Source organism: Anopheles marshallii, chromosome 2, assembly GCF_943734725.1.
Source record: "Anopheles marshallii chromosome 2, idAnoMarsDA_429_01, whole genome shotgun sequence".
Taxonomy (NCBI): domain Eukaryota; kingdom Metazoa; phylum Arthropoda; class Insecta; order Diptera; family Culicidae; genus Anopheles; species Anopheles marshallii.
Genome location: NC_071326.1, coordinates 88847378 through 88970549, shown reverse-complemented (window position 1 = coordinate 88970549; position 123172 = coordinate 88847378). Strand labels below are relative to the sequence as shown.

At 43.4% G+C, this 123172-nt stretch overlaps 5 protein-coding genes across 5 annotated transcripts; 2 read left to right on the top strand and 3 right to left on the bottom strand.

Annotated features, from left to right (window-relative positions):
• Window positions 1–3712: 3712 nt before the first annotated feature.
• LOC128707267 (protein yippee-like) lies at window positions 3713–5005 on the bottom strand. The gene is made up of 4 exons (XM_053802219.1): window positions 4970–5005; window positions 4156–4373; window positions 3963–4071; window positions 3713–3894 (listed from the first exon to the last, which is right to left on the bottom strand). Exons 1-4 carry the CDS (start codon window positions 5003–5005, stop codon window positions 3805–3807), a joined length of 453 nt encoding a protein of 150 aa, XP_053658194.1. The 3' UTR covers window positions 3713–3804.
• Window positions 5006–20908: 15903 nt separating this feature from the next.
• On the top strand, window positions 20909–22599 carry LOC128707001 (UDP-glycosyltransferase UGT5-like). The gene is made up of 3 exons (XM_053801944.1): window positions 20909–21161; window positions 21226–21643; window positions 21717–22599. The coding sequence occupies exons 1-3, from the start codon at window positions 20909–20911 to the stop codon at window positions 22597–22599; spliced, it is 1554 nt and encodes a 517-aa protein (XP_053657919.1).
• Window positions 22600–32975: 10376 nt separating this feature from the next.
• On the bottom strand, window positions 32976–33647 carry LOC128719331 (ras-related protein Rab-23). The gene has a single exon (XM_053812955.1). It carries the CDS (start codon window positions 33645–33647, stop codon window positions 32976–32978), a length of 672 nt encoding a protein of 223 aa, XP_053668930.1.
• Window positions 33648–37820: 4173 nt separating this feature from the next.
• LOC128718782 (zinc finger protein 665) lies at window positions 37821–107430 on the bottom strand. Its single transcript, XM_053812398.1, has 17 exons — window positions 107281–107430; window positions 97978–98028; window positions 89684–89808; window positions 89541–89608; window positions 89039–89230; window positions 88736–88860; window positions 88518–88638; window positions 87955–88444; window positions 87628–87859; window positions 87357–87588; window positions 86511–86596; window positions 86081–86426; window positions 85953–86005; window positions 85650–85895; window positions 85083–85162; window positions 84751–84980; window positions 37821–37927 (listed from the first exon to the last, which is right to left on the bottom strand). Exons 1-17 carry the CDS (start codon window positions 107410–107412, stop codon window positions 37821–37823), a joined length of 2916 nt encoding a protein of 971 aa, XP_053668373.1. The 5' UTR covers window positions 107413–107430.
• A 7284-nt stretch (window positions 107431–114714) lies between these two features.
• LOC128707144 (ADP-ribosylation factor-binding protein GGA1) lies at window positions 114715–117854 on the top strand. Its single transcript, XM_053802090.1, has 6 exons — window positions 114715–114748; window positions 114821–114981; window positions 115052–115189; window positions 115277–115763; window positions 116067–116129; window positions 116593–117854. The coding sequence occupies exons 1-6, from the start codon at window positions 114715–114717 to the stop codon at window positions 117852–117854; spliced, it is 2145 nt and encodes a 714-aa protein (XP_053658065.1).
• Window positions 117855–123172: the final 5318 nt, after the last annotated feature.

Genomic DNA, 123172 nt, shown 5'->3' with positions numbered 1-123172 from the left:
AAAAGACAAAATGGAAGAGCCCACCAAGCAACCAAACAAAAGTAGACTAAAAGAATAGAAAACTTAAAGGACGACATTTACTGAAACATTTAAGTGTTTTATTTGATAGTTTTTTTGTTTTAAAGATTTTTTTTCTTTGCATTTTTCGTTTGCATTTTCCGTGCTTTCTATACTACTTCTCACACACTTTCACTATCTCGCTTTCTCTTCCTGGCGCACTTGTTTTTTTTTTCTTTTTTACTTTCCGTATTTTCTGTTTTCTATCGATCTATTCGGGTTCCGCTTATCGCAGCCTATCAACATATTATTCTAGTAATTTTACCTCGTTTGTATATATCTCTTACAGCCTACAATGTGTATAAAGTAATTATTCTGTAGTTGTTTCTGTTTCTCTCTTTCTTATTTTCTTCCCATGTATGTGTGTGTGTGTATGTGTTTTGTGAACTTTTTTGCGATTTTCTTTTCGTATTTTTAACGCATCTTATTCACTTGCTCACTGTTATCTCTTTCGTTTGTTTATCTTTTTTCTTCTTTAACGTATAGTTTCGATCACCTTTCCATTCTACCGTCCGGCTTCCTTTGCACTCATACCGAAAACCAGGCAGGATATTAGAACAAAGTTGAAACCGATGCAAGTATTTTTTTTTCACCAGCTCTCTCTTTCTCTCTCTTTCTTTTCGTATCTTTCGCACTATCTTATGCCTCTAAACGGCAGCGGTGGTGTGTGGTGGGGGAATCGAAAAGGAATCCTATTTTATCCTGCATTTAAAAGTGCAAAATATTTGCCCTTGCACACAGAGCAAGAACAAGAAGGGAAGAAAACCACACAGGATCACAACAAGTGCAATCGTTATTAAGTGCGAAATTAATGAACGTTCTGTTACAGGCTTATCCATTCATTTTGTTTTTTAACTTGTCCGACTGAGCTTAACTGATAAAGTACTTTTATGTATTGTACACAGTAACATATTTCTACGTATAAAATCTGGGCCTAATACAAAGAAAAACATTTAGGAATTGCATTGAGTTTTGCTGCTCGTTTCCATTCCGTACACTTCACTCAACATCGTCATGTTTTCACTCGCATACAGCCACCATTCACCATCACACACCGATTCACGCGTATCGCTCACATCACATTATTCAAATCACTTATCGAAAAAGAGCGAAAAATTATATTGATTCTACATAAAATTTTCTCTTCACGTTCTAAAGTTGTCACAAAGTGGAAGATAAGAAAAGAAAATACAAAACAAACGTAAACCAATGCTAAATAGCGTTGTGCTGAGGAGAAACAAAAGAAAGTAAAACAAAGAGAGGGACAAAAAAGAGGAAAAGAAAATATGTTTGAATAAAAGAGAAAAAGATGTTAAAAAATAAGAAAAAGTTGTTAGCAGGATAAGAGATCATGATGGGGCGGGAGAGAGGGAATAACTTTGCTATAAAAATAAACAAGTTTTCATTTCGCTTCAAGAAGAAAAGTACCACCGACAAAGCTACACGGGACGATTTTCTTAACAGCGAGCGTCGCATCACGCCGGGGTTTGATCATATCGATTGATCATTCGGTAGGACGATACCGATGTGTCTTATTGTTTAGGCGATTATGTTCGTTTATGCTGTTTACATCCGATTAGCAAGTGTTTTCTGTTTCTGTGTTTGCTTTGGAGCTTCACATCTTCCCGTATATTGAATTGGTTCTATTGGCAGTAGTTGTTTGTTTGTTTCCTCTTCTATTTTATGTGTCTTGCTCCAGCCATGCCATATTGTTATTTTGCATTTTGGTTTTGCGTTTTTTGCATTAGAATTATTTCACTGTTATACTACTGTTCTTTGATATTGTAGAACCTATGGTTGATGATGTGATGGATCTCCACACCGGGCAGTATCACCTCTTTCAACAACATGCTACAGCTGCTCTTGTGGACAGATTCTGTGGCATTGTTTAGTTTAGTGTCACCTCGTATGGTTCGCTGCTTCACTGTTCTATTGTTATTCGCGATATTCTACCATGCACGTACGATGCAATTTTACGTTTGTTTTGTTTTCTATTCATAAACCTTACACTTGTGTTCACTTTCGATTGATTTCTCTGCGTTTGACGTGTTAACACCTACGCAGAAAACAAACAAATCCTATTACTATTTGGATCACATTCACAGTTTTAAGGATGTTTAAAAGGGGGAATATTTGAAAGGGGGGTGGGGGAGCGGTTTAGGTTTTAAAGATTGCACACAAGCCGAAAAACTACGCCGGAACGGTGGTTAATTGGATCACTCACACATTTCACACATATCCCTTTCACACCCTGAAGCACTTTCACTCAAAGTGTTTTCACTTTTCTTGTCCAGTTCTATGGAGTTGTGTTGGTTTTGGTTGTAGATTTTGTGTTATCTTGTTTTTACATCATTCCGACTCCTAATTTCTACCAGTGCACACTCGTTAACTATTGAGTAACAAGTTTTTTTTTTGTAGGGGGAAGTGTTGGTTTGGTTTGTTTTTTTCTGTTTTTTTCTTGTTATGATGTTTTTGATTTTCCTCATTCCCTTTACGTCTACGACCAAATGTCACAGTATTTGAGTCCTTATTATCTATCACGATCATACGCTCTTGCATTCCTGGCCAACCAGTCGCATTTATTGCACACAACTTATCCCGCTTGCCGGTTGTTGTGTCGCATAAAAGGAGTTTTACCTGTTCTTAGCCCTAACCATTAAATCGCGTGTTGATTAGATTTTGTTTTGTTTGTTTTTGTTGTATATTTGGACTAACATACGAAGGATGCTTTAATCCCAACCCCCTCTACTTGCCATTGTAGGAGGGAGGAACGGGGGTTGTGATTGCGATTACGAAGGATCTACGCATATCTTATGAGTTTTTGTTCAATGGATTTAAATGTTTAATGATTTCTTTTTCTCCCCGGCCTGGCTTCTCTCCCCAGCTTCTTCGTGTCGTGTTAGCTAAACCTAATATCACTCTCGCTTCCGTTCATTTGCTCCTCATATCTCAGACATACCATGCATACGCACATTTCTTAACACGATCTCCTCAAAAGCTCACTTTATCTTTCCCCGTTTTGCTCTATATCTCGCTGTATGGTTTGTTCGTCTGTTAATCAATTTCAAACCTTATCCTAGTAGTTAAAAGGAAATCCGCTCCCTTACCGGGGGCTCATCAGCATCGCAATACGATCCGGGCGCACATGCACATACACGCACGAAACGGAACTAAAATTTATTTCCGTAAGACAAAAAAAAAGGCAGGAGTTGTATTGGTTATCACGGGGGTTATATCCGACCTTCCAAAAAACGCAAGGGCAGTATTGACAGAAATTTTCTGGGAACCACTTTTTTTTAATCCTACCGAACTTTCCAATGTTCCCTGCCCACGTTCAGGGCAACTTGATGAAAAATGTCGATGGGATAAAACGAGAAAGTGTTCCACTTTCGCGCATCCTGTTTACAAAACTAGCTTAATTAAACTTCTAGTCGGGGACATTCGAAGGGAATTTAACTAAACGCTATAAATCTAGCGAACAATCCGGCATCGCTCGTCTCTCCTACCAGCCGAATCCAGCCAGCTGTAATGGCGGTATTTGAGCACAGTTGGGGACAAAACAAAAATCAAAGAAAACCTCGAGCAAACGGAAAACACAAGACGATCTGGTCTTCCAGATATTCCGCTAGTGGTGATCTGCGCCATCTGCGCGGGGTTGGATTGTTCGGGTTAGTTTATCGCCGATGAGCTGCCACCGCTGCTGCTGCTGTTGCTGCTGGTACGGGTGCGCCGCACCGGCGACGCAAATCAATCCCAACCATTCTCCTTGATCATGTGCGCCAGTTCGATGATGTATTTGCCCTCCTTGTACTTCTGGCTCGATTCGAACGCATGCTCCTAAAACAAGATGAAATATGATTAGTATGATCGCTCTTTCCCGCCGCCACCATTATGACAGCGCTTACATATTTCCATCCGAGCGGTGTTCGGCAGCATTCACAGTAAATGTCGGCCACGGCATGTAGGCCTGTCAATAGGACACGTTCTTCGGCTTGGCCACAGGCAACATTAACCCTGCAACGGCGTAACAAATATGTTGTTAACTCGCCTGATCATCAAAATTTGCTAAATAGCTGGTTTGGTACAGGAGATACTTACACTGAATTGAACAGATACGCTCGTCCCTGGCTGCCCTGGAACGATTTCGATATAAGCTCATCGTGACTAGCTAGGTGTGCCCGGCAGTGGACACAGGAGTACGTTCGATTCGTCGGCGGCAGGTAGGCTTGGAACGTTTTCACCATTGTGCCACTTCCCGACGACGAAGAGGACGCCGATGATGATTGCCCGTTCGCGTGCCCTCCGTTGGCCGCCTCCTGTAACGCAGAAGCGAAGCAGAAATTACGTTAAGTTGCAACGTCTACTATTAGTATACCTTCTACAAGACTACAACTACGTATAAAAATGGAATGTATCATGCGGCATTACAACTACCTATAGAAAAGAACAACTCAAGCCTCGCTAAAACTATATGGCAGAGAACACTGTGATAACGAGCACATAAGGAACTGCTTGTACCTGGGTAGGACCGTTTTCTTGATTGGATTCCAGGCCGGAAACGGTAGGGGACACCGGTGCGAACACAAAACTGGGACCAATCGAAAAGGGGACGCTTGGCGCACCCGACGACAATTGTCGATTTTGGGTAGCAGATCGATGTTTTGTTCCACCACCACCAATACCACCAACCCAACAACCACCAACTGCCCCGATGATCCTCCTTGGATGTCCGATGGAGTGATTGTAATGGTGGATAAGAATTTAGTCGCGTGTCGTGAAGTAGAATGAAGCAGATGTTAGCAGATGCGTATCCCGATGTTTTGGGTGGTAGGATTAGGAGGAGTTCTGCATGGTGTTGGGAATGGTCACACTGGATTTGATATTTGAAGATAAGTACTTAAAATATCCGTACCTGAAATAGTAGATCGAACAGGAACGTTATTCGCATTCGTCTCCTGCCGTTCAGCTGCTGGCAGGGTTAGAACAGGATTGGTGAAGGAGTCGTACCGAACACGATGCGACCGGTGATCTTCGTCCGTCTTAGGGACGGTATGCTTGCTTGAGCCTGACGGTTAAGATGTCCACTTAAAACAGTCTCCAATAAGATTGCACCACCAGGCGAATAACACTCGCAGTGCTAGCTGATATACGTTGTGGTTTTAAATCCGTCTCTAGGCAACACTCGGTCAGCGCACACTACGATCGACATGCAGATCATACAGACATCCTAGTGCGCACACAACGCTCCAAAGCCACCTACGTACAATTGTTTTACGCTTAGCAGCATTTACTACGGCTTTTCCCTGGGTAATTCTTTACTATTTCCACCTGTTTGCTCCTGAAGCCCCGAATACGCACAGATGACTGTAGATGGTAGTAAATTGAGCGCAATGTAAACTAGTGGCGGTAGCTTTTTTTCTGTCGCTTAATTCACTTCGATCGTCGGCTGTTGTATGGCTGCTGTTGCTGTTTGCGCTAGTTCATACACGGAAAACTCGCAAGCTTCTTCTCTGCTGTCTTTGTCCGTGCTATTGTGCAGTTTGGAAATCTACAAGGAAGAAATAAAGCAAACAGCATTGTTTAGAATGGATTATAAGTGACGCACATGGCTGGAATTATTACATCACATTTCGAGAACCTCACAATATTGCCGTTTATATACAAACAAACAATTTCCTTACTAAAAACATCGATTGCTTCGAAACATGGTAAACATTCTTCCTTTTTCATTCCAGCAATCAATACACCATCAGCACTCAATGATAAGGCATAAACTGCAACACATTATAATGGGCAGCTCTCTTCATTAAGCTTCAATTACTGCAACACAAAAAACTCGCCACAAATCGTACATTCATCGACTGTCACTGGTGTTCAATGTTCGTCAAGGACACGGTAGAGCTTTAATCCTTTTTTTTTTCTTTGCACTCCCCTTAGCCTGTGCTATTCAATTCATCTGCCTTTCAGCCCATAAAGAACCACACCAACAACAAAAAGCACCCAATTCCTTCAGCGAAAGCTGTGGGAAAGTTTTCGTCCTACACTGGCCCAACCAACTGGACGACAGGGATTTATGTAGGACACTTCGCCGCGTGTGCTCAATTGTGCTGTGTGTCAAGGTTTTATTTACTTGCAGACTTTCGTACGTTAAATCACGTTACATAATAAGGAGATAGGTGACGACTGGCCGAGAAGAGTGAACGTCACAGGGATAGGTGTGAGCAGGCAATCGAAAACTATCTTGAACGGTTGGTGAAAGAATTTGCTGGAACCGATTAAAACGACTTATCATGCTGAGAGGAATAGTGTTTTTCGAGTGGTAATGAAAGTGCTTCCTTGGCCAAGGTGTGTCGCCACAACGGTAATTCAGTGTGGAATTCAATTGATGAGCCAAATATACTTAACAGTTCAGTAACACTGGCAAGTGATCTCTAATGTGTTAATGTCGATTCCAATCAAGATGAAAAGGCATGATCTCTTTATCATAATCAAAATCATCTTATTCTTTAAAAAAATTGCTTATCTCCAGACGTTCAAGCTCAGATACAAGCTTGTGGAAGCAAAGGTTGAAACCCAGCACGACTTATCAAATGAATATATGAAACATACATAATAATATCGAAGCACAGCTGATGAACTGGACATAAAGAAAAATGCGAAGAAAATCATTTAACCACAAGACAAGGTTGGAAGAATGACTTCTTCTAAGTGACGAACTTCTTCTTGAAGTTCATGACTTGTTGTCCAGCGGAGGAACTTAAGTAGACATTTTGTTAAAACAGACTAGCTTTATCACACCTCCTTCATGGCATTTGTTTAGATTGTGAGATAACCTTATGAGATAATACGGTATGTAGAAACGCAGATATATCTATAGAAGCTATAGCATTATACCCATCAATTCGCAGCATTAAAATACTAACGAAAAGGGTATTTAATATCTTTAAACTCGTTATTGCAAAATAAAAGTAACCCTCTCTACAGTTTCCAGTTTTGTCGCTTGGTGTTTTATTTTCCTCGGACGCACTCCACGACGCAGAAGAGAATGAATTTCTAATTCTTCCCACCGATTGGAACGATGGCACAAGAATCGAGAGAACCGGGTTCATCAAACTCGGCATGAGACGTATTCGCACTACATAACTGTTCTGCAAGCGTTGGCTTGCGTTCAGCACTTCGTGGGGAGTTCTTCGGTAGCTGCATGTCTACACCAACAGTAACTTCTGGCAGCCAGTGGGAAGCCTGGCCCTGATCGACCGGTCGCACGAATTGCTACGCAGTAAATCAGTAACAATGTAACAAAGTAATAGGGTCTTGTTGTGTTGTTTTTGTTCCCTCACACCAAGTACCTGACAAACAATCGTTAAAGAAACGTCATTGATGGGCGGTACAAGTCAACAAAAACATGGATCAATTCTTAATCGTACGAGCTCAAGAGGAAGCCACCCGGACCGGAAGAGATATCCCATCATCGGCGTATGTAGAAAATGAGGTTATTTAAGACGTCGTCGTACGACGCAACATTGACGCCGTACGGAGCTAGAAGGGTTATCCTCAGGGCGCCGTGTGATCTACTTCGCGATCTTTACGACACAATATCAGGCAGCGATAATCAGCAACACAACACGCTCTCCGCACCCATCGTCACCCTACACCAGCGGCCACAATGTGTAACTTTCACCGCGATGGGAGCGAAGAAAAAAAAACACCGCATCACAACAAACAACAACAAACACACACCGCGACGCAACACGACGGAACACCACTATCGTCATCATCATCAACTGCCATCAGCTGCGCCATCGTGTATAATGTTCCCATACAGCTGCCTATCGCGAACTCTCACACACAGAGCGCGGTCGCCGTCTCCCCATTACCAACCCCCTCGACCTCTGGCTTATTGCGAGCCCTCACGCTCACAAAACCGCTACGAAATTACGTATTAAGCACAAAACCGAGCCTCGCGCAGAAAGCCTGACACAATTTTCCTATACCCACCGGACGACCTACCACGGACCGCAAACCCACTGCACTACCAACCCTCTCTAAGCTGTCGGATGCAACAAGTCCAGCACACACAGCAACAAAAAACTTGCTCCCCTAACTTGTACCCCAATCGAGATCTAACCGGAGTCTGCGGAGGACTCGTTTACCTCCGATTCGCCGATTCGAAATAAAATCGAGTGGTTTTGGATGGCAAACACTCACGGACCGGGAAAAAAAAACTTGGACACCTCTTCGCTAAGACAAGACCGTTCGCTTGCTGTACGTCTAATGCCACCGAATGATGCGTTGGCCCCCGGGCTTAAGGTGATCGAACAGCACTAGATCAATTTTTCGACTGCGCCACACGACCAGCAGTGAAGAGGACCTAAGAATGGTAGCGAACCTAAACTTCTCGCTCGTAGCAACCCTACCAGCAACTCCAGTTCGACTCCAACGGAACTTCTTTTCGCACAGAAAAAAAAATCGGACACCAACGGAGGAGATCCATGTGGGGATCATCCCCACCGTGTGGTTTTCCTGGTGCACGATCCCAACACACCCGGTGGGACAGGGTAGTGAACACTACTTCGTTAGGAGGCAAAGAACTTACTCGTACAGTTTCTCTCCAGCTCTCCGTTTCGGTACCGTTTCGCTCTTTCGTTATGCTCGAGAATATCCAGCAATGTCTATCGGAGGCTTTGCCAAGCACACTACCACCGCTGGCGAACGATCTTCAGCGGACGAACTCTGCAGCCAACCGGCACCGGATATTGACCCCGAAAAAAAAAGCAGCAAATTAAGGGCACTCAACTTCCCGCACACGAGTTCTGGACGCACTTTTCACGCAGAAACGCACCTTCGATCAGGAACGTTTGCAATTTGCACAGTGGCTTGTAACGCCACGCTACGGCAGTTGACGTTGCTAGGCAACACTGAACACCATCGACGATGCAGACAACTCCGGTGGATTCGCGTTTTGCGCAACACTGTAACACCATCGTCCACCGTTCGGAGCGGAAATTCTCGCGAGGTTGGTTTCGTTGGGAGCCTGTAGGTTAATACCTGCCCGCAATTGCTTCCACCGTGCACTGGCGGGGGGAGTGATCTTCACTGCAAGCTTCAAACTTTGATAGCACGAAAACACGCACTCACGTACTCCATCGGCGATGGCAGCGGAAGTTCAGCCGACCGCAACGCAATAAAAGACGCGAAACAGCTGTCTCTCGGCTGTAGCTGTAGAAGACACGGAATACGGACGGACGGACACACACACACACTCACGCTCACGCTCGAGGCTAAAGAAAAGCTCCACCAAGAAATGCGACCACGTCGTGGTGGACAAGAACTTCAGCGCGGAACTAAAACGGAAACGGATACTTTTCGCCTCTCCTAACGTAGCCCTTAGGGTTTTGTCGTGTCGGTCCACGCAAAAGGAACGCTTTCCGTACGGTGTTGCGCACTGCATACGGCAACGGTTGTAACTGATATGGTAGCAGAACGGTACGCTTCAACCGTCGGAACCCCACCATACGTGCGTACGGCTCGCCGTTTCTGTGTTTGCGCGTCGCCAGTCTCTCGAACCGTTCGGTGTGTCTCGTATGTCTCGCCGCCGCCGCTACTGCTGCAAACAAAAACATCACCAATACAGCAGCACCGGCCATCAACCACGACCACGATCAACAATGGCGCAGAAGGGTCTAGACAAGGGGGTGGGTTCAACTAGATGCGCAGCATCAAGCTGGCTTTTATTGGGGGGGTGAATGGTGAGCTGGATCGGCAACGGTGAGCACACAAACTTCTCGCCACACTGTGAAATGACCGCAACCATATCGGCATATGGGTGTGTTGGTGCGTCGGTGGGGTGCATATTCACACACCACGCAGCGCAACACCATCCGTGCGAGTCGCGGTTTTTGTTTGTATTCCGCGATGTTCGCGGCGCTTGATCCATCGGTCGGCACAGTGGGAACATGCGAAGAATGGATAACATTTTCAACATATTACAGCTTACACGATCTTAATGCTAATAGTTAGCACAACCGTATTTAGAACATACAACCCGACTCGTGTGGTCAAGATTTGAACCCAGTCCCGTTTTCAGTTTTGTTTTTCGTTTTTACCAAACAACTTCCTATAGTGCAGGGTCGGTCGCCCATTCTGCGTCTGCCTTTTAACCAAAACAACTACACAACACCCCTAAAGCGTACTGGCTCTGTTGGTATAGAGCCAGAGCGTACACGAGAAAAAGATTGGTTGTTTGGGTTCGACCCTCTTACCCCATCTACCGGTCCGGAAAGGGTGGTCGCCTCCATCACACACAAACTACCCACTCCACGCGATCCTCCGTGCGATGCCACACAAAGAGACACAAGCGCTAGCGTTCTACCCCACTGTTCAACCTGGCGCCTTGCGTCCTGCCCGAAGCACACCCTCCCCCCCCTTGGGCACTAGTCGCACATTAGTCTCCCCCGTTTTTTTTTCCGTCTTCAACAAAGCTTCTCCTTGGGGCGTTCTGCGCCAACAGTAAAACCCGAGCAAAGTTTAACGGCGAATTAAACACACAGCAAAGGGCAGAGATCCCGACGATGGTTAATGCTTAAGAGAGTACTTAAGGGTAGTTGTTAGTACAGCTCCAGCATTGTTTACTTAACATGTGTACGATGCAAGATCATTTACCTACGTGTATGTCCTTGCTATAGACCCGATGCAGTGTGATCGTCAGAATCCTTTTTCCACTGACTGCGTGAGAGAGAGATGTGGCGACGGATGCCGATAGAACAGGTGTTTCGTTCAACAAAACTTCCTGAACGAAAGTGGGACAACCCCAGTGCATCACCATATGCACTAAGGAGTGTATCAACAAAGCGGGCCTCCCTCTATCGGACAGACATGTCGACATTGGTTTGACGTTTCACCGGTCTGCCCTTGTTATCATCTGTGGCCCCACTAGGTCCGATTATTTACGCTTCCCTGCTGCTGCTGCTCGTGCTCGTTTGCCATTTTGCGCCGCAAAAAAAAGAGCATGATGAAGCAAACAGGAAGAAGTATCTCCCTTCTCCATCTCCTCTGCCCGCAACATCCTTATCATTCTACCTTAAACCGATTACGAACACAAAAGTCGACTAACTTTGCTGCGTATCTCAGCAGCTAAGCAGCCGGGCTTTGTTTGACTTTGTAATGTTCTCGACCCCCTCCTCCCTCCTCCCCCTCGCCACCCGGGGACAGACAACTTTTCCTGGAAGAGGACGCTCGTTTGGGGTCATCTGTCGCAGGTTTGTTTACATCCGACGCTGGAAGACGACAGACGACCCACGCGTAATGTCGCGCACATGCAGCTGATAACGGCCTCGTGGGGGGAGGAATACCCAGCGCAACATCGCGTGTACACGTTATTTGACCAACACAACCACCAGCACACACACACGCCACACGCTGGACGGGTCAATGACGATTGCGTTCGGAAACCCTGGTGAGTTGTTGCCCACTTCTTTTTTTTTACCAACGGTGGTAACCAGCGGCGTGTCGCGATCTGCCGGGGTCCGTATGGCCCTGTTCCGCAACATATGTTTGCGTTTGGCGCGTTGTCTTGTTATGGTTTTTTTTTTTCGTCTGTTGACTCTCTTTTCCACCGCTTTCCCACCTTCGTCTAGCGTCTGCGCACCCATCGGGGATGATTGAAGACGCGTTGGCCTTGACTTGATAGCGTGAATGAACACGAACGAAGGAGGCTGCAACATGTTCGTGCGTGCTGGTGATCTTGTACTGAAGCGAAGCCCACAGCACAGCAAAGCTACAGCCATTTATGCTGAAATGAGGACGATCGCTTTGGGACATGTGTTTTACCAGGCTGCGTAAAATACACAATAATCGTTTTTTTTTTTACGTATTTTTTTCGTTATTTGCACAAATGCTACATATTAATCGTTCCAACGTAAACAAACAACGCACACCGCTAGGTGCGTCACTCAATTTGCATTACAAAACCAAATAACCCTCAATTAAAGTTTCATCCCTTTCGCCCTTGTAAATCGGTCATGCGCTTGGTACGATTGTACGTATCTGTCACCGTTTCGTATTTGTTTGCTTTGAAAATGAGGTGATTTCCATTTTTGAGTACGCACAACAACAAAATGGCGCATCATTGAAGAAAAAACGCAATGGATTAATTAAAGGAGGGCTCGTCTACGAGAGTGGCTTTATGCTGTCGAGTGAAAACAATAATGACTTAAAGTTTTGCATGTACAAAACTTCAACGATTCATAACACAAACATGCTCTTTGTCAGATAAGTAGAATGACAAATTTACTAGAAGAAACAAAAAACAACAAAAAAAGGAAAAGGAAAAGGAAATGGAAAAGGAAAAGGAAAAGGAAAAGGAAAAGCAAAAGGAAAAGGAAAAGGAAAAGGAAAAGGAAAAGGAAAAGGAAAAGGAAAAGGAAAAGGAAAAGGAAAAGGAAAAGGAAAAGGAAAAGGAAAAGGAAAAGGAAAAGGAAAAGGACCTAAAACAGATAAAAAGTATGATATAAAATGTGGATTAAGTCTTAAATGTTATCTTTTTAATTCATTTTGTATATGTCATTTCTATCATTTCAAATAATGTCATGAAAACAAGAACATAACACACCGCAACCACGACAGACGCGTCAGTCAGTCTCTTCTCGCTTGTCAAGCAAATTTTCACACTTCCCCAAGGTGAGAACTTTGTAAAGAAGAAAAAAACAACAAATTGCGCCATCCCCCAACCGTGGCGGATAGGGACGGGGTCGTGTCGCCGGTTTATGCGCTATACCCCCAACAGCAAAATAAAAAAAAAGCGAAGAAAAAAACAACAACGCTACACGAGAGTGTATTTTCGTACCATTTTGTTTACCAAACAAAACGCTTGTACGGTTTCGCGATTTGTGTGTTATTTTGGTATACACAGTGCCAATAAAGGTTGAGCGTTACTTGGTTATGTGTGGCCCCCCGTTTGTTGGTATTGCCCATAGTCCCCCGGTACGCTTTGCCAGTTTGTTTGCCGATGTTTTGGTATACATTTTTTTCCATGCTGTTAGTTTTGTCCTTAATTCGCTTATGTGCGTTTACACAGCGATGATCCGTTTTGGAAGTCAACTGCTCCAGTTCTTGGCCATCCTTGAAAGGTTTCACTGTTCAGCTCACGCTCGCACAGATCGATTTGTGGTATTCAATAAATCTAATCCAATCTGAGACATCTAAGTAACGAGGCAAACATTCTTTACATATTTATTTTTTCCACCCGAAATTTAATTTTCATTGCATTCGGCACTTGCTCAGCCAAAACAGTTTCATGACGTCCGTTGCGAAAGTGAATCGATGGTAGAATTTTAGTCTATTTCTGGTCACATTAGGACATCGTGAATCTTCCCTTTCTACCCGGCTCGCGCGGCCATGCTGCCCAGACACGCGATGGGCGATTGAAATGAACCGCAAACGCCACCATCACCAAAAACGAACGAATCGGTGCTGATCTTGGCAGCGAAAAATTATAAATACATGGTATGGACACACGAAGCAACCGGGAACGGGAACGAAGCGTATGTAAATAGTTATGTAATGACATGTAATTCCGCCTAACAGAACAACAGCGAAGGTGTTGGTGAGCGAACTGTACTCCTTTTTCCAGCTGCAAAACATTAAACTATTCTTAATATAATATTAGAAATTGTAACATTCATACTTTTTGCGTGAATATAGAGAGCAAATCTTAATAAATATCGTACTTCGTTGAAGAAAAATTTGTGTCGTACCTCAATGTTCCAAAATTGTAAATGTCCATATATTTGTTATTTTGAATGTTAAATGTGTTGTAACAGCTTCCCAAGTTCTCGTTATGAATTAAAACACATTATTTTTACCAAAACTAACAAACAATAAAGTGCGATACTTATTATATTGGGTTCAATTTGAAGGTCTCAAGCGAAACACACCAAAAAAAAAACACCTTCCACCTAAAAGAAACAACCAAACCACATTTCATCGGCCCAGTTTGTAACGCTGATCGTCCTACATTTTACAACATTTTCGCGCCCGTACACACCTTAGCAAATCTTCCGTGCAAGTCAATAATTAGATCCACCCTTTTGGTTGGCGTTTGTAAACTTCAACAACCCCATCCGCTTTCGGTACTAAACGCAGTAATTAAACCCATCACTTCGCGGTACTCCCACGGGTTCGGTTGAGATTCACACGAAAACGTAAAATTAACACTTCATCTTCATCCCCTTCCCGGGTTGGGGAAAGCTGAGAGTGGATGGCGAAACTCTAGGGGGGGCGAATTTGGTTTAGAAATGTTGTGCTCCATGTCAAGGTTTTTGGTCGGGTTACATGCAACATTTTCCAGCCACACGACCTAACCCGACCTCAATTCCAGTGGGTATGCTAAATTCGTAGACAAATTTGGGCACTTTGTGACATACGCGATGTCAATCACACGCCCACAACTAGTTGAGCGGGACCTTCCAACAGAATGCCGCTTTCGAAGAAGGTACTGAAGAGTTGCACACTTAAGGGTAGCTTTATTGAAATCAAAATACATTGTTTAGATTGATAATTTTGTACCCAAAACAATGTTTGGGTAGCATTGTAAATACGAAACCAAATTCAGCCTCAACGTTCGACTGTTTCATGTGTTTTGACCCACACGTTGACCATTCAAATTTGTAGTTTTACCCATCGCAAACAGTTATGCTATTTCGAGCATGAACGTGCGGGAAAGCAACGCTACAAAATGCCACATAAATGCCACAACTGCACTCTTTACTGCCCTTCGATCGTTCAGTCCACACGGGTGTGATGTGTGTTATTGCATGGCTGCATGCTGGCAGCAGTGTTGTAAAGTAATAAAAACAAACCCAAACCACCGCACAGTAACGCGGTTTGCAACTGGAGCACCGCGCACGGATAACAATTCTGACATTTAATGTTCAATTCCACCCGGGCTGGGGTGATAATTGTTTAATGGACAGTAAGGCAAGCCCTTGCACAATGTCCCGTCAGAAGACGGTCACACAAATACACAGCAAAGTGAACAAAACAAACAGACCAGTGACAATATAAAATTTAATTAAAAACATTTCCAGTAATTTTATTCTTGGAGTTCTGAGTTTCACAATGTTTTTAAAAGATGCTTTACCTAAACGCTTAAAACTAGTTTCCGGTTTTGTACAACCGTTGACCATTACATTCCATTTATTCCTGGATATCCACACCAACGCTCCATACCCATGGAAAAAAATCACACACGACCAACTGCATTACGGAACGGTGGCCACAAGCAACACCGAAAAAAAGCATATCTTCCTGCTCGCTAATGGTGCCCCGACGCATCCGTAAATTGGGCAACATACGCGCTCGTAAATGAGCTAATTTTAGAAAACACCGCTTATGCTAGGCGGTGGCGAAAACATACACGACCACCGTCCACCACGGAAACACACCTTAGGAAAGGTTCTGTCTTCGTCGAGCGGTCCGTCCGACCGGGAATGGGGCGCCTTTGCGCAACGTTTGATACCCTGCGCGTGGTAAGGGCTTCGGTCCGGTTTGTTCACCAAACTGACCGGGAGCATGTTTATTTTATGATGCAACAGCCCTCTAAACGCCCTCTCACTAACAGGGCCTCCGTTACCACATCGGATCCAGACCATGGTCGGAGCAGAAATGGCTGGTAAAAGGGGGAAAGAATGGCGGGGAGCTGCGGAACGGGGGTGTACAGAGCACATGTGAAGGGCAAACTCGGTTCTGACACAGTTCTGGTTTTTGAAGGGCCGCGGTTATGGAGCTAATGCTTAGGTCTACACCACAAACGTGTAGGTTGAGATGAACGTTCTGTCGTAACGATGTTTAAAATTCATTCCTATACTCTTGTACATATATAGAAAAATTAGTTAGGAAAAATAAACGTAAAACAGTTGCTTTAACACGTTCATTTATAAAGTAAAGTTCAAGTTAAACATACCGTGCTAAAAAAGATAAAAGTTAATAAGCAAGCAAAAATAAGGATAAAGAATAGAAAAGCTGAAACAGCTTAATAGATATAGTAATATAGTAAACAAACGTACAAAAAAACGTTGAAATAAATTATAAAACACAAGAGCAACAAAATTAGAAGAAATAAATTTAAACATTACAGGCACAAATTGAAAAATCAAACAAATAATCGAATCAACTCAACATAGTTGAAAGCGAATAAAAATGCAAAAAAAAACATGAAAATATAAATTAAAATACACTAGACAACAATGGTCAAACATTTGCTAAACTAAACGTGGTAAATATTGTATGTTGTTTGGTTAATACAAATTATTCAGCTTTCAGTTTCGCTAGCTTTCGGCAGCCTTCGCGACAACAATTTCGACACTTTTATGCAAATAGTAAGCTCGCTGCCACACTAATCCGACCTACCAAACGCATTTCGTGGCTGTGGCCGTGTCTGCAGCTGCCAACCGTAGCAAAATACCAACACTCTCCATACGGTTAGGTTAAAGAAATGCAAATGCACTCTCACCCGCCGGTTCGGTTGTTGATTGGACCTGATCATAAAAACCGAATCACCCACCTACGAGTGGGTAGTAAAGCTTCTCGAAGAAACTCGTTTTTATCCGTACTAAACACCGAGCACCGAATAATGGGAATTATGGGACGGGGTACAGGTACGGGGCGGGGACTTGCCCTTTCGTTTGGTTCATGCGACTAGACGACCCAAGACAGCCCACGAGCGTGATCGATGCGAAAGGCTTATAGGATTTGGGAACCGGTCTGTGGCAGGCGCGTTTTGCAATATTCAACATCCAACATAAATTCGCTTCCAACGTCAACCAAGGTGAGGAGGACCTGGCCACGGTAGCAGTAGCTGCTAGATTAGAGTATAATAAATAAACTAAAAGCTGCTGTTGATCATTTCGGTTGGCGCAACAGCTTTTTTGACGTAGTTTAATCCGTTCTTGGTTTTTTTTTGGTGTCGTCTATTGAATTACTAACAAACCATTCCGCTAACGATTACAACGCACAAATCACCTCCACAATAGTTGTACAGCGTCATTATCGCTTTGCATCTAATACGCAAATCACCGAATTCTCCCAAATCCACGTGCCAACGGCGGATCGAGTTTACCATTCAATTTACGATACGAAATAACGCGTTCTGCTCACGTAAAAAAAAGGTTTCGCACAGCAAAACACTCTAAGGGTTATAAAATTAATGTTCCGCGAAGCAGGACGTGCGCATAATTGCGCCTCGTTTGGGTGATGGTGACCGACCGTACGCAGTGGGTGCGATTACTGGGCCTTCGATCAACAACCCACCCAGTGAAGTACTACAGCCTTTAAATCCGTTCCGTATAAAGTGAAATTAAAGCATATTAATGGCAAAACAAAATTAAAAAAAGAGCAACCCCCAACGTAAACTTCCTACAGTGCTCGTTTTGATTGATGATGTTCCAGGGGGTTTTCTTACATTTAGGGTAACAGTATGTCGAGGCGAATAAATGTAACAATGAAGTGAGGGCGACTGTTTTAAACGTGTTTTGAAGATTTAATTTAGAAAACAATGTTTGAAAACTAACACAAACCAATACTTTACATTTCAAGATAAAAACAAACTTTACTTTCAGACATTGTGGATAATATTTGGATTAAAACATTACAAGGTGAGTACAAAGTATGACATTTTTATGACACTCACTGTAGCCCCAGATGACGTACGATATTGAAAAACTCATCTCCACAATGTTCATTGACTCCTTCGATGTCTGATGCTGGATATGATTAATGAACGTTGAGAAAATCATGTGTGCAATTACTGATCGTAACAGGTGACAGAGAATAGAAGTTGGTAGAAATCAGCTCGTGAGCGGACTGACAATTTTAAACATTTTATTTGCCTTTTTGCAAAACATAAGAATCAATTATAACTCACCAGGAAATTAGTTGCAAACGGTCAGCACGCTCACTAATTGAACCACCCGGAACTGTGTGCTGCACACAAATGATATCGCCACAAAGCGGTTTCCCTTTTCCCGGGAGGCTTTTCATCTTATGCTTTAAGCCACTCTTACACCACAAGGTGTCATTCAACCACCTTTCGGGGTTTAACGAGAGATAGTGCAACCCAACCAGCCGCCGCGGTACTTGTGGCGTTCCAAAAATAAACCATTACTTCCGTGGCGAAGATGATGGACACAGCCGACACTAGCCTGACAGCGGCGGGTTGACACAAACGGTGACAGAAACCGTGTCAGACTATCACTTGTGACGAGGGAACTCAACAGTACCTACACGAATCTTGCCGGAGAATGGCCGGGGGTCGGTGTTGCTAATCTACTTTCCGCTTGGAATGAGATCAACGAACCGTCGGGGCACTCGCTCATTAACGGGACAACTTCCCAAAAGGTTCTGAACTCCGACAAAACCGAAAAGCTTTTATGTGTGTGTGTGTGTGTGTGTGTGCGTTCATTGTGTTTATTGTTCGGAAATTGATTGGAATTTTTAATTTTCATTCTCCCTTTACAGAATTCAACTTGGAAGCAAAAAGAACGCAAGAAACCTAAAGCGCAAAGCCATGTGCGGTAGGTTTTTGCCTATCCAAATTCTTTATGCTACGGACGATGGTTTGGCGGTGTGAAAGATAAGTGAAAAAGGAAGGGCTTTAAGACGGCCGGATATATTTTGGACCAAATCCGTTAGAACCGCTATGAGCTTTGAAGAGCGAACGGAGAAACCGACAGACAAGAATGATCTGCTATCGATATGGAGAGTCAAGCTCAAGTCTAGCAACACCCAAAAATTCAAGACATTGGACATTACTGTAATGGTGAAACTGTTCTTACGTCAAAAACTATACATTAATTAGAATAATAAATCAATTCAACGCAGACACTTCCTTCCCTCAAAGCCACACAAACATCAGCTATTAATAGTACCCGCTGTTGGGTAGTAAAAATAGGCCAACTTCCCCCCTCCCCAAAACGCTATAATATTCAGTTACCACATCGTCTGGTCATTTATAGTGTCCGCGACGCAATAGAAGAAGCCAACCGACTCGTCTAATTTTATCAGTACAACAGTGACTGTACGCCGTGGCGAAAGCGATCCTGCGCTTCTAGTGCCTCCAATGGACGCCATTGCTGGGGTGGTCCCTTTGGTGACTCCCCAAAAGTGCATCACGTAATCCAATTAACGTGTTCGACCAGCCAGGTCGTCATAGCTCACCAGAACTCACTGGCACAAGTTTCGTTTTCATTGCTACCAGAACCGCACACGGGGAGCTTTTGCTAGGACTCGCCAGGTTGCTCGGGAAGCCTGGCAGTGCAATGCTGACGTTGATTGACACAGCCCACTTTGGTTCTTTAGACCAACCAACGGAACGACACGCTGATTGAAATCGAAACCAAGCACCATGCGCCAGGTCAGGGACAACGGCAACACAAAAAAAGAACCCATTTCGGGACACACAAATTTAACGCAAGGTTTCGTGATTTGGAGTTCAATTGTCGGGGTCGAGTCCATCGGGAATATCCCTCGCCACGGGGCGTTATGCTTATTGTAATTAAGCGCACGATTTCATGCTTCGCACACAATTTTGATCGACATCGGTAACCTTTGCCGACAAAGTGTCACGCGATTTTTTGGAATAATTATTGTTTCTGATGTGCGAAAGGATATCTGAAGACTGATTTACTATGGCCCCTATGGCTATTTCACTGTTCGGCCAAAAATGCTCACCGATCATCCCTGTTCAAGTGTGCCAAACGTGATGCGAATCAGAGCGGTAATTATATCACGTACTTACTTTCAATTCCCTGGCTAGGGAGGAGAGTTTCAGGATACATATTCATTATGTTTTATCCTGGTGTTGTGTGTGGCCGTACGCTACGGGTTTTTGTGACATTGTGGTAGACCACTCTGACAGCCCATTGTCAGAAAGGAAAACATCGAATATTCCAGAATCTCTTAAGCATGTAAATTTCACCCAAATACCTACAGACAACCGCTCCCCTCGCTCACCACACCGTCCCCTTCCCAGGATCAAACACCAGGACACGAGTAAAGTGAAATCGATACTGCATGATGGCTGAAACTAGTGCTATTTATGCAGCAAGCATTACTCTCCCAGCATACGTGTATGGGGGAGGTTATTCTGCTTCTCGACTTACATGCCGACGGATCGATGAAATCTTTCCGCCGGCGACAGGATGGCGCGATGAATACAGTGGGCCGCCTCCTGCCACAGAGCAGCGCTAAGGTAGAATAAGAAAATTTGACACCACCAGCAGGATGGTGATACGTAACGGTGGCAGGCATCCGCTTCCAAAGGCATAGCATTGCGTTGTACACGTGAAGTACGTCCTCAAACTTCACATCGTGCTGGCATGAGTGGACCGATTTTTTGTTTTGTTTTGGAAGCCTTGCGCATATATTTGTTTCAAGCTCACAAAACCCCTGTGTCATCCACTGTTCACAGGCGATCAGCTGTTCTGGCGGGAAGAATGATCAATCTGTTAACCCCCGAGACACTGCCGATAAGATAACGCACACAGCAAAGCACAGAGGCGCCGATAACATTCAGCCGGGCAAGGAAACGACCTGCAAGTCATCGTGCAGCACAGTCAGTCCTAGGTAGTCCCACTGTTGAACTGTACTGATTTTAGCTTGTGTGACGAATTGAATAAATTACGCTTACATAAAATACACCTTGCTCTGCGGTAACGGTGAAGTGCAGTTTTACTTCGAGCAATCAGTAATACTGATAAAGCGTATCGAGAAGCTGCCACGCTATAAAGTATAGCATTCAAGCAACCATGCGCGTTAGTTTCGTGTGAACGGCTCGTATGTGGAGGAGTTAACCAAGATGGTGTCGAGTGAACGAATAGCAACACTAGTGACCTTGTGCTTGTTTGTGACCCTCTGCCCTCAAGCTACCAGTTACAGGATATTGGGCATCAACACCAGCCCCAGCCAATCGCATGTGATCGTACAGGATGCATTGATGAAGGAGCTAGCGCGTCGCGGCCATCACGTCACGATGGTTAGCCCGTATAAGGAGTCGGAACAGGTTCCAAACTATCGCAAGATTACGGTCCCTATGGATCCGTGGGCAACAGGTATGACACCCTCCCAAACACACCCAAAAGTGATGGAAACTAATCGCACAGTTCTCACATAAAGATTTCACCAAAACCGTCTTTGGATCCTCGAACTCCCGATGGGCGGTAATGATGCTTATGCCTGAGATGCTTCGGTTAAGCGCCGTTCCAGTGAATAAAACGCTACGTTCGCAAGAGTTCCAAAGCCTGATGAAGGAACCGGAAGGGTACGATCTGCTGATAACGGGCATCATGAGTGACGCTGTGTTTGGTGTCAGCCACATACTAAACTGTCCCACCATTGTCGTCTGTCCGAACGCACCCATGGCGGTTGTGAACTCGTTGGTCGGAAATCCAACACCGGTCTCCACCATCCCGAACATGATGCTGGGTCTAACAAACCCGATGTCGTTCGGACAACGGATAGCAAATATTGCTGGATTTGTGTTTGAAGAAATGTTTTCTACTATGTGGAAATATTATCAGCGGAAATCTTACGAGTAAGTGACAGCAGTGATTATGCGAACACAAACATCAGCACTGATAAGAGTCTGATGTGAATTTTTTTTACAGAGAGCTATTCCCTCCGGGTCAGTACCCTGCGTACGATGCGGTCCGAAACAATGTTTCGCTCGTGTTCTTGAATCATCATTTCACTAAAGGATCTCCCCGTCCGTATGTACCAGCGATGGTCGAGGTGGGTGGTCTACAGATTAAAGACAAACCTTCTCCACTCCCCGAAGACATACGCCAGTGGATCGAAGGAGCAGAGCAGGGAGTCATCCTGTTTAGTCTTGGAACGAATCTGCTTAGCTCCTCCATACCGCCGGAAATGTTGAGTGCCATCGTGGAAACGTTTCGTAACATCAAGCAACGCATTATCTGGAAGTGGGACACACAGGACATGCCGAACAAACCGGCGAACGTGATGCTTACAGAGTGGCTACCGCAGGACGACATCCTTGCGCATCCAAACGTCCGGCTGTTCATTACGCACGGTGGATTGGGCGGTATTGCTGAGGCATTGTTCCACGGGGTGCCACTGGTTGGCATTCCAATGTTTGGCGATCAACCCGTAAACCTGGCGAAGGTGGAAGAGGAAGGCTGGGCATACGTGTTACAGTACACCGAACTCACAAGGGACAAATTTGCGAAAGCAGTCCATGAGGTATTGCATGATCCGCGCTATCGGGACAATGTGCAACGGTTGTCACTGTTGTTCCGGGATCGGCCGCAAAGTGCCATGGATACGGCCGTTTACTGGACAGAGTATGTCGTACGGCACAAGGGAGCGCGCCACCTGAGATATCCCGGTGCGGACATGAACTTCTTCGAGCGTCACTCGCTGGATGTGGTGGGATTCTTGGTGTTGCTGACGGTAGTGATCTTCAAGCTGATTTCCCTCAGTTGCCGATGGTGTTGCAGAAGAAGGGTAACCAAATTGAAAAAGCAATAGTCTCCAAATGACTGCTATTTTTGTGTGTTTAGCAGCCCAAATAAGTATTTTGCCATAGATCGTGAAGGAGAAGTAGTTATTAAACGGAAACATTTAGCCCGTCTCATACCGGAACTCAATGTTTTGAATGTTTCACATGTCTTTCAAAACCCAATAATCGTGATAAACTAAGCAGTCAGATTTACTAGCACAAGCACAGCGCGCCATCAATCGTGAAATGAAATCTTAATTTTATTCTTTGACAAAACGGTGTCGTATGCAGTCTTATATCTTATAACTCAATTAAGCATTCACTGCCGGTAGAAGCCTCCCGGACGTGCGATTCCCGCATTCACGCTAATCCGATAACCAAACCAAAACGGCAATGTGCGTTTCGTTTTTTTTCCAATTCGAAACTGGGTATGAAGCTATACAGAAGAGTTTGTGAAAAATAAATCCACCTGTTTGCGAACCGGTTTGCAAAGTGGCACTTATTAGAACTTCTGCAGCGAGGAACAGAAACGAATGAAGTGGAATCTATTAATTCTTCACGAGGAATTATGCTTGCCTTCATGTTTGTTGACAGGGATGTCAAACTCTCATTACTCGATGATCGATAATAAATGAAATCAATTAATGATATTTTCCTAATGATATCCTAACAAAGCTGTGTTGCATCTTTCGTAGACAGATTTATTCCGGTGCTGTCCTAGTATGCCTTATAAAAACTTCACTCAACCGTCGCCATATTCGGGAAGTAATCAGTCTATCGGATTTTGGCGAATATCATGAGAGGATGGTCTACGACTCGGACAACTCGAATTGAAGTATAATTCTGCTCCTCTTTGTGGGGCGAATCTAAATAAAGGTTTCGGTGACATAAAAAAATCCCGTCGAACCGTATTATGATGAATCCGTCTGACGCCTCTGACTAAATAAATGTCCAGCAAACGGAGTTCCGATAAATAAAACATAATAACCGCTAGACTTTGTCAGGTTTTGAGGGAAGAAATGAGGTAAGAAGTATCACCCCTACCGACCACCTACCCGGAACGTAACGAACCATTCGGTCCATCAAACAATTCATTTGTCATGTCGCGCGATTGTTGAATCCAGAAGAGTTATTAATCGCGCGGCGTCGTCAATTTAACAGTTGTGCGTATCGCCATACGTATATTTGAGCGTGGGTTTCAAGTTAGCATACAGAATCAGGGTTGTCCACCGATATCAACTGGTGCCATTTGAAAACGGTTTGTACGGGAAAAGGGTGGCTGTTGATTTGCAATTGACGTGACACATGCAAGCCTTAATCCGGTTTGTGGTGGGGCGTGAGTACAAAACAAAAAAACAACATCTCAAGCCGAACCGTTTCGGGAGTGTATTGGAAACCTGCTGGACACACCGCTGGCCGCCAGAACAAATAGAAACGTATCGATTGACACATATGGGTGAATGCCCTTTTGCACTTCTGTTGTGAAGAAAATAGTCCAGTGTGGTGAAGTTTCCGAACGCGTTGTTTAAATACCGATGGCGATGGTGATAAGTAAACAATGTCAACGACCTATTAATGTCAGACGGTTATTATTGAACTTTCTTTCCACTTAGTGACACACAGGCATCAACTATGCATGTTTAACCGTAAGAAAATTACTATCGCATCGAAGGTATGTCCACTTTAGTCCATATCTCTTGCTGGAAATCGTCTGCTCTCTTATGTACTCATCAGTTGGGGGTGCATAATTAACATAACAACCAGTTTAGCCTGCGTCATCGTCGAAAATGTTTCTTTTTAATCTTACTCTCGGTGGTGAAATTGGTGAAATCATTCTAACGGTACAGATACGATCTCGATATCCCTACTTAACGGTGAAATAAACCTGTGAAGTGCAAAATATTTCGACCCAAATATTGAGTGTCAAATTTACATTTCACTTCAAGAGGTCATAACACCCTCAAACTAAGCTGTCATTACAGTAGTGACCTAACCGTCCGTGATCTCGATTCCTCCGATTACTAAAAGCAATCTCCATTGTGCAGGTAATCGAAAACCAAGATAGCGTTTAGATAACATCGAATCAAAACCCAGACTAATTAAAAGCTTGGACCAAATGACTAAACTTCAGCGAGACCCAAACACCCTAAAGTGTTTCACTTACCGCTTGCCGTCAGGTTTAATTATTCCAGCTGTCTGACCAACAAGAATCGGTTAAACTCGAGACACTTTCTACCGCTGACGTACCTGTGAAGAAAGGAAAGGAAAATAGATCTTACTTTAGGCAATGACGACACATGAGCTAAAAACGATTTATTGAACGATCTTAATTGGGGGATTGTGATATGCAGAAGAATAGAATAACCTGATTGCATTCCCGACACGATCTTCAGTGACACACGATTTCTGTGATTCTCCCTACTTCTTAAAAAAATGAATATATATGCACTGCCCATAAAACAATCAACCATCATCTCGCTTTCGTACAGGGTATCTGTTTTTCAAATAAACGCACTAATAAAAACGGTTAGCCAATCAAACCAATCTCGAGGGAAGCATTAAGCATCACGCGTTCGGTTCAACGGACCAATCCAAAGAAAAACATGTAATGCAACTCATTTAACGACATTTGTACCTTTGCTTCCATTCGAACTGAACTTTTACGCATCAAGCTACCCTGTTGCTTCTTAATTTTCCTTTTGCTCCAGCAGCGTTACGATCGTTAATTTCGGGTCCCAAAAGTTATTTCCAAGGAAAGGTTGGGGCAGATAAAGAATAGTGATCGGGTCCATCATCTAGTGGACGTGGTACTATCTCGGTAGAATGTCTGAAGAGTAAAAGCTTTGCCGAGAAATAAAAGCCACTGAACTCTTTGACGTGGAAGATGTGCACCACTAAGCGTCCACAGTTAAAGCCTTGCAGCTTACGTTTAAAGATGGGCTTTGCTCAGTGGAGTGGAAAATATAACGAAACTACCACCTCCAAAAAGAGTTCAGAAACGGTGTGGCGTAACACAGAACACGATTTTTAAAACAACCACCTCTACAGCCACTAGGGGGCGGTCAGGAGTTCCTTTCCATTTCCCAGATCGTTCGTCGTTTTTCACTGCTGGCATCATACTGCGTGTTAATGGGCGATTTATATGATGAGTTCTTTATGCCTCATGACCGCAAATTTTAACACTGCAGGCAGTGAGCGGGATTTGTGTTACGTTTTGTTACACGTTTTCTTTACTTCCAAGGTATCATCGACGGACATCCACGAAGAGAAGCGAGTTTAAGTCAAAAGCCCACTTTAGATGATGGGTTAAGATAATTTTATTCGCGATGGAAAGCATCTACAATGGCGAAAAGCTGCCATGGAAGTTTCGGAAAAGAATTAAAGAATTCTGCCATTTCCAGCGCGTAATACCCCTGATGCACTGGTGCAACAGGTTTGACGAAGTGGCTCTAAAACGGCGCTCGAGAATTGCAGGAAATCGCACCTTTTAACGGTCTTCCCGCGCAACGGGTAGGAGGCAGCATTAATTTCCTGCATCCAGAGCAGTTTCGTGGTATATAATCTGGTTCTGTAGATGCGTGAAGTAACACGATTTCTTTATAACCTCACATTATGGCTACAGGCGCATGACGGCCAGATCGTGAGCTTTCTTCTGCGTTTGCTTTTGATGCCAACCCCGGGCAGGCAGAGTAAACGTGTCCAAGCGAAACGATTTGTAAACCTGGTTGGAAAGAATTTCAAAACCATAACTAACCCGACACGTCCGCATGAAGGTCGTCGGCATTGAAAGAGCGCCGATCGGTGAAGAGCGAACCACTCGAGATGTGCAGTGCGGAGAGCGATCATCATCATGAGGACTCCTTAAGCACAGCACTAATGGTCATGAATGCTGCATTTCACCGATTAAAAGAGCATATCGTAAAGTGGATTATAGTGTGGGATATTCTTACTAGTCAGCATCTAGCATTACTGTCCAGAGTTAATCCCTCATCAATTGCGAACGGTGCTTAAGTGCTCTAGGGAAACCATTGCCGATAACCTGTCCATAGGAGGATTTCAACCCTCAATTAGCACGAATGGTCGATGAAAAGATCACCGATCAATAAAACTCAACGCTTTATCGGTTGTTTATACAAGTATAAAAAATAATTATAATATACTATTGCTTTCAAACGATCGCGAGTGCATAATATCAATTAAAATCGCGTTAATAAGCTATCTCCCATAGACTTGGCGAATAGAAGAAAACATAAAACAATGATATTATCATGACAACTACTTGGGTGTGCAGTTCTTTATGACAAATCGTCCGTAGCGTCGTGATCCGTACAACAATGTCCATAATTCAAGAATATATCAACCGATAGATTATTAATCTTTGTTCTACCATCCGATCAACAAGGCAATCTTGACAATCATTCATAGACCTAACCTGCGAGATCAATTCCCCAACAATCTATGGTACTTTTTTATATCCAAGAGCGCCTACAGATATGCAATACGTATCAAAAATCGTCAATTAATTTTGAATAGTTTGGTTGTATTTGCATATTTTCAGGCGTTTACCGTCACGAATTTTCAACGCACGTCAATTATCGGTGAATTATTGTAATTAAATAATTTGCAATGGAGTTCCAATTTAATGAATACATAATAAAGATTTTTTATTTTTCAACAACAATTCTTAGAATGCTTCAACTAAACTTGTCCCAAATCTTACACAGTTACACTCCTGTTGGATTATTCAACCTAACTGCTTACCGTCATTTTCTTCAACCTTCGTTACACGAACATTACAACTGCTTAGGAGTATGATTCAATTTTCTCCCAAAGAACCAATTGCCTGCTACATAAAATATGAAACTTTTTATTTATATATTTCTTTCCTCATTCAACCAAACCGAACAACACACTAATTCGAAGGGCAATTGAACCTTTAGCAGTTTTCCTCCCTCTCTCTCCCTCTTTTTTCTGTAACGCAGAAGAAAAATTGAATGAAGGTAGTGGTCGATTGCACACAACATACACTCCTTCACCGCTAAATGACCCAACAGAAGACTCTTGGGTTGCGTGTGCCTGAGCTGGTGAGAAAAAACATTACCAAACCAACCTCCCTGCCTCATTTCATTTCTGGCCCCAAAGCCAAAACATGAACACACACCCAAACCAAACGGATTCGATAAAATGAAATTTTCAGACCAATTTAAACGAGAACCTTCCTTTTGCATACACAAACCCCCCAACGAAGTGGCTACCTACGAAGGTCACCAGTTACAGTGAGTGTATGCAACGTAGGTTGAAACCTCTCCCGACTCCAGGGGTGGTGGTAAGTTTTTTGCGTGGACTCTGGCGGTGTTATTCATGTGCGAAATAGGAGAAGATGCGAAAAACAAACGTTTGCTACCATGCTACCTTCACGAGCAGATTCAGTTCAAACGCACACATGTGGTGTGCTTTTATTTTACATTTATTTTTTGTAGTTAACCGGCACAACTATTCGACAGAACCGATCAGCCAAGCATCTTGAGATCATGGTGGTTGGCACTTGGAAACTTTAATGACAAAGAATTCGAACTGGTTCAAAAAACGAGCTTATTATTCTACCATACCATACAAAACCATTATTCCAAAGGGAACATATGTTTTGGTTTGTTTTTATTAAACACAGTTGCGGTTTATGGAGGTGTATTGTATGAAAATTCCCAACAGATAATGATACGGGTTAAGATAATTGCACGAGAGTAGGAAGAGTACACATATGGCGACGTGCGTAACAGCTTGACCACGAAAAACGATGATGGTAATTACCAAAACTTCTCTTAACAAGCACCATTCTACAACTATGTACCGTGGGTTACGCAACATTGCTCAAAACAACACTCAACACAATCCCAAAGGCAAAGAGGTTTGTTCACTTAAAATGAATATGTAACAGGCAGAAAAGAATCCACTCCATGCCCTCCAAAGATCACAAACGTCACAAGCGCACAGACTCACGACAAAACGGACAATTTCATTCAATTATGCATTCGTAATTAACGAAAACTGGCTACAGACACAAAGCTCATCCCTCGTTTTGGTGGGTGATTATGTTGCATGCACCATTTACCGGTGATCGTGTTACCGCGGGAACAAATACGCCCGACGATCCGATTCAAATCAAACAAACGATAAAGAGTCAGCGTGGGGTGTGTGCCGGTTGTGATTTAAAGCAATGGTGTTGAACCGCACACGAGTTGAGTGTGGTCATTGCAAACCGGCAACGAACACGAAACCGGGGAAAGCAATATCGTTTTCAAACCGTTTTTGAAACGACTGCACTGGGAATGTTATTAGATCGCTGTTCGGGGTTTTTCTTCATCAGATACAAAGTGAAGACGAAATTAAATGGTTGCACCGTACGCATTGTGCTTTCTATTGGGTGTTACAAAAAGTTGGACTAATGCTTTTATCTGAGTATTAAACCGATTTACTTTTAAACGAACAGATAAATTTCCAGAGCTTAGAAATTATTAAAGCCTGAATCTTCATTATTTACAAACAATTTCTATTGAGTTATCCATTTAGTAGCCATTTAGTAGAATGATTTCGATACAATGATTCGATCACTTTAATCAGTAATTGTAAAATCTTTTATCCTTTCCTCTCCGTATCTGAGTACAGTATCAGTTCGTCTGCCTTTCTATAGCTGAAACTTCATCCACCAGAATAGTTATCAGGGTATCGATAGTTTTCAAAAAAAAAAAAAGACCAAAAATATTCTGATAAATCGTTAATGACTTTAGACTGAATCTCAAGACGTGCAAGATGGTGAAAGATAGCAAATAACAGAAAGGATGACTAGAAAGGTTGTAGTCATCGTTGTTACCACCTAAGCGATGTTATGTGAATTCTTCAATATCTTTAAAAAATGTTCCTTTACTTCAACTTTGTTCTGAATCTGTTGTGCACAATAAGTTCCATTGCAAGTTATCAAACTCCACAGAATTACCCAATATACTCCAAATCGTATGTTTTGTGCATAAAACTTCTACAAAACACACACTCATGAAGCTTTACACGAGCCATCCTTCACTGCTTCTTTCTCCAGGGATTGCCCGAGACGTACATTGGAAACTGACGTCTCACAAATCACAACGAAACTTCAAACTCAGACAGAAACCCGGCATGAAACCAATTCGCCATAAAACATGTTTATGATTGACGTCCGTTGCCACGGATGCGAGTCTGCTGCGAGTGAATGGCAAAGGTGGTGATAGTGCGGGATAAAAACAACAACAAATTTTATCCCCACCCTCCCCCCACTCCCACCACGACCACATTCGGCCTCCAATGCCAACCCATCATGCTGCTTCGTGCAGTTTCCACATTCAATAAGTGGAAAATCGAACCCAATTCGCAGCGCACTCCGGGGTGGCCTTCATGAAATGAAACTTCAGCGTGATGCGTCCCCAAACGAAAGGGAGGGAGGGTTCCCATGAGGGGATCGAAACATTCAGACAATGGGGCAAGATTGAATCTTCACCACCAGCCCACCCATTTTGCCACCAGACGTGCGGTATCCATCTGATCGGTTCTGGTGGCAGTGAAATAAATGGGACGAAAAGGAAAAACCGAAACAAACCAACAAAACAGTGTGGGAAGAAAGAAAGAATCCATTTTCACCTGCCAATGGGCCACCCTGGCTCCGTCGTTGGACGGGCATTTCCGTTTCGTTGTTCTGCGCCACGTTCGGGAATGATGATCCGATCCGATTCCACCGCACTACCACGTGTACCGGCCCTCCCTGTGCCGGTTAAGCAATAAGCTTGCCGAGTAATCAGCGATCCTCCCTGTCGCTTTCCAACCCTAATGCAAGGGGTGTTCATCGGACGGTGCGAAAAGCCTTTGGGCGATATTCATTTTCTTACTTTCATCTTCACTACTATTCCCAGCAGCAAAACCGCTGATTCCCTTTCAACACCTGCGACCCGGAGACGTGGAAACTATAGCACACGGCGAAAAGCGAAACAAATCGTGCGAATTCCCAAACCACGACCGCAAACACGCTTCATCGATAGTTTTCCTCATGGTGCTATAAGCTGTAGCTGCCTGGGAACGGGATGCTGAAAGAAACAAGCGTCCTCCCTCCCGTTGGGAAATGAATTTGCCTAACAATTGAAAAGGGTTTTATGAGTAAAACAGAAAGAAAAACATAAAAAAAAACCATCCCCCTAAACATTTACCCCTGATTTTTTTTTCTTTTCGTCGGAATAAAGTTGGAATTTGTGATCGCTTTTCCAATCAGCATGCCCCCGAGCGCCAGAAGGTAAATTGGGAAGGAAAATGCTTTCGATTCGTGACGTGCCGAGGGTGCCCAGTACAAGGTGAAAGTGTTGAAACTTTGCCTCCAATGATCAAGTTTTCATGCCGGCGATCAAGTAAAACAGATCGAGAAAAGTGAAGGTTGTACGTGTGTGAGAAAATGACTGATGTTAACGTTAAGGTGTAAAACTCACACCTCTTGCACTGTTTTGGATGGAGACTGCTTTAGTTACTGCTGCTTTATTATCTATTTTAAGCGAATAAAAGGGAAATTTGAAGTGAGTATTGAAAAATAAGAAAACAAAACCAAAAAATAATGAACCGAAGAAAAACAAAACAAGACGTGACAAAAGCGCATACATTAAATCCAAAAATTATAAAAAAAGTCTGCCAAATGCAAATCTTTTAACAACAAAAAATAAGAAATGAAAAGTTATAAAAAAAACATTGAAAACAAACAAAAACCATATAAACAAACCACTTGAGAAACGAATCCTTCCAGCTAAATCATTTCGAAAACAATAAAGAAAGAAAAAACGAAACTGTAAATGACCCGCCAAGCGGAAGAAAGCAATTCTGATAACAAGATCACAATTAAAAACCTCCTGCTCGTTTTGTTTTGCTCTCTTTCTCTGTTTTTCTTTTACGACCTATTGAAAGAGAGTTTTTTGTCTATTTTCACATCACATTTAAATGACTTTTCTTCATTTTCCTTCCTGTTGTTTTCAAAGCTTTCATTTCGAGGTAGATTATTTATCAAATATTTCTTTCAATCGTTCAATACTGTCCGAAATAATAATTACAGTGATTTAAAAATTCATTTCAGCATTTAGTTCTTTCTGTTTCCTACCATTCTTTTCTACGGTTCATCTTTCCTTTTCTGGAAACTTGTTGTTATAATCATTCATTCATGCTTTTCGTTTATTAATTTCTTTCAGTTATTTCATGTCTTGTGTGTATTCTAGACACGTTCCAGAAGAACCCCTTGGAGGGTGCAAGCCTTAACGGCTCGGCACACAGAAAACTTGGCGTTTGACATATGTTTGCGTTATGCTCATTATTATTCTGCTTTACTCCATTCGCACTACCCTACAATAATAATGATTCCCTAGCAATTGGTTACTTCACTACTCTGCCGCTGTTACTATCTTCTTTAACTAAGCTGTAACGTACCGTTTGAGCATGATTGACTTCGTCTCACTACTTTTCCTTGTTCGCTCGATCGAACAATTCAAAGGGGTTTGCCCTCTCCTTTTATGTTGTGCACAAGCAGCAACTGCCGCCTCCTATACAAACGACTAATTATGAGTATTGTTTTACTGTCGAATTTTGGAGCCTTTAATTAATCCACCGCGCGCTTCAGCGCTTGATTTCAAAAGCCCCTACTCGCCCCAGGCCGTTTGCTTTACCGCTGTGTGAGAAAATTGCACCACCAGAAAGAAACGCGCTTCTGCCATTTCGACCAAATTTGTCACCGTGTCTCGCTTTTTCTTCGCCATCTCTTCTGTCCTAGCTGACTGTGCCACCTTCGACCCACCTGGCGTGCTGTTTAGCTAATCGGGATCATCGCGAAAATGGTATGTACTGATGACCGTTATCCACAAGACCGCTAATTTTGGAAGATTATCTACGACCCGCATTTCAACTCTTGAGGCCTTTGTGTGGGTTAGTTCCCCCGGGAGCCGGTTTGCCGCATGGGAATAGTTTCTTCTGATGATTATACATTTCGGGGCAGAATTTAAAGCAGAACTGGATTCTGTAGATTGCGATAGTTAATTAAAATTGGGCATGCGGCTTCTCGAAGCGAGATGGTGAATTATATCACGAGTTCCTTCATTTCTGTACGTCGACATTCCACAGGGTCGAGCGAACTCTAACTACTGGGTCTACAACGCTAGGTTAGTACACAGCACGTACATAACATTGTTTGAGGCACTCGTTGGTATAGTCTTCCGTGTGAGTATTTTAAGTCTTCTGCATCCAACGACGCTTTGAGGTACACACCTTCCTCCCTACACAATCAACAACACAGCTCGCTACGCACATTCATCTACACCTAAAAACGAAAAACAACGTAACATACAACTAAATCTACTACTCGCTAGAATATCCCGCAACGCTTCTGCAGCGGTTTGCGCTTCACCAATGGCCTCGTCAGTGTGATCGTATTGCTGGCAGCTTTCGACTGAAACGTCGGACTAAAGGCACTGATCGTCGGCTGGCTGATGGGGGCCGACTGGCTGTACTGTTGCTTCATCATCTGGTGGCACTTGGTCGCCAGGTACCGGAACACCGTCGCCACGTTAACGTCCTCCTTGACGGACGTACGGATCAACCGACAGCCGAGTGCGTGCGCGAGCGCTTCCGCCTCCTCGAACGACACCACGGCCTGATCCATCAGGTCGATCTTGTTCTGGACTAGTACGGTCGGGATTTCGCTGCATTCGTTCTCCACCTTACGCTTCCATTCGCGGATCGCTTCGAACGAAGCGCGATCGGTCGTGCTGAAGGTGAGTACGCACGCCTGTGCACCACGATAGTACGCCTTCGTGATGGCATCGAACTCCTCCTGCCCGGCCGTATCCCACAGCATAATCCGTATATCCTCACCGTCGATTTCGATCTGTCGCTCGAGAAAGTCCACCCCGATCGTTTTTTTGTAATCCTTCGTGTAGATGCCTTTGCAGTACCGCTGAACCATGGAGGTTTTGCCTACGCCACCATTCCCGACTACGATCACCTTCAGCGCTATCTCTAGCTCCTCTTCTAGCATTGTGAAGGTGTGCAATGTGTGGGTCGATGTGTTTGGTGATGTTATGATCCTTCAATGTACCTTTCTGTATGTGTATGTGTGTGTGTGGCTGAGAACCAACTGGATCTTGTACACTATCTCCAAAGTCCGGAGATCTTCAACATTCTCATGAGCAACTCCTCACAGTGGGTTCTATTTATCGTCCAACATTTTCCTTTTGACGGTTTAGTTACAACACACATAACGACACAAAGCCAACGGAAAATACATACAGAACAGGACTACCACACCACAACTCGTCAGACACCAATCCATTCAACCTAGCATAAACAAGTCTTGTTACGCTGGACAACTCTCCAGAAGCGGACTGTTGGAGAGTTCTTCGTTCTTTTGTGTCTTTCTTGCGATAGTTCCCGCAGTTAAGCGCACACACTGCGTGTCAGGTCAGCAAGGTCTTGTGTCGTTCCCTGCCCGATTGTCGTCGGTGGTGGTACTCATCATGGAGTACTAGCAAGGGACGGGGGCATGTGTTTTGCTATGTCAACCTGCAAATTTGTAAACACACGAGAATTGTATTGTTACAGCATGATCGAGCTAATTGTCTAAAGCAGTCCAAAAACCGAATAAATATCATAGGTTTGTTAAGGTGCATTTAATGCTGTCCATGTCCAGGCTACAGAATAATTTTCTACATAGAATTTGTGTAAGTAATCGTTAGCGCTATAACTACAGAGCTGGCAACAGTCCAGTGTCAGTACCGAGGGCGAATATAAGGTGCAGAAAGGTTAATCGAAGAATCAGTCAAAGTTATCGGTTTCGGAACCGGTGTAAAGGAAGGAATCAATATTTTATACACGGCGCAGATTGAAGCGCGGCTTCAATCTCACGTTCGATACGCTGCTCACCTAGACTAGCACGCGAAATTGAAATTTGATCAATCGTACTCGGCTACATAAATAACAACTAAGTTTTCCTCGTGATTGCTGTTCGTTATAGCAATCTTTTGTGTCGCTTGTTCTTCGTGGCTCCTGCTGGGATGCATTACATTTCCATTACATGGGAAAAGCGCATCGCTGCTAGCGATTCCCTCTTGCAACAATCAATCGCAAGCACTGGCAACAAACAAACAAAACTGGTGGAATGCGTCCAAGATTCCGTTCGGATATCAGCAACTTTTTAGTAAGGTAGCACATAAAAATTCACCTCACTTACCTGCTCCAGCAAAGCGAAACCGTCAATCACAGCATTCCCCGTGTAGGGAAGGAATCTCTCTGCACGGTGTGTGCATTAGCTTAGTAGCAAAAGTTTAACAACGGGCAAGTTTGTGCACAAACAACGACAACAACAACAAAAAAAAACCATGTTCGAAAGCATTGGCACACATTGGCCGCGTACGATGCGAAACGAGCAGCAGCAGCCAGTGGACGATGGGCGAAGAAAATGGAAAGGATTAACATAAATAAATACAAACAAACTAATCCAGAACGGGCGGTGTTTGTTTTTCCTTCCCGGCCCGTTGACAGCTCGGTACGGGTGGGTTTTTATTGTCGTGACGCCGAAAGGGAACTGCCGCTGGTGTCAGTTTTGTTGCTAACCCTCTTTCACTACTGCTCGCGATAGTTTTTATGTGTGTGCAAAAATCATCGAAAGAAGGTCTCTTGCTTGCTACGACTGGAATTATAATGAGCGTATCGACCTCCAGTTGCAGTGAACTCTAGTGTCGAACCGGTGAGATCACACATATTACTACTCCTCTTAAACCATCTCCATAACTCACCTCGCACCCCATTTCGCGGGCATCTCTCCCTAGGTGCCAGCGCACCAGTGAATAGTTTCAGCAAACTCAGTAGACAGGAAAATTGATTGAAAGAATCGATTTGGCGGAATGCATAAACCTCAAGCATTAAGACGACCGCACCGCGGCTAGAAACTTTACGTACCACCTCGAGAAAGGCCTCGGTGTGCAGTAGAGCAAAATGATATTATAAGCGATGACCCGAACCCCTAGCTACGATTTGACTTTTGAATAATTTCTCGTATGTGGTTCGGCTCTGCGCTGCGTTGCAGTTTTACTGCTGTAAATTTGATTTGCTAATTCTAGCTACGAGCAGCCGGCTGGATGAAGAATTTCTGAACAAGAATGGCAAATTGTACAATTAACCTTGCGGGTAAATGGATGCAAAACAACGATAAAGAGGGAATTATCTATTCTTGACACTAGCGTGTCATTGCAATATCGAAGCAATGCAGAATTGCTTTCACTTAGGAGTTTCAACCGTATTGCTGACCACTGTTTTTGGTATCGCGCAAAAAACAGGGCTTTTAGGTGATCAGGTGGTCGAGTATGGAATACTTTGCCATTTTACGGTTTGATGTTGATGTCAAACCCAACATGAAAGTTCAACTACAACACCAAAAAAAAAACGAACGATATGTTTTAGAATCTATTGTCTGGGTGTTGACATGTCTCTCTTCAAAACCACAAAAAGACATTCCAGACATCATCAAATATCTCCACAAATTCGGTACATAATTTCTGCACACACTTTCCCCTCGGAGAAAACAGAAACCACCACTACCTCCCCAGCAAGCAGTTAGTTAGCAAACCAGTTCTCATAATATTTCACAGCCTCCCTAAATAGCGCCCGGGTCTTTGTGTCGTGTGTCGACTCCCTTCATACCGGTAAAATCAACTTGCTTAAATGCAGCCAAAGACAGCAAACTTGACATTGTACTGCCGCCCATCATCCCAGTGCTCTGCAATTACCATTACATCGCACCGTTTGCCGGCCCGCAGCGCATTCGACAGCGACTCCATCCGGCAACCCATGAGACGATGAGCAGTGTGCAGTTCTCACCACTGCAAGCGAACAGCGGCATCTAAGCCACCAGACACCAGACATCAGCCGCAACGTCAATCTCACGTCTCCGAACGGGGGGAGGTAAATTAAAACGAGCAACATGTATCCCCAACACTCTAGACGACAAAGATGACAACGCCCGACAGTACCGGCACCCATGAATCAGCCGCAGCCTCCCGCAGTCACTAACTCTATTGAGCGATTTTGTTTGCAGCATTGTAGACATTTACTTCCATTTACCATCCTCTACTCCGCCCAATCTACCTTCTCGGCCCGAATCAAAAGTGCATTTGCAGCGAAAACTTTCATCCAATTTGCGTGCGACTGCATGTAGTGGTGCGACTGCATCATATGTGGCTCCACCATGGGAACATAAATCGTCGGTTTTTCGTCACCGAAAACAAGCGAACAACAGGGTGAACCATTTTGTTATTTTTTTCCTGTTAGTGAAACTTTCCGCTGAAATGTATTTGAGGCACGACAGAAAGTGACTGTCTTTTTTTTTGGTGGTTGCGTGTTGATGATGTGCTTCAATTAAATTTCTCCCTAAAGGCGAGGGTTTTGTTTTGAACAAGAATATAAGCGACATCGACACCGTTGGGGATGCTAATTATTCCCGGAGTTGTGGAGTTTATTGTACTTTTTTTATTCCCCTTCATTGGCTCTGGAATCGTTTTTGGACATTGTCTGCCTTGTCCGACAGGGTGTTATAAGTAACTCGAATTACTCGAGGCTGAAGAATAAATGCTAATGTGCCGTAGGATGTACGGAAAACATCTTCCAGACGAGATTTCAACTTAGTTCTCGTATGTCATCAACCCAAAACCTGAACCAACATATTTGATCTCGGTACACATCGCAAGCAGATCGCTCGTGACTAATTCATCGATCGACCGTTGCCTCAGGTCTCCAAGACGCTTTCTAAAATTTACACCACCATTTCTCCATCCATCGGTTTTTGTCACCTCGCTCACCGAATGATGGATGTGTCATCACGACAAACATGCCGCCAATCTCAAGTTCAATGGCACAATTCAAGGAAACCGCAACGCAACGCAAAGAAAAACAAAGCGAATCAAAGATCAGTCAAATATGTACGTTTTTGTCTGGTCTCATTCTGCTCCCGGCTGTGTGGAAGCATTTGGAAGGAGGGAATTATTTTTATGTGCCTCTCGTTCCGTGCCCTCCATTCTCTGCCACCCTGTTGAACGTTGTTCATGATGGACGAGATTTGTTTTTTTTTTTTATTTCCACTATGTCACATTCTTTTCTACGTGGTTTCTTTTGATCGAGCTTCTTTCGTAGGGATACAAATTTTCCACAATCACGCAGATCACCCTGCGGGTCCAAAGGGTCCAAAACTGATGATGATGATAATAACGATCGTACCCTCCAGATGTGGATGCGTCGTGTCGGACATATTAAGATACTGCTGGGATGCTGTTGTACGTCGGGCAAAAAAAAACCTTTAATGAGCTGAACCTTCACAGCACAACTATTACCCAGGGCGACATTAGAACGAGTTACGAGTCCACAAGTGTGTCACGCTAGAGGGCAGTACGGGGCAACGGCACCAAGCAGAGATCAGAGAACGAACAAATGAAAAATTCTCCCCCCGCAACCTGATGACATACGACATGTTCGGCGAGAGTGAAAACTGTACCATCGGTACCATAATGCCAACTCCTAGAAACGCATGAAGACGTGGTTAAGATGTGGTTACAGATATTACTTCCATCGCTCTGATACTGAAGGCATCCGAGTTGAGACTTCTCCCGAGGTGTATTAGACTTGGATAGTTTCAAAGGAACTTCAATATGCTGCTGCAACGCAAAGGAAAAATACTGGAGATCCTACTTTATTCACTTCATATTCCTGCCGTGGCAGCAATCTTCTCGTTCAAACGTTGAGTAAGACAAACCTTTTAAACCCAGCATAAACAAGCTTAGCTAGCGATAAAGACGATGATGATAATAAGTGAATTCCTTCCCCTACAGTCCATTTCTTCTTCAACGTAGCTCTGTTAAAATGAATCCAACAAACATGCAGAAATGTGTAATCATTGGCAGATTGTTGTAGATTTCGTTCCTACTTTTTATGGTTTTTAATCTCATGTTTTCGAATTTTATATTTTGTATTTACCTTTCATATTCATATTAATGTTTCATGTCTTGTATCATAGGAAAAAATTGGGCAATGAGAGTTTTCTCGTAATCATCTCCCTAATCATTACACTCATTTCAGGGTTTCTCGTGTAGATAATTGTTGAACAATAAATGTTTGGTAGGGTTTCATATCTTCTCCAGCTCTTCCCAACTCCTTTCCCAAAGATGATCTCAAAATAATGAAGGAAAATTAAAGAATATCCACACAAAACAAATCATAACATTTGATAAAGAAAACACAATCCCCGACACACACAAAAAAGCGATAAAGTTGTTCGTTATACTTCTGCTCCACAAACACAACCCTCAACATCAGCCACACACCGAACAGCACCACTTGCTAATTATCTTTCCTTCGCAATGTCCATCCGCGCGAAAAAAGGCGATTGCTGCTGCAGAGAAAATGCTGCAGCCACCCATTGCTGTTTGATGATTCGCAACATGGTAGCGCGATTCGCTGCGCCCAAGCCCAAGAACGTTCCCGAGGCCACCTTCGGCGCGTAAATAAACCCATTCCTTGTACGCCTTTCCCGCCTTTCTCGACGTAAAAGGTTAACGCTTCGCGCGTCGAATTGTGGCTCAATTTCTGCAACGGATCGCGTTTGATAGAGAGCCTGATGAGGCGAACGGTTGTCGGTTTGGTCGGCGAAAGGAGAGAGAAACGTTAGATAGATCACGCTCGTCATCTAATTCGATTGTAAAATGTAATCCAACCCTTGGGGTAACGATATAACAGAAGCCGGGCTCAGCGAGATCTTCACCGAGAAAGCTGCTTTTGTCCTTTGTCGGTATCTGCAGTGAAACTTTTCCCGACCGCCCGTCCAACTTCGGGCGAAATATTATCGTACAGCTTAGTATTCAAATCAGGCAAAAGAGTTGGCTTCTTGTAAAGTAATTCCGCGCCAACTATTGTCAGAACTTCACGATAAACAGAAAACGTGACGGTGCCTTTCAAGCGACAGTGCTCCATCGGAGTGAAAGCATCCCATCGGCAGCAAAACTACAGCTCCATTTGATAATGTTAAGTTTAATTGGTCAGCCATACTGTGGCGCTAGCTATTTGCGAACGAAGCACTACATTCAATTCACTTGCCATAATTGGCGAAACCATCGCCGGTCGGGCGATGGTGGGGCGTTGCGAAGAAGAAAGCTCGCGATGATAATGTTGCGGGCCGCTTTGCTTGGCGTGACGGAACGAAGCATAAAGCGTTGCAAGTGTGGGTTTTTGGTCGTTGATCGATCAGTTACACAAATTGCTACAATGATGCGGAGTGATTGTATCGTGTCCCGCACTCGAGCTTGAGTGGTGCACTGATTTGGCAAATTTATCCGTTTCGTTGGGCGAAAGAATGGCAAGAATTGAATACGCAGACAAAAAAAAGTTGATGAAAAGTTACATTCAAGCTACCAGAATCGTTCGAACGCCGTCGAAGATGTGTCGCTTCCTACCAGCCTCGCAGGGGAAGAAAATAAACACTGGAAAAGTTGCCCGCTCCGAAAAACGGGCCGCTTCCATTAATCATTTGCCAGAAGTTCGGTCCCATTGTTAAGAGCGATGGCAAATAAAAAGAAACACATTCTACAGAAATCTCAGACGCTGACCGTATCCATCCATCTCTTTGAAGTTATGACGCAGAGTCATCGCCTTCAGGAAAAATCGCCACCAGCACCAAACTAGCGTCCCACGTAAATTAAGACCTGCGGCACTAGAAACATGTGATTCATGGACGGCCGTTCCGTTTGTCCGTTCTAGAGCTCATTAACCTGATTTTATTTTATCATGTTCTTGCAGGTTGAGCATGAATTCTTGAATGTTTCAAAGCTCCCAAACAGTATGCATGCCCTTGTTTCAGGCACTTTATGTGACTTTTAATGAAGATATCAATACAAGATCTTAAGAAAGTTGGAGGACTTGGCTTTAGATTACACCAAGTATTGGTTTGGTTTGCTTATAGATTATTTATACTTGAAGGTAAAATCTTTTTTTCCGGAAATGTCCTGCATATGTTTCGGGTAGATATGTGATGAGACTAAACCAATTATCTGTTACTCAGCCATTTTCACATTCCTTAAAGATGAAATCTCTCCAATTTCTCTGTGAAACAATAGCCAAGCCAGCGGGAAGAGCAAAACAAGCATGAAACAAGGAATGTCTTATCGGACATCTAAAAAATCTGTTTCTTCTGTTATTTGGAATTAGACAATTAGGAAGCGTCAATGAAGCTGATATAACGATACGTTTCATAACGATGCTAATGAGCTCACTTCACTCATTAGGAAGCCGGCTGGATTTCTCACCGATAGCTGCACATTCCAGCATGCTCCCTCGAGAAATGCTGTGCAGAAATTAATTATTCATTGAACTTAACTTAATCTCTAAAACAGAAACAAAGCCATCTTTCTACTGCCGCAATAAAGTAGATCGCAACTCTTCCAATTTCTTGTTTAATAAATATGAACAACAATACATCTACAGACGCATCAGCTATTGCAAAATTGTAAGCATAATAATTGAAGTCAGAAATTGCATCACCATGCGCATGACGTTCCAATTATCAACAGCAAATGCTACTGCTAACCCCGCAGAGCTAACAAGCACCCAATCCTTTGCTTTGCTGTCAATTGCATACGCAAAAGCAGCAGCTTCTTCAAACCGTTATTACCTCGATTCACCATCCCCGTGTGCTTTACACCACCAAATAAGGGATCATTGCTAGGGCAAAGCGTACCTTTTTCCCGTGCATCTTCTTCTAGAGGCAAATAAAAATAGGAACAGCACTTGAGGCAAATTGCTTGTACATTACTGATATGACGATCAAGATGCTGTACACAGTGTGATATTAAATCACAGCAACGCACACACATGGTATGCGGCAAGATATGTCCATTTTAAGATCCCAGGCAAGACCCTGTGGAACGTGTTCAACCGTTCAATTGGAAAGAAATCTACCTCCGACGGTATCAACATTTAATGCCCATAAATGGAAGCTGTTGCTAGTCGATCCGGTTGATCATGAAGGATTTTCTTCGCCTTGAGGGGTTTGAAAACCCCGTGAGAAGCATCAGAGACATCACCAAAAATGAAGAATCGATTTTATCTTAAACAATGTCCAGATGGATATCATGTCTTATTCTTTTACATCAGCTAGAAGATGGATGGATGTAACTTTTTAAATGACTCTACATTAAAATCGTTCGTGTATCATTAAACCTCATTACGCCGTTCGACAATAACACTTGACGGTCTAATACCATCAAATGTGGCCAATTCGTTTGAATCATTCCAATCAAATGAAACTAATGACCTTATCGTCTAAAAATTTCCTTTTCGCATGGCTAGATTTTACCGCTTCCGGTGGCAGAAACTTTCCCTCCCACACGCAACAGATTTACGTACGCCAGCCCATTCACCTTTGCCCTTTCTAATCTGCCAAAGAAAGGACGGTGCTTTCTGACAGCTGAAAACGTCAACCCGTACGTCACACAGTGACACAATCTCCTTAAACACAACCGTGGTACAATTACATCGCGAACACACTCACTGGTGCGTAGTTATGGGGAAGAGCCATTCTAATTCCGGCCATCCCCCAGCCGTATTATAAAGACAACTTCAGCTTAACGTCAACTCTGCGTGACGTTCTGTCATTTCATAATGATACGGTGAGGTTAAATTATTCAACTACGGCCAGTTTACGGGTAGGGGTTTTTCCATCACACACACGTTCTTATCGTTACCTCATCGTCGGCTATCATGTTGGATCGTTAAAATCGACTTAATTCGACGACTGTAAAGGATAGGGACGATTTACCAGCTTCATTATTCGATTAAGCTTTGCTTGTGTTTGGGAGCGTTTCATCTGTTGTGCAATAAAATTCGGAGTGAGATGGTTTTGTGGACATTTAAAAAAATACGCTACAACAAACAGCGGAAAAATAAAGTCATAACCTTGCCGCGCTGGAATCGATCAAACAGAATGAGCGCGAATGGAATGCGACATTGGCAGTTTTTTTTTTTTTTCCTGGCGACAACATTCCGCACCAATCGTGGAAAATAACCTAAAATAAACACACACACATGGAGAGAAAAAGAGAGAAGGAGAGAGATAGTCCAACTCAAAAACTTCATCTGCATTCTTTCTCCAGCGACATCCGATTTGGACATCGGAATATGTCGCTGTGGCCAAAAATATGCACTTGACCTTCTTCCGATGTGGCTCAGTGGTTTTTATAGCTCTGCCTCTTCTAGCCAAAACATGGCCCTCGATTTCAAAATGGTGTTTGATTTCCAATCGATAGATCGGCACATATTTTCACAGGCACCATCACCCTTTCGGGTGATCTTTTCAAGCCTCGATACATCGTGGTTTAGAATTTAATAAAAGCACGGACCGAAATAGGCGAAAGTCCCAAAAAAAAACAGGATTATATGCCAAAAAGTCAATCAGCTGGAGGTGCCTTCTTATACTCGAAAGGTAAGACCACCAGCTTTAGTGGGATTACTAGCGCTACCAGTGTACGACGACTTTGAAGATTAGATCGTACATCGCAGGACCCAATCATAGGTTAGTGTCCCAAATGTTGGACAAGGTATGCAGAAAATAATGATTTCCAAACCCGTGTTAGGAAAAGACAAAATACGTGGTAAGTCGTGATACGTGATAACAATAGTGGGATAGAAAATAAGCTATTGATTGTTAAAAATTGCTATCATTAAACGAACCAGTTGGGATTTGTTCAACAAGCTCGAATAAATCAACATGGTGGATACGAAGAGCATTTTTATGAATTTTTAAATGCGTTCAGTTACACGAGTGGAAGGTTTTATGTCAAATTGCTCAAAAAACTAAATAAAAGAGTGAATATAAATGATGGAGAACTTGATTTATCAAACAATAAAATAGTAACAAAATTAAATCAATTGAACTAAAGCAAAATACATAACGATTTAATGACATACCTTTCCCTAACTTAATTTTACAATAATTGCTTTATGCTGTATGAACTCATATTTCATTTGGATTTCAAAGAACAGGCAAAAAACACAATCAGTACTACAAGGGTAATTACACACGTAGTGACTTCAAACGATTTCCAAGCATAGTTAAAACCACGCTTCATGTACACGTAGCACGGGAAATTTTAATTACACCCCACCATTTTTTTCCGACCACTTGTCGACATCCCACCGGGTGATACATGGGAAAAACCGCAATTGGACGAATATGTCACACAAAATTTTATTGATAAAAAAAAACTTGTGGCAACTTTAACATTTGGGGGAAAAAACCTGGAAAAGCAAGTAACCACATTGGTATGAATATCCGGATGGCAAAGGAAAACTAACACAAAAATTCCATCACGCAAAACTAATCCATCCGATATTGGATCCGATCAGACGAACAATCAAAATGCAAAGCAATTTTTGTTTTTTTTTTTTTTTGCTCTACTTTTCGGTTTTTCCTATCAATATGTATTTCTTTTTCTTTCTTCTTCCTTTAACGCTGGATGTGCTGAGAACGGAATCGTTTCGTTCATTTTCCTTCCCAATACCGTCACAAAAAATCGATACGATGAGTATTGGATTAAATTTTTATAACACCGTCAATCGATTCTGTCGTGCTGCCGGCGTAGAAAGTCGACCAAGCTAAGCCCACCACTCGCGAACGTATGATAGGACACGGAAACGGGCACTAATAAAATCGATCCAACGGTGCAAACTTTATGCTCAAATTTCTGCTCAACCACCCAAACCACACTCCAGCTTTCGGGCAAACCTATTTTCGAATTTCCTTGCTTAAAGCAAAATAATAACGCGAAAAATACTCCACCTCAATACAAAACCAAAAAAAAACCGACCCATCAAAAAACAGCTGAGTTGCCGTAAGAACGAAAAGAAATACAGACGCGCAACAGCCGGACACAATCAAGCGGCCAGATGGGAATTTCCTTTTCACGGTCAGGGAAAAACGGCCTTTCCACCGAGTGGGGTCGATACAACGATGCAGCATACACAGGCCGTTCCTCCACCAATAACCAGAATCCATTTTCTCACCCTAGCGGGCGGACACACACTCACATACAAAACTCTCTTGGTGTCCCAAAAACCGGACGTGCAGTTCTTGCCATCGGAAAACAGGGGTTTTCCCTCCGTTTTTCTCACATTGCCACCATACACGGGTGACGGCACGAAGAAGCGGATGTGACGGCTGCATGGTAAAGGCCAACAAAGTCAGCTGTTCGCTAACGGCAACGAACCATACATACGCCAGAGAGTCAGATGGTTGGTTTGATTTTTTGGCACTTGAACACCGTGAACAGCATCACGAGACTTTGCTTTATTGGCATCGGGGGAGGTTTAATGGGCAGTGCAAGAATGGTAAACATTGCTGTTTATGTAATCGAAAACAGCGTTTCGCTTACACTGAAGAGTAAGACGCTAATAGGAAAACATCGCCCCACAATTGCATACTTCTAGGGGCCAACCTAATTCATCCGGATAAATCAAAAGGAATTTTCTCTGGAAATTTGAAAAATATTTGCGCAACATTGGTTTGCTGCATTGCAACTCGAGCTCGACAAAGAGCTTAGCTTGAATTTGATCTAAATTCTGCCGAAAGAAACAAAGCAAAAAACAAACTTTCGAAAACTTAATTCTCTCCCTATCTGTGTGAAAATGCGGAATAAAAATGAATAATAGGAAAAGCCCCGCAAAAGTATTAGTGGCCTATACAGAGTGGCTGCAGACCCCGGATCCGGTATAAAGTTAGTTTCTACGATGGAAAACTCGGTCAAAAAATGCCAATCTCGACCTTCAAAAATATTTGCACTATCTGGAGAGGGAAAAGAAAGAGCGAGAAAGAGAGAGAGAGGGAACGACGGCGAGAAAGAGAAACAAAAAGGACTCGGGGGAAAATTCCCTTGCCACAGTAAATACAAGAAGGAAAATGTGAAAACTCACCAACACCATGGGTCAAGGGTGGAAATATTCGTGCAAGCAAAGAAAATGCATTCCGCAGTCCCCCCAATCCCCCGCCCCCCTCCTTTGCTTCCTTTTTCCCTGTTATTTTTTACCATCACCATCAACCATTGTGCCAGAAAAATGCCTTATATTTTAAATAATCTACATTGTGGTGGTACAAGTGTTACCTTTTTCCGTTGATTTTCCACAGCTTTAGCACATCCACACGAACGCCTTTTTCAGCACGTTTCAGCTGAACCTGGGCAGCGGGAAACGGGAATAGGAAACAGCTTCCTCTCTTTCGGTAGGATTATTGAAGGATTTGCTGTTCCGCTCTCGATACACCTGCCTGCTGTATGGTGTTTTTTCGCCCTTTTCCCTGGGATTGTACGGCAGTGTACGGTGGTGATGAAATGGGTCTTCTTTGACAGACCACTACGCGTTTGCTTCCCTTTGGTGCCGGGAGTTTGTCTGGATCCTTTTTGGTTATTTGTTTACAATTTTCTTCATTTCCACTGGTCACTGGTTTTTGTCGGCCACTCTCGGTATGGATTAAGCTGTTGCTTCACGGGTGAGATTGTGTATGGGTGCTTTACACCTGGTTCGTATCGTAGAAAAAAAAACTCTAAACCGAACACTGTTCAAACACTATCATGGAGCTTTAAACGAAACAGAAAAGGAAACACACAAACACGCACACAAAATGCACATTAAGACGAGATTTAAACTTAATAATCGTCAAAAGGATTTTTCGTTATCTTTGAGTAAATACGCATACAAATCCACCATTATAAACGAAACTTCTTTAAATTCTATCAACCACGAACAAAAAACCGCCATTTTTTGCGCTTTTACATGGCGTTGGTAAACATCTTCCGATTTTAAATTCATTCACCCACTCACTTTTCTCATGCTGTTAACTTGTTCACTTGTTTCTATCTCGGGAAGCACTTTTCGCCTTCGTTGTCCGCGTGTTTAACAGTGTGCAATGAAAATAAAAATTTCGTTGCCTAACCGTGAATTCGATTTACTGCTTCTCTCTGTTCCTTTTGCTTTATCATCATTTCGTGCCTTTTCTTTAATTCCTTCTCTTTCCCTGAACATGTTTATTACATTCTTCATCTATATTCACGTTATTTTGTAGCCGGTGTTTGTTTCGCGAGCGGCCAACACACACGCTCAACACTTTCTCACACACCTGCCGCATGATGCGTGTGAGGGGTTTTTTTTTCTTTCTTTCCTCCAGATCTTACCGGTAGAAGATGCGAAAAGAATACCAACAGCACAGGTGGAAAGAAAAATAATTGAAGAAAATACAACAAAAAAGGGAAGCAAAACAGCAGCTTAAGCATCGAACTACGCGTCATCGTCGCGAGCGCGCGCGCACACGCAAACGCAAACCACTTTGATGCTTTCTCTTTCGCGGTGCGTTTCTCTCTTTCTGGTTCTTCCCGTATGTGGCACGGTTCTTCACCTGAGTCAACAGTTATTGGAGCTTATTTTTTGGTAGTTTTCGTTTTTCGTTTTTCTTTCATTATTTCGGGGGAGCCTTCTTCCACGTTCGGTTGGTTCTTCATTTGCTTTACCGCGTGGCTAGTGACCCAACACCACCCCGAGCCAGCCATGATTGTGTGTTGGTGTGAGCTTGTAGGTGCTTTTAAAGCGTTTCTTTATGTATTGCAGCATTAAAAAAGCCTTCGAGTTTATTCATCCCTATACAAGGTAACGAAACCCCTCATGGTTGTAGAGTGTTTGAAAGATGGCAATGAAAAAATTGCTCACCTTTAGCATATTAATTACTTTCATAAAACTACTTTCTGAACGCTTCAATCGCAATAAAGTCACTGAAAATTCGACTCACAATGCGAGAAACAAAAATAAAAGCATTTTTAATGAATATCTTATTCCACTCCCAAAGTGTCACGTTTTTAAAGCGGGAAGCGTAAAATGCACTTAATTACTCGTTTTATTACTTGGCAAAATTTACACTCATAAAGGAACGTCCTATCCCTGGTGCCAATTAGGCCCGCCTTTTAAAGTTTCTTTTTCACACGCATGAAAGACGAATAAATCTATCGACTGAAGGGATTTAGATAACGTTGCAAAGTAGAAGAAGAAATTGAGCAAAACTCTTCAGATAAGCCACACAATAAAACACACATGTCACATTTGATGCAAAGTGAGAAGAAAATATTATAAACGATCAATGAGTTCCAGAAAACGGTTAGCAAAATTTGAAAGAAGCACAACTCAGAGTAAGGAATCAAACGCACACACATAACAACAGAAAACCCACGCACTAACGAACGAAAATTGCTCTGTTTGCATTAACACATGAAAACAACAGTACGCAAAACACCACAAAAAGCTACTAAATGATATTTCTTTAACTGCTGTGCCCGAGTCACACCTGGGACGATGGTCTGTACCACCCTTTCATCATTCACAAATTACACACCACAAACACCAACACCAGCGCACCGCTATACACGCACCAACAGAAGCACGACGCGAAGTATCCGCGAACCCCAAAGCGAGTGACGAGCCGTGTTGTTCGAGGGCCGATTTTCGAATGCATTTTCCAGCGCGATCGACGGTACGGTCGAAGCCGCGTTTCGGCTGCATACCGTAGAAGAGAAACAAACCCCTATTTGATGCGTTTCCACGGATAATCGGGAGAACGCAGCCTGTCTCGCTTTGGCGCATCGGTTTCGAACGTGCTCCACGCTGCTCGCACCACAGCTTTCCGCGTGTTACTGGTGAGAGAGGTGTCTTCTCTTCTTCAACCACACACACACACTCACGTCTATCGTTCTCTTGAATGCGTTCACCAACACTAAGCACCGCACGGAAAAGCACCTGTACAGCAGTCGCAGCCTACGCAAACGAAGGGAAACGTCGCGCAACATGCGAAAACAACACGCGCAACATAACACATTTCACGCGTGTACAAAAATCTCCCAACGACAGCTGATTTTTGTGTGAGAGAAAACATAACACGCAACACTGTTCAGTGCTGTTGTAAATAACCATAATCATTCGATGGGAAACCAATCTATTTCTCCTCTCTCTCTCTCTCTCTCTCTCTCTCTCTCTCTTTATCTATCAAGCCAAAATGTTATCATCGAGCTCGAACATAGCATACAGACTGTACACGAAAGATGATTACAGGTGTGCACTGATGAAGCATATAAGTCTACACACGAGAGCCTTTTGGGATGCATCTGTCTTTAGTTTTGCCACAAGTACCAGGGTGAATTCGTGGCAGCGCGTGTGTGTGTGTGTGTAGAGTGCACAAAAATGCATGCTTTTTCAACATGTAAAGGATTACAATTCTTTTTTCAATATCAATTTAACTTAAGCATTGTTTTCTTTTTGAAAATAGTTTTTAATGTAAAACTTAATTAATCGAACATTTTTAGTAAACATTTATTACATTTCACATTCATACATTCATAACATTCATACTTTTAGACGATTCAGTCGACGACTAAGGATTTCAATTTAAAGTAGGTTCAATTCCAAGCAATCACTTGCTTGCAAGATATAAGACAGGTTATTCGATAATAAACTTATTTTCAAATTGCATAATATAACAAATGATAATATCTTATCGTACCCACATGCATCTACAGCCTGATCAACCTGATCGTTTCCTTTTACATCTTGAACTTCTGCTCATTATCACACCGAACGAACGACAAACAAACTCGCACACTGCACACACGACCCAACCCCATCCGGCGATGGACGACCTCTATTTATGGACATTCCACCACCACCTTACTTAATCTTCCGGGGTGAGCTTAACCGGACTGGAAAAGAAAGTCAAGTGCATGGACGACGCCACCGAACGACGCAACGATGGCGTAACAGCAGCAAACCGCTCACACACCACACATACCATCGCAACGTGCGCGAGACAAAGAATGCACTCGCGCGAAAAAACGGTGCACCGGGGTGCATTTTAAGACGCCCTGGCATACGTCCACGTCGAGCGTCTTCTGGGTTTCTTGTGCCGCCTCTTTAGTCAACTCTTCCTTATTCTCTCGATCCGTTCCTTTTGTGTCACGATTTTCTTTATTATTTATTGCCCCGTAACTGCTCATTATCGGTGAGCAGTGGAGAGCAATCGATTGAGGTCAGCGATTGAGGCTGCAAGGAGTGGACAGTGGTGACATTCCACGACTCAACGTATCCTCTCGTCTGCCAGGGTATCTGTGCTGATCGTGTCGTTTGATAATGGCAAACAAGGGACAGGCGATGAACAGCATGAAAGAATAAAACCCCGCGGACAGTAATGTAATACAAAGGAGGCCACGCTTAATCAGAGCAATGTGTTAAGAGAACGCGGTCTTCTAAGGACACGTGTTTCGTCATCGGTAACGGTATCTCCCTGCCGCTGAGGGGCCCATCCGGTTACAATTACGGGACATAAGTAGACATTAATTTCTATTTATCTACTTCATCACAAGAACTCATCACAATGGCGTGTAATCACTTTAGCATCAAGAGCTAGAGACCTACAACGCCTGTCAAATCGTGTACTAAATTAAGAATCTTTAGTACAATCTAATTGCTGTTGGAAATGTTCTTGTTTGCAAGATGTCAGATTGAAGATATAGGATTCCAGTGTCGTAGATGGTATTTCTCTATAATTCGTTCCATCTAACCTAATGTTTATTACGAGCCAATAGCTGCCGCTCACAAATCCCCAACCCAACCATTACGATAAATAAGTTTTATTTCTTTAGTACAGCCATCCCGGGTTGCCTCTAATGACATTTTCTCTGGCACGCCTTTTTCCTGTTTCCTTCGTGAATGTTTCGTCGATATTTTATTGATCTTGTAAGCCAGCAACGATACATCACAAATAATTTCCCGACCTTTCCCGGCCCAAAGCATCGCATTAAGCGCTAATAGTTGATAGTATCCCATGATATACTGTGTGCGCATTTTGCGCCAGTAACGTCTCAACTGGATCAATTTTACGACCCTAACAGACTCACCCACAGTATCAATCAGATTGGGAGGATGATACCGTCCTGCCTTCCACGATTCGAAAGCAAAAGCCACCGGGTGGGGTTAACCAGATAAGACAGGGCGATCCACACAGCAAAAAGCAACTGCCACATATAAAACTCGCTCACCTGTAACGAAAGTCAATAAAAATGTGAACCGTTTTAATGTGCCGTTATAAATAGGCCGCCCACTCCCCACCCGCATGGCACGCGTTCGCGCTACTAACGAGCAGGACTTGGGACGTACTAGATTGTGCACCGTTTTGCTTCCTTCTGCTTCGGTGCACACAACTATTTTTGGGATCTCGCTCGTTGCATACGCTTATTGCTTTATGGGCGTTCTCTTGGAGGGGTTGCGTCGTGGGTGTACTGCATGATGTACTAAAAATCTCCAAAACGTTTGCCCCTTACAACCCGCCCAAAGATAGTGATAGTTGGATACTAACACTAAAAAATAAAAAAGGCACGACACGAAATTGACAAAGAAAGTGTTCCGCGAGGTAATGTTGCACTGTCGTTGCAATACCGTTGGTCATTAAGAAAAATGAATCGCGGTTAGTTTGCCGAACCAACAACCGCTACACCAACAAAACGGTCCTATTCTACAGGAGTCTCGAATACGGTATCTCGAGTGAAACGATAGTCGTTCACAAAGAAACAAAAAACAACCACAAAAAGTACCAGAAGCTACAGCGACATGATAAGAAAGCGTTGTCCAGCAGCCACAGCAACACGGCAGTACGGGACTAAAGTCTTCCACTTTATTCTCACAATGCCGCGCGAACGAAATGGCACGGGGAAACCGCTTTTTTTCTTTCGCACAATCTCCGCCCGAAGCTGAACGATTTTTGCGAGAAAAGTCACAAACGTCGGCGGACGCTTCTAGTGGACACGGGAAAGTCTCTGGCCTGGTTAATTTAATGTGCCGCGATGCCAACTTTATCAAACAACGTGCACCCGTAAGGTTGGCGTTGTACAGGGAGCCATTTTGTCCCACTACACGAGCGAACTTTCTTGCTAGTGTTTAATGATTTGCTTGTTCGCTGTCATTGTGTGCCTATCTTTCCGGCCTGTCAGCTCATAAATATTCCATTCGCCAAATCCCCACAGCGTTGATTTACTATATTATGTGAGATGTATTTTTGTTTTAAATTAGTCTGGATAATTGCAATAAGTACATCTATTTGCAATGATGTAAATCTTGATGTAAATTGAAGAAGGTTCCAATGAGGCTGTACTAAAAACATAGCCACTGTACTAAAATTACAAATGACAGATCACGGCAACAAGTATTTCTGACAGAACATCCTGGACATTTATAACAAACTGAGTTAAATATAGATTCACGGTACTACAACGAGGCAAAAGTGATTCACGAGGTATCACTTTGTTTGCCTCGTTATCGGTATCACACAATTCTCCCCCGCAACAATCTACTATTGGTTTGAATAATTGCACAATCTAATGTAACGTTTCTAGGGTGAGGAAAAACAGATGTCACATAGCGGAACTTGATCATAAAGTGAGGTGAAACATTTGCTATCGAAACAATATTTGTTGGGGCAGTCCGATGCGCCGGTAAAATGTACTGGTTTGATCGAATTTCTAAACATGTATGGAGTTTAGTTGTCTTGCCATATGGTTACTAAACAACACAACAGAAATTACCTACATGCCTCGACTGATAAAATTTGACAGCTACACCAGCTGTATCGATCGATGCCTGATTAGATATGAATGGCCCAAGAACTACTCCACAGGAAAAGGGTGCTGTACATCAACGCTGTATTCCAGATATCTTCTTATCTTCTATACACAGGCGGGGCCAACACCCTCTAAAACGCAAACAGACACAGTGGCGTGACCTACTTGTGGACGTGAAGGAGCTTTTAAAACTGTCAACTTACTGTGGTCATTTACTGTTTGAACGAGATGCTCATACGGAACGGTTTTAGCTGTAGGTGCAGGTGGATCAGACAGTCATTCTTTCCCTCACGCTGGAATCGCCTGGAACTGTTTACAAACAACGTCTTATCTCGGTGCTGCTTTGATGTTTGATTACTTGCTATATTTCGAGTTAAGATTACAAGATAAGTGAATGCATAACAAAATAAAGGCACGCCACAACTCTACTCTACCAAACTAACTCTGTCCACGGTTGATCCTCTCTACTCCCGTCTACTGTTGCGTTTGTGCACCGACTTTCTAATGCCATACATAATAATCTTCCTTATCGTTTGTCTACTGCTACATGCTGCTTATCATTGTTGTTCAAATATGGTTTCTGTTACAGTTGAAACTAAAAAAAATAAATACTCCCCAATCAACTTCTCGGCTAGCCGAATGTAATTGCGTCGCCCGCCTTTGGCAGACTTTGTATCCAACACCATGGCCTATAGTGAATGAATCATGGTAGAATTATCGCGCCCCGCTTACAAACCCGGAACACCAAGCCAAACATTAGGATTTATGGCGTTGGACAGATTCGAAGCTCACGGCTCGTAAATAGACGCACCAATAAACATGGGGTGGCCGTTTGTTGGACGATGCCGGGCCCGATGTAAACAAAACATCAGGCACGGGAGTGTGCGGGGATCGTAACGCTTTGTTTGTGCAGCACACTTCCTCGTATGCAGTGTCGTCTAATAGCGCAGCAAGATTGCAAGATTGAACTCATTTAATAACCGGCCCGGCGTTGTTTGTGCAGCGCTAGACGCGAATTGTACCACCTTACGTAATGTCCGTGGGTAAAGAGAACCAAGTTTGGCCGTGTGTCGTCGTCTGGACGCCTGCGAGATGTAGCGAGTACTTACCCGATTTACTGCAATTTCTCTACCGTACCGATAGGGGGTACTTACTTCTCCATTACAGGAAGTAAATGACAAGCGAATGCTATTGTCTTACTGCCGGAACTCGAACTCGAAATTGGAAATTAGGTTAATTACCATCGTTTGAGAAGTTCCTGGTCAATGGAGATTAGATTGTATTCCTTACAGTATTGATTTGAATCGGAAAGAATGGGGAATTTGCCGATTTTTGCCGGGGAGTGGTTCAAATATGTCCAATTATAACCCATCAATTCTTGCTGGTTGAGGATTGAAATGCAACTCTTGGACCACGAGATATTGAAGATGCAAGAACGAAATCGGAATCGTAATCACGGTACACTTCTCACCACATTCCCAAAACGCAATATCGCGCCGGATTTCATTGCATTATTGCAATCAGTGGTTCCAATGTCTGACAACAATTTCACCCCAAGGTTCTCCACGTCGTGATGTCAGAAATTATAGCATTTCGTCCGATTACCTACCACTTTTCACACGTGTCCCGGTCTCAAGGCCACACAGAACAGGCGTACGTGCCACCGAACGCAGTCACGCAATCAAGCCTCAATCACTTCTTTCCTCAAACGTCGCCGTTGCGTTGGTTTTAAGGAAATTTATTCCCGAATACCTCCGGTTCGCCCACGTGTCATCGACATCTTCGGTGTAATTTCTCCACCTTCCTTCCGGTGTTGTATAAATCGCGAATAAAACTGCACACACCCTCGTTGTGCTTCTTTGTGCTGTGCTTAGTGCCTGTGATGCAGAGCGTGCACCGGGCACGACTTATCGTGGATACGATTACGGCGCATTAATCCCACACAACCAGTGGAAAACACAATGGACGTGCGTTTTCTTTTTTGCTGCTCCCTCGGTTGAGATGCCAGCAAGAAACAAGGAAGTTGAGGGCGCGCGAGCGCGTGTGGCATGCATGCACTTCCACACAGTCTGTCGACAAATTTTCACTTTTCTTCTTCGATTGCTTTCTGCCCAACCCTCGCCTAAAGTACTAAACCCGGTGCATCCAGTGGAAATGGATGATACTTCTCGATTCCCTTCCCAGATTCATCAGCCTAATGTGTTTGATTCGCTTTCGGTCGTAATGAAGAGGGTTTTTGTGCTGTTGGCTGAAGGGTACTTACGTCGATCTACCATGTACTAAAGGCAGTGGTTTACAATGTACGCTTTTTAATGATAAATACTGTAGCATTTTATTCGATTCAATGTGTAACTGTGGAGCCACCAGGGACACCGTCTCTACAAAAATCATCATCCATATGACTTCTTCAAAGATATAAAAATAAAACATAAATTCCATCGAACATCAATACAACAAATGAAAAACGCACTCTTTAGTACAGCTTTTCCTAGTGAATCTGCTCACCACTGGCTTTGCCGATCACAGAGCTATCCAATTACTTCAGCTGTAGGCCAAGTCGTACGACAAGCGTTTTGTACATTGCAACCACCAGCCGGGCGGTTTTACCACTCTCGCTGCATTTAAAAATCTCACCATCGACAGCATCAATGGCGTACCGTTGTTTAATTAATTGAGGAAGCAAACTCGCAGACCCTGCGAGTAGGTGCGTTCCGTGGAATTTCCGTAACAGCTGCAGCAGAACGCACAGAATCCCCCCCGGAACGGAGCAAACCCCGGAGTCCCACAATGTGTGAGAGAAAGCAGCAAAGCCACATGCACTTTCCACTGTGCGCATTAAATGCACATTTCTAGAACAATTAGTGTAAACACATCGTGATCTCGGGCCGTCGAGCCATGTTCGCGGCATGTTTGGCGAACGTTTTGGGGGCGGCAGGCAGAGTGGGGTTTGATATTTGAATAAACCCGCGCACGAATGCACACGCAAATGCAGTTCTGTGGTGATGGAGTGATACAGCTCGGTGTACCGACCACTTGCGGTGTTCGAGACATTCGTGGCATACCGTGCGGGTGAAAGTTAGGTTAAGTCAACTATTTCTGAATTTAGATACTTTGCATAGTGGGTTTCCAAGAGAAGTGGGACATTCCATTCTAAATCACGCCGAACATAAACAAGACAAACTTAGGGAGTAGATCGGTTTTTTGACATGTTACCATTAAAATCTTTGTCACAAAAAAACGACTTATTTTATGATAATAAGCTGAGAAAAGCTTACAACACAATATTTTTTCAAAATATTTTTTACACAAAATCACATTAAACTGGACTTTATTCCAAAAATCTCATCTCCCACCAATGGGTTCCCAAGGATGTCCGTAGTCACCACGGTTCTGTGTCAATTACCTTCGTAGCGTATCACACCTAGCACATCCGCAACCAAAGCGGCAAAAGGATTATCCGGCACCCGAGAAAAGGATGTCCCTTCTATTCTTGCGAGAGCCCCATCATCAGGTCCGTGGATACGATGGTAATAATAATTACGCCAAACATCGCCGTTACCGCGACCTGTTGAAGCACCCGACACACGATTATCATCATCATATTCCTTCGACTCCACCATATCTGTTTTGCCTCTTGCTTTTTATCCTGGTCCGGCATATAATCGTTCCGGTTGAGCTGCGTCCAGAAGAGCCGAACAAAAAGGAAACACATCACAGGTTGAAGCTTGTTTAAGAGGTTCACATATGGATGTGGATCTAACTGTCCTCCGGTTGCCGTTAAGCTGTTCACTCAGCGAACACAACGGATTTAGTGACCCACCTACGAACGGTTATGGCCCGGTCCACGATCGCCATTCCACTCTTCCTCTCGCTCTCTCTGGAAACGACCGTTGCTTTTTTTTTTGGGACGTTGGTAATTAAATCGATTATTTATTTTATTACTCTTGTTTTTTTTTGTTTTTATTTCGGCGCTGTTCTTTCACCGGTGGTTGACCTCGGAAAATACCTGAACCGGAACCTTCTTTAAAGTTGAACAGCTTTGTTTTTGGTTTGTTTTCTTTCGCCCATATTAGTGCCATTTTCAGCTGCTTGTTAGCTTTGCATCTTCATACGGTCGAATGTGGAAGTAGCGGAGCGTATCACAATCCGTAAAGCTCTTCGAAGTTAAGCGGCTTGTCTTCAACATTTCGTTTTGTTTCAAGCAAAGTTGATATCACACAAAGATGATTCCGATAGGGACATAATGGTATAGAAACTCTGTTAAATTTGATGATAGAACCAATCATCCTGGTCACGGCACCAAGAACGGAGTGTCGTATTTTCGATCGTAAACTTATTTTTTCATTACAGCAATAAGCGTTATACACCCCACATCATTCAAAGTAATGTACAGAAGGTTTTAACAAGCAGTTGATTGCATCAGCAGCGCACAGCAGGTGCCTGACCTGTCTCCCTTCATACACCCAATTTCGTAATTCGACAAATTCAATTTGCAATCTCGTGGATAATTTCTTAACTTCAAACTGCACAAAACACTATCAATTCAACCTGCTCGCATGCTTCTGTTGGAAGGCAGATGACGACGGGCACACTCTTTACATGCGCATCCACGTCGCACGTCACAGCAGGACACATGGCCCAGCAGCAGCATGACGCACCAGGCTCATGGACGGGATGTGTAATGGGACAAATTATATTCTTACAAAGGCATAACGTCCAAGGACATCACGCAATCACATAATCGTATCTACCCCAAACCAACCCGGTGCCAGGGACAACAAAGTTGCATAATGCTAAAATACACAAACACACAGCACCCAACCGGGCACGCAATCGTTACGGAGCAAAGGAAGGTGATTGGGAGATGAAAGGACAACTGAAATGTGGATGCTTGTTGTATCCGTGAAGCTAGGAACAATGAGACAATTAGTATGACGTCCCTTCAAGTAAACAAACGAACGCAACATGCAATGGAAGAGTCCTGCTGTTTGCTACAGTTTTGTAAGGGCCAGCTCAAAACACCTTTGCTATTTGAGGTTGTTTTTTTCTTCAGTTTGTACTAAACTAAAGACTATGAAAAATACAGCACGAAGCACGAGCAGCATGGAAGCAAATCCTCAAGCTCTGAGTGCAGACCCTGAAGCACACCAAGCAGGACTACAAAATAATTCCTCAAGCAGTTAAACTTTAGTACACGCTGGTAACGCATCCCGGGTGCATCCTGCGGGTGCGATTGTTTCCAACTGAAACTCTGGAACGTTCTAAACCACAAATAAAAACCAGTACAGCTTTAGCTCGGCTGCAGGCAACTACCAACAGTGGAAGGCAAACAGACTTTAAACGCAACTAGGCAACAAATCTAGGTCACCGTACCCGTTCGATGGATGCAATTTTCTTTAGTTGCCCACAGAATCCGAGCTCCATTTCACGAGACGGTTACACTCGGGAAGAATGGTTCGAAGGAAGAAAAAGAAGCAATGGCAAAACGAAAAACCTGGAGCCAACTCGTGCATCATAGGATGGTAAAATATTGGTGCAGGCAGCATCCGAAAAAGGATGGTGCCACTACTAGCCCCGGAGCTGCATCAGCTGGTAATATGCATTTGCATATGCCACTTTGGTGACAGAAGATACGACCGGTTCGTGACCAGTGCGCTACACGGATTTGTTTGCTGCTGTAAAGTATCATGTTTCATCGAGTGCTTTTTTGGAAGGGCTTCAAATCTTCCAATTGACCCATGTAGCATGTAGAATCCGAATGCGTCTCGGATATAAATTGAGCGTACAGTAACATCTTTAACAATCGCAATTTTATGGACAATAATCACAAAACTGGCCCCGTTCGTTGGGCACTCAATAAATCTAAAACACTAAAGTTGGCAATATATAAAGAACAGTTTTAACGACGTGTCGCACATGTCTGCTGAATTTTTCATGAACATTATGCCCCATGCGACATAGTCGTAACACCATAACGAAATTGCTCCCATATGCAACCGGCCGCTGGTGTCGTTAGGTGGGCAAACAAACCGAAACCGAATGACACATTCCGCGTGCCGAACCGATATAAAAAAAACGGCGTGAAAAGTCCTGCTACCATGTTACATGCTCGTCCTGCTAGCGAATGATAGTCAGCTCGTATATATATAGCCCCCCACCGGACCGACGCTTTTCCGGGGTGGGTTTTTGTTTGTTATTTAGCACCAAACCAATGTTAAAAGGAATTCCCTATTTGCAGCACTTAAACCCGTACCCGGCCTGTCGAAAGGCCTTGGGGTTTTCCAGCGTAGCGAACGGCGCAATTAGAAAACGATCGCCCTTTGGCCATTTGGCGAACGGACCCTCGCCGTCGTAGTCGTCGCCGTGCTCGCAGTTTGCTTTCCATTCGCTGCCGCTGCTTGTTTAGAGATAGAATTTATGGTGTGTGCGATATGGAGCGCTTTACATATTCATTGGGCGCAATCAGCAAAAGCGCTGCAAAACGCGCCTCGTGGTGCACGCTGTGGTAGCGAAAGAATAATGGTGGCTAATGAAGCTTCTAATAAAATCATTGGCTCGATTTCTACAAGTAATGGGGTGCATGTGTTCGAGGGAGGTGAAAAATGGGAAAATCCTTTTAAAAATGGAATATTTTATTCTTCCAGCATAAGATGCACCAATGCGATAACAGTAAAACTTCACGAAAGAAAACAACGTATCAAATTTGCATTTCAACTAAATTTACCATAATATCTTAAATACATTCAACATTGAGATCGAAAGTAGAAGATAGAATTTGTATAGTTAATTCTCTTCGTTTTTATGTTGTACAGCCCTTATTGGAATAATTTTAAATACTTTAAAAAAGCTTGACACACTTTTGGCATAATAGTAATTAAATTATAATAAAGCTTTTAAAAGTTATGTCAGTACTAAGGCTACAGTCTCTTGTACTAAAAGACAGCGATCTCCTGTACTAATAACTTAAATTTACAACGAACAAATTTAAAAACTCACTTTATACTCGTTTTTTTTTTAATTTGCTGGTTCATTTTCCGTGAGTTGCGATAAATTTGTTTTAATGTGATACTTGAACCTACACCCATCATTCCCCCAACCAGTGTAGGACGCCCTTCCGCTCGCTTGTATTAACTTATTTCATTTATCAATTATGCAACATCAATTTTTCATACACCACGACATGGCGGCCGGTGCATAATTTCACATCATTTGTTTTCATCAGCCCACGTAAGCTGTCCCGTGGCTTAAACAGGAAAGTAGCACAAATCCGTCAATCTTCTGCTTCATGCTTCATCATGAAGAGCAACCTATCGTTCTAAGCACACGGCAACAAGAGCACCACTAGTGCCTGTTGCGGGTATGACGAAGCATAACCGAGGTCTAAATGTATGCAACAGCACGACCTGCGAGCGGATATCGCACGCATCAAGGTGATGGGAAACTCGAGCCGGCTGGAACGGATAAACGAACGCAAAACTGGGAACAGATAAACTTTCCAAAATCAATTTCAAAATGAATCCTTGCCTGAAGAACGTCCTTCCCGAGTCGCGCATGCTACTGCTGGAAAACTTAAACAACCTGTCATCTTGATGATCGTGTGTGCTACTTCAGCGCGAAACACGCGCGCCCCCATTCTAAGCGCACGCATATCTAGCACATCGCACAAAGTCGACTATAAATTACAGGAAGACAGTCAGCTCGTTGGCGTCCACCCCAAAGGCATGCGTCCGTTTCCCTACTGACACAGTTAGCGCTGTACCCAGCCACCTTTTCTCTCTCGTTCACTTCACTTCGCTGACCGTGCAATTACCATCCCCGTTGACAGACGGTGTAGCTTCTCTAGCATCCTCTAGCAGGAAACTGGTTTTCTCCATTGTCACGCACCTCTTACAGTGTAACATCATGTTCTCCAGGCGCTTCCTGACTATTCACGATGACCCACAGCGCCGGGGCAATGGGTCGATCCACAATTATCAAGCCGAATAGGTCATCATCACCGAGCAGGTATCTTGCAACGCGGGTATGCTACAAGACTTACGACACAACTGTCCACTTTCACCCATCGGGCACAGCAAAAGCCTCAACCTTCTCCCTTGGCGCAGTGTCAAGATCAAGGATTTGCTCGATAAAACGAAATTATGATTCATTATGCAAATATGTTTATCGACCCAGCCACACGCTACACCGCTGGTACGCTGCGGAGCATCCGTGCACACTTTAAAACTGCTACAAAGTACACCGCTCGGTTGACTAATCGGGTGGCCGGGCTTTAGGTGACACAGATTGGTCGACATACGGCGCATGGTAACGGTGGTTCGTCCCAACCTCGGCAAATGATTAATTGTTCATCGACAAAGTGACACCGATCAAACGGATTGACAGCTGATTAGCATAGCTGAGTGTGCATCATCAACAGCAGCATCATTATAACACAACATGGCGATAAAAACATTTCTCGAAACGAGTTTCATTAGCGATTAGATGAGTAAATGAAGACATCGATCGTAAATTGTAACGTACTTCGCATGGAGGATCATTATTAAAGTAGCTACTAATGTTACATTTGCGATATTCAAGGTATACTAGAGCGTTGAACGTGTAACGCCTAAAAGTATGCAGTTTGCATAATTATTACACGTTTTTTGGCTGCCCAGTGTATGTAATCACACACTATATACAGACCTTTTGCATACCTTTAGGCGCATTTTCGAATTCTCTAAGAGTTTAGTTAGTTTTGATGCGCTCTTAGCAGTTTGACAAAGAATACTTATTCTCATTGTCTATGGGGTAACACGTATAGCACAGCATTGATAATATTACGACTTTACCATTTCCCGATCATACTTCCTGGATAAGAAATTCCCCCGACGAATAAAAGGCTACATTAAAAGTTTTATACATTCCCTCTTTTCATCGCAACTGCAAGCCAGAGTAGTGCCTTTTGAATTACGATTCCAAGTGGGACACATAGATTAAGTTAGATAAAAAACAGGGTAGCAGTAATGTGAACCGAGACCGAGTGTTTCAATTCCTTCTTGCCAAGTGGTAAATGTAAGACGAACGATAAAATTTAGCACACTCTAGTGACAACTGTCTGTTGCCGAATGAAACGGAAAGGATTAATAGCGAACAGCGAATAGCTAGAGCAGAACATGGTGTAAAATGTGTCCCAGAAATGCATGGTTGCTGGTCCCGATGGGAAAAAGAATCCTTGTCCATTGCACTGGAATATTTCCTTCGAGCGCTTCACTCTTTTGGCCGCTCGAACCGGATGGCTCTAGTCAGCCAGAACACACTCTGCTGGGCGGGGAGGTGCTTTTGTTTACTGATGGTTTTCAAGGACTTTGCCACAAGTATATAGGAGCTTCGGCAAAGGTTTGACCTCTTTTCGAATCAGAGCCAGAGCCTGACCCAGTTCGCTTACAGGAAGCGTGTTTCGATTTGCAACCGTGCAGCTATCTATCAAACAACTCGCTGGCTCGAATCCTTCCGCTAGCAGTGCTAGTGCTAGGGGGTTCTGCTTGTAGTAGTGCCATTGCCCATCGTACATAGTGTTGCACATAGAGCATGGGTCGAAGGGAGAGTTAAATAGGACAACCGTTCGCGTTTCGCTGGCAGCACAGACAGAAGTGCATCGTTAGTGGAGCGGACATTGAGCTCCGCTGGATGGAAGTGCAAGGATAGAGCCAGCACGCCTTCAAAAGAGCGAAAGCAAGACAAACTCAGCTTAACAGTGAACCGAAATGGAGTTCTTTGTTCCCATTTTCCATCAGATTCCGTATCAGCTATGGTGGGTGGGAAAGTCTCACCAATACTCACAAAAGTACTAACGCCACACATCCTCTCTCTCACTTCGGCAGGACGAAACGTCCTCTCGAACCTTGGTGCGATGTTGCAAATGCAACGATGCAACAAACAGCAACCAACTGCACACAACTTGTACGAATGAGGTATATGTAAGCAGTAATTTCCTTTCCAGGACAGGAAGCTCAAACATGTTTACTTCGAATAACGAATGCTTTGTTATGCTACATGCAACCACATACGCACTGGCGCAATGATACCTTTCCTGAATGCTTTTAGATCTCAAAGTAAAACAGTCATTTCACAAATGATGCATAGTTACGAAGGGATGTTATTTCGTTGGATTCACTTCATTGCTACATGTTGACACGGAACACTAATAGTATATTCCAGGTGGAAGAACGAGCTACATACGGCAAATGCTCGCTTGCTTGCTGATGCTCTTCATATTATATGGCACAGTGTTATCATGTTCCAGGAAGGACATTTGTTTCTCTCGGAAATAATCAGAGCTATTTTTACTCGTTACATGACTTACCTGTTAACATTTACTACGTCTTTTTGGCTGTACACACTCCTTTTCCCTGCTTGCTGCAGCTATCTGCAATCTGTAATGGCACAAATGAGGAAACAAGAAACATCATTAAAAGGGCTAAAAGTAAATACTAAAATGTTCGATAGGTGTGTGACGGGTTTTATCACACATTATTATCAAAAATCATTTTTCAAACACAGTCCTGTTCGTAAAAGAGCTGTGCTGTAGGGCAATAAGATACTTTTGCACCCATTTTGTATAACTTTAGGCGAATTCTGTTATTTTTATTAGGAGCATTTGTACTTCATGAAGTTGATGTCATTTATCAATTTAATTTTCAGTCATATATATATGAAGGAAGATATTAGATGTCATGAATGACTGTACTCCACAGAAGGGTTCTTCCCCTTCGTTGCGCCTTACAGTTGTGCGTTTAGAGTGACTCAAATATTTCTAATAAAAGCACTTCATTCTATCGTTTTGTTTAATTTTCAGGCTTCGGTTGGTCGGCATCAGCTCATCCCCACCGGAAATTCCTTCCCCCCATACGACGCTTTCCTTTTTGACCTGCTTTATTCTACCGCAACCGTACTATGCTTGATCAACGCTTTCAAAAACGGGTGCTCCAAACCGCTGAGAATAAATAAACGATCACCGGAGCCGAGTATGGAAAGCTTGTTGTCTCCATTTCCTGCCACTTTTAAGCGCATATTCCATGTGCACAAATGTGGCCGAGACTGTCGTGTAATGCGTTTCCCATTAGACGGGAATCTCAAGTGTAAATATGTATCTTGCTCCGATGCCAATATTTACGGCTGTAGGTTCTTAAGCCAGAAAGACACCTTAACCCACTGCCGGTCGCTGCCCGCATCGGGAGACATCTTCGAGTGGGTGCGTTGTTGAGCATGTGTCTTCCGGGTGGATGATTGGTTTTCCAACAGGGTGGGGATAGATATGTCTATTTATACACACACACACACACTCCAACAGTGCAACACGGTGAGTGTTTCCAATTCCTTCTGTCGTAGGAAACTTTTTCGAAATGGAGTGCTTGAATAATATTATTATTTACTCGTAAAATCACCCCACAAAAAATACAATCCCTTAATAAACACATAACTCTGAAGATGTGTATTTCTTTGTTTGTCTACCGCACTAAACACTTTAGACATTAACTTCCCCGTACGAGTTTCCATCCGACGATCGGATCTCAAGAGCGGATTAGGTTCGTTCTCAAAAGCGCATAAAATTGAATGAGAACCGTCTCGATTCACAGACGGGTCAGTGACCATTTGTAATTTTGTACAACCGACATGCTATCCCTTTACGTGAAACACTGAAGGACAGAGTAAGCAATTCATCAGATCTGTGTTGTTGATATGATGGGAGCAAAAACGGGGTTTTTCGACCGTAAAACACTATCACACCAAGAATTGGCCGTCCATTGCCGGGACTTTGTGCGGACAATCACCCGTTGGCACACTCAACTGCTACACGCTTGTCCGACAGTACCGAGACAGCAACCCGGCTGATGAAATTGTGTTGCTAATGGTGACAATGAAACGATTCCATTTCATCCAAGGACCAGCAAGGATCCTTGTCACTCAAACCCCAGACCGTTGGCAGCTATGAACCACACCTAGGAATTTGCAGGGTAGGTCTGCCATGACAACTCCCGTTGAAGTCCAGCGAGAACACACACACACGCACACCCCCACACAGAAGGTAATTCCTTCGGGTGATAGAGAAACAAAGGAACACCGCTGCCCGATATCGATCGGAAAGAAGCCCTGCACCGACGGGACCTACCTTTGCCATCGTTCGGTTGGGATAGGTCGCGGCACAAAGTACATCACACAGCCCAGCCCAGTCCCAACGGGGGTGGTTCACCCCGAAGCCAATAATGCAATGTTTCCCCCGTACTACCGTTCAAATCCTGCCAGACGGCAATAAATATCCGCCCGGAAGGAAGAAAGCAGCGAAGGCTTAAACACCCACTGACCCAGCACACCCGTGGAGGACGTGAAAAATCCACCTCCAAAACGGCACCACCGCCGGAAGGAAGTGTCAAAACGATAAAAAGAAGCGCTGCTAAAATCAACCCAGCCAGACTGCTGCTCCGTCCATCTGGTTCTCCACCTCAGCCTCACCAAATTAACTAGTCACACCATCGCCACGTTGGATGAATTTCTGCAGAATCGTTTTTCATCAGTTCCGGAACCGGGAAAGGGTTTTTCTGCAATTTTCCATTAGGTTTCCCTTGCCGATGCCACACCACTTCAACGCCAGTGCACCCGAGTGCAAAGCGGTGAGAAATGTTCTTTGTTCGAAAGCAGGTGGATGAAGGAGGCGGAACGTGTGTCTGGTACCGCCCGGTCGTTCCTTAGTCGGTTCCTGGGCTAGTTCTTGCAAGCCGGAGCATCGTCGTCCCGGTCGTCTGGCGCGCTTTCCGTTGCGCTTAACCTTAACCTCTTCACCGACAGCCCTACTGGTGAGGTCGTTAGCATTCGCTCCAGTGTACCTAGTTTCGCTGCGTCGTCCCGATACGGTCCTGCTCGGTACGCGAGTCCCGTGGCCCGTAGCTCATTTTCCGTCCAAACGATTTCGAGAAGTTTTGTGGCAGACGGGAGAACTTTCTTGCCGCTTCTCCGCATCTTCAACTGGTTTGCTTCGCGAAAACCAAGCACACCGGTTCGTCGTCATCTGCGTCGTGCTGGCGCTATTTCCGCTTCCGAGTAGCATAAATTTTGTTCCTTTCTTTCGTTTTCCGTGTTCGAGATGGATTTTCCACCAGAGACGAATCGAATGCATCCAGATGCAGCCTGATGAATGTGGGAGAGAAGCAAATGTGCACGAGGTGATGTATTCTGGAGCGGCACGGAATACTTATCTGTGGTGGATGGTCTGGAGCGTAAGGATGAGGCATGATCTGGCGCGGCACGCAGACAGGAATGACACATGCAGACTTCAATTATTCAACTACATTTTGTCAGGTGTGTGGAAAATTGTAATTTAATTTGAAGAATTTGTAATCATTCTTTGGCGGAGTTGTGCAATGTGAAGAGTACAGCTCAATATATTAATGCAGAGTATGATTTATGCTATCAACCCTCAAAACACGAAGAGATTGTACGAAGGACGAACGGAGCTAAAATTGATTAAGTGAAATGCATCATCAGTAAACTTAATTAAATTACTACGTCAAGAAATAAATGATTGCTTTTATTAGTCCCACATAATCGCAAAACTGTAGGCTTAGAATTTTTATATTAAATAATGTTGTATTTGTTGATAAACAAGATTATTTTATATTATTACCACTTAACTCCACTCGGCATCTCACCTATGTGCCGTGAATGCCTGAAGCGCCTGGAAGATATGCAATCCATTGGGTAACCGTTGGCATCATTCTGAAGCTGGAATTTTTAGAGGATCGCTATGTTATGAAAGCATTGTTTCCAAACTTCTTCAAACGATCTCCTAACAACACACCCGTTAACTATAAAATGGTCCTCAAAAAATAGCTATTACATACTTGCAGGCGTGGTGTTACCAACACACGATGCAACCAACATGTGTACGGCTTATTCCGAAATAGTTGAGTAAGCATAATCTCTTTACTCCTACCCTGTGTCCTTAATAAAGTTAGCATACAAATCATTACCCAACCTCATTTTATTTTAACGCAAACCAATTAAACTACTGGCATAAATCTGCATTTTTCCATTCGAATCACAACAGTTGCCAACAGTCAATTTGCTTTTTATTCGTGGAGTCATCTGCAATCGAACGTTCTGCTATTTGGAACACCCACACTGTGCACTCCTCGCCGGGAATCCACTCAAAGTCAAACATTGTGAAAGACGGTATGCAATTCCACTGCCAAAGGAAGGAACCCCAAATTCATTGCACTTTGGCAAAGAGAAAAAACAAACAAGAAAAAGAGCTGCAAAACCGAACATTCGGGGTAAAATGGATCGGTCTGGCAAGTTGGCGTTGGCGATATGGGTTTCGGAAAAGTTTTACCCCTATTTTCCTCCTTCTTATCGTGCAAAGCTTTCTCCCTTCTGTATCTATTTCAAACACAACGGCTTGGTCGGTACGCTTTTTTGTTTTGCTGCACCATCGACAAAACTTTCAACGCAGACAGTGTCATGGGAGCAGAATTTAAAGCAGCGCGTTGCACTCGTCTTCCACAATGCTGCGCTGGACTTTTGCGGGTGTACGCCGCTCTTCATACCTCTGCAGCTGATGGTTTTTGCTTCGAACAGCTTCTTATCAACATTCTTTCCTCGGTCATAGTTCGAATCCAGTGCTTTTTCGTACTTCATCGTGCTGTGTCCAGCATCAGCAATACTGAGACGCTGGAACGGTGGCATTCGGTCGACAAACACAAGACACGTCTGCTGCATTCGGAGACGGTACTCATTCCAGACAATTTCCTCCCAACAATGGAGCGCGTACTGCTAATGCATTGCGGAGCAAGGATTTAGAATTCTAAGAAAACCAGTCCACACACACACATCCATCACGCAGTGTTCTGCATTGAGGTAGGTTATATTGCTTGCCACAGCACGAACAACACAACGCCCCGTCGACGGAAATCGTCTTAAAACGTCTCCATTTTGGTCGTCTTACAAAAAGATGTCTACTTTGCCACCCAGTACCGCTTTTGATTGGAAACAGTTTAGTAAGCTGCCTTTCGGTGAATGGGGAGGTTGTTTTTTTTTTTTGTGCACACCCGAACACACCCGGCTCATAAGACACGCTTTTTTTTCAAAGCGTCTTGCAAGCTTTTCCCAGTCAGATGTTCCATTTCTCTTGACTGTTGCGAATGCATTCCACTTTGTTAACCTCAGTGTCTCCCAATCAGAAAATTGAATAGGAAAGAAATCAAGATGCTGCCCTCATAATACAGGGAATAACAACCCATGATGGGAGACTCGAATCTAACAGGGCGCTTTTTATAAGCCTTCAATTCTGATATTGAGAATTCAAATACAACAGCTCCATTGACTTTGGATGACAAGTAAAGACATCATTTTGAAGTCCAACAATTACAAATACTCGCCTCAAGGCACCTAAATGTTTAGCATCCCTGGCTTTGTACTTTTAATATTGCAAAAACAGGATGCATGCTCGGCTACTCCCTGCAGAAAATGGATGGTACTGAGATGATGTTGTATATGATTGTCCATCATTCATTCTTTCCCTTTATTCCAATGACAAAGAAAAATTGGACCAGAGCATCATGCAATGACTGGAAAAATTCAAAACTATATAAATATTTCAAAAAAATTATGTTGCAGTTTAAAAAGATTGAAAATTTAAATTGATTTTAACCAACACACACATACAGTCGATGTTTATCCTAATCCATTTCCCACGAAAACCTCACAAGGCTCACAGCTCTCAAGGGCTTACACATCTGCGGAATCATTCGCATGACCTTAGCGTCTTTTCCTGCTGGAAAGTTGGAACAAATTGGATTAATGCGGCACGTGTCACGTTCCGTATTGTCGCTTCGCCGTATCATCCGATGGCTTTGCCGTAAAGCCACCGACCGCACTACCGATAAAGGGAACATCGAAGCCAATCGAAGTATAATGCACCAGCGTGTACGATTCGTTCGATAGTCGTATGTGCAAGGTAATGCAATGGCAAATCAAACGACCGGCACCAAAGTTCCGGCACAGTAAACTTTTACACCAAAACTCAGGTTCCACCATCCTTGGTGTGAAGATGCATGGCATTAGGAAGTCGTGACACTGGGACAGAAACGAACATAGTTACGGATGCAAGCAATAAAAAGGTGCTATTGCATTACCAGTGCCACACATTTCTCCCGTGCCGGATGTGCAGATGCAACTGGAGCTGGTCGAGGATGAAGTTTAAGCATTAGCGGCAAAAGTTTTGCTCTTTGCGCCGATATCGGGGGCGACGTGGCAAAGATTAAAGCTTTAAAAATAAGGGACGCAGTGAAACGCCACAAGCCAAACCTGCACCAACCATCCAGTTCGGTATTAAATCGAGCATGCACATTGGGTGCTTGTAGCACCACCACCACACAGACATGCAGGACAAAATATCCCCGAGAACGTCGCTTATGATTGGAACTCTTTCCCATTCAATCCCGCAGTCCAAGGGAAGACCGTTTATTGGGCGCAGAACTTCAGAAAACTTGCTCCATCCGAGCTTACCCATCGAGACGGACGACTCTGGGCTGGGTTCCTTGGAGAGAAGTAATAAACATAATTTAAATTAGTTTAGTTATAATTTTATGACACGTACGTGTGCGACCCACGATGATGGTTGAAGGTGAAATTGCAGCTGGCAGGATGTGATTTTGAAGGTGGAGTGTGGATTTTTCGCCACCAGCTATTCGTGGTTTGTGGTTTCCAGTCCCGGCTTTTATTGGTGCTGTGGGTAAGTAAAATGTGGGTCTCCAGTAAAATGTGGGTCGGGTTTCCCACCTAAGTAAACTATGCAAATCAAAACAAAGAGCTTTTCTGAGTGCATTTCGTATTCCAATTCAAAGAACAGTACAGAAGGAAGGTTTGCAGTGAAAATAGAAAACAGCCACACTTGGCTTCGTGATTAAAAAAGAGGGAAATTCATAAAAACGAAATACAATAATTAACCATGCTCGAGCCAATTATAACGCGGCAAAGTAGTGCAAATAGTCCTGCAAAACCTCGTAAACAGCACCAGCAGCAGGCACCGACCGCGCGGCAATCATCCCGGTAATTAACTCGGCCACATAAAGAACATTAGTCGATCCCCCATCAACAACGCCACTTGATAGCAAGGACACGACCGAGCCGGGTTCATTCGCGCACCGCCATTCGATGACGTGCGGCGGCTGGACAGCGCTCCGTTCCTGTGTGTTTATTTGCACCATCGTTAATTGGTAAAACACCCGCGCGAATGTGTACGATTGTCTTTCCTGCACCAGGATGTATCCGGTTCCCTACCCAACAGGACGCGCACAGAGACCGAGGTCATGACCTGCAGCACACTCTTTTACTCCCCGCCCAACGTGGTGTTGAGTGTGAGCCCCAAGGGAAAAAGTGCAATGGGCCGATTGAAATATTTCAATGATAAACGTCTTTGTCCACTGTTTGGCCGTCCGGAATCCCACCATTTTGGGGGCAGAACAAACAGCGGCAGTGATGGGGTGGGGTGGTAAGAGCACCAAAGCGACCAGAATGGACCGGGAACTGATGCACCGTTCAACATGCTGCTGTTTAACCGCTCGGTAAAAAAAAAACGATGCATTTCCGGTGTTGTACGAGGGTGACGTCGGACGTTTTTATTTTTGCAGCCGCGACAAGCGCGAAAGCTAAGTGCGAGAGTTTGGCGCTTGGGTTATGAAGAAGGGCAAAATACATCTTCCACTCGCGGCATGGTCCAGACGGGAGTTGGAGGGCAATAATGCTATGACCATTAATCATACTTTTCATTCAACTTCGTTCGGTGTGCGCACGAGAAAATCACCATTTGGCGAAGGACAACACCACAACGGTACAGTTTCCGTGCCCGAATGGGGAGCAATGCACTGTCTGGCGCTGTGACGATATGCTGCGGTGGTTTTGTTCGCTTTAGCTTATTCAAATGTATCATCAACAGCGGATGCTATTCGCGTGATTGGATCGCTGGTTTGCTTTGTGCGAAAGATGGTTTAAGTTAATTGATGGATTGCATTTGATATAGCATTCGTAGTTAGCGCTATAATTCGGGAAATTTTATTCTACTGCAAAAGGGGGGTTATGCGCCTAAAAGTATGCAATACTTTTAAATATTATCAAACTCTCTTGGTTGCGTGATAAATTGCCTCCAGACACGGCGTACTCCTTGAACCGTTAAATGCAGTGTAAATCGTGCAATAAACAGGATTGCATACTTTCAGGCGTTTGAAAGACAGGTTCCTTTATAATCATGGTTCATTAGAGTTGGGAAACTAATTTAGATAAAGTAAAAAGAAACAAATTGAAACAAAATCCCAGTAATTAATTACATTTCTAATGAAACAAAATTACTACAATTTAACTCCCAAAAAGCAAAGCTAAAGTTTAAATTGTCGACCGAACACCTTTCCACTCAATTATCTAACCTCCCTCCTCCCCCTTTTTTTCAGTTCCCGAAAGTTAATTGGCGACACTGGTCGTAAAATGGAAACCAATAAAAAAATAACAAAACACACAATAGGATGAACAACACAAAACTTAACCGAAACAATGAATTTCACACACCGTAATGGACACCGCAGTAACAAACCGAAAATAAATCACCATCACTTACAGTGGCAACACAAAAAGCAAAGAAACCGTCCGAACCGCGAAAAGGCTAACCGAGGCTAATTTTTTACACTCCAAAACAAAAACACCCCCACGTTTGCGAACAATATCCTTATTGTTTTGGGGCAGATTTTTGCTTTGCTTCTATGCTTTTTTGTTTTGGAAAGTAGTAAGCAAACCCATTCATCCCCGTCGTGTCGGAAGGGTTGTGCTACCGAGCCGCAAGCAAAATTAATCTCAGACCCAATTAAGTTAGCGGGATCATTTGCGACCTCCAATTTTTTCTACTTAACATTGCGCCCATTAGGAACGAATCAGCGTTGAAGGTTTGAACCGTTGCCATCGCGAAAGGATTACACGGAACTACATCATGCCAATTTTGGGACCAATTTAATAGCAACCACATTCAATCTGCACTTCACACCGTTACGTGCACACTTACTTAACCTTGATGGCATGTATGGGGAACACTTTCGATGCTAGTTTACATAAAATATCCCTTCAATACCATACTAACTGTATTACTACGTCATACAGTACAAAAAAATTGTAACAACTAAGAACAAAAACCAGTCTCGTTATGTTCGGGAAAAAAATACTCTGTTCCATTTTGGTTAATTCTCGCTCAAAAAAAAAGCATACTCGGCTAAGGATCATAATGCTGAATGGTGCCAAGCATGCTGAGTTGAAAACCCCATCATAAATCTTCAACCACCTTCAACCGTAGACCTTACCGAGCCTTTCTTGTGCTTTATTTTTGAGCATGTTTTCACACCAGTTTTTCCCCAAACGTTCCCCATATCAACGACCCTTAAGAAAATTTCCCCTTCCAGCAATTCGTCGCTGGCCCCAGGAATTCCGACGTCCCGGTGCGCAGCACTTATTTTCCACACCGTTGTTTCAAAACAAAAGGCTCATTTGGTAAATGAACTGCATTATGTAAGCCCTATTTACCACGAAGTAATAGTTTTATTAGGAAAATGCAACCAGACGGCTTACTACCTGCATTCGCTTTACTAAAACGCCTAAAGTTATGCAATTTAGAGAACAAAACTCGCTAACATCTTGTGAGTCAGCAAACGAAGTGCGTTACTTCAGCCACTTTATCATACAGATTTGCCTTACAATAGGAAAATGTGCTAAGAAAGCTTATTAAATGCCCTCTTACTAAACGCCTAAATTTATGCAATTTTTACAACAAATGTTTCTAAATAACTTATATGCGCTAGTATATCCACAAATTGCGTTTTAACAGGACATTGTATGAAGAATACTTACTAGGTGCGTTCTAAAACTCCTGAAATAATACAATTTGGACAGCAAATGTCTTATTAGGCACTTCTAAACAAGCAACTACAAAGGGCAACCCATCAGACTTTATAGCTGCGTGGAAATGCTGCGTTTTATTTTCCTTTGAACGAAAAAGTATACTGCACATAGTGGTATTTACATTAACCATCGAAACTCGGCGCCATTTGCTTTTCCTTCACCATACAGCTACTCGTTCCGTGACCAGTATGCATTAGTAGGACGTCGCTCCAAATTGTTCCTATTTAATTTCCCTTTCAAACGAACAGCGATCCACGGCAAGCAGGGGTAAACATGATAACTATAAATTAGTATTACTGAGAAAAACCTAGATGATTCAATGTTTTGCATATAAAGTAGAGCTATTTGGTGGTTAAGGATATTTGTTATGAACTACTAGTCATGTAAAATTTTGCTGCACAATACTACCAATCAGATAATGAAGAAAATTGTCCACGAACCTAAATTTCCCTCAACGCTCTTAGCGTACCAGCACTTTTTAAGCGGTTTTTATGCATTTATGTGTACATACATTTAAAGAACGCTAAAATACGTAATAAAGTTCCAGAAAAAAAACATCACCATTTGCTGCATGTAATAAAAATATCAGCAAATGCAGCATGAAAAGTCATAAATATGCATTTTTTATTCAACGCACCATTGCGAACGTGGAGAAGAAAATTGCGAGCACCTTCCAGTTTATTCGACACAAAGATTGATGGCGTTAATCCGGTGGCACGAAACGATGTTAGTTATTGCTCACAACATGCAAGCAGCTATGATGCCAAGCAAAAGTCATCTAATAATGTTGTTAAATGGTTCATTGTCGAAATGTAGCGCAACAATAAAGTGTCTCGTAAAACTCCGTAAGCATTTCGATAGTTGAATTGTGATCATGAGGCAATCAATAAATCTGGTTGTGTTTATTCAAACCAAATTTACCTTCAGCAGTGAGAAACCCTTACAAAAAGCTACATTCATTCATATGGAATTTTAAGGGAGGAAACAGATAAAATTCATCCTTGTTTGCTTAAATACCTTTACCTTGCCCTTTTCCCGATGCATCAGCGTTAAACCGCGGTGCATTAAGGTTAAGCTTGTTCCAGCGCATTAATTCGGTTGCATTTTAACAACTGTTGATTGCACCTTGCCTGAAGATTTTTATTTCACCTTCATCAAACGCATCGAACCGCAAACACATTGCAATGCGTTTGTACATATAAATCAACACGCGGGCATAAAAATGCAAAATGAACAATCATTTTTCCTTCCATGCGTACAATCGTTCTACAACGAACGGTAAAACTATCGATTAAATCATCGATTAAATGCAAAACCCACCACAACAGCGGCACCCGCGCGCACTCATCATTCATTCTCACGACACATTCGCACGTAATAAATGGCCTACAGTAGGTGGGCGCGTGCCCGTTCCGAGCGAGATTGAGATTTGTGTGCGCCGTTCCCATTGTCGACTTCGATTTGCCTCTAACGCACACACAACAGTCTGGGGCCCGCTGATTAGTCGATCAGCCTCTCCGTGCCTGACACGAGCAGTCCATCTTGAATGCATAATATCAGCCTGCCTGCACGACCCACCTTCAGGCTAATCGGCCCAGCACACCACCCGCTGCCAAACGACTAATCGATGCACTTCAGTGTCATTGGCAGAGTCCCGATCCTTCGCCTGGAGATGAACCGGGAGGATGTTGGGGTACAGCACGACAGTAGGTGGCTGTAACAAACAGCAGTAACAATACCGCTGGTGGGCAATTGCACCTCAGTAACTGCATCAGAACGGCAGCAGATACAAGTGCCGCAACACAATGGACAGGCAGGAAGGCGGTAAGGAAGGCTGGGGCATCGGTGCATTGCGTAATGTAACTGCGGCAGAATGCATCTGCGTTGTTTGTTTGTCTTCTCTTTTTTTCCCCGGTTTCTCAGATGTATGGGGCCTGGGTGCCATTAGCAGAAGCTGTAGTAGTAACAGACTGTGACGTTACAGTTCACGAAGGCGGAATGATTTTATTTTATATAAGAAAATTTGATACACCATCTCCCTTATATTTTTATGTTTAGATCTAGTCTTTAAAGCTGCATCTTGCATACACCTCCAAACTCCTGGATGTATGCAACTCAACCATTACATCGCGCAACTTGGGTTTGAAATTACCCTTGCAAATAGTGGCTTGGCTTTCCAGCAACCATATAGAAAATCGTGTATATTTAAATAGTGGTGTCCCACCACACTCAAAACAAAGTGACGACCGTTCTAAGCGTACGGAAATTCAGTTTTCTCGACGCAATTGCGCGCGCGTTCGAGTAAAAATATTTTGGCGAGAGAACAAGCAGGATGGAGAGTAACATCACACCACACCGAACGCGTTTTTCCAACCCGTGCCACCCCACCCACCGGGAGAAAATGGCCAAAGTTTGACAACACAAAACAGCTGGCAGCAGCAGCAACCTGCTATGCAACCCATTCAAAAAACCAAATCCCACACGCACACTAGCAAAGAGCAATAAGCAGCACATCACCACTACTATTCACCACCAGAGAGCTTCGTTCACCGGCCACCAGACGGCGACGGCGCTAGCGCTCCCTCGCTACGCTTTCTCGCCGAGGTTTTTCAAAAGGGGCAGAGAAAAATCGATTGAAGCGAGACGGCAACAATAATAATAACAAACACACTGCGCAGCTTCAGCATTTTCCACAATTCTCTCGTGTGCTCTTTTGGGGAAAATCCCGAATTTGCCAACACCGTCAAACGGTTGCGGGTCGAGCCAAAATCAGGTCCGGTCAATGTATGGAGTTGACATTCACACAGTTTTTTCCTCCCCCCCCCCCCCCCCCCCCCCCCACAATTGGCGCTCCAGCACGGCTAGATCCAGTGTTTTGGTTTTTTGAGGCCACCAGGAACAGAAGGGCAGAGCACTCTCCGTGATTTGGTTGGATTTGCTTTCTTTTTTTTCTGTGTTTCTGTTTTACGTCTTTGGTATTGGTGAGCGTGGAAAACTGCATCCAGAAAAATGAGCGCAAGGACTTTCCCGTGTGCTGTTTTAGTTTGTTTTCCCATTGTTAATACACTTTAGCATTAAAACACTCTACATCTCCTACACTACACAAATGTTAGTTAAAGAAACGATTAAATTATTATTCATCTTCTTAAAATTCGCATCGTCATTGTTCGAGAAGAATTACAATCAAAGGGATGTAACATTACTACGTAGCATATTCATTCTTTAACGTTTATGCAAATTCATTACAGCGCAATAGTAAAAGCTCTCGCAGGAGAGCTAACAGTGGCAGCATATTAAAAAGATTCTCCACTGACAACCAACTGATAGCACCAGTTACAAATCAATTCGTCTTCCACGGCTTGCCAGAAGGAATGTATGAAAATTATAGGTCTAAGGATTCCCGTCCTAAGCAAACGTTGCCACTTGCCATTGAAAATCACAACGCAAACAGTGTAATTTGCAGGCACAACCTATTTGCATATCGTGGCCACCAATATGTAACACCTTTTCCTTCACAACCCCACCGTTCCGATGAGCGAAGAGAGATTTTCCAGGAATTGGAAAATACAAACCCATTCCTGTGCAATCAAAGGGCAAGAGAGAGAGAGAGAGAGAGCTGGAAAGTGGAGAGTTTACGGGGTGTTTTCCCGAAGAATTTGGAAAATGTTTACAAACAAAAACATTAACGCACAGGCATTAGTGACGAGGGAAATTACGATTGCATGTTGGAACACGCATTATTGCTGAGGTTTTATACCGTGCTAATGGCAATACGTAGGCAAGTTGTTAGATCCGGGTATCAAGAACCAGTTGCGGTGGGTGAGTATCTTCAATGTGATGCGAATGGCAGACGATACGATGTTATTCACAATTCGCGTTTTTTTTTTTTGGATTGCCTACATTTAGGCGTTGTCATAGCTCAACCACCAGATTTAAGCTGCAAGGAGTAGTAGTAAAGCTTCGTCAGTACCATGAACAATGCGCAGCACGTCAGCAGAAACAATCAGTGCTTGATTAAATCTTCCCAAATACGGACATTCCATAAACGTCAATGTCAACGTTATCGGCCAACAGCAATCAGACCAGCCCAGCCCGTAATTTTGCCATTTATAATTCAACATGACACATTAGACCCTTCACCACGGACGAATAGCTCCGATCCTATCCTTCGGGAGTTTTCCACCCACAAAGCTTCACCGCACAAAACAACAAAACTTGCTGAACTTGAACGCTTACAAGCGAACAACCCCTGGCACGAGAAGTGAACCAGCCAGGACGGGTAGGACAGGGCATGACACGCGATTGACGATTAAACGTGACCGAACGGTAGGTCGCCGCGGACGGCAACCATTGCCCGGGCTATCCAGGAAATCGATGGCATACCAGGCCACACTCCCCCCGAGAGGGATGGATATTGATTTTTCCATCATTTGCTGTTGCTGTTTTCCTCTCGGCATCCCACAGCGTGATTCCGATTGTATTTCCACGGCCTGTTGTTTTGCACTGCAGTTACTGCACGTTTCCACAATACTTTGTCCCGATCGTGAGCTGCACATTGAAGGTGCCAATTTCTTTGATTTATAGCAACTGCCCCAGGAGTTAAGGATCAGCCGGAGGTTGGGACAGTAATCGAATACAGTTCGAAATTTCGACAAAAATTAATGGCAGGAAGTGTACAAAAAAAAACCTAATCGAAATTGATGAATACTATCCTATTGCAACTCTAATCCAAAGAATAAAGGTAGCTGTAGTGATAAGGATGTCAACAAGGATTATGTTTAAAATAATTATCCATAATATCGAAACGTTACAAACGGTTCAATAGAACAAGTTTGTCATGCAGATTGCATAACTTTAGGCAATTGATATATCCACTCCAATTAAGAAATATTTAAGTTGCTTTCTAGATGTACAGCTGCTTTCATTACAATTCTTATTGGAATCATCTTCGGAAAGTACAAACATCTAAACACTTGATTGTGTACTTCCACAATCTGGCTGAAATACCACCTCCAACCAATAAACCACTTTAAAGTGCCGGTATTAACCGTTCGCGAACACTAATGCCTCTTGAGGGTCTCGAAACAACGCCACACTTAAATTATTACTTTTCCTGGAAAATTTCAGCGCACAATGCTCATGCTGAAAACCCACGCCGAGTTACAACTCCTACAGCATAACGCAGAGAGCAGAAGCCTAAAAAAAAGCCAAAACTCACAGCTGGTCGTGTTTGGCTTTGTTTTGAAACGGACGAAACATAATTTAACCGAAACACCGTCCTGCCGGGAGACCCCAATGGTAGAGAACGCTTGGTTGCAGGAATGTTTCAGCATAAATATTCATTTCATTGCATCGCGAAAAAGCTACTTCAGGGGTCGAACATTGTTTTCCCAGCGTTAAAACCAACCAATCGTTTCGCATTGGATTGAAGGTCGACAATGACCGGGGAGCCATTTGGATGAAAGTAGACATTCCAATTATAAAGCGAGAGTTTTAACAGACGACAGATCTATTTATTGATATAATTATAATGTTTCCATGTTGGCGATGATAGGGGACAGATCCGATCCTTCCTTCTTCCGATATCCTTCTTGACAGATCTTGACTTACCCGAATACTGAAGATTCCTGTGTTGATTGTTGTCTTGATGGAACATGAACCCACCTTGACCACTCGCTTTGACGCGGCTAACAATTCTGCTTGTATCAACCTTCAACCAGAACACTTTGCCACTAAAGATTACAATGTCCCAGCTTTCCGCTAACGCCCTTCCACCGCTCAATCGAATTGTAATCAAATCAACGCTTCGATAAACGATCGTTTTCTTTTTCCTCTGCTTTGGCTTCTATCGCTCATACGCACCACTTCTTCAACCACCACGCGCACTCACAAAAGGCGCTCGCGGAACAGGGTGTACTTGCGTTGAATACGATCACCGGCCGGATCTTTGCTGGTGGGAGGTGGCGATGCAATGTGCGGCAAGGTATGATGCTGAAACGTAAACAACGCGATTCTATTTGAGCATTGCAGAACCGGCCACGTTTATGTATTATGTAACGCGTAAAAATACAGCAAGCGCCACGACTACACGGTTAATTAGCGGGGAAAGAGAAAAGAAGAAAAAAAACGGAACTTGGAGTAGATTGGTGTTGGAGTTCAGCTAGGAAGATCTACTGCTGAATGAAACGATCGTGAAACGTTTCGTGGAAATGTCAGAGATCTAGATGGTGGATCGGATCTGTCGATATGCTCGACAGAAATTGCCTTTTAAACTTCTTAAATCCTGGGTCCTGGACTCATTCCTTTATCGGCACAACAATCTCAAGAGATCTAACCCTGTAATTTCTGGCTTACGTTGACGTTATTTATTCGTAATTCGGCATAGGGGAGATTGGTCCGGATGGGATTTTGAACCAGTCCTGCTGTGTTCAAACCGCAAACCGCAAATTCTTTAACAAAATAGGATAATCGCGTAAAGGGGGTACGTTAAGTGGAGAGCTAAGTTAAGGGAAGACGCTAAGCGTAAAGATAGTAGGGGTCCCCACTAGTAATAGTGGATGTCCGTACTATTGATCGACTTCTCACTTGAACGATGTACGAATTTTTTATCGATGAAACCCTTGTAAGCGGGGCCACCAAGTAGGCCATCTCTACCAACACAGGAATCAACAGGAAACCCCCGCATTGTAACATCTCTCCGCCTCTGAAGACGTGCACTCATGGCGTTCGTTAGAGCGCCTGGTTGTATGCAATATAGTAAAAATACTATCTTATAGACGTTGGGAGTTTAATAATAAATGTTGGGAAAGCTAGTAATATGCTTATAACATCTATCTATAAACGGGAATCCAAAGAATTCAATCGCCTCGCCTACTGGGATACGAATCTGAGGGCTCAAATGTCAAAACAACATGCGAATTACTCGATAACAATTTTCATTTCGTTACTTGTGAAAGAAGTTACCCTCAACAGACGCTTTTGAAATCGAATTTCCACAGCTATGTTATCTTTCTTATACACTTACTTTCTCATCCTAAAACATATTCCAATTCTTCAACCACAACGAAGGATATGGTTCGTGCGGTACGGTACAGCACCGAAGGGCCAGGAACATTCTCTCCCAACAACATCTGCGACCAGCTTGAAACGAGTTGGGGTTTTCCCTGCCAGCTCCTCGCAGGTTGGATGATTCGATGGGGAGGAAGGTTTTCCCAGCAATTTCACACACTAACACACACACACACGGCACCGACACACTCGGAAACCACTTGTCACACGTTGTCACGGAAGGAAAATTGCACTTTCTGTTTGGCCAGCGCTCGTCACTTTCGCTTCACTATTGCCCCACAAACCTTGCCCCAAAAAAAAACGGAAAGAATCGGACCCCTTTAACTCCCTTGCACACACTACCCACAAACTGCCCTTCCTTTCAGCTGGCGACCGACTGTCTGACTCTCGGTTGTGTTTGTCTTTTCGGCCACTTTCGGATAAGGTTTTTCGCTGTCGATCACCATCGATTACACACAGCGCACAACGCTTGGCTCCCCCTCCCTTGCACAGGTTACTTTGATTAGAATGTTTGCGACTTGCTCTTCACGTTTCAAGCAGCGGCCAGCAACAGCAGCTATTGTTCTGTGGTTGCTTTGCGATTAACCCACGATGAACAGTCCCGTTCGCACAATCTTTGCACCAGTAACGCGCTTTAGAACCCGTCGTATTTCCCCCAGAGAATGGATTTCTTCGGACAAAACCAAATTGCGTGTTTGGTTTTCGGTGTCCCAGCGAGAAACTATCACTGTTTTGGAACCGTTCTGTGCACGCTCTCTCTCTCTTTCTCACTCTCTGTGTATGTTTCTCTCTGCACTCTGCATGTATTCACGCATCACACGAGCATGTGTGCGAATGAAAAAGATGCAAACGAGAGCGAAATCACACGTACACAATCATCGATTACCTTCCCGAACACCAAACGCACTGCTGTACGTGCGATGCGAAAAATCACACTGCGTACACGTAATGTAATGGTGTGCGTGTCACATTCAATACAGTACCATCGCTGGATGCTTCGCACAAACATAAACAAATGAATAATCGCGAATGGTTCACCACTTTGTTCCAGACCGTGTGTTAGCAAAACAACATTTGTCCCCTGTTTTACCGATAACATTTCATCTTTCCGATAAAAATTCGATTAGATCAAACGTTTAATAACGCGCGCGTATGAGATAGTGAAGGCGGTAAGGTAATCGGTAGGAATGTGAGAACGAGAGCACATAGGTATTGTTATTGTTGTTGTCTCACTTGAAAGCGTGTTTTTTTCTTCTTTTTCTCCGCAGTCACTTTTGTTGGCAGTGTACTTTACAGTGTGGTGCGCGTGTTTTGAGCATTTGACAATATGTCTACAAGACTTCCTATAAATACTGAAAAAATTGATAAAGATGTTCGAGTATCGAACATTTGTACAATATTTCATATATATTATACTTAATACTTCAACTCTTTTGATGCTACAATGGTCACAGTCATATCACTTTCAGGCTGATGAATAAAAGAGAGGGCATTTTCGTGATTTGGATGTAGAGGAAAGAAATTGCAACGATCTAAATTCATCGATCATGCACTATCGATCACTCCTTTATGTTTAAACCAGAACCTGGAAACCAATGCTAGACAGTCTCTAGCCATGATCAGTCCTACAAATTACCTGTCCTGGATGTTTTCCAGGTATCGGAGACGATGAAGCCGAAAATCCATCGAAAATCTACATCAAACAAAACTGTAGACGAAACAAACTTAAGCAAGAGAAAAGTTAGATATTTATAGTTAAAATATTTCATTTATTTATCCACCGTGTGTGAGTGTGTCGTTTATTTTTCACATGAATTAGTTTATACAACATCGTACCGAACTTTCCATTGCATCATTTTGTCCTTCGTAGTAAAATGATCCTTGTCGACTTTGTATTTCTTCAACTGCATTGTAAACTCTTTTCCCTCTACTTATCTCACGCATGTGTAAATTTTCCTGCATAACGATGATTAATGACCTCGATTTCAACGAAAAAAGCTCATACCAACACTGCCGTTAAAGAAAAACAAAGCGTAAACATCACAACTACTGCTTTTCATTTAGGAGTGCCTTTATTGTGTGTGGTTATGTGCTTATTCGCTGTCAAAAAATTACATACCGCGCTCCACACTCAACGCTTCCACCGGCTATCTTGCTTCACGATCGGGACACACGTGCAGTAGTACTGGGGGGTGCTATCCCTTCGACCTCATTATTCAACATTACTATTGGTTGCACACCGCTTTAACCGCTTTAATTTGACCAGTTATGCTTTACCATCTATTACTTAAACACACACGTCCGTTGCGTTCCCTCTTACGGTGCTAATATGTGCCTCTTAATCCTAAACGGCTTTAGAAGCCCATCGATTTACAACTTTATGCAGTTTTAGTACACGGTCGTTCTTATTATCATTTCATATACAATTACACACACTCCCGCCGGTTGCCTTTGTTTGTTTGTTTGTTGGTTGCATTCCCATATCTCGTTATTTGTAACATTTACAATTGCCATAACCATTCGTATTGTTTGTGCCCATTTCGAAGCGTGCGCGCAATATAGAAATCTTAGTTCCTACACTAGGAGAGACAGTGTTAAAAGTTGTTGCAACAGCCCACTAAAAAAAACAAAAACAAACGAAATGAATGTTTTGGGGCGGGTCTTTTTTGTGACTAACGTTCTCTAACTAACTAAACTACGCAAAAAAGCTCATCTATAATATAAAATATGTGAATTCCTTTTAACTAAACTAACGAAAAGTAGTACCAATTCAAATAATCTACAATGCGAATTCTTTGTTTCGTGTTCCTCCTTTCCTGTAGACCGTTTGTTTACACTTTCAATGTGACAAGTTCTCGTTCTTAACGCTTTTGCTTCAAACTCAAATGCTAAATCATCAAAAGGTACGTATGGCTAATATTAATATTTAACTGCATATCAATATGTGTACGTCGTATTTCATTGGACAACTTCATATTCCTCACGAGGTAAAGTTGTTGTACAAAAACGTAATTGCAAAGTTAAAATAATAGTAATTCAGGATTCAAACGATTAGGAATTAACACACACACACACACTATAAAGTATCTGATTCCCGTTACCGTACACTGTCAGTAACGTATCGATGCATCTCTTCAATCCTGCTCTTGTACGTACAAGGTTAGTGATCCTCGTTTTAATCCTTTATTGTTTCCCGTTTAAAACAGTAACTGCCTTACTAAATAGGATCGGGAACGTAAACCGAAATCAAGCATTTTACTTACACCACATATACCCACGATACGATGCTGTTTTGCTCTACTAAACATTCCTCTTTTGCTATGGCCACGATCTAATACAGGATATGGTGATCTCCGGAGGTTTGTGGGGAGTGTGTGTTTTTTTTATATGATTTTTCATTAATAACACTCAATGCGTGTGAACATTGAATGCAGTAGCATGTGGCGTGGGAAGCTATCATCTATTTTTTTGCAAAATATTAACCTTCTCTCCTTGGTGCAGCAGACTGTAGAAGGCTTATTGAATTCGTTTTCTTATGTACAAACTTCAGCTTCAGTAGAAAAACTATGGCATGGTTTTTGAAATTTAATGCGCACACACATACACCACAATTGTTTACTAAATTACGCTCCACCCCATGGACACGAGCGTGTTTTCGGTTGCTTTTTTTGTTACTTTTAATCCATGCATTAACGTGCACCTTCGATTCTGGCTTTCTAAAACAAGTACACGGTCTCTTTTCAAGACTATGTGCCAAATTATACGTCTAATTACGCTGTTGATGATGTTAAGCAGTCGACACAGAAGATTACTTATTACCTTTCATTTAATTCTTTTTACAACTGTTTGCCTATTTTACATGTCTACCCCCAATAAACAGTAATTACCACCATTCGTCTTACGGATAAATCTTCACGATTTAATCTCTTCACTGTACAAATACGGACGTGTAATGTGTATATAGGATATCCTATATATGGCGCAAAAAAGTGAATAAATTGTTGATCAAGTATTATACAAATCAAAAACTGTTCAAACAACAGCCGAAGCCGTAAGCTATCGACCGATAGTGCAGCACGCTCATGATTTATCCAAGTTTAATCCGGTTTGATACAGAAATCTTCCTAAAATTCACGCTAATAAACAATAATTTCGCTTCCTGTTGAAGTCTGTTGAATCATTTTGCTTCCCTTTTCTCTGACATTCGTTATACATTGGTTAGGATTGCGATGACGCAGCAGTGCTTATGTATATGTAATATAACATACAATTCTTCGCAGATTATAGTTTTTTCGTTAGCACGATGCTTACTGACCGTATCAAACCGTTGTTTGGTGGGAATAGATTATTATTCGGAAAAATCGCAAACAAAATAAGAAAGGGAACGATAAGATAATAGGGGAAAAAATCAATAATAATGGTCGAAGTAAACGACATTGCTTAGTGGGGTTCAAATATTAATTGTTGAAAGAAAGATTAACATCCTTTTGGGCGGGTTTTCTTTTCTTGTTCTGTTCTGTTAAGCACTGGATCAATTTACAATTAGGAAAAAGTTTTAGTTATGCATAAAAGCTCAAAAGATAGCAATAAAAATAGAATATTTGTATAAATTCGACGTCTAAAGAACAAGAGCCTTTGCAGTGTAACCGAGGAGACACAACAGAGATGACACCATGGTGCTTACGTCCTGAGACAATGCAAGTTCGTCTGTACGATGCATCTCTCTTAAGGAGGATTGAAATTCATAAAATAATCTACAGCGAAAAAAAAACTATTTTCACATTACCTACATTAGTGCCGTATGCAAAGTTGCATACCTGTTCGATCGTGGATCGAGGATTTACTTTTCTTAGAATTTCTCATGCTTAACGATACCAGCCGTCGAAACGACAACGTCCTGGAGATGTTGATCTTGACCGGTTGTTCCACCGCTAACATCAGCTACAACACCACCCGCACCTGCCGTTGCTGCGCCAGACTGAAGGGTTACGACGGATGTGTGATGATGGTGCTGCTGCTGCTGCTGCTGATGATGATGATGTTGATGATGGTACGTATGATAGGTGGCGCTGGTGCTGGTCGAAACGAGACGCGTATCGGTAACGGTAGCAGCATAGTTATGATGATCACTTGGTGAAATCAAGCTTGCCGCCGCCTGACCAACCGATACCACCACCTCTTGCTGGCGCTGATGTTGTTGCGCTTGGTAGTGAAGATGGTGCTGCTGTTGATGCTGTTGTTGCTGGGATGAATGGTGGTGCTGTTGCTGATGCTGATGGTTAATGATGATGCTACTCTTATCGTCTTCATTTGTCTCCTCAATGACCCCCGGTACTACCACCGCTGCTGTGTGATGCTGCGCCACCATATAGTGACCCTCACCTGCCCGTCCTCTTGCTCCTGTTCCTCCACCGCTGCCTTCTACCGTTCCCTCCACCAGATGGTGATGATGGTGTTGATGAGATTTCCCCATCTCGCCACTGGCTGTCGACGACGGTACGGCGACGGGCGCAGCGGCACTGGAGGAAACGTTGGAAGAGGAATGGGGTGCGGCAACGACAACACCGGCATTAGCGGTAGCGACAGCAGCGGCACTAGTAGCAGGGCCACCACTGTGAAGCAAATTTCATCCCATCTCGTTCTTCAGTATGAATACCTTCTTCATTTCCTCCGTACCATCCGGTTTGGTTATACGGAGCATCGCCTCTTCTCACTCAACGTTTGACTGGCGTGACGTATCGTGGATGATCTCGTACTTGATTACTTGAGTTGTGTTACCCTCCAAGACCTGTACCTAGCCGAAATCGGAAGACAGGAGCAAGATGGAAACAATATTTGGATTAGTATCAACACATTCCTCCATTTTGTATCGATGAATACGATGATGACACACAGTCATGCACACAAAGGCAGGCACAATATTAAGGTAAAAATGTTGTAGAATGTCCAGGCAGATCCAGATCAAAGCACTTCCACAAGCAGAACTAGACAAACAACAATACTTGAATTGGTAATTTTATTGGCTCCAAAGGGCAATCAACGTTTCGAAAGTGATAGTGAGCTCATTTGTAATCTTCCTTGTCCAAGAAAAAATGGATAACATCCCAAAGCTACGAATTATGTGGAAGCCTGTACATTTCCCATACCGATTATGGGTCCATGCACTATCTACTATAGAGCTCGATATACGCATTTTCTCTATTTCTCTGTTTTTACATCCAAAAGTTCCACATCAACACACTCGTGTAGGGGAAGCATCAATGTAACTTTACATAAGATACCTGCACGGGCTGGTTCGCAATAACCAGATTGCGCATCGCATGCTGATTGTTCTGGTTCTGCTGTTGAGCTTGCTGTTGTTGCTGCTGAACTGCCACCGCCTGCTGTTGAGCTTGCTGCTGTTGCAGCTGATGCTGTTGCTGGGCCGCCGCAGCGGCCGCCTGTTGCTGTTGCTGTGCTGCGGCAGCAGCCGCCTGTTGCTGTTGTTGCTGTTGCTGTACCAACGATTCCTGGTTGGTTGCCTGAATCTGCAAAAGATTCGGGAGAGAATTCGGCAAATTAATAAAACAATTCTTTCCTAATACGTGTCTCGCGTGGGCAGAACTTACCACCACCAGTTGCTGTTGACCGGAGGATGCTTGTTGCTGCTGTTGCTGACCAGCCTGGCCACCTGTTCCAGCACCACCCGCTCCACCCGCTCCACCGCCCGTACGTTGGTTCTGTTCCAGATGCTGACGCTGATGCAGCATCAGATGGTTCTTTTGGAAGAAAGCCTTACCGCACTCGCAGACGTGCGTTCGAACGGTGCAACCACCGTTCGGGTGGCGACGATTGTGCAACAGCAGACCGTGCTTGGCCGCAAATCCTTTGCCACAATGGGTGCAGTAGTGTGATTTGGGTTTGGTCTGTGCCACGACAACTGTCTGTTGCTGTTGCTGGTGTTGTTGTTGCTGCTGCTGCTGCTGCTGTTGTTGCTGCTGCTGCTGCTGTTGCTGGTGCTGAATCTGTTGCTGTTGGGTCTGTTGTTGCTGCTGTACGACGGTTTGTGTTTGATGTTGCTGAACTACCTGCGCCTGTTGTAGCTGTTGCTGATGCTGCTGCTGTTGCTGTTGGGGAGGGCTTTGCGGTTGAAGCTGCTGCACAACCTGCCCCGAGGAAGTGATTATTTGTACTGGAAAGGAAGAGTTCTGTATTACGGGATTTGTCGCCATGATCGTGTCACCGTTCACCGCGTTGCCAACCATCGGGTATTCAACTTTCAATTCTTATCGCCACAATAGTAACAAACGTGTACGAAATGATGATAGCAGAGGCGATTTTAAAACAAAGGTTGCAAAAAATGCATTAATCCCAAAGGCGACGAAAGAATTTCAATTAACCAATCGCAATAAAGCATGAAATTTAATCAGAACAAAACGTAGATTGTTAAAAGCGTATTAAGATAGTTAATTGATGAAAATTCAAACAAAATGCACACCAAGCAAAAACAAAAATAATGATGAAAGGTAATTAAAAATAGTGAACAGGGGAAAAAACAACATTAGTAGTGGTAGTAGTAGTAGTAGTAGTTGTGGTGGTAGTGGTAGTAGTAGTGGTGGTGGTGGTAGAAGAACATGAAAAAGAGAAGAAAAAACATAAAAACAAAATAAAATATGTACAAGTGAAGAAACACCGAAGGAACAAAATATTAAACAACCATTGACACCTGCCCGGAATCATGAAGGTGAAAGTGTGTGTGTGTGTGTGTGTGTAAGTATTTTTTTCTTTCATTCATATGAGTTTTGTGTATTGTTATATGACTTAGTAAAAGTACGGTTACAAATGATTAATTCGCCATTTCTTCCTTTTTGTTGGAAACCATAACTGAGAAATTTGTTAGTATGAACGTATTTTAAAGGAATAGTTCATTCGCAAGGTAAATATCATGTTTGATAAAATATCCTAACAAAAGCTCAATCCACCCTTCGAACACGCTGTTGACCTACCTTGATTGACGGCCGGGAACAGATGACCCGGTATCGCTGCCGTTAGCGCACACAGATCGGTCATGAGACTCTTGTCACCGGTATGCAGACGGAGATGGAGTGCCAACGCTTCCCGACTATTGAACGCACTGCCACACTCACGGCAAGCGTACTGAGGCTTTGGCGATGTTTCAGGCGATCCTTGGCCGGTGGCAGCGATCGTCGTGATGATGTTTCCGTTTGCAACATCCTGCACCTGCTGCTGTTGGCCTTGATAGTGCTGGATCTGTTTCACATCGATGTGCTGCTGCTGATGCTGTTGCTGCTGCTGCTGTTGACTTTGTGCCTGGGCCTGTTGCTGTTGCGCGTTCGACGTGACAACGGAGTTGGTCGTAATGATGGTGGTGTTGGACGAGTTCGGATTAACACCACTGTGCGTGTGACGGTTGTGTGCATTCAGCTCCGATTTGGTGCGGAACCCTTCGCCGCATGCAATGCACGGGAATGGCTGATCGCCGGTATGGATTCTGAAAGGAAGAAATTTGGACATTAATTTATTTCTCCATTTGCGACCTGCACCGCTTCGCTAGTGTCTTCGAAGGCTAGGAAACCACCGTCTCACCTCATGTGTGCAGCAAGAGTACGCTTCTGTAAGAACTCTTTGCCGCAAAGCGTGCACGAATGTGGTACGCGTCCGTGTATCTTGCCATGATTTACCAGCTGGAACTTGCGCGGGAAGGTTGCACCACAGTCGCGACAATGGAACGGGTTAACCGAACCGTGGAATCTTGAGTGCATTACCAGATGTTCGTCCTGGGCAAAACTTTCACCACAGTCCGCACACACGTACGGACGTTCGCCGGCGTGGAACTTGCTGTGCGTCACCAGATGGCGCTTCAGCGGGAACGATCGACCACACTGGTCGCAGACGAAGGGTCGTTCGCGCGAGTGTACCCTTGAGTGTGTCAACAGGTGATGCTTCAGGGTAAAACTCTTCTTGCACTCCTGACACTGGTACGGACGTTCGGTCGAGTGCAACAAAAGATGTGTGTTGAGACAGTGCTTGTGGGCAAAGTCTTTGCCGCAGTGGACACACACGTGAGGACGCTCACCTACACAGCAGAATAGAAACGGTAGATTGAATAAACGGAACAAAGTGTGATGGAGTTAGCAAAGTCCACTCACCAGTGTGAACCCGTGCATGGGTCGTTAGATGGTGCTTCAGTAGGAAAGATTTGCCACACTGGTCGCAGGAGTACGGACGCTCCTTCGGGACCACATTCGGTGTCGGTGTAGTCGCTTCCTGCTGAACGTATTCATTCTATTCGACAAAGAAAGATCACCAATCAGACTCCATTACCCCTGCACTTGCTTGCACAGATACTCACGTAATCCATTTCGACTGCTTCCAGCTTAGGAGAAATGCTTAGTGTCGGTTCGATCTTCATCTGGTGGTTCGAGGTGGTGGCCTGTGAATCATCACCCTCCTCCAGCCCTTGAATCACCTTTTGCACTTGGACTGAAATCGCTGCAATATAGACACATGATTCAATTAGTTCATCAATGGATGAGTTCTTTGTCGCTCATGAAGAACGGTGCGACCGTTTTACTATTAATGAAAGATTACAATTCATTAATTTGCTCTGAACGTATGCCCTGAGCGCACAATGACTAACATTACAAGAACACAAAATAAAACCACGTACAGGTATGCTGGCCATCGTTGTTGTTGGTGATGGCGTGCTGATTGTTGGCAGCAACTGCGGCGGCCGCCCTCTTCATCAGTATATCGTTGCATTCCTCCGCCGTCAGCTGAATCGGTCCGATCGGGGACATGAATGCACCGGCACCACTCGTCGTGAGGATGGTCTTCGTCTTTGAGTCAATCTGCCCATTTGCTGCAGTGGTAGTATCGAATTGTTTTAATCAATTGCCAGTTTTTGAATTCGTTGATTTAACATTTAATTTCACAAATTCCGAATGTTCATACTACTGGGAATTGCCCTTCAGTGATTAATGGTTATTGGCAACTCTGCTGACGCTTAATGTAAATTATTGATGGAAACTACTACTGAATTGCAAAAACTTCACAGTAACGGATGTGAATGTTTGTGAATTTGACCACTTCAAGTATCAAAATATCATACAATACTAATGAAAAAACTACATTGCATGCACGCTTTAAAAAAAAGGATCAAATATGCTCACGTATAACTTCATGTTTCTTCGCATGGCCCGCAGAGACGGCTGATGCTGTACCGCTGGTAGCAATTATCCTGCAATCAGAGATCGAACAATTAAAAATTAACAAACCATCCGATTAGTTCGGTGCAACGGTGCAGCAAACTTACCGTTGTGTTCCTTGTGGCAGGGTGGATGAATCGTTTACGAGGATCATACGTCGGACGCTTTTACCGCCGGCGTGCGAGATCGCACCCTTGCCGTCCTTCAGCAAAATGCTAGCCCCGTCCGGTAGCTGCAAGTATGGCATCTATTTGTTTTAGTCCACATGCCAGGTCCACGTACACAGGTATAGGAAGGAACGAACGGGAGGGTCGATGATGATGGGAGAAGAAATCACGCGAAAGCATAAAACGTAAACGCATCCCACGCAATCCACAGACACATTATTGGCCAATACAACACAACAGTACGGTTTTGTTGGCGGTTGGTACACAGATATGTTTGGACCCGTGATGAGGATGTTTGTGGATTGAGCGTTTGAGCCGATATTTGTGTGTTTGTGTGTGTTTATCCACGTCGGGTTCCACCAGATTCCAAACACCGAATTATGTAGAAACGATTTTAATTAAATCCAATGCCCGATACAATAACGCAGCCGAACAGGACATAGCGGCGCAACAAGCAGTTCCAATTTTGCCAATGTTTTGATTACATTCCAGTTCCAGTGCCGGTGGAGTTTTCAGGATATTTTTCCATGCCATAAACACACAGTGTTGAAGGTGTCGCGATGCGATAAGCGTTGATTTTGTGTATTTTTTAAGTTGTTGCCGGGTGATGATGAACGATCGTTAGATGGAACATGTTGATGACGATGATGATCATGATGATGTTCGAAGAAATAGAGAAAAAGAGAAAGAAAAAACAAGCAAAACATTGCAATGAGTATCGAATGGCATATTTTTGGTGTATTTAATTTAGTTATACATCTATATCGCTGTTTTATATCTTTCTTTTGTTGTTTTGTTTTGTTTTTTTATCGTTCATTTTTTCTGTTTATGTAGGCATGGTTTTTTACCATTGCTCAACTAAACCAAAGCAGAAAGGCAAAAACATTGCAAGTCAAAAAGCAGCAAAATTTCATTACTCCAATTATGTTGCAAATTTTGAAAAAAAAAAGCAAAACTAAAATAAATATTAAAAAGAGATGAAAAAAAATGAATAAAATCGGTTCAACGATTGCTTACGGCATTTCGAATATTCAGCGTTAAAAATGGTTCGTCCGAAATGTGTTCACCATTAAGAAGGAATGTCAAAAACAGCTGATCAAGGAGCGGCACAAACACACTGCCGGACCACAGTTCTTGCGGAATATGTCCACACACTTCGTTCTATGTGGCCGTGCCCGCACACGACGCACATTCCCCTTGCGCATGTATACGTGTGTATTTATCGTCCCCGGGAAGGAAACATAACAATGTTAATGAAAAAGGCACGATTATGTTGCAGACTATGTCGCGTCGATATTGCGGTTGTGTGAGAGTATGGGCACACCCACACATTCTTGTAGATTTGCTTTCGACTACTACTTGCGGTTGGTAATTTTCCACCTTAACTTCCTACTAAACTGCTATGCTAATGCACGATCGTACCCCGATCGAACCACCATTATGATGACCCAATTCCATGATTGCTTTTTGTGCAAAATCAGCTGATCTCTTCTCAGCACGCGCGCATAAATAAGAAAGCACATGTTTACAAACAAACCCAGCCAACACAACACATGGAGCGGAATTTGGCGTGCGCTGCTGCTGTGTGGATAAGCTTGAAAAACGAGTTTTTCCTACACATTGCCCAGGGTGTCCCCCCGCCACACACAACACACAAACAAGCGTATACCCCCGCGTGTTTGTTGGCCATGCCACCAGCCCAAGCCAAACGCATACACACACGCCAGTGAAAGCAACGGGGCGGTACGCGTCTCGCCGTCAATGTTCGATGGTCTTATGCTACAGCAGGAGAGCCACACGGTGTTACACTGTACCGACAAATAACCAAGCCCCCTCACCAACATCACATTACACCACCAGCGTATCACCACCAACACCACCCTGGGAGCGATCGACGCTTGAACAATAATAGCATACACTACATAACATCTGCACGGGAGAGCAAAGGCGTGTGTAAGGGTGTACCGATTGTTGTATACAGGGCGATGTTTGAAAACTGCCTATAGCCATGTTCGCTGTGGGTGTATGTCAAAGGTCCGCTGCTGAATGGAAATCAGACAGAAGGAAACTCCAACACACACCTTCTCTTCCCTTATCCTTCCTCAGAAATAAATAAGGAATAATTGCGTTGATAATTTTTAGGTACGGCACACAACAATTCATTCAATCATTATGTATTACATTACAATATTCTAGACTTATTGAGACTTTATTTTAAAATGCTCATTTATTTAATATTTACGAATACTTTGAGGGTCCTTTTGTTACATGTTTTAAAGGGAGTGAAAAAATGTCTTTTCTATGAGCCATTTGCTAATCTTTTAGTACATTTGTATCTTTTTTTTAAGAAATTATTAGTAAAAAGGAATCAAATCGAGTTGGAATAGCCAGCAAACAGCCTAATGCAATTCATTATCAAAACATCATGATTCAATTTGGTCAACAACAAACCATCCTCCCTTGCCGCATTGGCAACAAACATGGGCAAGAGTAATGGGAAACGTTACAGGTAACGGAAAATTCGGAAAATTTGATGCGATCTGCCCATCGGCGAATCAATTCCCTTCAAATCAATCATAGTATCGAGTTTACCACACAACAGCCTGTTTCAAAAACAACTTCGGTGAGTTCGAGGAAAACAAAACAAAAACTGGATATAACGGTCAGCTTCATGCAAAAGGTAACGGAGTAAGGAATGAAGCCAAAACAAGCAAGCAGGATGATGATGATGATGATTCGAGAGTATCAGATTCTCGCGCTCCACAAACCAACCAGGACTCCACAGGACAATCGATCGTAATTATTCATCATTCATCCCTGCGGTTAGTGGCGTGACGTGTCTCGTCCTACCCCCTGGTCCTAACTTTGTTTATATAAACTCCTCAAAATCGTTCCCTCTCCTGAACGTCCATCCATCTCCAGGACAATAATCTGATCGGCTAGAAACAGACACCAATCAACAAAACTCAAGTTTGTTCCATGAATTTGGCCAGATCGAGATTTAAAGCGTATTTAAAAGGATAAACTTTTATTCAAAGAGATTTGTTACTGTAGTGTCTCACAGGCTTTTACAATTCAATTTTGACTGACTGCGGACATTTTTTGACAGATTTGGGAATTTTTAATTGCAAGCAAATGAAATCTGAATCGAGAGCATTTAATTTCAACAGCCCAGATTTTGACAGCTTGCAAGCCGCGCGTTTATAACCCCCGAGTTGACAGATTGTTTGAAATTATAAAATTGGACTGAATTCTTACTAAGACTACGGAACGAAGGGTAAATTGTCTACAGTTCGACTCTGTTATGATTTTCACACTCCAAAAAGAACTTCAAAACACATGTTAAAGTATGCAAACAATGTGAAAATGCTGACTAGTGGAGTATCGTTCCTCAAGCAAACTGCATTCCTGACCGGGTGAAGAGCTTCCAACACACTCACGCGCATCATAGTAGTCTACACGCACACTCGTCTCGGCTATGGCACCGTGGTGAAAGGACAACACAACCAACCGGTCCCCATGAACGAAAAACTCACCCTCGCTTCGCTTCATTTTCATTGAAACCACGGCTGATGGGGGAAATGCGGCGGAATTTTCCAACACATTTTCATTCAAGTCCGCAGGCCGCGGGCTTCTCTCTCGCCAAACAAAATGCTCCCTCACCTTGCGTACTTTCGCCCACTGGTCCACGCGGGCCTGACCGGGGAAAAGCGAGCAGTCTTGCTGCGGGTGTATTAACATCACATCACGTCGGAATCATGATGATAAACTCGTGCTACGAGCAAGGTGTGGTGGTGGTGATGGTAGTAACAGTGTTCAGCTTGTTTGTTTGGTGTATGTAGCAGCAAACCCCTGGCCGTAAAGCTGGAAAATGGTGGCGCTCAACCACACCAAAGGGGGGGAATCCGAATGGGAAATTGGCGGGAAAACAACCGATTGCGTACCATTGCATTGGGTGGATCTATTTTTCCAAACACATTTACGGACGTTCGTAAGAAAAGTCATTTAAACTAATGACATTTTCACACATTACTACCTCAATTTTCATATTTGATGCAACATTTTCGTGTTCAATGGCATTTAGGTGCTTCGACAAATTCAAAAAGACCTCGTTTTTGCAATCGACTGCTAAAAAAACATGCAAAATCGTATGTAATAAAATTCAAATATGTTAAAAAACCAACCCATATGGCGATGTTTTATGGTGTGTTGTGTGCAAACTCTTTCGCTCGCTCTTCAAAAAAAAAAGAAGCTCATTAGATAAGCAAAATGCCACCACTACGCCACCCTCGGTCCTGGCGAAAACACACTTGTCGCCCTCAAGCTGTGTATTCATATTTCGCGAAATAATAGCGCCCTGTACACACTGAACCAGCACCGTTTGGTGTTTGTCCGCTCGGTGTTAATAGTTTAGCAGGCTAATGGCTGGGGCATAAAACATGCGAACTTTGCATGGATGGCGTTAAAGCACGTACGGCATAAAGGTTTGTTGTTGCTGAATGAAGCTGCTCCCTCCCTCTCTCTCTCTGGCGAGCCATTTGTTGAGCATCCGGAACAAATTTCGCACAATCGGGTATGATAATTATTTAAAGAGATGAATGCATCCGCAAACTCCACTTATTAGACGTATATGGATGGGTGAGGCGAAGCAAAAAAAGGAGAAGGTTTGGGAAAAGAAAATAATAAACTAATATCCACAGGGTGATATATGAGCGTTTGGAGTATGAATGGTGCCGTTTCTACCTACAGTTGATTCAACCGCTCAAACGCAGCTACAATCGAACGTATTCAGCAGCAGATTGTACTGTGCCGCAAGGCTTATCTCAACAACATGCACAGCCAAACGCCTCACATGAGAAGGCTTATCCACCCTGCTTGTATATTATGGCAGTGTTTTAGCACCAGCCGATAAACAAGCTCATGTTTCGGGTTCAATTTGCATAGTTCTATTGTAGTATTATAATTTATTTTTAATTTTTATATTTAGAAAATATTCGTATGAGTCTAGGTGAAACCTTGAACCTTGTTGGAATTGCGTATTATGCATACTAAAATATAAATACAACCGGAAAAAATGTATTGAATTGTAGTTTTTTTTATGCTTTTGATAACCGTACAACTAATAATGCCCGACCTTTAGTGTGATTATGTAAAATATATCTTCCCATTGCCGTTTTGCTCGTAAAGGTGTAATAAAAAGCGATAATACAATAATTTCCTCTTGCAAGAAAACTTTTCTACGGGAGGAGGACTGCTGTTTCACTTCTCTAAGGCTAATGCTTGTGGTAACAAACATTTATTTGTGCTTCCAACAAAAAGAATGAATAAAATCTTTGGAGGGAGTGAGGTAAAGGTCGCCGTAAAGAATTAAATCGCGAATTAACTCACGTTTTAAATCATGGGACTGAGACTGAGACCACTGATTTGAAATTATTGAAATCTTCAAGAGTTTAGAGCATAAGAGTGAAATCTTGATTCTAACTCTTTAACTCGAATTTAAATCGTTTAAAAGAATTAAAGTCTCCCATCTCTAGAAGGAACCATAAAACAACTCAACAATGGCATTTTTTTAGCCATTGTTTACAAGCCAAATTCACAGTTAAGTCACGAAGCTTCACAAAAAAATAACTTGGTTAACAAAAAAAAAACCCCAGTTCCTATGGAATGCTCGTTTGGGTCGTTAGGAGGCATAAGTAAGTCAGTGTAAGAAATGATACGATATAAGATCTTCTTAACGAGATATATTTTGCTTACATACAGTGTAATACTTAAAAATAAGTATTCGTAACAGCTTCCTAGTGCGAACAACTACCTATTGCATGTCGCAACGGGCAATAAATAAACCACAATCACACGCCATCGGTTTGCAGTTGGAATATTAAACAGAGCCCCCAGTGTAATGGAGACGGAAGGTTGAAAAAGTTCAGGCTTGAAATGATGCCAACCGCGTTCATTGCGACCGTGTTTTCCCGCTGTCTGCCCGTGACGTAACCTTCACTGTAACTATCAATTTTCTGTTCATTTCGAACCGCTCGACACCCGCGTTTAAGTGTGTCTTGAAATATTGGCTTGTTGCCTCCGTCTTTGGCCGGCGCGCCGCTACAGCATCCGCGTCAGAAGAGCGCCGATCATATTAATCTTGATCGCGGATCTGAAACCGTGCCCGAACACATAATGAAATCGATTGAGTAATCGTACCGAAACGGTGGCGTTTCTATCTCGGTTTCAGTGTCGATTGGAAAAACGGGCAATTTATAATTTCCACAGCATTACGTTACAGTTCCTCCGCAGTAAAACCTCGCCGAGCACATTTTCAGCCATGCTCATCATCAGTTTTTTTTTTCAAATACGTCCTTCATCTCTGGCAATGTTCTATCTCGCTCGCTGTGGTCATCAATTGGAGACGAATAGAGTTCAATTTATTGTGTTAATTTCTTCCGATTGGGCGTCTGAATGATGGCACAAATTCAGACAAGATGTTAAATGAACGATCCAACTCCTCTCGGAATCAATTACGCTAAATTGATGATGTCAAATATTGGAAGTAGTATTTTAGTTTAATTGACAAAAATATGTATCCAAAAAAAAAACGTTGATCTTAATGCTATCTTAAATATCTTAAATATATCTAGAAAAGCATAACATATTAATTGACGTCATTCGACACAAAAAACACACAGCAAATCCCCATAATCATGTTTCATTTGCATTTTTGAAGAACGCTTGAAGGATAACGCTCACTTTTTTACGAGTTTCATTGTTTCATTCAAAGGAATTCGTTAGTGAAAAAATCCCCACATCCAAACAATGTTGAAAGAAGAAACCCTCCCGCCCCCAACAACCCCCTCCCTCCAAAGACACGTTTCCAATGCCAAGTTCAAGTTCAAACCGTCTTTTGCACTTGTCACGCTGTGTTTGTTTATTTGTTTTGTTTTTGGTCTGTAGCAAAGTGTGTTGTTAGCGCCACCGGCAGCAGCATAAAGCATTTGCACACACACACACGTGCACATAAACATTTTATGCAATCACAAACACAGCAAATAATGTGAGCCGAGCGGATAGAAACTTCCTACTATCACATCAAAAACCTAGCAGGCTTTGCAATATTACCTCTACGCACCCATGTATAAAACTCGATCAAAAGCAAAACACCCATGCACCGCATACTTTGATGTCCGGAGTACACACATAAACACACACACACACGTACGGATTGGTGTGCGATTGAAGCACGTGTTTCCGTGTGTGTCCTGTGTACATACATGCAGGGTGGCTAGACACACCAGCAAACACCATGCGATTAACATTGGAAAAGTGTGCTTAATTATGCTGTTTATGTGTTAAATTTTATACATATTTTTTAACAATTAATATAAATTGTCATCTATCAACAAACCAACCAACATCTTCAGCTGTCAAATAAGACGCACAATGGATTTGTTAGTAAACAAAGCACCCTATACACACCCCATACATGCTCTGTGTATTACAAGTGCTGACTACTCTCTCAATGGGCTTACAGCAAAATCCTGCTGAAACTCACACACACACACACGCGGTGAACCACACAAGCATAAGAATGGTAACGCCGGTGTGTGCATGCTTACGCACGGAACACACTTCTACCTACTTCTACACAATACTCTGGGGGCGCTGTGTTGTGTTGTGTCCTGTGTGTGCACAAACGCACACGCGTATTTTCACCATACCCCCCCTCTCACTCTCTAACAAACCGAACGTCTTCATCTTACTCTCCAACACACACACACACACGCACATTTCTTTACTTCGCGCAACACCCCTTGATGTGGTGCAGCTCATTCCAAAGCATACTATGCTGCACACCATCAACATGAATGTTTGAATGGGTTTGCTGTACATGGGCTTTTGCGAGTGTGTGGCTGGGCGAAGACGTTGGGTGGTTTTATTCTCAAGCGACAACCAGTCGAGTGTAAAGGCAAACTTGGCGGCGTAATGTTTCTCCAGCAAAAGAAAATTGGGTCTTTTCTTATTGAATTTACCCAAGGCGTACCCATAACACTCAGCGTGCTCTGGGGTTCGGGTGTGTTTCTGTGGTGTTTAAACTAACTACTGAAGGTGTTGACAATGTTAAAAATACGTATAAAACACCGTACAACTTAACCAAAACAAACCTTACCATCAGTGCAGGGCACGCACACACACACCTAAGGAACTATTGGGAAACTGCTAAAGGTCGATTCTTTTCCACGTACACATCCACCACCGACATACACGGTTTTACCGCCACCGGCCGAGAACTTGACCTAAAAGTGGCGTCATTTGTGTTGGTACAGGAGCGTAAATAGCGTCCGAGGTTTGGGAGGGAAGGTTAACACTCTTGGAATTCATACTGTTCGGCCGGTACGCAGCCGGATGAATAAATAAAATGCAACGAAATGCAACGATTGCAGGTAGGTGTCAAGTAAGTGCAACAGGTTAACTAAAGGCGTAAGTGACGTTTTTCGTTCGAATTTATTTTTTTTTATGGCGCTAAATGTACCGATAGCGCTCATAATGAACGATCCAAACCAAAGTTTAAAGATGATATATATCGAATATTGGGTTTAAATATATTTTAATGTTTTTTTCACATAGTTTAACTACAACCTCTTTATTGATTGTTTCGTTTTTTCCGATTCTCTAACCATTTTGAGTGAAAATAAAAATATCAAAACATTCTCATCCCACACGATGAAGGCATAAAATTGGCAGGATGAATATGTATGAACGATTTTTGCGTAAAGAGCGAGTCCCGTTTTGTTTTAAGCACACGCAAACACCACCTTTAGCATTATTCACATATCACACACGCATTCTTGGCCTAAAGCAGAAGGCATGAACGCGAATTCCCTTTCACAACAGCCCTTCACATCAAGCTGCTGGTGTTGGTGTTTCGTGAGTTGGAAACCGGGAAGGAGAAGCGATTTATGTTGATGTATGGAAATCAAAATCTTTCAAATATGTTAACCTATCTGCCCAATCCCATCTCAGCGGCATGTGGCCCTAGCTTAGATAAAGAGTTCAATCAAGCCGATAGATGGCGTGACGAACAGAAAGTTTCGATTAGTGCAATAGAAATCGTAACGCTCTTTTGGTAAAGAAAACTAATAAAGGTTTCGTTGTCTGTAAGTTATTTCTTTCTTCTTTATTGGTCATTACTCATTGAAATCATACTCTAAGCCAGTTTTTTTTTTGTATGCGTTTTGACGTTTCCAAGCTTATTCCCTTACAACTAACCATACAAATGACAAGAAAAGTTAAGCCTAGGAATTTGTTTTAACGAAAACAACTGAAAAAGGATTATTTTAACAATCAGACTTATATATTAAGTTTAGGTACGGATGGGAATTTGGACCGGTCCTGTCGTGTGAAAATCGGCTACCGCTACCAATACACCACGCTGGGCGGTGGAAGCTTACTGCACAGACGTTCAATATGAAAAATACAACAAACAAAACAAAAAAGGTCTCGAAACGAAGGAAATAATTTAATTCTTGTCGCTTCATTTTCTTTCCTCCGCTTCAAACCCTTTGCCAACACATGGGAAGTAGCAGCAGCATCAAATGCAATTCCAAATGCATCATTGAAAAGGCAAAAGGAACAAAACACGAACCAAAGCGAGTGGTTTTTTTTTTTGCTTTCCTACCACAAAACGGGAGAACAAAGTTTGCACAAGGGACAGCAGAAGCGAACAGCAAGAAGCCGGCTTTATGCTTTGACTGTGCAACATAGCCAAAAAAAAGCATCGAAAAACAGTAGACTTGAAACCTCCGTTTAGGGCACGAGAGTGACTGTGCATGTAAAGGTTGGTTCTCCTCCTTCGTGCAATTCTTTTTGGGAAACATTTACTCCACAGACACGCAAACGCTTCACGCAGCCAGGCAAAACACGATAATGCGGTTAGCCTGTTCTGTGCGGCAAAATTCCCTTTATGCAGGGCGAATTTTTGATTTGTTTTCTAACCATCTTTTTACCACACTAGCACCGAGAACCGGGGGACTTTTCATTTCAAAGAGAATACTTTAAAACAAGCAGATTTTTGGCTGCCTTTTTTATGGAGATGTGTGAACGCTTTAGACAATATGCCATTACGACACAACAAGTTGTTGGGTCATGATTGCCCCCTCTAGGGTCGCTTTTGTTAAGGGAGTGTTAAGGATGTTATAAACACCCTCTCAAATCTTTTGAGGGAAGTAAATCATTAAGAAATTAAATATTAAATATTAAATTCAGTTATTTCCTTCTTAATTTTCTTTCACAAAACCACCATCATGGAGACAGTCTCCAAACACTGTCTGTCTGTGCCCTATAAGACAATTAACATTGCGAAATTATGCTGACAACAACAAAGTAATATTACCAAACACGTGATAGGCACGTTGGCAAGAACGTTCGCGGGACACGACAGAGACGTGGAGGGCGTTGTGGACAAACAGCTGAAGGAATTTCCCACTGCAAACAAGCAACACATCCCGGGCACACGGTAGGTGCAGACACTGATACTGATGAGTACCAGTGGTGAATGTTGTTCCACCATCCATACGGTTCTCGAGATCCGGACGGGAATGTTATGCTAATGGAAACCCCATTAGCATAAGGCGCCGTGCCGCTACGCTGTCGCTAACTGTCCCGGTCTGCTGACGGGCGTTGTCGTCAGCAAGGAGGTAAACAGGAACGGATGTTTTTTTTTAGTTATAAAGAACGACTGGACCGTATTGCTGGGAATCTTTTGGAGCCTTAACCATACTTCACATGACATTTTCTTCTCCAAACAGTGAAAGGGCTCCTTATCTCCGGAGTGTAATCGGTCGAGTAAAGGTTTAGCCTAGTTCTTCGGATAGCTTTATTCTTTAAGCCTTTGCAATTGTATCACAAACATAGCAATTGAAGTACCAAAGGTAAAAGAAGTCATCAAAAACTTACTGTCATCAGTGAAGGTACTTTAGTTTCCCAGTAAGTAAGATGAAAATAAGATAAATAATGCATCGAAATTTAGTTTAAAAGGCTACGATCATATTAAAACAACCTTTGTAAAGTTCCTTCCCAACAAGAAACCACCGTGCCCGAGTGTCTTCCACTGTTCACGGTTGCGAGATACATATTACAAATTACCGTACACGACTCAAATGTCAAAAAACCCCAATGTACCTACAAAGCAATCGAAACGTAGCACAAAAAGCCTTGCTGCATGCACATGGGAGGGCACTCGTTTGGTCCTCCTGCCCATCGACTACGCGGTCTCAAGAGTGTGGTTACCACACAGTCGGGAAGCTAAAGCATGTACTACCCCTGGCCAATTTCAGTGCCTGCGCTCGTTAGTTTGCAACTATCTGCCTTGCCACCTCCTGCTGCTGCTGCAAGACTCAACCAACTCCCTGCTGTCCACAGTGTTGGGCACGGGTGAAGGTAGGGGGGGGGGGGGGGGGGGGAAAAACCCACCAACGAACCGATAGTCACGAGCGGATCACGTTTGCCACACCGAAAGGCCTGAGCATGGACGTTGGTACGGGTGACGCGGATCGCATCGGGATGGTTCCCTTGGCACACCATGTTGTGACGCAACACACATCATAAGCGCACACGCTGGTGAAAACAAATTGCATTTTGCAAGCGAGCGGAAAGTAATATTGCGGTTTAACATGGAAGGTAAAGAACGGGACAGCCATTGAACATCCGTGAGCGTGGTAAGTAACGCCATGTTAACTGGCATTGATTTAAATCTCGAAACATCGTGCGTGTTATGGTGGTTTCTGTGACGAGAGCTCAGAAATGGGAGGAAATAGCTATGGAATAACCAATTTCCCAAAAGAATTTCCCGCCGAAATGGCACAAAGAGTACAGACACACACACACATTTGTACTTCATCGACACATGCAGGATGATGACGTCAAGTGTCAACCACTTGCAGCAGCAGCAGCAGCAGCAGCACGTGCATTTCAAATGGAATTGCATTTTGAGAAGGTGGACGTGTGAGTTCCTTTTCGTTTTAATTTACAATGTTGTGCCTAAGAGAGTTTATTTTTCCGAAGCGAAAAATGCTCATCAGCTATTTCACTTCCAAAATAACCAAAACCAATTATTGATCGTCTCTGTTTCGATCCACGCCATTGACTCCCTCCTTAGACGCATCATTCCAATGCGAATTCCTTTGCAAACAAACTTAATTAAATATCAATCGAATCAATTTAAGGAAGGCGGTTGCATCTTTTTTTTTCATTACATCACCATCATTCGCCCCCAGCAATGCCCTTTTGCTCGTCAACAAGACAAAAGATTGATCAGTGGTTGTTGTGGGAAGAAGAGTTATGAGCTTTGATGCATGACAGAACACCCTCCTCACGGCGCTCAAAGATTTGATTGCTTCCTCCTGTAGTCAATATGCACTCTGCATTCCACGCAGAAGGAAAAAGGCAACAAAAAACCTATGCTGGTCCACCTTAGAAACAGCACACGATGAAATGTGCTTCAGCATGAGCGAAAGAGATCACACGATTCGCTCGCACAGCTGCACACTCCTCTAACCAACGAACCGGGGATGCACGATCATGCGCAAAACGCGTGACCCGTCCGTCCAACGCCGAGCAAGAGGGAGAAAGAGCGAGAAGGAAAGAATCACTGCCACTAACTGCGAGAACGAGAGCACTCGACAAAAAAGAGAAGGAAGGTAACGCTCGCACACAACGGCAACGTAGCAAATGTGCGTTCGTATATATTTTCTATGTATGTTTCAATAGGTACACGAATAGACACGATGCACGAGTGTTTGTTTCTTTCCGTTTCCTTTCAACCTCGAGCTCTTGCCCGGCGTTTATTCTCAACACAACCAAGGCGCTCGCTTTCTTATTCATCCCATGAACGAAAATAAGAAGCAGCCATTGCTTTTTCTCGCTTAATCACTTCTATGCATGCGATACAAGTGTTTGCGTTAGTGTGGACAGTCTGTACAGGGAAAAAGTAAGGTTAGAAGTCATGTCATTACCACGCGAATGCTAATCAGATTTGCGATGGTCAGATTATAAAAAAAAATAATAAACGATTCATGAATCATCGCGTTAGCTTGTGCCTGCTTTCAAAATTATGAAACGGATGCAAAATATCATATTTTATTTAATGGAAAGGGAATCGGAAAAACATCCCGCTAAAAATGCTTCAATAAATCTACACACCAACGCCATCGTTGTGTGCATATGTGCGGCTGTGTGTTTGCCCCGTACAGGGTGACTCAACAGTGGAAAAATTACGTCGTAAGCTAATGATGATGATGTGGTTATATACAACCAACAAGCTATGCCACACGCACACACTCGCACCCATCTGTCTGTACATATAGTCGCGTCAGTACGTATCTGCCCGTCTCGCTCGCGCGCTCATTTGTTCATTGCCGAGCACACGCACACACCCTTATATTGATTTTGTAAGCAAACGCAGGCCCGTTTTCTGAGCTCGATGAAAAGCGGCCATCTTGGATAATGCTCGATGGCAAGCGAAAAATGCTTGATTGTACCATATTTGATGGTGTTTTTGGCGTAAAATTGAACTTTTCGAGAAATATTCCTTCAGAGGTAGCAGCAGCAATAGAGGGAAGGTAATTAATCAGAGCAAAACCATGAATTTTATGATAATTTTCATACACAGACGCCAACTCCGAACATCGGAAGCGCTTTGTATGACGCAATCAGCTTCTCAATAGGGCGCTGGTAGTCACCGCGACTTTTATGATTATGCAAGGGAGAATGGGTCTCAAATTTATCAACAACTAAAAACTTTTTACACTGCCGTTGTTCTGAAGCAGCCAAATAATAAACGGATTCTATTTTCTTCGATAATGTTTTAGCTCCAGAAACTCTCCAAAGGAAGCTTCAGCGTAGACTCACTTTATCAGACTTAAACCTGTTATTAAGGGCTTCGGTCTTCAAATAACTCCATACCGTTGCAATAACCAAACATAAAAAGAACGCTTTCCGACCTAATTGGGTTTGGTAGTAAATTCGGCGAAGGTGACGTAATGCTCTCCAAGCTCGCAGAGTTCACCCCCTTCTGTACCACACATTTGGCCAACACGCGCTTGTGATTGATGGACTCTGCGCGCGTACTGTCTTTCCGTGCTACTGCAACTCTCGTTACTGCTGCTGTTCTTTCGCATGTGTCCACGGAAACCCATTAATCAAGGATTTACTCCAATGGTGACTCGGATGTATGACGACGTTAACGCCGAAGTGCTAATGAAAATTTCACTGAGCGCTGAGTTGTCAGTTGCTGTTGTAAAACACAATTTTCTTTACTCTTAGCAACACTTGGTAGAGAAACAGCAGCAGCAGCAGCAGCAGAAACGAACGACGAACCACCCTGGTGGACAGCTGGCAGACAACAACAACAGCAAGAATCACGCCAAGCAGCGACAGCAGTAGGCAAGTAGCAGAAGAAACAGCGTGCCGGTGTGTATGAGAGTTTGCACACCGGTGGTCACCATCAGCTCCGGGTTTAGAGGTGGGTACACGCGTACTACGTGTTCGAGACCTCTCCCCATCATCACACACTAGCAGAGGCAGATCGGTGGCAACAGCAACAACACCACCAGCATACACCATACTTGCACTTGTTGGGGGATGGGTTGTTGGGATCGCACAGATCAACGCCATATGAGGGTGAGAGCCGCGGTGTGGCAACGTTGGTGTGTTGCTTGTTGCTGCTGTTGGTACTACACACATATACGCACGCAACAGTCGTGTGCCAAAATACCCCTCTCGTCAGATACCCTGCCGAAACCAGCCCCCTTTTGTTAAAGTGCGCGCATATACACACCCTCTCCTCATCCGCACTGTCGCGAACAACCTGTTTCCAAAACAAAACAACTATAGGCACACGCTTTTTCTCTACACGTTCTACACCACACCATATCAATACAACACACCGTGCTCGAAAAGGCGAACAGCATCGCATAAACACCAGCACCAACACCCCCAACACCTTCCTATACTCGCATCATAGTGCATCATTAGGAGGAGGTGCACACACACAGCCACTAACAAAACGTGTACATCGGACATACCACACTGACGCACACACACACCCACACACATCCATGGCACATGGTTTTGTGCTTCCCAAAATACCATCGAAAAGGAAGAAATATTATTACACACCACACCAGCAAAAATAAATGCCCAAATTTAAAGCTCCCTTCGACACACGAATGTGTGTGTGTACGCTTTGACAAGTACGGAAGGTGCCCTCCTCTATACACACAGGCTCTTCTCGATGAAAGGAAGTGTGTGCGAGCATAAGCAAAGGATAAAAGAGCCGAAGTGTGTCCTTTGCGCTGTGTGTGTCGTCGTCCTGCACGATAAGGGCTCGGCTAGACTGTGTCGACCTTTGGAGCACTTGTTCCATATTAATATACACAGAGTTTCTGTCAAGAGGGAGTCCACAACTGTGGTGCAGGAAAATTATTTGCGATACAACAATAAGAGCTTCTCAGTCAAGTCCGAGCCCTGACTTCCAAGCTAAAGTTTCTAAGACATGAAATCTGGCTTGGAATTGAAAAGAATTCATTGTCAGTAAAAGTGTGGGGATATCCTTCCGAAAGTAGAGCCTCATTTGCCGGGGTGCCTTTATTCACAAGACACTCGTGAGAATTACCATAATTACTCAACTAGACCACCAGCGCATTGTAAAAAAAAAGGTAGCAACACCTAGGGTTGGAAGATGGTAATCAAAACAAACAACCAAACGCGCACTGTCCACGAACACTAGAGAAAGGATAGAGAAAAAGCAACGAAAACATCTGATCACTGGGAAGTCCCGGGGTGGTACATCACATCGACATCGCCAATGATCACACATAGCAACACACCACACGGAGGAGAAGAGCGCAAATTAAATACGCGCGCGTGTGACGTGTGGTGGAGAACACCCATCGGCTCAGTTGTCGATATAGTAGTGGTTACCGTGCGCGCGGTGGCAATGGTTGCGATGGTATGTTGGCAGAAATAGTACCAGACAGTTAGGAAGGCAATCAAAAAAAAAAAAACAACACAACACCATCCCACACACGGGGGATATAGCATCAACCCGAAACCAAGGAGAAATCCACACCACCCCAATCAACTATCTCCGGTCGCGCAAAAGACACACACACTCACGGCGGACACACGACGCACGCACGCTTCAATGTGGGATACACGCAAAGCATGGCGCCGGGTAGCGATGGTAGTTGTATCAGTACGCGCGCATATCGCGTCACGATGAAAACAAACCTTCTCCCGGACACGCATCGAGCACATTGGGACGGCTGTAAAAAGGAAAGGTGGAAAGGTGTGGTGGTAGTGGTGGTTATGCTATGCAGTGTAGTATGTTGCAATACAAGCACCCGTTGTCTCACGGGTGTCTCACACTCACAACACCATCTGCCTTGCCCTCTGCTGGCATTCCAACACATTCCTCCTAACGTGGGGTTGAGTCATGTCATGGTGGTGGTGGTTCCGAGACTCAGCCACGATTATGCACGGAGGCAACCAGCATGGCCTACTGTTGATATGGTATTATTATGCTGCTGTACCTTTTTTTTGCGCAAAAGTGAAATGTCGTACACGCACCACGACGACAACGCACACTGCAGGGTTCGAAGCAGTAGCATAGTGAGTAAAAGAGAGAGAAAGAACTATGTGGGGAAGCAGCTACTACCACATAGCACGCCAATCCTCGGTGAAATCCTTATATCCTACAGCCGTAGCATAATAATGATCAGCACACACTGGGGAGGCTAGCCTGCTCCGGTCAGAATAAAAGCATTCCTCACGCTGGTCTTGGTGGAATGATTGTTCCGAAGGGGGAGCGACTAGCATCAGGTGGATGTACGAAGCCTCATCAGTCAGTCATGACAGTTAACGTTTGACCTAGGCACTGGATCATAGCTATTGAATTCATAGTTGCAGAAGTAATACGAACGAACGATGTGAACGTTACACATCTGTAGCGCTATACCGTTGAATACCGATGGGCATTTACTACTCCTACCTTAATGCATTTCAAAAGTCACCATTATAACCTCATTAGCTTCGAATATGACTAGCTCCTGGTTCGTGGCGGTTCTTTATAGTAATGGGCGAATCTCATTCATCTGAATCTGAATCTCCATTGGGTCTCCTACAACTTTAAGAGTCGATTGGCTCTTCTTAAAAGATTCAATAAACACAACTTTGCTTTATCACCGATGCAACGGAAGCTCATTCTCCACAGTCGAGTTGGTTTAATGGGTGCGAATTGTTTTACGCTGTTGTCAGATAATATTTTGTGGTTGAACTGGACTGCTAATCTCTGAATATGTTTTATTAAAGTAATACACCAAGCAATCGTTGAACCATCTCCACACTTGAACCCTGAACCGGATCTCGTTTGCGTATCCGACAACAGCTTAAAGCACAAAAATGATATTAAACGAGACGGAACAGTGTAGGAGAAAAAAAAAGCATTTCGAATGCGTTTTAAAATACAGAAAGCAGAGCGTATCACGTACCGTTGATGTTCCATCGCCGACAGTGTAGTTGATGTTTTGGCTAATCTCCACCACCGAGTCGGCCCGCTGGTTCTCCTGAAAGCCCCACGCGTAATTAAAGCTGGCCGGAGCATTCGTCTGCGCTGCACACATTTTGGCGCGAGATGTTTTCTTTCCTATGTTTACCACTCTTGCTGCTTCTCACAGCAAATCAAGATTTATCAACTTTAACGAAATGCGTGTATGTGTCCGTGCACTATACAATCACCCGGTTACAAGCGCCTACCATACGCACGCACCGGAGTAACAAAAAAAAGAATGTGTACGCGTAAAACACTACGCGTATTCAACACTGTTTAAAATTACTGTCCTATTTTATGCCTCCTAAGCTCCGTTTTCACTCTATTTTTACAAAAATTGTAATTGCAAATTTCACTTTCAATTGATACACTTTTACATGGCCTCCGTGCAATTCCTAACTATTCCATTGCAAAAACGTCTGGTTTTCGTTACTTGACGTCAACAGAACACACGTCGTCAAAGTGCATGACATTTAACAATCGTGCTATGCTGTGCCACTCATACTTTCGACGCGAGTTTGCCGTGTTAATTCACACTGCACGGAACGGAAGGGAACTATCGAAACACACTTCACACATCAACCTTTTTTCACATGTTCCAAAAAACCTTTCCTCGCGCGTTCCGTTTGCGACCCGAACCGTTCACAGAAGATGAGCGCTAGCTAGCGTGTAGTGGATGCCACCTAAAATACAGAAAGGACATTATTAATATTTCAGTTATTCGATTCTTTTCGTGGTGTACATGAAGGGATTTACAGAGAAAGCGAGTTGAGAAGGAGATAGGAATGAACTTTGTGGATATATTTGCATGAGAACCAGCTGTCCGACAACACCAATCGATGTAGATAAAATTGATAAATTACAAGCGGAGCTGATTCAGAGGCACTTTAGCGTCATTGCGGCCCTAGCAAGGTGTTGCTCACTTGTCAACAATGCATTTGTTTACATCCCAGCAAGCCATACGACGTACGCTGGACGTAGTAGTATGAATAGGGAAGGTGTTCTTTTATTTTTGCACACTTGCAAACACACCATGCCTTTACTCAAACATAGCAAAATTATCATTTGCGTGATGTGACGTACTACACACCTCCCGAAGGCACCAAAAACACACATAACCACACAAACCCCCAACATTGCTGCAGTAGCAAAAGCATGGATATATGTTCTACAAACATTCCTCTCGCGCTACACCACTGTAATTTTGACCCGGTCTTCTTTTACCACTTCAACAGCAGTGTCGGCCACACGAACCGTGCCGGGTGCGCGAGTGAGAGAAAGTGCGACGAAGTGTGCGTGAAGAATGAGTGTGCGATGAGGAGACTACTCAATGCCTACTGGTGCCGGGGGAGTTGTGTGGTGAGATAATTGTGATAGCGCACCGATTCCACTGTAGTGTGAAGCCTTTTTCCCGATGCAATCGGAAAAATGCCCAACACACACGTGTCTGTCTGTTCGTCTCTGTCTTTTGATGGTTTCCTTCTTATGCTACCACGCACTCCACGCGCAGAACTAAATATGTGTGTACGCCTAGAGCATGCACGCCTACAAGTGCCAGAATACGCACACACACACACGTGTCTGACATTCACGCACGTTTCAATACACCTCCATACCAGATTCCACTCTGTGCTGATGTATGTTTTCACTAAAAAGCGCGCGAAAATTGCGCACGACTGAATTGTTTCACGCAAAAACCCCTGGAACTAGCAAAAAACAAAAAAAGGAACTAAACGGCAAGAGCGTCACACTGTGCCGCCATTTTATGTTTCATTCGCTTGGCGTCGTCGTGTGCAAACACAGCACGCAGAATATTTTTTCAGATGTGAGCGACACAACACTGTGCTGGACTACGGCACACAATTGACAGCTTTGACAGCTAACAAAACACGAACGTTTGACACTTTGGTGGCGTTTAGGAAAATGAGGAAATAAAAAGAACACGCATTGCAGGACAGACTCCACAACTTTTGTACTCGATGGCTCCGGGAGTGAGAGAAAGGGTGAATTATCTTTCTTTCTTTCGCACATCTTTCATTTACGCGAAATGTTTAACTTTTCCCATCACGCTCAGCACAATGTTAAGAAACCATTTCTTTACCTCGCAACCGCGTGTGTGCGTGCAACACATTCCGGTTAATGTTATCATGCCCTTTTCGAAACACACAACAAAACGACGCCGAATCGCTTACGTGTGTGCGCAGCACCTTAGGTGAGTGGCGCGCACGCGATTTGCTGCCGTACAATCACCACCAAAAAATCGCGGCTTTTCTAAAATAACCCTCGCGCTGTACACACGTCACGCGACTCGATAGAAGAGTAAAAGGAAAAGAATCGCACCGCGATAAAAGGCACCGGAACGGGATGATGATGCGTGTGAAAGGTACGCCACGAGCAGCGTGTGCGTCAATCGTTCGTGGTGAGCTACCAACACAAGAATGGAGCAATTTGGTCGCTGTCAAACGGCGCCTTTAGCGAACGTCATGTAGAGGAGCGTGAGGGAGAAAGAGACAGTGCGCTTATTCATTAGAGCACACACACACGCACGGTGGTACAGTCATCTTCAGTTCACTACACAAGGATACGGCTCACACCATCAGCCCAACCACTGTACAGCGAACGAAACACCGAATGAGAACAAGAGACGGTGGAGCGGGAAACGAGAGGAGAGAAAAGCGAAGCGAGAAGCAACCACCACACCCTTCTTTACATGGCTTGCTTTCCGTGTGTGTTTGTCCGGTGGGGATTGCAAGCAAGTAGAGGTGCCCGTAGCGGTGTGGTGGTGTCTTATTTTCAACATCACGCACTTTATCAAAAAAACGGCCTGCTTCTCGCACACGCACGGACCACAGCAAAACCCGATACGGCGATGGTAGGTCTTCCCGCCAGAAAAACAACTCTGCGCTCGGGCCAGAAACGTGGCCTTTTTCGCGATTTTTCCAAAGAACGAACGTTTCGTGACGTTGTTCTCGCGTGACGCAGCAATTATTTTTCAGCCTAGCCGCCATTTTTTTTCTCTCTCATTTGCTTCAAGCCGTGTTTCGAGTTATTTCTTTTTACTCGGCTACAGGGTACGCTTTGCTGTGATAAATATATTCAATCGCATTGATCGCAATTTCAATACGCCTTTCTTCATACAATACGAACGAAAAAAAAAATCATATGTGGTGCGACGAAAAAAAAAATAAACGCAAACACTTCACACAAAGTGGCAAAGAAACTACAAGGGCGTACGGCGCCGCACACATCGTCACACCGCATCACACACAACGCCAAAAATGCAAACTAATATGGATAGAGGTGTGTGGTTTTACCAGCCGGAACGATAGAGGCGCCTCAAGCGCAGGGGAAAAGGAGAGGAAGATATGGTGGCAGCAGAAAGAGGAAAGGAAGGCAATATAGAGAAGAGACACAACACAGCGTACACCACACACAACACACAACCTGATCAGACAGAAGCACTACGAATACTAGGACGCGCACTGGCTTTCCTATGTGTCGGAGGCCTTGCTTTCTAAATTAAGAAACGCGCACACACACTTCCATCGCGCCGCACACACACACACACTCGCACCGAGCGGGAGCATATAGCCGCCTTTAGGGAGATGTGTAGCTCTTTTGGTAGTGTGTGTGAATCGGTTGGCCTTTTTATCAAACGGGCCCTGACCCAGGCAGCAAAATCCCAACCAGCAGAAGTATGTGTAACTCATGCAACATATTTGGTGAGTGCCAGTTTTGGATTTTTAACGGAACTCATCAAACACAGGTGGAGTAGCGTGACTGCTCCATTGCTGACATGTTTTATACTGACTTTAGCTAAAAAACTTTACTCCAGCAGTTTCAGTTTGTACTTCTGATTAGCTGTCGTAAACACTATTTCCTTTTTTTTACTTTTAGTTTATAAATAGCTCAAGCGTAATTCCTTCAAAGGTATGAAGAGGTGCAAAGCGGTCAGTCACTATCAATTAGTTCTTTTTTAAGACTGTAATACTCTGAGACGACCTTACGACGACCGACGAGGTTATGCTTACTATGTCTGTCATTCTCGACCTTTTTATTATCATGTAGCCGGATAGTCTTAGAAGGGTTGTTCCGTTGAGATTTTACCTCGATCCGCTCGTGTGGGACCCTCATCGGGCTTCAAACTATGCAAACCATATGTTTAGTAACATAAGCAAAATCTTCAACGTAGCAATTAATGCATCTCAAGAACAGTAGACAGATTGCCAATATGACCGGATAACTTCATACACTCACCACAGAATTGATGATTGATAAAAGTTGTTAATTTCGGCGTAAAATTACATCAAATGATTTAATAATAAAAAGCATTTTTATATTCCAATTTTGAATTTTTCTGACCATGTTATCAGCCTTTCTGTTTGTCGTGTTTCCATTTAAATGGTTCTCACACCTTTACTCCAGTGGAAAACCCTAATCATCCTAATTGGATTACCATGTTCTTTCCTAATCTCAACCATGTACGTAACACATCTTCAACGGGATGACATCAGTAGAAATATCTCACCTCGCCGTGTGCACCAAGAGCGCAAAAACACGTGGGACATTAATTTTGATTCGACATTTCATCGCGATAAAGCCATCGAGACAAAATGCTGCATCGTTTCAGCAACAAATTTAACAAAAAAAAAACATGTTCTACTACATGGCTACATGAGTGTGTTGGACAAAATTTTGATCCTGTAGCTACCGTTTTTTTTTGCTTCCTTTCTCCCGTTCGTACAACCATAACCAAAATCTCCCACCGTTCAAGTGATTCTGGCGATCGTTACATATTAATTAAAGCGCCTTCGGTGAAAATGTCTTTCTTTCTTCCTTCGCGCACTAAATCATGCATTTTTAATCAAGCTTGCCAGGCTTTACGATGTCTACAGCCTGTTTGGGAAGTGGACCGCTGTTGGCCACGCACTGTATGCTGACACACGCTGGGACACCCTAAAGGTGTTCCTTGAAGGTTAACAGCACACCGCAGGAGACGAACGGACCGAGCAGAGAACCCTTTACGTGGGCGCAGCAAAGAAGTGTGGTCAGTGCGGTCCCAAAATTGTGTGATTCATTTTTCCCGCCTTCCCGCCAGACAAGTAATTTGGAACGGAAAAGAAACAATCCCGTTCCCCAAGTGCGACGGGTTGTGCAGCGGAGATAATTTAAAATCTGCCAAAAAATGGCACCACCTCTGCAGAAATAAACTTTCGGCTAGAATGCCCGAAAAAGCGAGCCTGCTTCAGATTGTGGGCAAAACAGGATCGGCACATGATGGCGCTGTGGTTCGCGGAGGTGAAGTAAAGCGGAACCATAAAAGGGAAACCTGTCTTTGGTTTTATTTACTGCGATCCTTTCTGCCAGCGGATCGGTTTCGCAATCTTTTTCCATGCATTTCAGCTTTGTTTACATGCTTCCACTGACGGGGGAACCGTTACAGGCTAAGAGGACAGCGATCGGGACAGTTTGCATGGGTAATGATATTCTTCCTAACTTTCCTGGTAATCGTCATGCTACCAGAAGACTTGAACGACTGTTGAAGCATTTCATTAGAGTCATTTGCCTGCAAATGGTCACTGACCGTCCGAGTAAGTGTGAGACCGGTCAACGATATAATTGCAGTGTTTACCGGAACAATTGACAAATCGTTACACGCTGTTTGTTTCTGCGCTTGGCGTTTTTGGCACACCCAGTGGATCGCGAGACCTCCCGTGGGTTGCTCGGTGCATTGTTACATCCCACCGGCAGACGTCATGTTGCGCTTTTCTTCTCCGCCTCGTTGAAAAGGATCCTCGGCTGAACGACGAACTTGAAATAAGCTAAGGAAAAATGGGAAAAAGGGTCAAGCAACGTTCGTTCTCTTGCTGTAGTTCGTTTTGTTCAGTTTAAGTGAATTTGAATTGCAGTTCATTGGATTGCTTTGGATCGAGAGGTGTTTCGTTTTTCGTGGTTCTATAAGGCAAATTTGGCTATGTTCCGAAACGAATGAAGATAATCTTCGTATCACCTGAAGGTTAATTCAATTGTCAATCAACTAACTGTTTGTGCTGGATGCGTACACTTCCCGACGGAGTTCAATATCGATGCTATTGTAAGAATGATTAACTCCGTCCTCCCACTTGGAACAAGTCCCAAAAATGAACTCTCAGAATGCATAATTTTGTTGTGGATACGCTGCAATATTTAGGAATTCCAGGAACAACTTCCTTCGTTCTGCCAACTTTCTTTCGAGAAACAAGGCACAGCCTTCAGGGGTTTTCCGAGTGCATTCTTGTGCGGCTTCCAAAGGAACGAGTTTTTAATGTCAATTTGTCATAATCATGCTAATCGGTTGCTAATTTATGTCCATCCGCACACAATGCACACCCGCCGAATATCGGCGCACGGTGAGTGAGGTGGCTGAGGTGTAGCTTTCTTCAATGTAGCGCTTATACAACTTTAAATTATCCATCGTCTGGTGTACCGGGTGTTGTTGCGATGCTATCCGGCCAAAGTGAAGGAACCTAAAAGCAAAAGAGGAAGGCGATGAGAACTCGCTACGAGTAAAATACGAGATTTGGCAATAGCGATACGATACGGAGATGATACAAAATTAAGTGCTTTTGGATTTCTCTTTATGGAATGCTTTTTTTTTACTTGGGACAGTTTCTCAACCAACGGCCGGATGAACGGACGTGTGTGCAAAGAAGCTGAGGAAACATAGAAAAGCAAGTTGCTATAACAAATGCTTTGCAAACAGCATTTACGTTTTATAAAAATAATAACACCAATTCCTATAGAATATCGCAAAATGTGAACAAATTGATTGTTTTGTAGGTACCGGTTCCGAACTGCCCCAATATCCCATCTTGCTTTGTACGCTCTTTCGTTCTGGTGCATAATAAATAACGTCACTAAAGTTGCCCGAAGGCGTTTACTCGTTGATTGGTGAGTAAATTGATTTTTGGTACCGGGCCATTTAGGAAATTTAGAATATTTTCCACGAAATGATAGACTGAAAGGAACGGAAAACAAACGCCCTGTTTGAACGGCGCATCCCACTAAACGCACCCAAACAAAACAATTCAATTTGCCCATGTGTATTGACGTTTCCGTGGAAATAGGCAACGCTACGTTTATAACTCACCCTGCAGCGCTTCAAGCAGCGGGAACGGTTGTCTACGGTTCCTAGAGCAACCAAACAAAAGCTTGTCGTTTTCGCACGACTCAAGCTAAGAACAGACATACTTCGCGTGAACGTACGATAGCGCAGATACGTTCCGCTAGGCAAAAAGGAAGGAAAGAAAAGTTACTGCTGCTGCAAAAAGTTCGTGTTGATTTTGTTGCCCCGTAATATTGCAGTATTGGCCATCAGTTCTTCCACTGGCAAGGAATGGATGTACGCACGGTTCTCGATAGCTATTTGCGTGAGTATCGACAGCATTCGTTTTCCATGGTAGATAGTTTTCACTCGTTACTCGTTTTGTTTTCTCCACCAGGGAAAGCCGTCCATCCGAACAATCACGATTTGGACGTGTCCGCAATCGATCAGTTCTGTCTGACGTTGAAAAAGGATCCGTCCAAGATGTCCATTGCCCGGGAGCTGCTTGTAAGCCGGATACAGTCTCCCAACACGAAGGAATCATTGCTTGCGCTAGAGGTGAGCGTGTGATAAAGGAAAGGTCATTTGCAATATGTTTACCGTTTTTTGCTTCGTGTTTTCGTGATAGGCGCTGGAAGAATGCATGGAATCGTTGGGCCGGGAGTTTCGGTCGGAAATAAACAAGTTTCGGTTTCTCAACGAACTGATCAAGATGGTTTCGAAGAAGTACAACGGTGACCAAACACCGCGCGAAGTTTCCGACCGTGTAAGTAGTCCGACCTGTGATGATAAGCAAAGCCCACTATCCCAACGCGTGAATTGATAACATTCATTTGCATATTTGTTTGCCCAGATTCTAAACATTCTACTTACCTGGACGAACAAGTACGATCCGTGCGATTGTGATAAAATACAGGAAGCGTATAATCTGCTTGCAACCCAGGGCATTCAGCATCGGTCACAGCAGAACGTGATCATCCGCGGTCCACCGGTCCGACATCCGGACGAGCGTGGTCCGGTGCTGGACAAGGAGCAGCAAAAGCTGAAACAACTCATCAGCAGCGGTAAGCCGGAAAACTTTGAGAAAGCGAACCTGCTGATACAGAATCTGTACCGGGACGAGGAACGCCGTACACAGATGAAGAGTCGCCGGTTGACCGAGCTGCAGAAGGTGGCAGAAAATACGAAGCTGCTGAACGAAATGTTGGATCAGTATCGGGCCGGTGAAACGTCGGACGATGAGTTGGCGATACTGAGTGAAATTTATGAATCGTGTGAAAGTGCCCACCCAACGATTGTCCGGCTGGCGGAAGAAACACAACACAGCGAAGAAATGCTCGGTAAGATACTCCTTTTGTATACTTATTCGATGCCTTCATATTTGTCCGGCACGGCTAACATTCGTTAATGTAACATATTTAGTTCGTATGATTTAGTATGGAATCATTCCGTTTCTAACTCCGTATTCTCTGTCTACTTTTTCTATTTTAACGGTCACGATTCACCATTCCCATTTCACGACAACCGTCACCCATCGTCGCCTCATCCCTCCATCATCATCATCATCATCACCCACATCGCATCCTCCACCAAAATACGAATTAACCTTCCCCCCAAACACACACACACACACCCCCGTACAGTTCAGTCTCTTGAGAGCGGATGCAAGAATGTAGGAAAATTCTGGAGTTTAGCTAGTGAATTTGGTTAGTAATCACACTTACGATTGTTGATTTTCCTTTTGCTATGAGTGGCTTAACTTAATTCGTGGCTCTTTTACACAAGCGGACAAACAATCACCGGTCTTTAGCTTTTAGATAATAGTTAAGTTACTTGACGGAAAGGAATGCGTTAGTTGATTGTTGTTGGAGTTTAAGCTGGAGGTAGTTTATGATCTGTAAAAGCTGTCTAGTGTATTCCATACTGCATGTCACAATTTAGTATAAATCTGCCACGAAATAAGATAAGACTAATACTTTAAGCGTATATCTGTTGTAATTTGAGCTCGCGTTGAAGCATAGTTTAGATGTTTCGTTACATATATTTTTACTCTATCGGCTTCTAACTGTCGGCAACTGTTTTAATTGTTATTCTTCATAGCTTTAACTCTTTCTCTAATACTCGCTCATCACAAAGTCTAATGTCCGTGTCTATTCCACTATATTGCAGAAAAAATATTCGAAGTTAATGATGCGCTTACGCTAGCGTTGGATAAATATCGCGTAAAAGTACTTCATCAACAACCGGCAGAGCGGGTAGCGCTGGCACAGCGTAACACCGACGAGTCGATGACACTTCCCGCCATAAACTACACACCCAACATTACGCGACCGGAAGCACTGGACACACTGTTCGATGTGTCCAGTGATGTACCGGGAAGTGGTGGCAGTGTAACTACTACCTCGCAGCGTTCAAACTATGACGATTTGAGTGACATATTCTCGTCATCTGGCAGCAACGGAACGCCCGGCGACGGTAAACTGCTGCCGGAAGCGATTGCCCACAGTGGTGTACCAACCGCGTCCGGGTACGGCATTAACGGGTTGAAAGCGAACGAAACCAAATCCAAAGATAATCTGATGGAATTAAATTCCATTCTCAGCAGCATTAGGAATAACGCCAGTGCATCTTCTCCGGCGGGTTCGATAGGCACAAAACCGATTGTACCATCGATGGGTAGTGCTGCTAAGAAAACTTCACCAACAACAGCAGCAGCAGCGGCACAGAATGGTTCTAGTAGTGGTGCTGGATCGTCTAGCAAATCCATTCCCGAACTGGATTCCATCATTAGTGGTATGAAAGCGACCCTGCTTTCGGGACCGGCGGTGGCTTCCGACGAGGTACAGCAATCTGTTTCAACACCAAAACCTGAACCGTCCGAAGCAGGATCGGAAGAAGATGATCCCATTTTGGCAGCACCGGTTACAAAATCTCTACAAACCCCATCAAATTCGGAGCAAAGCGTGCCAGTCGAGGTTCTTGTGGCCAAGCCGGAATTGAAAGCACTGGCGGACATTGTGATCGATCTTGATTGTATTCAGCCGAGCCGGGAACCGTCACGTACCGTGCTGGATGATAAGGAAGGCCTTCAGATTACGCTTAACTTTGCAGCCGACCATCCACGGCCTGATGTGACGGTGATTGTTATTTCCACGATTAATCAGGGCCGTACCAGCATTCCCAGTTTTCAGTTCGATGCGAGCGTACGGAAGCCTTGCAAGTTGAGACTGTTGTCACCGTCTGCCACCAGCCTACCCGGTACGAAACCGTTCCGACCGCCGGCGGATGGTATTACGCAGGTGCTGCTGCTGGCTAACCCGACCGGTGAACCGGTCGATCTGACCTGCATCCTGACGTACCTGGTGGGTGACGATCCAGATCCGATCAAGGAATCGATCGTTATGCAGGCGGTACCATCGGTGCGAGAATGAGCAGTGACGCGGTAACGAAACCGGAACCCCTGTGATTGAGAACTGTAATCAGGACGATCGTTTTACCCAAGGACGAACATCATAGCTTTTCAAACCTCCCGGCACGCGGCAGCTTACTGAGGCAATTATATCCGCGCGAAAATGGCGAACGCACGGAGTCAATATTAGGCGAATATAATAAGCATAATAAAAAAAGTATATATACATTATGCCAGTTAAAGAACACTTGTGGAATATTTTTTTTTTTCGAGAAAAAACGCAATTAAGGCCTTGAAGAATGGGAAAGGAAAAACGTGGATTTTGGTTAGAGTCTGAGATATTTACTGGGCGAGTAAATACCTGGAGCATAAAACATAAAAATACATCGTTGATTGAGTGCTGTGTTGGGCAATTTATGTTTTGGAGGTAATTTTAACGGCCCCAATTTAATGGCTCGTTGGTTTTTTTGTTGTTGTTGTGAAACGTAAGCGTTTTTTTTCGACACAGTGTTGTTACGAAGACTTAATCCTTTGTGGGAATTGTTAAATCGGTACGTGGTATTCAAAATAATATTGAAGGTACAGAGAAAACAAAAGCACATAACGAATGTTTCTGTCAAGAGTTTAACTTTTAAATAAAAAGACTTCTAACGAAGGTTTTTTGTTTGAGAAATATGCATATAAAATTAAATTTTCTATTAGTATTAATTATACAAACGTTCATCAATAGATATTTTGTATAAATATTTCGCTGCACACAACTTTTAGTGCAACCCAATAGATTGCATGTGACGTGACACTAGAGCAATCCGTTGAAGGCCCGACTGTTGCATAGCAACGGTGCGGCTGAGCAGTGTGAATTCTGTTTGAACCTAATTATTGACACTATCCTAGCTATAGTTCTTGGACACAGTGGACAAGAATACTATTACACCTACTACACCTGTCACGTCTACTCATTATGCAGATTCCTACAGGCAATTACGAAAACTTCACGAAATGCGCACCATGACAACCACCATTCCGGTGCGCAAATGAACGCAACTCGATTGACGGCTAGAGACCGATGGACCGATAGCACTGAGTGAGAGAGAAAAAAAGAAACTCCAACACCTTGCATATCAATTAGCCGCCTCGTGTGAAGATGTCTGTCCAGCTTGTCACCTGTTTGCTGCCGTTGGTCATCCCAAAAGGGCAGCAAATCATTTCACGCAAACATGGCGTCCTTTATGCGGAGTACAGTCGCGCTTTGCGCGTATGCTGACCACTTCACTTTCCTTTATGTCATGCTTAATTGAGATTTCAACAGCGTGTTCCCGTCGCTCACTCTGTCAATCGGGCCTTTTTCTGGCCCTTACTTTAAAGGGTTTGTTTGTACGTTGAGATTTGTTTTTGTTTTATGCAGCTTCCGTTTGGTGACAATGTTGGTGGGAAGGGGAGACGATTTTTTTTTTTTACAAAATTCTTCCTCATCACACTTTCTTGAAGATGTCTCTGTTTGCACATACCAGGGTGCTGCGATCGACTTTGCGCTGTGTAAGCAAAAACGAGCGTTCGACGGGGGGACGATTCAGAAGGGGACACTTTCAACATTAGGTTGATTACTTTATTGACCAACTAACAATGCACCCCCGAGCCAAACTGACTCTATGTGTGTAGAATAGCCAGTTTTATTTATTCAACCAAAGTGATTCTTGATTAATTATTGACTGAAACGCTAGCTCATATACCATCCGATCGGAAAGAAAAACATGCATTGTGCTACGATCAGTTTTTCCAACAAACAGGCTGTTTGGATAACAACCATTGGGAAATTGTTAAACTTTACTCAATGATTTTTTGTAAGTGTGCGCAAAGTGCCGTTTGCGCGTCTCCATCCGATGGCTCTTCATACATCTTTATTGACATCACCTTCACTACTGCAGTACAAAACATGTGCCACGAGCAAATGCATTGCAGACAGTTTATCGCCTTAATCCAAATCGCCCGGCTTATTTTTATACGTTCTCTCCCCTTGTAAACCCTTGTTTCAGCTTTGCCGAAACAGCCGTAAACTTGTAAAATAAGCTACATGTTCGACGGTCGACTACAAGACAGCCACGTCGTGTGGGTCAATAATTTAATTTCCACTCCACAAACTGTGTTTTTTTTTTTGCTAACCCTCTTCGCTCTCTAACGTTGCTCCGGTTTTCTGTCTGTGTAGACTAGAAAATTGGATCTTCCAAAGGTTAGCAAACACCGCCAGGAAAAAAAGCTGTACGGTGGGAGGGTTTTTATCACTCAATCGTTCCGCATCCAGCCCGGCACCATAAATATGTTGAACATATCGCTCGCATGACAACGCTCGTCCCGGCGTTAATCCCGAAGGAGAAATCACCTCAGACGATCGCGATCATCTGGCCTTTTCCCGATCTTTGAACGGTGTTCACGTTCTACAAGTGTGGATTTGGAACCGTACGTACAACACTGTTTTAACAACCAATTAACTGTTTTACGGTCGCGCATAACTCGTAGCGTTGATAACTTCCTGCAGAAGGTGCAGGAGCGGGTATGGCCTTTTTTGGGTTGGGTCGGGAGGGTGAAGGGTTTTATGTAGCCATCAAATCATAATCGAAAGGCCGCTTGCATTCTCCACCATCGGCAAAGTGCATCGATCGTGTCCATCTTCATTATGATGCAGCAGCCGCCCATCACCTCGGCGCAATTCAACGGTGCTTGTCTTTGTGGAGCAAAAATGCATCATTGAAGGTGGTTGGAGCTTACAGGAAAGCATTTATAATGTGATTGGTTTGTTTAAAGCAGTTTCCACTTAAATTTTAATTAATATGTCTGCAGTGTTGCTGTTTGTTCGCTGACTTTTGCTGAGGTACCATGACCATTGTTACCCTTAACGAGCATCAAAGTTCCATTGTGGAGTTTGTTTTAGTAAAACTAAGAAGTTAAAGTGGAGGTAACAGAAAAAAATTTAATTAAATTCCTAACATTAAACACGTCCTCATCGTGGAACTCTTAAACAAAATCAAAGTTACTTAAGCTCTTTATTTCTTAACAGCTGCTCTTCCCATTTGCCATGCAACATTACGCTGAAGATTGTTGCGTTCCCTTCCTGTGGTGTCACGCGCACACGGCTGCGTCGCATCGAACCCCTGCATCCATCCAGCATGGACATGCGTCGTCGATGGTACGGTCTGAGGGCTGAAAGATTTCTTCGGCGGGTTCAAACCGTTAACGGCTGTCCTGTTGTGCGGATGGGTTTGGTCGCGTTTAAACTTCCATGCCGTTGGGTGTTAAAGATTCGTTCAGCAAGTTTGTGAAATTTGAGATCCTCTAGCGAGATCACAAGAACATCTTATCAAAAAAATCGGGAAATTAATAACAATTTCGTGATTATAAAAAATGACAAGCTGTAAAAAGTGGATTTATAACTTTGTGTACGTGTGTGCAAAAGAAGCGTAAAATCGTAACCATAATCCTGCATCAGTGCTCCCCGCCGGGTGTTGGCCCGCAATGCTGCAAGCCAATAACGCAATCAAGCGATTGATTTAATTGAAAAGATAATAAATTCTGCCTGTTCGTAAGGTGTGCTGCTGCTCGGTGCAGAAGCAGTTATCGGGTTGATTCGTTAGTGTGTGCCCCGTGTAGATCAGCTTTTGGAGGGTAGGATTTCCCTCGGCGCAATCGGTACCGGAATCAAATGCGTGTGATTTTACACCCATGCATCGAAACGATCTTTCACACAGTAAATACAAATGATAAAAAAAGCATAACGAGGTGTGAAGTGAGCAAGCTTCGCGGGAAGTGTTATTTTATTGGCAAAAAACTGGTCACACGAGCATAAAATCAACTTGCGGCGATCTTTAACGGTGAGCATCGATCGAGTTAATGGTCTCTATCGGGAATGAATATTGACTAAACGTGCTGTTTTAACTTTATGGTGAAAAAGTGTGATTATTCCATTGAGGATTTCCAGTGCTTCCTGCCTAAATAGACACCATGCCGTGGATCGGGATGCGATTAGAGGTGATATAATGCGTTAAGAAATTAAAGCTTACATCCTGGAGAACAAACAAGAACGACTACCTCATCGTGATAAGACGCCAGGTCGAATGTGTGTCAAGTTGCAACGACAGAGATAATTAAAACAATCAGCAACCAGTACGTATGGTTCAACGGTTCTGCACATTTATATGCAAATCGTTTTATTTACCGGTGGTGTAAAGCGATAAAATTCCGCGAAGTGTAGTTCCGTGCATTCCCGAGTGCGTGCGTGTGCTAGGGGTTTCCAATTGGTATCGTGTTACAATTTGCAACGGTGGCCGTTTTGCGTGACAAGTGGATATTTCAGTGTTAGGTTTTCGGTGTGTCGACGATCGACTATCCCCCACGATCGTAACTTTTTAAGGTGAGTTGAATCATATCGAAAGTGCCAAATGAATTTGTGAAAGTAAATCAAAAATTTTGATTTATCCTTGTGCTGTACACATAAATCATTATGCTGAACAATTTATATTTAACATCGGTGTTTCCTTTTTAAATTATCTTGACGATCGGTCTGGAAAAATAGCTTACATTAGTAAATGTCTTCGATATTTATTTGAAATACAATTTCAAGTTAGGAAAGATATCGAATAAATGGAAATAAATTTGCAAATAAATTTAAACAATTCCTTCTATCAACACGTAAAAACATACCAATCGCAATTCGATAGATCATACATAGCAAATCAATAAAACACAACGTTCATTGAATATCATTGCGTAATTACATCCATTTCTCAAAACATCCTCTATCAACCCCTTTAAGCCGTACGTTCGTAGAAGTCTCACAATTAGTTCCAACCGCCTAATGGACCGTTTATTTGTTTGTCGGCTTCTTCTGGGCACAATATTTTAATCACTATCGCATATTAACGCCCTTCATAATCTATGAGCGATGTCCCGTGGTGCCAAGCTAAATGACAAATAATATTTTCCGACGATATTAGCTAAACGAATACGATTCCCATTCCCGTTGGAAGATTCTCCATTCATTTAAAAACCCACGCAACGAGTCACTTTTCTCAGTAGGGAGATTAAACAGGGGTACTTGCTTTGCTGTTTTTCTTTTCTTTTTTGACTAAACTAAAAGCTACACACGAGAAACGAGTGAAATCAGAATGTGTTTATAAAGCTAACCCGAAGCTTTAAATAATTGATCCAGTGGACACCTGGACAGGGTACGGCAAAGGACGGCAGCTAGCGGCTTTGCATTAATTGCATACATCAATCGGCGATCGTGATCGCGAGAAAGCATTAATATGTTTTCCTCTTTTCTGAGTTACACTTTTCCTTGTGGACGGT

Coding starts and splice junctions, on each gene's coding strand:
- LOC128707267 (XM_053802219.1), bottom strand. CDS start 5,005: ATGCGAATAACGTTCCTGTTCGATCTACTATTTCAG. Junction 4,374..4,969: donor TGTTCGATCTACTATTTCAG/GTACGGATATTT, acceptor TCTGCGTTACAG/GAGGCGGCCAACGGAGGGCA. Junction 3,895..3,962: donor CACCGCTCGGATGGAAATAT/GTAAGCGCTGTC, acceptor ATCTTGTTTTAG/GAGCATGCGTTCGAATCGAG.
- LOC128707001 (XM_053801944.1), top strand. CDS start 20,909: ATGGTGTCGAGTGAACGAATAGCAACACTAGTGACCTTGTGCTTGTTT. Junction 21,162..21,225: donor TATGGATCCGTGGGCAACAG/GTATGACACCCT, acceptor TCTCACATAAAG/ATTTCACCAAAACCGTCTTT. Junction 21,644..21,716: donor TATCAGCGGAAATCTTACGA/GTAAGTGACAGC, acceptor TTTTTTTTACAG/AGAGCTATTCCCTCCGGGTC.
- LOC128719331 (XM_053812955.1), bottom strand. CDS start 33,647: ATGCTAGAAGAGGAGCTAGAGATAGCGCTGAAGGTGATCGTAGTCGGG.
- LOC128718782 (XM_053812398.1), bottom strand. CDS start 107,412: ATGTGTGCAGCGCAGACGAATGCTCCGGCCAGCTTTAATTACGCGTGG. Junction 89,809..97,977: donor TGTATGTCGGTGGTGGATGT/GTACGTGGAAAA, acceptor CCATACTTGCAG/CTACCGGACGGGGCTAGCAT. Junction 89,231..89,540: donor GAAGAAACATGAAGTTATAC/GTGAGCATATTT, acceptor CTACCACTGCAG/CAAATGGGCAGATTGACTCA.
- LOC128707144 (XM_053802090.1), top strand. CDS start 114,715: ATGGATGTACGCACGGTTCTCGATAGCTATTTGC. Junction 114,749..114,820: donor GGTTCTCGATAGCTATTTGC/GTGAGTATCGAC, acceptor TTTCTCCACCAG/GGAAAGCCGTCCATCCGAAC. Junction 115,190..115,276: donor CGCGCGAAGTTTCCGACCGT/GTAAGTAGTCCG, acceptor TTGTTTGCCCAG/ATTCTAAACATTCTACTTAC.